The sequence below is a fragment of the Danaus plexippus genome, chromosome 19, assembly GCF_018135715.1.
Source record: "Danaus plexippus chromosome 19, MEX_DaPlex, whole genome shotgun sequence".
Classification (NCBI taxonomy): domain Eukaryota; kingdom Metazoa; phylum Arthropoda; class Insecta; order Lepidoptera; family Nymphalidae; genus Danaus; species Danaus plexippus.
The window spans coordinates 6,273,109-6,397,161 of record NC_083549.1 but is presented as its reverse complement, the minus strand read 5'-3'; the positions used below and the strand labels follow the sequence as shown (position 1 = coordinate 6,397,161).

Below are 124,053 nucleotides of genomic sequence, written 5' to 3'. Positions count from 1 at the left end.
CAAGGCCGTCTCTCCCCGGCACGAAAGCAACAAAGACGCGAAGGGCACCAAGGAAGGCCCGGCCTAAAAAGCCCAAGGCCAATGGCGGAGGAGGAGCGGTTCTCGCCCCGCCTGCCATGGAATTGGACGCCTAGCCCGTGGGCGGCGATCGGGGGATCGCCGCTCACATCAAGAGGGCCCGAGAAGCAAGCTCCCCAATGTCCGGGGAGCTCTCGGAGAGGCAAGCGGTGGCACGTCACCAAGCCGCCGCACTGGGCAGAGCCAAGCCCGGACGAAGCCGGGAGAGGCAAGCGCTGCGGGGTCTTGGTAGTTAAACGGTTCCCACGTCCCCCGCGATAGCGCAGAAAGAGGACATCGGGGGGTTTTAGTGGGTAAGAATCCCACATGCCCCGGTCGCGTCCCCCACGCGGCCGGAAGTCTTACGAAGATTTCCCCCCGTCAACAAAAAAAAAAAAAAAAAAAAAAAAGGCTTAACATTTGAAAAATGTTTTATTTACCTTGATGACATCATAATTTTTGGTAGAAATTTAGCAGATCACAATAAAAATTTAACGGAAGTATTTGAACGATTAAAACAAGTTAATTTAAAGCTAAACCCCGATAAGTGTACATTTTTAAAAAAGGAATTACTGTATTTGGGTCATGTTGTATCCGGAGATGATGTTTTACCGGATCCTGATAAAATCAAAGTTTTACAAAATTATCCTATTCCTACTAATACAGACGAGGTAAAACGCTTTGTAGCATTCGCGAACTTTTATCGTAAATTTATTCGAAATTTTGCAGAGAAAGCTTTTTATTTAAATAAATTATGTCGTAAAAATGTACAATTTCATTGGAGTGACGAGTGTCAACATTCATTTAATTCATTAAAGCAAGATATGATGTCACCTCCGTTACTGCAATACCCAGATTTTTCTGAAAGTAACCAATTTGTAGTTCGAACGGATGCATCGGGTTACGCTATAGGAGCCGTACTGTCCAATAAAAATGGTAAACCTATAGCATATGCTAGTCGAACTTTAAATAGAGCGGAGAAAAACTACCCAACAATCGAAAAAGAATTATTAGCGATTGTATGGGCTGTTAAACACTTCCGGCCTTATTTATACGGACGTTCTTTCAAAATTTATAAGGACCACAAACCTCTCATTTATCTTTTTAACATGAAAGATCCTTCGAGTAGGTTATTGAAATTTAGACTTGCTCTCAAAGAATACGATTATATAGTAGAGTATGTAAGAGGAAGTGAAAATTCCGCCGCAGATGCTTTATCTAGAATACGTATTAGATCGAAAGACTTAAAAGATATGAGTGAGTGTAGTTTGAATGTGTTGACTAGAGCTCAGAAGAAAGGGATGGAAGAGGAGCATAGTATGTCAGGGATGAACAATGATTCTTTGTGTGATAGTGTGAATACTGACGATTGGCTTGATCACCCAAGAGTCGTAGAGATACACAACAAACCGAAGATATCGATAGAATTAAGATTTATCAACAAAAGTAATTTACAAAAATTACGAAAGGACAATGAAATCGCATGCGAATCTAGAACTTTTATATACGTTTTAAAGAAAATGACAATTTATATAAATCCAGCTATTCGATCACAATACTAACAGTACAACCCAAAGGCAAAATACTGAAAATAGAGACAATAAAGCATAGCAATTAAACCACCCCCATTGCACGAACTACACATATGAGCAAAATGAGATCAGCAACAATAACCATCTTCCAAACCGGTTGGTCGCCGTGGAAGATTACGACCAAAACCCTCCAAAGAAAATAATTAACATCAAAACTCAAAACTCCACTTCTAGATCAAACAATAAACTCTACATAATAACATACAACGTCAGAACGTTGTCGTCGTACAGTCGACTACTAGAGCTGACAGAAGCTCTTAAAAACATTAATTTTGATATAATTGGATTATCAGAAATGCGTCGCATGGGTACAAAGATCGAAGAATACGATAACTGTATACTCTGCTACACAGGACGGACTCAAGGGCAATACGGTGTCGGATTTCTAATCAATATAGAACACAAGAGTAACATAGATAGCTTCATGGGTATATCCGAAAGAGTCGCACTACTGAACATAAGTATACAGGACAAAAAGTTGTCCATAATACAATCGTATGCCCCAACAGAGGCAACAAAAGATGAAGAACTAGAGAACTTCTATGCAGACTTGTACAAAGCCATCAACCTAGCTTATAGAACATACATAATCATGGGCGACTTCAATGCCAAAATAGGTCAACCAAAGGCAGATGAATACTTGATAACAAAACCAAACGGCTACGGTACAAGAAACAACAGAGGACAAAGGCTTATAGATTTTGCACTCGAAAATAAAACAGCAATTTTAAATACCTACTTTTCAAAGAAACCGAAGCGAAGATGGACGTGGCGTTCACCAAGTGGGGACTACAAAAACGAAATAGACTACATTCTGTCTAACAAACCCAATATGGTACAAAATATAGAAGTGCTAAATCTTAATTTTCCTTCTGACCATAGACCCGTCAGAGCAACAATAAAATCGCTAAAAACGAAAAAGAACCGGTCTGGCTACTCACAACACAACTATAACTCCAGCCTGAAGAATGATGATGAAGAAACCCTATACCACGAGTACCTCTCAGCAAGCCTACCAAATCCACTTGACCCTCACGATAATGTTCCAGTGCAATCCTATTACAATAACATAGTAAATGCAATCACCCAAAGCCTGCAGAACGCAAAAATACCACCTAGTAAAAAACCACATAAAAGACATAAGATATTATCAGATAACACGGTAGCGCTCATGGAGAGAAGAAAGCTACTACTAAACACTAAAAACAAAAACAGGTCTATGAAAAACGAACTCTCAGCGCTATACAAATTAGTAAGCAAACGTATAAAGCAAGATTATGCAAGATACAGAGCGGATACCGTCGAGAAACACTTAATTCAATCAGGCAGTTCAAAAAGAGCGTTTAAAGAGCTAAGAACAAACAGGAAATGGATCGACGGTCTAAAAAGTGAAGGAAAAACCACAAACAGTCGCCACGAAATCAAAGAAATTGCAACAAAATTTTACAGATCACTTTATAGCACGCAAGATCAGAAAAGCTACGAGGAAAATCCCGATCTAAGTAACACATTCAGAGCTGCAAATTCAAATGAATGCATACCATTCACTACAACAGAAGTAACCCAAGCAATAAATAGACTAAAAGCAAATAAAAGTCCCGGCTCCGACAACATTACAAATGAAGCATTAAAATCGGCAGTATTACTACTGGCTCAACCGCTGACTGTCCTTTTTAACCGAATATTGAAATCCTCAACAACACCAACACAATGGTCCGAGTCAGATATTATACTCATCTATAAAAAAGGAGACCCATGCGAGGTTGGGAACTATAGGCCAATAAGCCTGTTGCCCAGTACCTACAAACTATTCTCCTCTCTCATAAACCAAAGAATAGGCACCATAATAGACGCCGAACAACCCAAAGAACAAGCTGGATTTAGGAAGAATTATTCGACTATTGATCATATCCACACCCTTGAACTAGTTATGGAAAAATACAAAGAAAAACAAAGAGCACTGTACATCGTCTTCATCGACTATAAAAAGGCTTTCGGCTCAGTTTCACATTCAAGTATATGGAAGGCGCTAGCCGAACAAGGCGTACAAGACGGGTACATTCAAATATTAAGAAATATTTACAAAAACAATAGAGGTAGAGTCAAATTGGAAAGTGCAGGCCCATGCTTCCCCATAGAGAGAGGGGTGAGACAAGGCGACCCAGCCTCCCCGACTCTGTTTATTGCCATTCTAGAGTCCATAATAAGAAAGCTAGACTGGAAAACTAAAGGCATCAACATAGACGGAAACTATCTGAACCACCTACGATTCGCTGACGATTTGGCACTCTTATCAGAATCTAGCGTACAATTACAGGCTATGATTCATTCCTTAAATGTGGCAAGCAAAAAGGTGGGCTTAGAGATGAACCTCACAAAAACAATGTTGATGACAAACGGTTCAGAAGAGACAATATCAGTCGACAAGGAAACATTGAAATATACAAATAAATATATAATATATCTAGGCAAACAAGTCAGCTTTGATAGTAGTAGCAACCATCTAGAAATCGAGAGGAGAATCCAACTTACCTGGAACAAATATTGGAGTCTGCGTGAAATTTTTAAAAGCAGTATGCCGGTAAGTATAAAGACAAAAGTAATGTCTAGCTGCTTGTTACCTTGCCTAACTTACGCTTGCCAGACCTGGAAGCACACGACCAAAGTAAATAAGAAAATTGTCGCTTGTCCAAGAGGTTTAGAACGAAGCATGCTAAAAATCAAAAGAATCCAAAAAATACGTCACATCAAAATAAGGAGCATAACTAATGCCACAGATGCGCTGAACTATTCACAGAAACTGAAATGGAAGTGGGCAGGGCATGTAGCGAGAATGACTGACGAAAGATGGACAAAAACGGTAACTTTATGGCGAGGTCCGTGGGGGAAACGTCAAAGGGGAAGACCGCTCACGAGATGGGATGACGATATCCGCAAAATTGCTGGTCAGAGTTGGATACAAACAGCCCAAAACAGAGACATTTGGGCTTCTTTGGAGGAGGCCTACACCCGTGGAGGGGTTCTTGTAGATTAGATTAAGTATTTAAATCATAGGGTAATTAGAATTTTGTCTAAATTCGTCAAAATATTATATTGTTAATCAAATAGTAGGCAAATGCAAATGGAAGAGAATAAAAAGAAGATACTCATTAGTTAACAATGGAAGCATAAATCAAATACTCTGTTACTTTTTACAAGAAATAAAAAGGCTTTTTATTTATTTATTTTATTATTATTCGATCACAATTATCGCGAGGCGAATTTGTGAGGGAGCTGTCTGATTTTTGTAAAAAAATAAATATTAACGAAGTATACTTCATGAAATGTAAAGAAAAAAATAAATTTATAGAGCAAGTAATAAATGAAATTAATAGTATTGAAAATTGGCCCGGTCCAAGAATTATTGTGTTAAATGAAATTGAAAGAATTGATAACAAAGACGACCAAAGAGTAATATTAAATGATTTTCATCTCCTCCCCACTAGTGGCCAGGCGGGTATTAAGAGGATGTTGAATAACATTAAAAAATATTACTTTTGGCCAGGTATCGAACGAGATATAACAGCATTTGTGAGACGCTGTGACAAATGCCAGAAACAAAAGTATTCTATACCCGTTAGGGAGCCTATGACTGTAACTTCTACAGCTCAATCTCCCTTCGAAAAAAATTTCTTAGATATTGTAGGACCTTTAGATAGAGATAGTAAAAATTATTCATATATATTAACACTCCAATGTGAGTTATCTAAATACGTAGAAGCATATCCGTTAGCTTCTAAGAGTTCAGTTGAAGTTGCACAGGCATTCGTAAATAACTTCATTCTTCGACATGGAATGCCCAAGGAAATAGCCACAGATCGAGGTACCGAGTTTATGTCCACAGTAATGAAAGAGGTATGTTGTTTATTAAAAATTAAAAAATTAAATTCCACAGCATACCATCATGAGAGCATCGGCGCTTTAGAAAATTCCCATAAGAGTTTAGGAGCAACAAAATTGCAACAAAACGGAGCCGTTTGGCTCAGCAAAGACCTTAGAAAAGGAAAAACAACGTGCTAGGTATATAAAACCTAAAGAAGAGAAAAGACAGAAGTCAATCACAGCAAAAAGCCCACGTGATCAAAGACTACTACGGCTAGGCAACTAGACTGCTACAGCGTAAAAAGAAACAGACATCTTTAGAGCTTCCAAATGTAGTTAATGTTCAGGCTGGAGATCATTCTAAAAAAACCGCCAATTTACAGAAGATCCTATTCGTTTCTTTCCAAAAGAAGAAATAGTGAAAGTAGAAAAAAAGTACATTATTGTGAGTTTAAAATGAAATTTAGTTGACAAAAATCATAAAAATCCAACAAAAAACTATGAGAAAACAAATAACTAAAAAAGCAGCACTCTACAACAATATAGATTTGCGAAATAATAATAATGACTGTAATAATCAGAAAATAACTATACAGAAATTACATAGAATAATGATTTCTGGTGCTGTCAATTCTCATATAAGGTCTAGAAATAAGACTAAATTAGGTTTAGTTCGCCAAGAAGTTATAGAATTTATTAAACATTTTTACACTAGGGACGGTGTTAGTACTATTTCTGCTGGCAAGAAAGAGTTTATAACAAGAAACAAGGTAAGGATGCAGAAACGCTATCTAACAGCCTCATTAAAAGCTTCACAGCAAAAATTACTTAAAGAGAACTGCTGGCAAAATGGTCAGTTATGGACGTGATATTGGAAACTTTAATCAATTTTGGGAGGTATTGAAGGTAAATATCGAAAAAATAATTCTAATAACTGTACCAGAAGACTCCATTATACGGAGAGAAAATCTACTTCCGAAAAATCTCAAAGCTTTCAGACAAAGTCTTTCTTTGCACTAATTCCTCTGGAATTCCTTCTTGTCCAAGTTTACTTTATTTTTCATGAATAATAAGTTGATTATTAGGAAGAGAGGAGTAATATATTTGGACCAAAGAAAGTACATACTAGAAGTATTACAAAAATATGGTATGTAATTGTAAGACGGTCAAAACTCCAATGGAACCGAATACAAAATTGAGTAGAAAAGGAAATACAGAAGAAATAAATATTATAGAATTTCCTTATCAAGAGATAAAAGGGTGCCTATTATACACATAACAAGTAACCAGGCCTGACATTAGTTTTGTTGTTAATATGTTAAGCAAATATAATTGCAAGCCCGAAATGCAGCACTGGGTTGCCCTTAAGCGCGTCATGCGTTAGTTGAAAGGCACTCGAGATTATAGGCTGACTTATAAGCAGAACTCTTAAGCGACTATGGCTCATGGTTATTGTGATGCTGATTGGGCTAGTTCAGAGGATGATCAGCGCTCCTGCACTTGTTATACATCAATTTTTCAGGAAGGAGCAATCAGCTGGAACTCAAAGAGACAACCTATTGCTCTATCTACAACAGAAGCAGAGTATATGTCATTATCATCTTGTATACAGGAAGCTTTATGGCTGAAGCAAGGACAAGAATGTTTATGGCCACAGATGAAAAATAAATCTATGATCATTTACAGTGACAATCAAAGCTCAATAAAACTTCCAGGTGATGGTTACCATTCTAGAACAAAACACATCGACGTGAGGCACCACTTTATTCGTGACAAAGTACTAGGTAGGACAATTGAAGTTCTCTATGTACAGACTGATATGATGGTTGCAGATTCTCTCACGAAAGCAATGACATACTCCAAGCTGATTTTTTGTTCATCCAAGATGAGCTTATGTTTAAGAGAGGATATTGGAAGAATGTAAAAATCGCCCTTGCCACAATTTAAAAATAAATGTGGTACTGTTTTTGGCATTGTTAAGGCATTTCATTATCATTTGTTAAGGAATCCTACCACTTTGTCATAGATATAAAACACCTAAAATGACAGACAATGACGGTATGATCAGTTTCGATGTACAGTAATTATTCACTAGTCTACCTGTTCATGACTGCATTGAAATTGTAAGAGGTAAGTTGAAGAATAAAAATATTCCTATAGAATATGCAGAGCTATTAAAGCATTGCCTAACATCTGGCTACCTCATGTGGAAGGGTAAATTCCGTTATCGCTGATATATTCATGGAGGACTTCGAGATGCGAGCCCTTTGCTCTCCTCCAATAAGAAGTTTAACATATAAACGGTAACTCACACCAACACCCTATTCAGCAAGCTACCATTGGCAAATCTTTGTTACAGAGAACCCTACACCTTTGTGATGCTGACCACCTAGCGGCCGAGCTGCAGCTTGTGAAACCTGCTCTCGCGATCAACCACCTGCCCGTGCCTCGCCAGCATCGCAAGAACCAATTGAAGCCACCCACAGTTGAGCGACAACCTGCTATACTACCATATGTGAAGGGAGTTACTGACAGAATAGGCAACATCTTGAAGAAGGTTTCGAGAAAAACTATTGACAAACCACATAAGGAAGTGATCCAATTCTTGAGACCTATCAAGAGTACCATTCCTTTGCAACAAGCGGGTGTATAAAAACTCGATTGTGACTGTGGCTTGTCATACATTGGAAAGACAAAGAGGAGCATCGGTACAAAGGTTAAAGATCACATCTCCAGACATCAAAAATAGGCACGTGTCGAAGTCAGCAGTGTGTGATCACACAATGGACGAACCAAGTCACTACATTCGGTTTCATAAACCAAAAATCTTCGCTCGTGAAGACAAGTACATACCGAGGTTCTTAAAATATAAATACCCCTTCTTAAAAATATAAAATCCCATGCCCGTGACCACACAGCAAGACCTCGGGACACCGTAAGAGCATTCTGACAGCAACCAGAGCGGTACGCCAGAAAGTTAAGAAATCGATGGCGGTAGATGATAAATAACAGGACCAACTGACAGACATTCACATCTCGTCTGCCCGTAATCACGGTTGCTGAAAAGTAACCGAAACGTCGGGAGTATGTAGTTTTAACAAAAAATAAAGCACGCGTAGTATATCCGAAAAATATTAGTTTTATTTAAATGAATAAAATTCGCAAAAGTCTTAGATCTTATTAATTTCGAGTACGTTTAAGTATAAAAAATCAGATGAGAACTTTGCCAAAAAATTTCTAAACTTTGACTCATTCAGTTTGTTCCCTGTAAAGCGGAATTGCATCAGTATTTATCGAAGGTTCGTAACGTGACGAAAATTTTGAGAAATGCTCACTTAAAACATCTAACATCTTTATCTGCATTGGCTTTCGGTTAGACCAACAACGGTGACAAATATGATTTTGTTAGGTTTTTGGGAGATCAATTAGCATCCTCATTTGCAGATATTATTGTTAAAGAAAATAGAACATTTATCAATAATACGTGGGTAACAATGAAAATGTTTAGAACGGGCCCGTTAGAAACTTTGTTCATGATATTTTTTTTATAATTTCATTTTTAGAACTCTTTAGTTTAGGTTACTCTTTGGTTTAGGTTAATAGTAAATTTTATTCATTTGTAATTTATTTTTGTGAATTGACGGCAAATCTCTGACGAGAAAACTTTCGGTCAATGATTTATTATGACTTTCGTTGTGGAATTACTCAACAACAAAGCTGTGATAGACTGAGATTAGCATTTATTAACGAAGCCCCATCTCATAATACTATTTACAATTGGTTTAACGAGTTTTAGCGTGGACGCAGCAATCTCAATAATGATCTGCGTGTGGGACGTCCACTAACAGCGACGACTGAAGATAGCAGTGCTGTGCGACGCATGATAGAAGATAAGAGAGTGACCTATCAGCAAATACAGGCAAGCCTAGGCATTGGTATGAGTCAAGTTAAAAAATATTACACGTACTTTCAGGTCTCAGGAAGCTTTGTACCAGATGGATTCCCCATACTTTAACCGAAGACCAGAAACACGCGGGGTGTCGCCAAATGTTAGATAAGTTCAACGGAGGTGACTCAAATTCTGTATTTGAAATCGTCACAGGTGTTGACAGCTAGATATATTGCTACGAACCCGAAAACAAAAGACAATCAGCTCAGTGGGTGTTTCCTTTCGAGAATCGGCCAACTTAGGTAAAGAAAGGAAGAAGTCAAAGAAAACAGATGATTGCCTTATTATTGGGTGGGATAGTTATGGCAGACTGGTGTGACAATCGTCGTTTGCCTGTTGTCTTGGGAAAAATTGACAGCAGCGCCCACGAAGAAGGATCCTCCTTCACCACGACAATGCTTTAGCGCACTCCACAACACGGACTGTTGAATCTTTGACTATGGTAAATGTCGAGATAATGAGTCATCCACCATACAGCCGTGACCTGGCGGCCTGAAGCTTTTATTTATTCCCAAGAACCAAAGATAAAAATCGAAGGATTCGCTTTACAAGCCCTGAAGATGCCGTGAAGGCGTACGAAAATGTCTTAGAAGAAACCCCTAAGGAAGAATGGGCCCACTGCTTTCCTCAGTGGTTCCATAGAATGCAGCGATGTGTAGAGACGAATGGAGATTACTTCGAAAAAATAAAATTATTTACAACTTCCTACATTAAGCCGTTTTTCATATTCTGAACACTTTCATTGTTCCCTGGGTAATTAAAAGGTCTTATAACGAACAAGAAGAATTACACTGTTTATTTTTTTTCTGATGCAGATGATAGTTTTAGAAGATAACGAATGTTCCCAAGGTGATATGAATGACATTGACAGAGACAGCGACGATGCTGGTTATGACGACACCTCTTTGTTGTGACGTCACTATAGGCTAAAACAACTTGGAAAAACTTAATATTAATTATTTATAATTGACATTTAGTAATCAGAAAAAAATTAAGTAAAAATTGTTGTTTTAGAAATTTAAATCTAATTTATATTCCTTTTTATGCTTTAGCTTTTTTTTTTTAAACTTGCTCCGTCCAGAACGATCATTATTATTGTTGTTATCGGGTGAGGTTTCTTTTCCTCAGCTTCGAGCTGTTTTTAACCATATTTGCGGGCCGCAACCAAGTAAATACGGCTTGTGATGTGTTAGTTATGTTTGTATGTTGTGTGAGAGGGTGTGATTTTGTTTTCCTCTTTTTGCATGAACTTTCTTACTATTCTACACGTGTTTAGGAAGGCTGCTTTCTATAGAGTAATGTAGGCTGTGTCTTTCGGGTCCGGTATTTTAAGGCTATGGCTGAGATGTGTCGGTATGTCACCTCTGTCATCAGTGGATTTTAAAAAAACAGGTCTCTGGCCTGATGATCTGAATATTTTGTAAGATTACTTGTTTGAGCCTGCTGAGACGACAATCGTGTAAGATTCAACGACAGAAGAAATCATATGCATACCTTCATTAGGTTCGTCTCCAGCTGAGCAGGAGGTTAGACATCATAGGAAATTGCTAGCACCTCAGCCGCTGATAACCCTGAACCCATGTCCACTCTCAGTAGTCCAATCTAGGGAACATATGCATGTAGCTGGACAAGGCAAAAGAAAACCACACTAGAAACCAACAGTATTGGTGTCAACTTCGACGCGAAATATAGAAGAGGAAGAAGCAAAATCAACTCCTTCACCTGTTCCAAAGAAAAACACGAAAAAGGTTACATAAGCTTTGGGTTTTAGCTGCGACAGTGAAAACGATTTCTCTTCCTTACAAGCCTCCTCTGAAGCTGCAAATGATGATGAAGATTGTTCTTGAATTTATTACAATGACCTCTACTACTACTCCACTCCAGGTCCAAGCCAAAGGAGCTGAGGCTAAAGTGCTTGAGCTGTAAAAGATGGGCTCATGCATCATGTGCAGATGTTCCGACAAATACAAAGCGTTTTACGTGTGAACTCTGTATGTATCGATTGATGTTCATAAAAAAATTGGTATGCCATTTTGTGCACACCACGTGTGTCACATTACCCGCCTAAGGCAGACAAAACGATTCTGATTAAAGTTAAAAAAAAAAAACTATCGTTTTTGTATCGAGTCGATTGATCTCTATAATCGTAACAGATGATGAACCAAAGAATACACAGTTACGTAAAGTGTTCAATATTGTTAATAAATAAAGATTTGGTGACTGATTCTCTAACCAGTGTAGTTGTCCCCTCTGCCCTATTATTACTATATCAGGTGTTTGGTTCCCATCCAACAACTGATAAGCCGTAACGATGGCGCAAGGTTATAAACAAGATCATCTAAGGACACATTTCAAGAAATGCAATCCAACATCACCGAAACAGCAAAAAGGTTCATTATCTCCTGTTAATTCTCTAATCAATATAACCGAACCGAAGAATAAATCGCAAACAACATTGTAATATAAATATATTCCATATAAATAAATATAAACTCGAAACCTGTACTTGGAAGTTACAAATGTTAAACCCACTCCGAGTCCGCGTCGCCGAACTAAACTCACACGGCTCAGTACCGTTCATAAATATTCACATAGTTACTACTATCAGTAACAGCGCATTTCACTAAAGAAAATCTTCAGAACATCAGTCCGGTTCAACAATGTGTTATACTGGTCCGTGCGATCACACGGCTCGATACGCCAACAGCATGACGAGAGGCAGCACCAGGTTATCGACCTGCGAGGTCCGAGCTTCTACTAAGGAACATACTAACGCGGAAAAACATGTCCTTGGGACGGAGTCAGCTTCATTCAACAGACCTGTCAACGATAAACAATGTTTATTAATTTTATATCTATTTAAACAATCAGTAATACCACTATAGCTCAATTGTGAATCGACCAGGATGTGGTATCCCGCCAGTAACACGTTCAAATCCCTCACCTACAAGTCAGTAATTTCAACGAGTATCAACGTTCTCAAAGTATCAAACACAATCGTGTCGCTTAAAAATATCTAATATTAAAATCTTCATTACCAAGTTTAAGTTAAAAAACGTTTGTATTACAACTTTATTATTATAATAACATTTTTAAAATTAAATATTTCTTAGTACACTTAACTTACCAAATAACGTGAGCATATACACAGTTCCAATTTGTGATAGAATATTAAATAGTGTGCCTTCAAAGGATCTGCTACTTTCTGAAATAAATAAAAAAAAAAACAAACGATATTAATAAAGTCTTTAAAAAGTTTTTTCTTCAAAATTTTGCATATAATAAAATACTCTCTTAATTACTATCTCTTGAATTTTTTTTTAATATGTCAATTCAAAACAAATTATAGTAATTATAAGAATGGCATACAAATTTAACGGCTTTCCATTTACAGGATTTATTAATTATCAATATATAAAAAAAATTAAAACAAATACCTGGCCATTTATGGAAGCCGTAGTTAGATCCGAACCAACTGGCGGCTGTGTCTCCCACACCCACCGACAACACTCCCGACAGACGATCCAGATACGACTCGCCAGGCACCAACAACAGCGGGCACGCCAGACCCGTGTAAAGATATATAGGGGTCATAGCAAATGATCCGCAATCCTATCGATCATAATGACAAAAAGCATTGTAACAAACATATAATTGTTTAAATGACATTATTTTAAGGTCATTATAATTAGATATGGCGTCAAAAATTACTTTACCGAATAAGAATATACGGCCGAATAATTATTCCGTCAATTTTGGCGCGATAAACAGTTTCGTACAGTTAAAATTATATTTTAAGCATATTTAAGTATGTTGATTATTAAAATTATTTCGTTTTATAAAAACAAAAAATTAAGTAACGTTGATTTTTTAAATTAAATATGATTATGTAAAATAATGTTTGTTTCATTAACAAATACCATGCTTCTAGAGTGGTCAGAATAAAACATTCATAATAAAATTATATTTTTTATTATATATAAATGATTGTTTGGTTAGATTTAAACACATAAATATACACCGAGAATATCGATTATTAATATTTGGCCCACCCCTAAATATAATCGAAACGTAAGCTGTCAAACGATCGTCTAGAATGAAAACATGTCATACACTAATGACAGTCGACTTAATTCTAATTTTAAATTATTTCTTAAATCAATTCATAAAACAAATAAGGGACGTTATTTACATCACAATCACTGATTCATATTTCATAGCACGTGCTTAAGATGAAGGACAAAAGTGAAAAACTGATGAATACGTGGTAATTGGCGAGTCCTTAATTAGTTTTAAATTGAATAATAATTAACTTAGTTCCAGTAAACTTTCAACGTTAGATAAAGATTTAGGTTAAAATATTGAATTTAAATATATTCTACTAATATCATTAGTTAGGAGTTACGCGAATATTCATTGATATAAAACTAATAAATTCGGATGTACTTTAAAATATTGTGTGCTATGTATTTTAAACTACCCACCCTACGTATCGATTACTTTACACCATTCGTATTACAGACAGAGAGACAAAATGAAAATGTTCATTCGTTTCATTCAGTACACTCATTAACACAAAAACTACTAAACGGATTTTGATCAAACTCCACAGTAATGCAGTCATGACATTGTTATAATATATAGGCTATAATTTATCCTAAAATTTGCCTTGATCATGGCATCACAATTACTGTATTGTGTATGAAATTATGTGATGCAGAATACATTATGATTAGTGAAGTAGTCATCACGTTACAAACCGAGTATTAACACTTGTTCATTCATAAATCTTTTCTTATTATAGTATTAATGTAGGTAATATTTAATAAGAAAAGGAAGGTGCTTTGTACATACTATGATGATGAACTTGGGCTAAACATATAGATGTCGCTGCCAGTGTGATTACCTATCTACTATTAGAACTTTATATTTTGCTCTGAACCTACTTCTGGGGACCAAACAGAGGTAATCTCAAGAAAAATCTATGTATAAATATATAAAAGTAATACCTTTTCATCGCAGTAAACAACAAATGCAGATTGCAATGCTGATGAGATTGGTTCAATGCGGGATTTACGTAACGCCTGAAAATTTTACACTTTGTTTTTATATATATTTAGTTATTATAGTTAATAAAGAATTTTATTAACAACTAACCTCAACAAAAACCAGTATTGCGAGACCCACGCCTGCAGCAAGATACATCAAGTGGATGTCTAACAATATGCCGGACATGAATACTAAAGATGCCAATATATGGAAAGTCTTCCTTGTTACAGTGGTCGCCTTAATTGCTAGTTTGGTTCTGAACATTAACGCACAAACTGCTAACAACACCAATATCAACCAGAATGTAAATATTCTTGACTGAAAACATTAATTACGTATAATTAAAAAAAAAAATTGTATAACAAAATGCATTATTTATGAGTATTGTATAAAAAATATGGATTTTATGTCAGTATATAATAAAACAAATTAAAATTTCTTACCCTGTTCCCATGATAGAAAACATAATTGAGAATTTTTTCAATACAATTGTCTCCAAGTAATGTATGCAATATAAGCAGTACAAATGCAACTGCGGACAGCAGTATGTATGACAAAACTTTCAGGTTCCTCTGGGAATCCTTCAGATGATATAATACTGCAACAATCAAACCCACTGTTGATAAAACTGTCTGAAATATTAAGACTTTCGTCACTATAAAATAAAAAAGTATAAATATTATCTATGGATTTGGTCATAACAAATGTCCTCATTTGTATGTCTTTATAACAAAAAATTAAAAGATAATGGACAAATAAAATGTGTACAAAGATAACATAATGTTTTATAATATTTTTAAATCATGATTTTATCATTGTATTAACACTTGTGAAGAATAAAATCAAGTCATTGTTGATAAAAAACTACTTTATGTTTTGGTAAAGTGCTGATACTATAACATGGCCACACTAAGTATCAATCAAACATAGCTAAAAACCACCGCTAGTTTAGTGAATGAAAAATAATCGAAATAGGCGAGGTGGCTTCAAATTCCGAATCGATCAATTGATTTTGATTTTATTGCTATTAACTGAGATACACACAGGCAGACCGTCTTATTGCAACGAGGGTTAAAAATGAAATACACCAATATCAAATTAAGATATGCTGAAACACTAGATTGTAATCAATTTGAAAAATATATACTTACATACACAATATTATTAACAAAATCCATCTCGTCATCACCGTCAGATATACTGAAGAAGAACTTAGTAAATGCCATCATCACAAATAGTATCACAGATTGACAGACAATCATCGCCTCACCGATAGTGAAAGTTTTGTGAAATTCTGTCAAGCTATATCTTAGTAGCCACGCAAACAAAATTGTCGACAACAGAGTTATTGATAATGAAAATAATAGACCTGAAAAAAAAGACATTATTAGAATAAGTAAGTGTACTTGAATTTTAATGTAAGTACATGATGATTAAGAATCTAATTACACTTAAATATGTTAGGGTAGACCAAACTAGGTATATTGTAAAATTGTATGGAAAATTTAATGTTTGTTAAAGACATATAAATTGATTGAAATAGTACATTATTAATAGAATAACTCGGACTGAAATAACAACACAAACTCAGATATTTATTACTAATTAGTACTATTTTTAATTTACCTTGTTTTAGACCAGCGTACATAGCTAAAGTAGCTATTAAGCTGGAAGCCAAGCAGCCTCCATACACTGGATCTGTGATGACCACATGTGATGTTGATAGAAATAGTACAAATAAAAAACTATAGATCAATAAGCTGAGGGAAATAAATGCTATTAGTTTGTAAAGCATTGACGCTTGGTCAGTCCAGCAATACAGAAGCATGATAGCCGGCAGCAATAGCGGACACCATACACCATTGCTGTCGGATGGTCTGCAGGAAATAAAACAGAATTACAGTTAAATGTCTACAAAGTGAACTAAAAGTATAATATGTTGGTTGTCTGGAAGAGACCGCTGGTTAGCGATAAGGCCGCCGAGATTGAAAATTTACTCTTATTCTAGTAATTGTTAATTTAAAGATATACAATAAAGAACATATTATTATTGTTAATATCAAATTAAATAATTACCTCGTGTTGATCCCACCTTCTCGCAAATTGTTTGTAATTTGCTCCTCCGTTGATTGGACTAACTTAAAACATATCATTTCAAATCGTTTGTAAAGTACCATAAAGGAATTAACACCTTCCATGTCGGCTTAGAGATAAGCAAAGCAACAAAACACATTTATTTAGTACAAATTGGAGATATATTTGAGGATTTGATTCCTGTGATAAAAGTAACCGGATATTGCATTGCACATAAAATACAAAGGTCGTTGATATAACAACAAATAATTTGTTGACGATTGGTAGAATAGTAAACTTTTCTTGGGCAATGTCAAATGCTTAACGGAAAAATTAATTTATAAAATTCTTTGTTTTTTCACAAACGAAATATGTTTTTGGTAAAAATAATGAGGACAATTTCAAAAGTTTTAGGTAGTTATGTGGTTTAAAATAATTGAAAAAAAACATTGATGTTTTTGACATTAACTTTTGACATTTAATAAATAAAGATTGAATAAATAAACCAAATCGATCCTCCCTAATTAACTAGATCCAATTAAAAGTAATATTTAATCTATAATTTTGAATACAGAATAGACTGAACTAAAACTAGAACGGTAACAATTGAATTGAAGAATAATTAAAAATGTACTGATTTTCCTAAAAAATTATTGAATCAATAACCCAAGCAGATATATCAAAGTTTTGTATATGATTTTGTAAAGTAGATTTTTTTAAAGCAAAGTTGTAAAAAAATAATTAACGATTTCCTAGAAAATAAGTCTTAATAACGATATTGGAGACAAATATCGATATTATAAATATCGGTCATGATATAATTGGTATCAAAAGTATCGACTTTGCCCATCCCTACAACGCACTAGCTGAAAAACGTTTGATTTACTAGGTCTGTACCAGTGCGTTACCGGCAGCGCCCAGCGGCCGTAGTTTAACCTTGAACTTGTTTTGATTTATATAAAATATGTTGAGGCGTTTCAGTACAGTTTTTCTTACGAAAAAAGCAAATTTTGCAACAGCAGCAGTCCCAGCACCGAATACAAATCCTGAAATATTTTATACCGGTGTAAGTAGCTACAATATGAAAGTTTTATTTGTTTTTTAGCAACTGATAACAATAACGTTTGGCCGGGGTTGCTAAGCCTCAAGTCAGATAATAACAATGTAATTTTGTGTATCACGATCACCCGAAGTATTCTATTTAATATAAACTGGTCAGGCTAATCTTGACTCAATTTTTTAATAGTACAAAAGCTTTAGAATACATGTTATTTATAAAAACAATTTACCTTGTAAAAATTATGTTAGGTATTTTTATTGCGTTGCCTAATAGTGTATGACTTAAATAAACAATAAGTATCTATTTACTTAAGGTCAAGACCCGTGTAGAAATATCCCGTATATATATTTTTTGATTAATATGAAAGCGATATAGGGAAGGAATTGTTTATTCATTAGTTTTACCAAGAGTTTGCGATATTAAATTACTTAAGCACAGACATTTTTCATGTTTTCGTTTACAAATATTCGCTTAAAACGTTCAAAACTCTTTGTCACTTACAATACGTATTACTAGTTACTTTTTATAGAACGTTTTAAATATTTCAATAAAAACGTTTTAGACGTAGAAAAAGAAAATTTCCACACCATAAACTCCCTAATTTTAGATTGAAGACAGTGAAAAATTTTAATACGGTACATAATTAATTATAAAAATAATAAGTGTCGAAGATTTTAACGATTACGATTTTTTTAAAATTATTATCTCATTATTGGATGTATATAATAAAGGCAGCCTAATATTTTAGTATTTAATAAAATTTTAAGGTATAATATAAAAAACTATATTTCTGCTCATCAGGTTATCTAAGCGAGATAAGCTATGAACCTAAGTGGTTGGCAAATATAAAATATCCAAGTCTGACAAAAATAACTCAGTATTTTGTAAAAGGTATCAAATATTTCTATTATTTTTTTAAGAAGACTATTATAGATTATTTAAATATGATTTATATTATTAAAAAAAACAAATAGTGATGTACACAGACAAGATATTTTTCATTGGGACTTTTACCGGTTTGATCGAGTCACGATGATTTTCTATTCAAAATAAACAAACGAAAATGCTAGTTTCGTTCACCAGCATTGAACAGTTCCTAATTATTCGAGACTTTACTCAAGGGTTGCTTAAGCGGTCCTAATTTTAAGATGAGAGAACGATCAAAGAAATAAAATCTGGAAGGTAATTAATAACATTTTAACGATGTATCAAAGAGATTACTAGAAAAAAAATTGTCTATTATTTTTCCGAAAATTATCAGTACCGGATCCGGTGTATTTGAACCGAAAAGTCAAAGGGTAATGACGCAAGCTCCGGCTTTCGGGATTGGAATACGCCATATCGGTGAATTTTCATTGTAATCTCTTCCACCAGCAATGTGATTGAGGAAGAGTTAAAGTCAACAAAAAGTGAGATTAATCAATGATTAATAAAACAGTATTTCAACTAGGAGTTTGTATAGTCGGACTAAACACGGTCTGTTATAATTAAGTTTGACAAAAAAAATATGGCGACTGTCTTTGTTTTGACGACGCGTATTCTCGGTAAGATACTGCCAGCATCACGGTTAAGCGTTTTTCTAAATCATTATATAAACATGGTTAATCATGTTACGAAAAAAACTAATTATTTAATAGTATGAATACATTTGAGACAATATTAATTTACAGTTAAACAAAAGCATAATAGTATGATATATAGTTCAAAACAAAATCAATTCCTTCAAGGTCTACCGGTTTTATTAGTTAAAACTCGTATAGTCCGGTTCCTTATAATAGTTGTTTTGTAAGACACAATACAAATAAATCTTCCATTTCCCTTATCTTTACCAACATTAAAGATACTTAAAGTTTATTAGCTTTCATTTTAATTAGTTTTTGCTTAAATGGTAATTAATTTTCGTTACAAAAAGTTACATTGCTGTGATATTTTTTAAATATTTACATCTCGTTCACATTATGTGACATGTATATATCGGATTTTATTACAAATTCATTATTTTAAAGACAGGACGCCAGCCTCGCTGACGTCACTAATGTCACTTGTTTCAGTAAGTTCCAGATATTTTAAAATGAAACTTCAATTCGTCTAAATGTTCTTGTATTTCTCGAAGATTCTTTATGCTCCGCACTCGCTGAACTCTGCAGTCTCGTGTCGTGCGTCCAGACGTCATATTTAAACCAGAATTCAAACATAGTTCTATTCTCTTTGATTTCGTTTTACTTTTAACAATAGTAACGACGACCAATAAGTTGTTATAATAATTGATGCCAGTTATTTCCATGTTGCATCCGTCGTTGAAGCTGCTTGCGCCGATATATATAATTTTTCTAGTGACGTACTTGACAAGGTACAAAAACGAAAGTATCATCAGAATATCGCCTTTATTGCCTTTTGAATAGAGTTTAATATGTGTTAACAGATTTACATTAATAATTATTTCATGTCATACAAACAAAGCATATAGTTGTAAGCTCGTAGCGGCGCAACTAATTGATACATTTCAATAAAATGCGATGACGTCATTCAATAGTTATAAAAATTATAATAACAACTATATTTTTAATCGTTATGTGTCCAATTACAAGCTGTTCAACATATGAGTACCTACCTTTATAAATTGAACGACATTGACGATATCGTCTGTATCAGATATTATATGATAAGAATTAATATATGAGATAGCGGTAATTTTTTTATTTACCATACATAGTGAGATTGGCGCTTAAATTTATAGTATTGTGTATTTTTTTTTGTCTAGATAATGACATTTTTAACAGGTAACACTGAGTTCTTCTTTGTTAATTAACGTGGGGCTTATGACATAGTTTACAAAACTAAGGAAGGATTCTTAAGCTGAGTGTACACATTCAGTTTCAATTTTTTTTAAATATATGTATAGAGTTCATTTATTTAGGACTTTTTAATTTGAATTTAGTTTCACAAACCATTTTATATTGAAAATAAATGACCGATATAACAATTATATGATGATAAGTACTATAATACAATGTATAAGCCAAAGAATGAGACCTTTATTTGTTATAAGCCGTTACATGAATAAATACGTATATATTATATACTAAGAATTTATTTGGGTTTGCTTCAGATTTAATATATCTATACAGGTAACAGGTAACAGTGCATTGTGCAGTACAAACAGATATACAGCCTATCAGATATATGTTGTTATACGTTTTAGCGTCACCTAGACTTTTTTATTTATGTTTTTCTATCGTTTAATCGATTTTACATAAAAGGTATCCTCTAAATATATGTTTTTTATCAAATAAAATATACGCCAACCACAAGTTTCAATCGCCAAACCAAATACCGAGCGTCTCCTGTTTTTTCATTCATAAATCTTGTCACAATTATCAACATAGGTTTATGAATGACGGACAGAAAACTATCTGTTTGGTTTGACAATGTGCACTTATAGTAAGGATACGAATATTTTATTCGCATTCAAGAGATAATTAAATGATATAGTTTTTAAAATGAAATCAATATTGAAGTAATGAGTAATGAGATGTAAGATTTTCGCGTATACATATCTAAATGAAACTAAGCTTTTGTCGACTACTACGCGTTCTTTATTATTCTATATAAATAAATCTCGACGTTTCGGTTACTTTACAGTAACCGTGGTCACGGGCAGTTCTTAAAGACTGAAACATTAGACCAAAAACCTTAGTTTCATTTAAAAGTTGAAGTAATACTGTGATACTTGAATTAATTGCAACCGCACCGCAATGTCCTGGAGGTTCAAGGTTTGATTCCTGCTCGTGTCAGTGGATTTTGCACTATATAACTTCAGACGAATTTTTGTATTCAGGATTATTAACGTATTTTAACTTACATTGTCTAAATAAATGTTATTCTCACTTCCCTATTAGATTTTCATTAAAATTAATTATTATATAACATATCTATACGAATATAATATATATATAATTTTATTATAGCTCTTCATAAACAACGAATGGGTTAAGTCGGCTGATGGCAAAACTTTCAATACAGAAAATCCTGCTAACGGCAAAGTTATCGCAGAGGTCCAACAAGCTGGGAAGGCAGACGTCGACCTAGCCGTCGCCGCTGCTAAAGACGCTTTCAGGTGACTCGGCTAGATATGTAAATAAAAAATATGTTCTTAAAGTTAACTAATAAATAATTAAAACTATTTTTTTTTTGTAATAAATTGAACTACACATGTTTTTACACTATTCTTTATTAGCATACTTACTTCAAGCTTGAAACGACACACTACGTTAAGCGTTTAAACTGTTAGTTTTACGTCGTCAAAGCTTCGTACGTATTGTATTAGTAAATTGTAAATTGAAAAACGTGGAATTTAGTGTGTGGGTCGTATGTGTAACTTGTTCTAAATCGACGACAGATGTTTTTTAAATTAAAGCAACGTCGAGATAAATAAAGGGATTGATACTTAATATAACCTTCTTCGTGTGAGAAGAGGCCTTTGCTCAGCAGTGGGCTCCTATAGGCTGATGATGATGATGATGATGATGATAAGCAGACAATGAAGAACGGGAAACTCATAACGCGAGCGTTATTTCTAACCGGAACGCGTTATTCTGGATGTTGCTTGTTTGTCAATGTAATTTCCATTCTAGAATGTTCTATGGCATATTTTAAATTCATATTCATATCAATAAAACTATTATATTTTAAAATAATAGTAATAAATTTTTTCTCATATCTCATCCAGTTTCCTTTATCAATAGGGTTTCTGGTAGAGATCTCTTTTAAGAGATAAGTTATCCTTTGTACATCACTCTCCTTTTGTAACTAATTTTTTAACTCTTGTTACGTAAATAAATAAATAAACGCCTTTATTACTTTTGAACTCGTTCGTGTTTTCTCCTCACAGTACGTAATATTATAGTTCGTGCGACAATAGCTCGTCGACAATTGCAAAACGTTCCATGTTTCCGGTGCGAATGAAGACGTAGCTTTAAAAAAAAATTGTCGATGCGTGCTTGTTTTTCTCATTTAAGTCAGCACTAGAATTTCGAATAACTTTCCGAATACAGATTATATTGGAATAAGATTGAAAATCGTAAATATATATATATATATACATATATATATTATATATATATATATACATATATATATATATACATATATATATATATATATATATATATATATTTTATTTGTTCCCAAATTATATTTATACTCTGTTTATATTGTCGAAGACTTTGTCATATTTTATATTGCAAGCACAATATAAAATATGTAAGCTTTTTTTTAAACTATGTATTTAACTATTTTTACAATGGCGGTTAGTAAATTATTTAAAATATAGGAAATCAAAACTATATCATGATGATCATCATGATCCTCACTACATGTATTGCATCAATTTCTCGTTTCTCGTCTCTCATTCAACAACCTTTTTTTTTTTTTTTTGATGACGCAGGGAAACTCTTTTTACGAGCCGTCTCACCGGCCTTGGTGGGGCCGGAGAGGATGTGTGAGACTCGACCTGGGCAGGTTCCTACTCACTAAAACCACTGCGAAAGCCATCGGCCGCTATGTTGGTGCACCCCGGATCTGTCAGCGACAGGGCACACCTGCGACTGGCCGGTCCTGGCAAAGACCGGACTTACTCCCTCGGAGAAAGGGGGCGATCCCGGCAATTAGGACCGCCCCGACGACGCCGGGCTTTCACAGGAGCCGGGTTACCAGCCCGACCCCAGCCCGGGGCGCAGGGGCGCTAATGGAGGAGGCGTTGATATCGCCCCCGGCGCGCCCCCGTCCGTCGTCTGCGGAGGGAGGGTGCATCGACCGCAACCTCCCGTTCCCGCTCAGATGCCTCCTTCGTGGACATGACCGTCTCACAGAAGGAGGACACCGCCATCCAGGACCTATCACTCTCGAGCATCTTCTCCGCGACACTCGAAAGCGACAAGCCCACTCCGCCGAGTGCCGCCACAAGGTCTTGGCGCTGCGCAGCCCATCTCGGGCACACCTCGAGGGTGTGCTGGGCTGAGTCCACCGCAGCGCCGCACTCATGGCAGCCTCCTTCCGGCTCTCTCCTGGCCACCCGACACAAGTAGTCACCGAAGCAGCCGTGCCCGGTTAAAAACTGCGTCAGACGGAAAGTGAGGGGCTTGCGTTTCCGCCTCATCCAACGCTCTAGGACCGGACGGAGCGCAGCCGTTGTACGTTTACCGTACGGCTGGCCCGCCAGGTCCTCCCCCCACTCCCGCATAAGGCGCGACTCCCCCTGCCGGCGAACCGCCCGGATCTCCTCTGTCGAAGGGTTCTCTCCGAGAGCCCTCCTACCCGAGACGTAAGAGAAAACCTCGGCGAGAACCGACGCCACAAGATCCCAAGGCGGATCGCCGGCAAGAGCCGTCGCTGCGGCCCAGGAGACCGTACGGTACCCCCTAACCACCCTCACCGCGGGCGCCCTTTGCGCCGAGCGCAGAAGGGCCTTGACCCCGCGGCTCATCGGGCGATCAGCCCAAACGGGAGCACCGTACGTGGCTATACTCCGACAGACCCCAGAGTATAGCTGCCTGCAAGCTGCGCTGGGACCTCCGAGGTTCGGGTGGAATTTCCCCAGCGCACCTGCCGTCCTCATGACCTTCGGCCCCAACTCTCTGAAATGGGGCACGAAGGTCCACCCTCCGTCAAGGGTGAGCCCCAGATATTTCATGGTAGCCCCAGATATTTCCTCCTATGAGGAGGGTGGCACCCGGCGGGGGTCCTTTCCGCCCAGTCCCGCGGAAGAGAAGGGCTTCGGTCTTGTCGATTCTGACCCGAAGCCCCAACCTCTCTATGCGGCTGACCACGAGATCAGTTCCGACCTCGGCCAGCCGCGCCGCCTCCTTGTAGCTCCGTCCCCGGGATAAGACGAGGGTGTCATCAGCGTAGCATATGACACCCATCCCGGGGAGGAGGCGGCTCCGCAGGACCCAGTCATACCCGACGTTCCACAGGACAGGTCCCAATACCGAACCCTGTGGAACGCCGTTGTCGACTGTCCACCACTCTATGGACCCCCTCCGGTTCTCGACTGCCACCCTCCTCTGGGAGAGGTAGCTGCCTAACAGCCTCCTCAGATACAGGGGCACTCCGAAGTATTCGAGTGCCACCTGTATCGCGCTGTGTGGGAGGCTGTTGAAGGCGTTGGCGATGTCCAACGACACCGCCAACACTACCTCTCCTCTGCGTTCCGCCTCTTCCGTCACCGCCCTCAGGCGTTTGAGGGCATCGACGGTCGACCGGTGGGCTCGGAACCCGAACTGAGACTCTGAAAGTCCCGGTCCCGAGCCTTCCTCCAGGTGCCGAACGAGACGGGTGGCTATAACCTTCTCAAAAGCCTTCCCCGCCTCGTTCAGCACAACCACCGGTCGCACCGCCGAAGCCGAGTCCGGAGGCCGGCTGCCTTTTTGAAGTAGGCATAGCCGGCCTTCCTTCCAGGCCCTCGGGAACTGCCCGGACCTCAGACAGAGGTCAAACAGCTCCCTGAGGGCTCCTCCAAGGTGCACCAGGGAGAGGGCCAAAACCCTCCCGTGCACCCCGTCCGGACCCGGTGCGCTCTTCTTACTCTGGAGGCGAGCCAGAATCACCTCCATTTCAGACTCCGCTCATTCAACAACCTACGTCAATATGTGACAATATTTAATAACAAGTAGATTAAGTCACATGCTTTCGAGTCCTAACTATTTTTGTTATGTTCTGTTCATTATTACCCTGTTTCTTTTAGATTTGGATCAAAATGGCGAACAATGGACGCCTCACAGCGAGGGTACCTCATCAACAAACTCGCGGACCTCGTCGAAAGGGACAGAGCTTATCTTGCTGTGAGTGACCTCTTTAAATTTCATATATTTTTTTTTTAATCAGTAAAAGTTTCCATCTTACAGATTTAATTATAAATTTTATCGAATACTATCAATATGTGTGAATTAATAACTTGAAGCTGCCATCAAGTTCGCCTGCTTCTAGTCAACATACACAACATATTGAAGATATGTAATGAATGTTACTTACATTAAACACACACACAGACACACATATATATATATATATATATATATATATATATATATATATATATAGAGTATAAATACTATAACAAGTGTGTTAAGGTCTAAACAACATGCTATTTATATGTCTGCAAACAGACATAAAGTAAACATATTCACAATCAGTTTGAATTGTGTTGCTATATTGATACTTTAACGTCAACATACCTCGTACTAATGGCACACACATACATATATATATCTCACACACACACACACACGCACACATACAAGAAATTCATCTATATCTACAGTATTATTCCCCAAAGCTTTGTTTCCTCACACATTCTAATATTAAAAAAGATTATTGTACGACACACGTGATACACCGAACTCTGAATAATCTAGATTTCAGTTGGTTTGATGATCCAAGTTATGTAGGATATATAACACGTATAATAAATTAATATAAAGTGATTTTCTGTTCTATACTAACGTAAACGATATATTTATTTATACACAAACTTTTATATAATAAAATCGCTTTTTTTAACCTATAACATATCACGTAATGTTCGGCGTTTATTCTAGTAATGTCTGACAAAATGACTGAAGCCAGTATTATAGCTTTCATATGCAAGCTACCAAAGCGTTGTCATCACAAAATTCACGTAGGCTCAGTATTATTACTAATTATAAATATTTACAAATATTGGGCTCGATATAATTAATAGCTATTAATATTTTTACTATAGGTATAACCTTAATTAAGTATAAGGTTCCCACAATCTTATCCCGGCAATATCCACGTTTATTATTAATTATAATTATAATTATGGGTTATAAATAATCAGCTGTCAGTGAGCCGGCCACGCCGCCGCCATCTTTGTTTGCCGCTGAATTCGTTTTGTCGTATGATTCTCAATTGCAAGTGATTTTTGGAATGTCCTTAAGACATTTGTATTTGTGTTCGTAAACAATGAATATATTGGGTTGGCAACTAAGTAATTGCGGATTTTTATCAGAAAATCAAAGTTCGTGGCACTGATGATTAGTTATATAAAAGTATACATGTAGTAAATAAAAAAGTGTACAGTGAGAAACATTTAAGTAAAACAATTGAAGGAAAATTCTTCAAGTCATTTAATTACTTCTGGTTTCCTAGAACGATGACATATGTAGTAGTAATTCAAATTTTACACACATAATTAATAACAAAGGAATTTGTATTATTATTAGTTACTATTGGGACAATTTTATTTTTGCCATGAAAGACATTGTTATCGAAGTATTTCTTTTTAATTTCTTTAAGATCTACATAAACATTATCTATATCAAAACAGCTATATGCTTAATTCAAGTTGGCATCGCTACTACATACGAAACGTCAACAGTTATCCCATTCATAAAACACACATTAACGTAGCTTGTTGAATCCGTAACGGATATCGCTTCGTATGTGGTGTGATTATGCGAACTTGTGCTAAGCGTATTAGTTTTCATTCATAAATTGATCTAGTTGCTTCTCCCATTGTTAATGGAAAACCATGAAACTATCGGTAATAAGTTTAACAATACGGACTCGTACAAAATTTGTTTAAACAATCCTTAAATAATCATATATTTTTATGAGAGCACTAGTATTATATTTCTTACGTAATTTTATCACCCGTACGATATTTTTTAGCGCCAATTATCAAAAATTATTCCTTCCAGCGTGTTAATTATGTTGCTTACGGCTTACGCTATCAAAATGTTTTGACTTGTATTCTGTCAGAGTGGCAACGTCGCATAAAATGTAGGTCGTAATTCGTATATTAAAAATAAAATGCCACATTTGATAGTTTCATTTTTTTTATTATGGCCTTCATCTGTGCAAAGACATGCACAGTATATTCTGCCAGTGTCGACTAATAGTATAATTTGATATTATAAGTCTAGGTTTCTTCACAATGTTTTCCTTCACAGCCTGTAAGTGGTGTCTAAATACTGTTAGAAAGTACATATGGCTCTCAAAAATCACATTGGTACTTGCCAGGTTTCGAACCCGCGCCCATACACGTTAGGCGGGCCTTTAACATGCAGGCCACCACGACCCTACAGAGTTTTATATTTCGCCATATTTCACCCCGCCAAGTGTTTTATATTCTATGTTGACATTCCAAATAACTTTACGAATTAATATGCGATTGAAACTGATATAATAATAATAATAAAAAAAAAATATTGTAACGAAGGCAATAAATAAAATAATAAAGAACTATTACGTCCCAATTGTGTATTAAATTTCTACTATACTTAAATAAATTAATACGGATTCAGACATTTATGTTTAATTTGTATATATTTTAAATCAATAGTTATTAAACGTATAATCAGATTCGTTTTATTTAAATTGCCAGTATTAAGGTAATACGAAACATCGAGATTATGCTCATATAAACAATCCGAAAAAAAAGCCAATCCAATTTGTTTCCAAATATTATTTAAAAATTTCGTAAACGAATATAAAATTTTACAATAATAACAATATTTTGTTTAAAATTATTTTAAATAATTTTTCTCTCCGCATACATTGTAACGTAAAGAGTCAATGAACGTCCCGATATAAATCTTCCATCCGAAAATATACTTTACCCATCACACAAAAACTAATAGTTAAAATGAGTTTTCAGTTTTCATCGTCAAATAAAACAGCCACTTTCCAGTTTTAGATTCATAAATCTTCTGAGATGAATGATGATAGTGTTAACGTAGTTATATAACATATAAATTACAATTTTAAGTTGGATTTTTATACGATATAGTATAAAAAAAGGGGTAGACGTCAAAATTATATTACTGTATAGTCCGGTCAATTTAGACATTCGAAGTTACATAAAGTCCCAACAAGCTGAATTTCTGTGAAGTTGTTTAAAACATAATTATAAACAATGTCTCCAAGTTCCCCATCATTCCCGTTTAAGGAAAAATTTTTATTCAAGGTCAAAGGTCAAAAAAATGAGTTTTTCGCGATTTTCAGTAAAACGGTAAGTTTTATCATAAAAGTACATCAGACAAAAATTGTAGATCATAAAATTATCTATAAAAAATGTATCAATACTTTTTTTCTTACGAGCCACCGTTTCTGAGATATAACGATTCAAAAAGTTATAAAAGTTGTTATCGTCATAATATGCACACGTTTCCACGCCACCTATGAGGTAGTGTACTTAGCGCGTTTTTTTTAACGTAGGCCAACTCCACGGGTCAGTTGTGATCCTGTTTAATGTAAAACTATTGCAAAATAACGGAAATTTTCAAAGATTGGGAAAGATAAAAGCGATGTAAATTAAAAAAAAGTGTTGAAGTTTATTTGTCTTATTCATAAGTTTCAAATTCTTGTTCTTCTTCTTGATCTTCTTCTCGTTCTTCTCCTCCTGCTTCTTCTTCATCTTCATTTTGGATGCAAGTAAATTGCGCCAATAGCGATGTATCGCATGATACTTCGTCGGAGTCAAACGAATCCTCCATTGTTTGTGTTTCAATATTAGAGCACGACCGGCCTTGACAATTTGTGCATGCCAAAGAACAAAACAGTCCGACTTTTTTGCAACCATATTTAGCACTGCATCCCTTTTTGCAGTTGCAAAAAATAGTGTTCAGCAGTTTTTCCGGCGCAGGTGGAAGTAAAGTTTGAACTGGCTCTAATATATTGTTGACCAACTTCCAACCCCAGTCTGTAGGGTCTAGCTGATTACCAAGCCACACTTGAACTTGGTAATATACTCGAAAAAGATGTTGGTGAGCAGCAACTGAGGTTGAGGAAGACAAGCTAATTGAACTTGTTTTTTATTTTAAGTATTTTCAACAAAACATGCATATCGATGCTTATCTAAATAGGTAGTTTTTTTAGGAGCTCCATACATAGAAAGAAGAAAGCGGATGCCGTTGGTAATAACTTCTTGTTGAGTTGAATTAGTCTTTTTAAAAACTTCAGCACATTGAATTAAATCTTGTTTTTCAAACATTTTGAAAACTGTTGTTTTACCCCTCCTGTAAAATGCAGATGTCGTATCACAGCCAGTTATTGCGTGTAAAAATAGTACATGATCTTGACACTTTACAAAAGTTAATAAACTTTTTGATGAATATATATCTGATTGATGCTGAGCTTTTCCTCGTTTTAAGAAAAAAATAGTTTTTTCAGCTGGCGTTCGAGCAGTGAGTAATACAAGTAAGTCAACGTCTTCACCAACAACAATAGTTGTATTTGTCAAATTGAATTGCTCTATTGCTGTTTCAATAATCAATACATCAGCATCATTATTAGCTTGTTTTACCAATATATTTTCAGCCGTAAACTTTTCTTTCAACATTGAAACTATAACATATAACAACTCTAGTATATACGTGGCGTACTCATGCATATTATGACGATAACAACTTTTATAACTTTTTGAATCGTTATATCTCAGAAACGGTGGCTCGTAAGAAAAAAAGTATTGATACATTTTTTATAGATAATTTTATGATCTACAATTTTTGTCTGATGTACTTTTATGATAAAACTTACCGTTTTGCTGAAAATCGCGAAAAACTCATTTTTTTGACCTTTGACCTTGAATAAAATTTTTTCCTTAAACGGGAATAATGGGGAACTTGGAGACATTGTTTATAATTATGTTTTGAACAACTTCACAGAAATTCAGCTTGTTGGGACTTTATGTAACTTCACCCTCATTTTTTGGCCTAAATTGACCGGACTATGTAATGTATTTATTTTATTATTTATTTATCAAAAGTAGAAATAGTTACATTATTATAAAAGAAATGTGATGCACAACGGATAACTTATCTCTTAAACGAGATCTCTACCAGAAACCGTTTTGACAGAGGAAACTAGATAAGAAATGTGGTGTAGGTAGAATGAAAAGTTTAAGTAAAAGACGGGTACTTGAATTATTGAAGTTATTCAACACGTGTTGTTATAGAGCTTAGAGACGCTGGACAACGGGAAACCATACCTCGCGGCCTACCATGGAGATTTAGCCGGTGTGATCAAGAATCTGAGGTACTACGCGGGCTGGGCCGACAAAAACCACGGAATGGTACTGCCCGCTGATGGACCATACTTCGCGTACACGAGACACGAACCAGTCGGTGAGAGGACACACGATACATTCATTCACACGCCAAGTCATTCATTCGTTCGCTCATTCGCTCATTATAACATAGTCATCGTCTATATCCTTGTGTACCACGAGCGTGTCTGTCCAGGTGTTTGTGGTCAGATCATCCCGTGGAACTTCCCACTGTTGATGGCCGCCTGGAAGCTGGGCCCCGCGCTCGCCGGCGGGAACACGTTGGTGCTGAAACCGGCCGAGCAGACTCCGCTCACCGCTCTGTACCTGGCCCAACTCGTTAAGGTACGGAACATTAACTAACAATTTTATATAACACACTAGTTTTTGTCCTTTGCTTCGTCCGTGTCCTTCCTAATTAAGGTCGGATTGAGATTTATATTAAAATAATAGATACGGTAACCTCCCGACAGCGACGTCTGGGATCTTTGTCTCAGACTTGAGGAATAATACAACCTAATCCCTCGGGGAGTTCGGGATGACTTATAGCCCATGTCTGATTGTCATATCTGAGCTGATCAATGTGAAGTTTCATCGATGTACTCAGAGTGGTTTTTGCGTGAAAGAGCAACATACAAAAATAAGGTCGGAAGGACTCCAAGAACCTCTTGTCCTTAACAATTAACATAGTCAAAGTGTGAAGTGCTGGATTCTTCTGGATCCTCTCCTTGGAAATATAAGTACAATAAAATCCCACATCCGCATCCGCTCACCACCAGACGCCAAGACCTCGCATTTAGTGTGCGTGTAAATTAGTACGCAAGAAACTAATCATAATAAAGTAAATCGAAAAATAATAGTTTTTTTACGCTAATATACAGAGTAAATTAACTAAGAGTCCTCTGGCGTTACAAGTTCACAGACTACATCATTGTCTCCTGCTCTTCACGCGGATTGATCTCATTTGATAACACCGGCTACCAGACTCTGATACCCCTACTATTTGCTCCAGAAGCTTCTCATCGCTTTTACATGTATATAAACCTTGTTAACGTAAACAAATAATTAAAAAATAAACAGCTCCACGTAAATGGTTCTGTGAGCAAATGTGACAAGAGTTGCATTATGTATCAAATAACTGAGATTGCATGGATTCACGCCCTTAACTGAACGAGAGATACAAAAACAAAAGAATTACCTTAACATGACACACACGTAACACGGGCTGTATCGGAATCTTAAGATAGATCTTTAGATATATTTTTATATTCATAAAAAAAAAATTGTCATAATTTAAATTTTATTATATTAAATATTTTACTGTAAATAAATCATGGTTTTATTATTTTCATTAATACTTTCCGTGTTAATTTCTATCAAAAAATGTAATATATGATTACGTGAACATAATTTTATAATGCGTTATATAATAGGACCTCATTTTTGTTAATATTATGTGATGGCAGGAGGCCGGTTTCCCTCCAGGAGTAGTGAACGTGTTGCCGGGCTTCGGAGACGCGGGCGCAGCCCTGGTCGACCATCCCGACGTCGACAAAATCGCATTCACGGGTACGTACTAACAGTGTTACAAGTGGCGCCATCTGTGCCGAACTAATTATAATATATTATAATACTTAGAATTATTTTTATGACTGACTATAATTAATTATACTACTGAACCATTGTAATTTTATAATGGCAACATTTAAATATCACCTTGTATTTGTAAAGTATGAATACTGGCTTCAGCCATTCTGTTACACATTACTGGAAGTGACGCTGAAAATTAAAAATTAAGACTGAAACTGTGCCTCGAATGAGAGTAATGTATAAATTCAAAAACATTACAGATTCAAACAATGAAGTGGTTTAAAAATTCTTACAAGCTTTTTGGTTCTATAAATCATGTATATGGTAACACTGATGAAAGAAAAATTTTATTATAATTCAAATATAGAACGTGAATATATAACTGTTGATATTTTTTTACGTGGTTTTTTTTTATTTATATAAGCCATGGCGTACACAGTATCGATGCGTGTATATTAATGAAACCTCTCTACTCTTTGTTTTTAACTGTCCAGTGGTTAGTGTTTGGTGTTGCCAGCTGAAATAAAAGTAATATATTTCGGATTTACTACGCGTCTATAATTATCTTGAATAACATACTCCCGGCGACTCGAAATCGTTTAAAAACCGAATAGTATTAGTTTTATTTCATTGAACACTCGGGAAAATCTTAGATCTCATTGTGCTGTAAGTTGCTGTGAGTGCGTGAGGTGTGTGTATACTCTATACATTATATTTCTCTCAGGCTCGACGGAGGTCGGTAAATTGATTCAGCGCGGCGCGGCCGGTACCGTGAAGCGCATAACCCTGGAGCTCGGAGGGAAATCCCCGAACATCATATTCGCGGACGCCGACCTTCCCAACGCCGTGGAACTCTCGCATCACGCGCTCTTCTACAACATGGGACAGTGCTGCTGTGCCGGTTAGATAATAACTAATATAACAGAGTCTGTGGCATTCAGGAAACAATTAATTCGTGCATATACATTTAACTTATGGTATAAAATTATTTTGGACAACTTCGCTATCACATGTAACCCGTCGGGAAGTTTATCGCATCATAGCCGTCTTAGCGACGAATGTTCCGAACAAACATGACTTATCTGATAACAAACCGAAATATTATACTCATAACTACTAACGCCATCTAGCGGGAAGTGGAGAGAATTAGTTCAGGTTTTTCAACTAGATGTCGCCAGTTAGTAAGATTATGTATACTAGTTTAGTTCAATCTCGTTTCGTTTCTTAGACTGCGGAAATGGTTTCAGAGAGAAATTAATAATATGTTGACGTATATTCGCTGCCAAGTCATACAGTTTGTGACTTGCGACAAATAAAACATTATTTCCGTATCCCTGTAGTAACGACACGGAATGTTTGAATGAATCATACCTATGTGGCTCTCATTTAAAAAGCATATAACTGAAAAGTTCCATCAAGATTCGTTTAGCATTTAAAAAAAAAACTTATATATTATATATGTCCCTTATCATTTATAACATGAGTGTAAGAAGATCTATATTTCGGCCTCAACTTCCTTTGATACCTTTGGCTTTATTTTCTTGTCCATAGTTTAATATTTAAAACGTGTCTGTTAATGTAATCTCGTCAGGGTCCCGAACGTTCGTCGAGGAATCAATTTATGACAAGTTCGTGGAAATGTCGGCCGCTCGCGCCGCCAGGAGGAAGGTGGGAGATCCCTTCAAACCCGACACGGAACAGGGACCGCAGGTGAATATATCTTTGTATATATATTAATAGATATTCTCATACAACTTTGGTCAGACTGAAAGCACCGCTTACATGAGGTGTGTATGTACTGTAACGATCAGTTTGGACCCCTGTCTACGTCTTGATCCTTTCTCTCGCCAGATCTTCACGAAGTTATTAAATAAAAACTAGCATGCTGTATATCGCTAAGTAAGTCTGAATAATGTTTCTGTGTAGATCGACTCTGAGCAACACTCTAAGATACTGAGTTTGATTGAAAGCGGCAAACGACAAGGAGCCAGGCTGATGACCGGCGGACTCCGGCACGGCGAGCTCGGGCACTTCATACAGCCGACCGTGTTCGCCGACGTGCGAGACGACATGGACATCGCTCAGACAGAGGCGAGCACACCGTGTACAGGGGCTGTCGTGGAGGCGGGCTCGTATATATTATGCGAGCTGTGTTTTTATTCTCATGTTAAATCACAGTCAGCGCCACCATCATGACAGCCGTGAACCGACAGTCCTTATATAAAAACCTATGACGAGCAAAGTTTACTTACAAATGAAATTAACAACGCCTTTATATAGATCTTCGGGCCGGTGCAGCAAATCATCAAATTCTCCAAGATCGACGAGCTATTGGAGCGCGCGAACAACACCGAATACGGCTTAGCCGCGGCCGTCTTCACCAAGGACATCGACAGAGCTAACTACTTGATCCAGGTACGACAATACACAGTTATAAGACTATGCGACATTAACAGACAATAATGTACACACTGTCTGTGTTATCGGGTCCCGACGCTGCATAATGTGAGCCACTGAGACTGTGCGCCGTCGCTACACACCTCAGTCATTGTGTGCTAATACTAACATAAGTGTAGTAACTGCTTCCAAACAGAAAACTATAGTTAAAAGATCAGCATAAGTTGGCTGAAAGCTAGTGAACATTGTGTTGCCATATGCATTGAATACTAGATTCTTCCACAACAAATCAAATAGCTTTTTTAATTCTTATAGTAATCTATGCACCTCTTCCAAGTGGGTCATTAATAATGATTGTACATTGCAGGGTCTCCGCGCCGGGACCGTGTGGGTCAATGACTACAACGTCTTCGGCCAGCAAGTGCCGTTCGGCGGATACAAACAATCTGGACTGGGAAGAGAAAACGGACCCTACGGCATCAAGAACTACACGGAAGTGAAGGCCGTGGTGATCAAGATGCAGCAGAAAAACTCATAGACACAAGGACCAGTTACTACGGACTATACTATATAAGTTATCAGTGAGGCGCCGCACATTTCCGCCATACCACTACTATATGTATTATTTTTATATACAGTGACATCAATAAAAATGTTATATTAATTAGTAACGAGTTTATTTTTCAACAGCTAAGTCTAAAATCAGCACCTCGGTAATGCTTAAAATCTCCTAAATCAATACAACATTTAAAACGCTCGTAGAAATCCTTGTAAACATTAAATATCAAACGGACGCGTCGGCCGAGCGCTCGCGGAGACGCGGTGAAACAATTAACAGCGAAAAATATAAATAACGATCTGTGAGAGAGACTGCTCTGGAACACAACAGTGGAATGACAGTGCCGCTTAACCTACGATCACATAGCTTTAAACTAAACTAACAAAACAACTTACAAACGACGTGACGACGATCAATATCTTTGGGTTTATAGACGATACAAATCAATGAGGCGAATGATTGATTTTGTACTGAGCGGCTCGCCACGGCTGTCCTGCTGAGGAGTCGCGTGCCGGCGCGGGGTCAGCGCTTGTCGGACAGGTCGTCGGCGATGGTCGACAGATTCTCCTCCGATATCTTCTCGAGGCCGCCGCTCGTCAGCGAGGACAGGTGCTTGGCGAGGTCCTCCTCTATCTCCCTCTCGAGCGTCTCGAAGTCGTCCTCGCTGCACTTGAGACACTCGTCGGACGAGGAGTCGTTGTAGGCCGCGACGCTCTCTATGTTCAGCTCAACGTCGTCCCTCCTCTCCTTGAACAGACAGGGACTGCTGTTGCTCCTGGGCCGCGTGTTGTTGTTGATGGCCTTGAGGAGTATCTCCGACTTGGGCCTCGTTCTGTCCCTGGGCCGCGTCGGCAGTCTGTGGATCCTCTCCTCTATGGAGATGCTCCGTTTGAACACCAGGTCGGTGTGCCGCGCCGGGCCGTCTACGGCGTCGATGGAGTCGTCGCACCGGAAGTAGATGGTGTCGCATCCGTTCTCCTGCTTGAGCTTGATGAGGCAGCAGTCGTCCTTGTCGCAGAGTATCTCGTGTATGGAGCCGTGTAAGGGGATCAGCTTCACCTTGCCGAAGTCCTGCACGTTGGTGGACATCTCGTCGTCAATGTACAGGTCTTCGGTGCTGCGGGCTTCCTGGAACATGGACACATTGGAACCGTATTTGAATATATATAATGAAGTGTGAAACAAACGGCTAACGTAGTATTGACGGTACATATTCACATTTATAAAGCATTCATAGCATTCTTAACTAGCCGTTGCCTGCGGCTTCACCAGGAAATTCGACGAATTTGATAATAACTATTGTGGAAACCTAGTTCTATAAGTGAAATTTCTGACGGGTACCTACATACATATATATATATATATATATATATATGTTTATCTGCGGAGTGTATATATTGAGGTACATACATGTACCTGTAGGGCGCTGAACGCTTGGCATCTCTTGAGGGAGTTGTGGTGTTGGTCTCCGGGCGCGGGCTCGTCTCGTCCGCTGCCCGCGTCACAGATGGTGACGTTGACACAGCTGTCTAGGACCTGGAGCTGGTTGTCTCCGGAACGGCTGAAGGTAATCTGCAGCAGCGGCTTGCTGTTTCCGTTTATCTTGATGGTGGAGTACGTCTTGACCGACTCCCTCTTCGCCGTCACTTCCGGCTCGCCCTTCAACGACTCCACGATGTTGGTGACCCCCTTGTCGAGCATGTCCTCTCTGACCTCGTCGTATGATACCTGGTCCATCATCTGTCGGAACTCTTTCCTGATGAGGTCTCGTATGTAGTCTTCGATGCTCGCCGTGTCCGTGCCGCGGTCGACTTTGGGCTCGCTTGGAATATTTTCAGTCAATGTTCTGTGGGAAATTAATTATTCAGTTACATAGAAGGAAACTTAAATAACATTCATTTGAATAAAACTTATTGTTACTAAACAGAAAAATTCTCATTTTGAAAACGGCACAAAATAAAAAGCCAACATCACGCGGTGTTCCCAGGCGGTCACCCATCCAAGTACTGACCGCGCCCGACATTGCTTAACTTCGGTGATCGGACGAGAACCGGTGTGTTCAACGTGGTATGGACGTTGGCAAGTATATATCAGTATTTACCACGCATTATAAGTAAAAGAAAGTTATGTAATTTATATTGGTAATGTCTCTATCAGCACCTGTCTATTCACACAACATTAGGAACATACCCTTTCTCGGCGGCCTTCCTGTATGTCTTGGTATCTATTGGATGGAAGTTTATAGTTTTAGAGATGACATCTCGCTTCTGGCGATACTGCTCCCATTGGTTGCCTGTAATTTATTTTCCACTTCCGTAACGTAATATATAGAAAAACTAGTCACATTGTTGTATTATAATGTATATAAGTTTACGTACCTAATATTAACATAGTTATTTGTGAAAATAAAACCAACTATGCTTTGTGTAATTTATTTATTAGATGAATTAAAAGCATTTATGAACAGCGACACACTTTACAATGTAACTTATGTCTACACAGAAAGAAAGTTAGCTGAATCTATGAGTTTTATAACAAAAATACACCTGTTTTAGTACGAGTTAAGATTATTAGGGTGGAGGCAGTTAGTTGTTACATACAAAGAAAGTTAACAAACCAGCGCCGGATTAAACATGAACACGCATTAGGACACAGTATATTGAATGCGACCCTTATAAAAACGTTAAACTGTAAGTATTGAGTCACTTAAGCCCTAATGAATCAAAGTGACTTCAACAGCACTTATAACTGAAGTTAATCCGGCTCTGATGACAGTGATTAGTGAGAAACGATGACATATACAAGATAGTTATACGGAACCAAACACCGCAAGCGAACGGAAGCCCCACAACCGTTAATAGAAAGTTATCAAACGATATTGTACTTTATTTGTGTTAGTTTAGAGTGTATTTTCAACTAACCGCTCTTGGTGGGTGAAGCGTTCGGTGGTTGGTACGAACCCAGGCTGTGGGTGATGCAGTGCTGTGACAGGGACTTCTGTAGCGCCCCAGTGCAGTGGGAGGCGGGCTTCACTGCTGACACTCTCCGCTTACTGTAACACATAATAAACATATAAGGTTCGGTCAAGTCCATTTTGTCCGAGGAGCAGTTTCAGACTTGATTTTCAATGTTCAGCGTTACTTCCAGTAATGGCTGAAGGCAGTCTTTATAGCTTTCAAATACAAGTTGAATTCTCATAAAAATATAATGTTGGGGATAAGAAAGTGATAATTTCAAGTGAGTTTGGATTCAAAACTGTTTGCACAATTTATAGCCTTTTCCTCTCATATTCTCCAGACAAACAAGTCTGTATTTTTCATGAGAGATGTAGCTGATAACTAGTGTTGGGAAAATATTGTCCTAACTAACAATGATATTTAAGGCTTGGTTAAACAAACATCTAAGTTCATATGGCCCAAGAGGTGAACGCCATTAGGTTGACAAATGCAATCAGTACAGAGCTTTAAATACCTTTAGTCGGTCGTTTGCAACATAACTGTAAGCTGTTTATCTGATATACCACAAATATATTCATAAACCAAATTTTAATCTCGATGAAAAGTAAATTATAAAAGTGAAAAATAAATAATGAATTAAAAAAACAAAAAATATCAAAAAGCCAACATCACGCGGTGTTCCCAGGCGGTCACCCATCCAAGTACTGACCGCGCCCGACGTTGCTTAACTTCGGTGATCGGACGAGAACCGGTGTATTCAACGTGGTATGGACGTTGGCAACTTTATATACAAAATTAAGTAAAATAAGTCATTAACATCGTACTTGTTGTCTTCAGGCATGGATAGAGATCTGCCGGTCTTCTTGTTGGCTTCATATATCCACTTCTCGTGGATGGCGACGAGAGGCTTCACGTTGACATTGGCCAGTAGGTCTTCTTCGATCTTATACTTGATGGATTGGACACAGTTCAGAGACCGCGCACGTTCCAGATTAGTGTTCTGTATGAAGTCTTCTGGAGGATCCGATATTCTGGAAGCAAGACTCGTTATCACTATATATATATATATATATATTCAAATGTATGTATATGAATTTACTATAATTAGTCTATTTTTACTATGAATGTTAATTTCTCTTACGTAAAAAATCTCAAACAATTTCTCATGTAATTTTATTAGAGACATCGTTTATATATCAGAATTACTGTCTATAATTTGTTCGTAAATTGTTGTAACGAGTGTTATACATAATCAGCGCCATCTAGTTATTATATAAATAACTTTTTTTATTAAAATTAGCAGTTTATGACTTAAAACATATATTACGAATGTAGTAAGGAAAAATGTTATTGATAAAATACCTTTTCAGTCCTGTAAAGCTATCCCTAGCGATGTCATTTCTGTAATTCACGACTTCATTTCTCACCAACTGATAAGAACATAACTCGTCACATTTTTCTTCTTTGTCTAATGAATTATTCGTAGAGTTACTGTCTTCAGGCGACTGTTTCGTGTTGGTCTCTGGGAATACATAAAAATGCAAAAATTAAAAAAGAAAAGCCAACATCACGCGGTGTTCCCAGGCGGTCACCCATCCAAGTACTGACCGCGCCCGACGTTGCTTAACTTCGGTGATCGGACGAGAACCGGTGTGTTCAACGTGGTATGGACGTTGGCGACATAGTATAGAATTGTTGTATTTTATTGCCTTATCCTTTATAGATTATTCTACACAAGTTTCAGTACGTGTTACAGATTCCTAACTTCCATTTACAGACTACAGTCATATCAGTTCCATACAACAACAAATCTAAACGGGAGAATTACATTTTTCACGGCACATTGCATTCACATTATGTAGTCAACCGACTTCTGCTGATGATATTTTTTTATTTTCTTAGGCTTAATCGATTGTTTGAGGTTCTACTAAAAGTTTAAAAAAATATATATATCACGTTCATCAACAGATAATTTTTTCACAAACAGTCTAAAAAAAAGTTAAAATATGTCGTTTTCTCATTTAATATCTTTGGTTTGTTTTAATTTCAATTTACTACAATTAATATTAATTTCAGTATTATATAACGCTAAGTAATATTTCATTTACTATATAAATATTATTGATTCGTATATATAATTATATTTTAAACTACGGATTTGTCAACTTAGCATATACATTCCAATATTTTAAGGTCCTGAACGAAACATTTTTACAGAATTTATAAACTGGCATTGTGTATTTAGCTTCATTATGAAGAATATTATTTAATTAAATTTATATTGATATTAATTAAAAAAAAAAATACAATGTCCGTGTGTTATTGTGTATGTATATTTGTTACACAATATATCATAAACCCTTTTTGATATTGTTTTTCATGTAAAGAGTTATTATGCTGTAATTACATAGAGTAATCTTTGTCACACAATTGACAGGATATGAAGGAACAAGTAACATATAATAACACTGAGGAAATGATACACACACACACACATACATACATACATATATATATATATATATGTTTATGTATTGATTAGGAATTCATAACTATTTACCTTCGTTATTATTGCTCAACTCCTGACCCCCGGCGTTCCTCGCATGCCGTCTGTCATCCACATCCCCCGACAGCCAGGCGTTTTTCCTCAACTTATTACTCCTAGCTATGGGTGTTGTCGGTAAGCTGTAATTCTTTATATCAAAATTGTAAGAGGACTTTTCGTTCCCATTGCGATCTTTGAGTATAGTTTTGATTGAATCCAAATTGTATTCAGGTACTTTTATGTGCAACGGTTTATATGATTTAGGTGTGAAGCTTCTGCTTAGTTTGGCGGTGGATCGTTCGGAAATTTCGTCCCTATTTGTATCGTCGTTCAGTCCGAAATGCGTCAATCTCGTGTCAGGGCTCACTATGCTGCAATATTCCGTGGAATCGCTTCTGTGGAGTGTCCCCGGCGTTTCGATGTCTCTGATCCTGGCTCGGAGCTTTGCTATCGGCGTCGAGCAGGCGCTTGAGTAATCTTTTATTTGTGAATGGTACGTGTGTACATTGTCTTCCTCGTCGGATACGAAACATTTTTCGGTTGTATACGATGTGAGTAGGTTCGTTTTGCGCAATGTCTCATTGTGACTGGATTTAACTTCATTATCGCTGCCCGTCGAACTGTCCGTGTGTTTGTGCACGACCGCTGTATGCTCTAAACTTTTTGGGCTTTGATAATCGGAGTCGGTGGGCGAGGTTGTATCCCAAGGTTGCGTGCTGAAACTAGATTTCTTCTTGGCGATTTTCTCCGGCAATATAATGTATTCGATTTCGTCTAAATCATGCTGAAATATTTTTTTAATTGCATTAATAATAATCAAAGACAAAACATTATCGCAGCTATATGAGTAGTACTAGAAAAATAAAACAGAAATAATCAAAAAAGCCAACATCACGCGGTGTTCCCAGGCGGTCACCCATCCAAGTACTGACCGCGCCCGACGTTGCTTAACTTCGGTGATCGGACGAGAACCGGTGTATTCAACGTGGTATGGACGTTGGCGATTGAGAATAAGTATTTGTCATACATTATAAGCAGATTAAAAATATTAGATTCTTATATTTTTTAAATAAAATACCGGAAATTATTGTTAATCGAGTATTTTAAGGATACTACAATAACGAACACAGACTATAGGTCAAATTATGGAAACCTTCTTAATTCGAAAAGACCAAAGAAAACTTAAAAAGCGAAATGTGACAACTTATAGTGACTTATAGGACGTAATTAGCCGTAAATCAAATTACTATGGAGTTTTATTTCATTGACTAGAAATTTTTCTCTATGTAGTTTGGAAACGGCGACTATATCTAGGGATGCTGGTCCCTAATAGCCTAACATTAATTCAATATCAATTCGTTTCACCTTTGCCTTTTGCAGTGCCACTTGAAGTTCCCCCAAGTCGATTCTGTGTTCCCGGTCTAACTTGAGCCCTGCTTCCAGTACTGCTAGTATACAACCAGGGTATGAACCATCCCTGGGCAGCTGGAGACCCGTCCTCCATAATGTATACAACTCTTTAAGCTTGGCATAATTTAGTGTCTTCCAGGGAACTGAGGCTGGAATGATAGTTAATAATAAAATTTTACTCTTGATTTTATGTTTCGTCTTTTTTATATCGAAAAAAAAAATGTAATTATCATCTTATTAAATACATAAAACACATATGTTCATTTTTATAAGAAATTATTAAAGAAACTTGATAAATACAATATAAACAAACAGACACGTCATGCTGAATACGGGAATATTATTTTAAAAGCGCTTTTCCACAGGTTATAACGCTAAAAACAGAGCCTCGTTTTTGTGAAGTTAGTTAATTCGAATGAATTACTTCTGGTCAACTAAACACTTTCAAATACAAAAAACAACGCCAACCGTTACAACACTCCCACAGTATGAGACATAGGGAATAGACATCGCTTTTGTTACACGGATGCACCATCCCCTCATCAGGTTCAAACAGCTCCGGGGCCTGCCAGTTGTAGTCCGTCATCTCTAAGTAATAATCGTAGGGCTTTGACACAACATCAGTGTCCGATCTCTGAGTCAGAAGCGGCTCGCTCTCTGATGACGTCCGGTTATCTGAAAATTTTATATTGTATGATAGTAGTGTAGTGTAGTGGAACTTGTACACTATATACATTGAAGTAGAGTGTATTTTAAATTGCGTGTATTTGAAACATATAAGAGTACCGTTGCAGATTTGTTTGCTTTTGAAAAAATATACATGCGTATATTTTTTTTAAATCAATGGCGGCAAACGAGCAGACGGCCTACTTGGTGGTAGATAGTTACCGGTTAGGGATGTTGCGGATGCATTGCCGACCTAGATTTTGTTAGAGGGAGAGGAAAGAGTGGGAAAATGGAAAGGGTAACCGTCTCTCTCACTCATTGGACTAAACGCAGCCATTAAAGACTACTTCACCTATCTTCTGTGAGAGGGTTGTACTTCCCCGGTCGAGTCAGCCTATGTTCACTACCACCTTCAGATGTATAGCGGAATTTATGAACTATATACATTGGTGTAGACTATACTTAGCATTGCATGTATATGAAATTTGTGCTAAAAGTACAGTTATATATTTGTTTAGAATTAAATATAAAAATATTAAGTTGGTTTGCGTTTTTGCTTCAAAAACTCAAAATTTTCTGCACCGATTCGGCTGAAATTTTGACACGATATACAACACACTTCAAGAATTGTTTTCATCTATTTTTTACGATACTGACATTCCCCTAAGTGCGACATTAACCAGCCAAAACTCTGCAACGGCACATGACTCGCAGTTGAAAAATTAACGAACAACGTAGTGGAAGCACAGATTTTAACGGGGCCTTGTAAAGGTGAAGATGTCCTTATTCCTCGAATTCCCATAATCCCGACCGATACACCGTTTCAATTTAAAAGATTGGCGTCCACAATCACATTTGACAAAGTTCAAGGTCAGTCTTAAGAAATGTGTGGATTAAATTAGGACGTGGATTGCATTTCGCACGGACAATTGTATGTTGCGTGTTCCCGTGTTGGAAAACCAGACAGCCTCTATATCAACACAAACAATGGGAAAACAAAAAATATTGTTTACCCGCAAGTATTGAAAATTTAAACTTCAATAAAACAAACGCTGCCTTTCGTTGTTTACGGCCAAGCTCGGCAGGGCACAACTAATATATATATTAGTCAAAAATTAAAAATTAACTATCATTCTATACAAATTCTAGTCATATAAATTTAACTATTAGTTTTAACAGAACCCTAACTCAATTCTCATATATTAATCACATGTAATCAAACTCACCGCTAATGTTAGTATAGTGAGGTTCAGTTTTGTAAGTATCATAGCCTTTGTCATATATTTTCTTCTTCGTCAATCTCGTACAGGGCTGGAGGTCGGCTATCTTGGCTATATCTTGGGCCGTTATCATAATGCTTTTGCTAGTCAATGCTGTATGAAGGTAGCCTTGCATGTTCAGAAAGACCAGGGCATTTGTTATATCCAGGGTATAATGGATCGATGTTTGGATGCTTAGAATACGACCCTGGAATTTGAAATAACTGACATATAGGCTAAGAGACACTTCACGGTGAGTCGACAATCAGAATGTTCTTGGAAAAAAACAACTTTCGATATTAAAAAGGCTTGTATGGGCGTAATAATGTACATTTAAATAAAATTCTTTGGTAAGACAGCGCCATCTAGTGTGTGATAAGTGTCTTCATACGAAATACAACTTCATGGTTCATCTTAAGGAAGTGCAAGAAATTTTTGAAATATAATGTGTCTTATTGTTTTGTAAGGTCATGGTGGCCTGGAGGTTAAAGGAAAATAGAAAGGGTCTCTCACGTCACTCAGACGTGAGGGCGCGGGTTCGAAACCTGGCAAGTACCAATGTCATCTTTTCCGAGTCATATGTACTTTCTAAGAGTATTTAGACACCACTGGCTGGAACAGGCTACAGCAAGCCTTGGGGTTTTAATAGCCCCAAAAAAGTGCTGTTGCAGAAGGCAAGGGGAAACCACAGCAACTATCTTCCCATGAAAGTCATCATGTATAAGAATCACTGAGACGTGATGACCACCACGAGTCTGCAAACTGGCGACGATGATGATGATTGTTTTGTAAACAACAACACTGGATAATTATTATGCATATAAAACATTCTTATATACAAATTACGCAATCTCTATACTAATATAGATATATATTTAATTTATACAATAAGTAATTGTTTCTTAAAAGGTGACAGTGGTTTTCATCAAACAAGTTCTATATTCACCTGCATATGCAGCATTCCATACAAGCTATCGATGCATCTCTCACATATCAGGTGCACATTGTTCTGGACATCCGGGTACACACCCATGAGGAGGATTATGTTTGGATGGCGGAATTTTCTGGAACGTAACATGGAAGTATTAGTATTTAAAAGCAGTTATCATTGCAAAACATTGTACATTATTGTCTGAATAGGATGAGAGGTAGTTTAACAATTTATATCCCTTATGTGCAATAAATTATAGGCTCAATAAATATCCATGACTGTAGTCATACAGATACTGTACATTGTTTGTAAACTAGACAATCAATACGACTAATTAGAAAAATTAAAAAAGATCAATCAAACATTGTCCCGTGATAAATTTATTGTGAGATAAGACCGCACTTTACAGTGGAAAATCATAAAGTACTTTAAAATCACAAAAAATCAATAAATCACTAAACAGGCTAAGGTCGATTAATTTTTAGCTGAAATTTACTAACGAATCAAGTATGAAAAATATTATTTAATAATAACTACTTCAAGAGAAATCCATAGCCAAATGTCGCTAACCACATTCCGACTCCGCCAGCCAATCTGATGATTGTTTGTGTACCAAACTACTAACATATCATATAGTCTTCACATCTAGTGTATTAATACTATTACCTTTAGCCTTTAGATTACAATAACATACGCAGACCATTTTCAGTTATCTGTCTTTTACTATACCTTCATAACTACCCTATTCATGTTTTGTTTTAAGTGGTTCGCATCATATGCAACTGATACCTCAATATATTAATCTCCATGTTCCATTTCTTCCTGACATGCTCCACTGTGACGTCATTGAGTCTTTTTATCTGAACTGGGACGACGCCCCATTTGCCCAAACTCCAAGAACTATTCCTTTCAATTGTAACGTCCAGATTGCAGGCGCTGGCTATCGGCAGACCGAAAGCGCTGGTGTCGCTCTGGAAAATTGAGTTTTAATGCATTGTAATATGGTTCAGTTTAATGAGGATAAAGAAGATTCCAAGTTACTATATGGTTTGCTTAGAGTTCAGACTGTATCAACTAGCCGTTGAAATTTAGTTTCAAGTGCATTTGAATAAGGTGTAATTTAGGATGATATAATATTCCGAGTTTAAACTTTTTCGTGGATTGACCATATAGATTACCTTACAACCATTAAAATGTTCTTCTTTACAATTCTTGAATGTCTTTATACAAACTACTGGATAGAGAATTTTGTAATATGAGACATCTTTTACGAGTAGCAAAATATTACGAGTCAAACAAAACTAAGGCATTATTTTTTTACTTGACTTATATAGCGATATAATAGTACGGAATGTGAACATCGTGTCATTTGTCCTCATTACACTCACCCTACTGTCATCTGATTTGCTGGTCGTCGACGGAGCCTGTAACTGTTCATCGGCCCATTTGTCAAAATGTTTCAATTCGCTCATAACCTCCCACAGTTTGACGTCACAGCTGTCGTTCTTATGGCTGCCAGAACCCTCGCTGGACTTCTTCGCGTCACCAGTTTTCACACCGTCTAATTCGTCATCGCTCCTCGATAACTCTAAAAAGTTTTTAGTGTCAAATGGTAACGAACTGTCCTTATAAAACAGCGGCGGCGTCAAGGGTTGGTCGTCCTTGAAGTCTATTTGTTTCTGCACTAGAAAATCTGGCGATCTCTGACGATGCTTACGCTGCTTGCGAGGCTCGGAATAAGACGCGAACATATTCCCCGGCATGAAAACTTGGTTCTGAAATAGAAAGTGAATGTTGGGGGCACCTTCGTACAGCTTCTCCTCGGAATGGATGCTTCCTGTTCGCTTCTGTGATTTCTTCTTATATTTCATAGCCGATTTCTTTTCGTAATTGAAAGTCGCGTCCGGATCACCGGTACAATTGGTGCAAGATACAGGCAGAGAGTGTCGACCGCATTTCTTTTTGTTCGGTGTGTCTTGGACATCCTTGCTGCCAATTGATCGTCTCGCTTGGAATTCGGCCAGATCTCTCTTGTACTCCTCCGTCCTGATGGTGCCCACTTGAACCGGTGGGTCATCGACGCTGGATGCCGGGCTCACACGGCCAGTGGTAACTGTGAGACGTTCCCTGTAAGTATATAATAAAACAGCAATGTATGCGCGATTCAGACCAGTTACAATAGATTCAATAATAGGATCGGTGGAATTGAGTGGAACCAATCAACTATATCATAAAAACATGATGCCACCGCCACACGCCTCCAAGCACACAAAGCCTGAATACACTTGACGTACAACGATTTATTACCTTTACTTAGAGCGATTTAATCAAACGACTCACACTGAACGTAAGGACATAGTTTATGTTGCTGACGAATATAACGTCTTTACAATAATAGACGCTTTGTAATTAATATAAAGAAATTTAGCGTGGGATAGAAGCGGATCACACGGAGATTTAAAGATCCATTGAGATTGTTTTTGTCGCCTTTTCATTTTCTTAACGGTGATAAAATCAAAGTGGACCAGATCACTAGGACTTAGAGTTTTTTTCGACCATGAATTTGGATCTATTTCCGTCACAAGCTATTTGACGAAATTAATAAAATTTAAAATGTCTAATATCGAAACATTAATAGAAATTCAGACTTTTTCTTGTTAGATTGAAAATAAAATACGCTTATATAATTAACCGACTCGTTGAAAACGAAAGACGCCTCCGTAATCATACCAACTAAATTGAGTTACGTCAATAACCTAGGACGTAAATATTTTGATCGCCATTAAAATAACAATTAAATAGTCGACGTTTCGTTATTTTTACATTTATCAAACAACGAGTCATGACTCCCGACCGTGACTGAATCGTCACGACGCTCTGATTCACCAACTTAAACCTATGTAGATACACTTTCGCTTCACCGACAGTAAGGAATGTAATGCAGTTTGAATTATGACAACAATAAAAAATTTAGAGGGGTCAAATATAAATAATGTTAATTTTAATCAGATTCTCATTAAAATCTGAATAGTTTAATTTAACTGACGGTACTTCTAACTCCTCTAACTCTACAATATCGTAACGATTAGCCCAATGATGCACGACACACATTTAATATTTGTGGTAGTTAACGAAAATTTTAATATATGAAAAATATTATGAGATAAAAGAGTTGCAGTTAAAAATTATTAAAAAAAAAATCTATATACATATTCAGGCAAATTTTATTAAAATTCTATATACGATTATAAGAAATAATATCTCGTCTATAAAGAATACTAGTAGATTTTAACGAAATACATACTAAAGAGTTATAAAACATATTTAAAATAGAAAGCACTATCGAAACTATAACAAAGTCAGAGATAATCTTACACAAATAAGCTGTCTGTCTATCAATAATATTTTTTTACGAGTAATTGTAATAAATAAACTTCAGACAATCGAGTGAAAGTTCGATTAGATTTCATTGTCGAAATGAAAATTTATTTAAGTTCCATTAAATATTACTAGTTACATATACATATATGTGATATCTCGTGTAGTTAAATCAATATAATATAACCGTGTAATTCATACAGATGTTGTTATAATTTCTAAAGTAAAAGTATGAAATACAATCAGCGGTAAAACTGCACAAAGAGCATACCAAAGCTTTGTATTGTGTGAGCGATGGTAAAAAAAAAAAGGCTGGTAGATATGAAATTTGTTATGAATTGAACACCTTGTATAAAATACAGCGGGAATAAAATCTGTTAGTTGCTATTTGTTTCGATAAATCCAGTAAAATTAAAATATTGTATTGTATTAATAAGTATATATAAAAATTTAATTTATTTCATATATTCATTATTTAGGTAAACATTATATAGCAAAATATATATATATATATATTAAAATAAAGTTTAAGAAATCTTAATTAAACTGAGTTTTCTACGTGACTTTACTTAATTTTATTGCGGAATATATCATGCTAATTATATATTCAAATAAAAGTGATTCTTCATAAAGATATAACAATAACATTATACGATATCAGTATGTGTCGCTTATTCAAAAAATAAACTAGCTTTTCAATATAGATATAGATTTAATATAGTGCAATAAGAGTGAATAACCGGAATACTGTCCGTGTTTAGGTTAAAGTCGCGAACTTATGGTACGGATATTACATAAATAAGTTTGATTTAATATATATACTGATTATTATGTAGGTAAAGTTTTTAATGAGACACTGAAAAAATTTATCGATAATAATTATTGCACGGGCGTTTAAATATCTATACTATATATATATTTAGAGACCGAATTAGAATTTGGAAAGTCTCAATACCGTTCATTTAGTGAAAGCGGTTGACAATCGAAATTTGGGATGCGACATTTTTTTTACGATAAACTTGTAATTATTATAATCTAGAACCTTAGTCTTGACGACAAATTTGTTACCAACAACACGGTTTAATTTAAATGCAACTAATATTCTCGATTGTATCTACCGTCGCCTTTTTTATTATTTTAAACTACATCCCTGTGGAAAAAGTCTTATAAATTCTGATAAAAAACAGCTAACTGGGTATAAGAATTTATCAGTTAAAAAAATATTTATAAGATTGAAAAATTTTTCTGATACAGATTTCTATAAAAATCTATCAGTTATGAGAATTTTAGTGACCGTTTCCACAGGGATACTCCCGACGATTCTGTTACTTTTCAGCAGCCGTGATCAGGGGCTAACGCATACGAAAATGTTCGTTTTATTAAAATGAATACCAGTCAATGTCTTGTATACCATTAAAGTTTTTTTTTCTTGAAACTACAAAACTATGAAATTACAACTAGATTGAACTCGAGATAATGAAAGGTTTTTCACTTAATAACCAACGTTTACGCTATAACTGTGTCTTTAATGTAACTATTAATATAAGTAGTGTGACGGTGTGTTCTTGTGGTAAGGATGTTGAACTGGTTTGTCGATTTTATATATAGATTTGGATACACGTATTTTGTTGTCATGAAGGGCGTGAAATATATAATGAAACCTTTTGTCTTATTTTCACAAGTTTTCATTAGAATTATTGCTGACTATTATAAAAAAATTCAAGATCCTTAAAATCTCCACGTAAATGTATGAAATATTCTGTCCTCACCACAAAGGAACGGGAAATTTTTCAAATACAGTCAAGCGTAAAAAATATACCTTGTGCAATCATGAACACTATCCATCTATGATATATTGGTAAAATAGTTAATATAATATAATAATACTATATGTAGTAACTCTTTAAGTGAAGAGGTTTCAATTTACTATGTAACCTATGTCTGAAAACAAAAAAAAAACTTAGGTCCTTTGATAAAATTAAATTGATGATTTATATTTTGTAAAGATAAAAAAACGTTATGACTTTCGTGTAATGTTGATATTAAATCGTAATGCGAAAGATTGATCTCTAAGAAGAAATTTATTCGATGCTAGCCGTCGACGGCGGCTTTGCCCGCATATTAAACTACCTTTTAGATACGCGTTGTAATCATTGTCAGTTTTAATACCTCCAAGATCGTATAATTATCTGATCCAGTTTCAGTAACAAGTCAACTACAGGACATTGACCTTTCGATTAAAAAATAGTTGAATTTCAGGCGGGCCGCGGAGCTTGTTTTGTCACGTAGATGTTATAATAAAAAAAATAATTGCAAATCAATTATAAAAATGATTTGTCAAATGAAGCTACGCCTCATTGAAGTTGATAACAATAAAAATATCGTCAATGTGATTTATAAATAAATCATTATTAATTATATAAATTTATGTCGTTAAGTTTTACGATAAACATACGACCATTTACTATATTTTATGCTATAAAAAATAAATTATTACTGAAAATGATTCGTTAAAAAAAATACATTTCAAAGATTCGTAATTTTTTTTTTTATTCATTCGAATGAGGCATACACTTAAGTGTTATAGTATTTAATTTTTTTTTTTTAATCTTAGTCAAATCCAGAATGTCCTTACAAATATTTACATTCACAGTCTGTCGAGTCTTATAAATGCAAATTAATATTTAATACGTACACACAAACCTATCGTTTGACGTACATTATATAGATTTCAAATTAATATTATGCCTGTGATAAAAGCCTTCAAAATTGTGAATTGAAATTTTGAAATAGGCAAATTACAAATTCCAATGCAGGCATTTGACCAAAACCTATAGTTGGCAAGCATTTTATTAGAACAATAAAAAAATAAGTTATATATTGCAACAGAAGTAATTTTGGAATGCAGTTTATTATTTAAAAATCTTATACATTTTCTTTAAAATGATATTAAATATCGTTACAGTGATGAACATATTTCTTTAAGGCACGTATTAAAATATTTACCTATATTAAAGAATCAGATTCCATGTTACTGAAAAAAAAACTGGATAAATGAAAATGATAGTACTTGAATCATCTTTAAGTATTATTAAAATTTAGTGTGGTTTAAGTTAGAATATAATAATTGTATTACGTGTTATTGATCACTTCGATGTATTCCACTTTAAAATGATATTTAAATTTTAAATCGAAAGACTCACGAGCGTTGCCTTATAGAGAAAAAAAAATACTTTTCGGAAAAAAAAAAACGATAAAACTTTTCAAACTCGTAAAATCTTCTATTTGTTAAAAACATTTTGTTAATATTTTCTGCAAGTTATTATAAATTCATAGTGATTATAAGAAATAATAATTCTGAAGAACGCATTATTTTAATAATAATTATAATAACTTTGTTTAAAGCGCCCTCTATGGTATTACTAAGAAATATGCGACATAATTTTATTACATACGTACTCATTACTAACTACTAATGGCAAATTATTTAACATGCAAGCAAATTATTAATACTGATTTACGATAATTATTAATTTCTTTTACTTTAAAAACAAATTCGCCTTTACAGCAATGAACCTTAGTTATATGTACCATTACATATTTATTTTATGAAAACGTAGGTAGTGAGTACTGAATACATACCGGCGTAGCCACTTGAAAACACCCATTTCTTGCGAGGAATCCACTTTTTCTTGATTCTAACTAAACATTTAACAGTACAGTCTACACGACACTAATAAAAACTTTTGGATGTAAGAGTCAGCGAGTAGCGAGCACGCGGGACATTACCGGCGTATTTAATTCAATCGTTACAAAAAACCTCTAACAACAATGACTACCGATATATTGTGCGGTCAGACAAAACATCACGGACGGCACGGCAATCGCAATGAGTTGAATTCGGTTTTTTGTACAAATTACTTTTCGTCGCGCTCCGGTGATCTACTTCATCCATACAGGCCGGAGCCCCGCACTAGCCCAGTCTACACTCAACTGCGTCGATGGACGACCCGTTAACATTAAAAGTGCAATAAATTGCAAAATAAAGGGTAGATAGTGAGAAAAGTTTAACAGTTTAATTATTTATTTACCGGCTGCGTCGATTTCTTGACGTTTCCCTTTCTGATCGCCCTCTCAACGCTTTGTATTCATATAAAAATTTCTTCATTTTAATCACTCCACTTATTTTAAGATAATAATACTATTCTTATTGTAGTTTCTTTGAAAATTGATGTTTAATCTATTTTAAATTCGCAACACTATTAACAATCATCGCTTTTAATAATATTGATAATTTGTAAATGACATTTCACTGTTGTACCTACTTAGCATCGCATTACAAAGATATTCAAATTTATTTCTCATTACTTTATAATTTTAATTCTAAAATTTTAATATCATTCCATAATGTGTATAAATCTTTTAATAAATACAACACAATATTTAACGCGTCAGATAATCGTTCTAAAGCCATTGAAAACATTTTTAAATTAAAGAAGTAAAGTTATTGTCCATTATGACGGAATAACTGTTTGATTTCCGGACCACTAAATTGTTATTTTTTTATGAATTAAAGTACCAGTAACCACTTTGTGTATTTAAAATAAAAGTAGCAATTTATTTAGACTAATAATTTATAACTAACATTGAAATTGTATGATAATTAGTTTTGTACATAAAATAAGATGAATAAAAGTAGATTTAGGATATTTTTTGTAAAATATTGTTTTTCATTTAGTTAGCCATTTAAAAGGTAGCTATCACAAGAAAACTGTTATTCAAAACCTGTAACTTCTGTCGAGCATAACCTCACAATGTCATTAATGTGCTGTAGATAGTTTAATATTATAGTATTGTTTGCTTGAGTGATTTTCTCACGAAACCCATCTCTACTTTTGAAAAGACATCAAAACAGAGGTTCTTTATTCAGTATTTATATTTCCTTAATATTTAGGCCAGAAAAGTACGTTTCCTATTTACGTGACGTTTTTGTTATTTATAAAAATTATAACAACGAAAGCTTAAGTAGTAACATGATACATAACATTCTGAAGGACCTTAGAATAGGAAAAATAAAATTCCTGTCATATATTGTTTGAAGCCATAAATTAATATATTTTTTTAAATAATAATACAATATGACACTTCCCCGTAGATAATTAAATAGTGTAAAGCTTTTAGTTTCACTTAATATGTCTGAATAGGAATAAAACCTTAACTATTAAAATTCTAAACTGGCTTGTAATAAAGTAGCATATTTTAGTATTCTCAATCTGATCAAAATTAACACTAAATGTAAGTAATATTTAAAATATTAATATGATTTTAAAAGGCATTGACACAATTATGTTATGGATATAAAACTAAACTTTTAATTATCAGTTGATTCCGGGTTAATTTGCTAAAATGCCCTAACGATTTTTTTCTATATGTCTATTGCAAAGACTTATTAGACTTATCATCCGGGCATTACACTGGTTTAGAGAAGGTGGTATTGTAAAGGGGAAAGGTTAATAACCGTTACACCTTACACACTGTTTAATGTTAAGTAATCAAGGGAATGATTCTTAGACATGAAGCAATAAAAATGTTTACGATAAACTACAATAAGTATAGTAATAAGTTGAAGCGTAATTGAAAAATATGAAATCTTTTTTAATACAATAAAAAATAAGTTTTAATTTCAGTGTTGTAACTATATGTTTTTTTACTTTTCAAACGCCTCTTATAGATAATTTAAATAATATTAAAACTTCTTATACTTGAATAGGATTATATTCGCTCCGAATTATATTCGCTCGTAATACCTACAAAATCATTAGATAAATTATTAGACATAATCATGTATGCATATAAGATATCTTGCAAATCGTCCACAAAGTTTTGATTGCTTTTTGAAAATTTAATAACTAGCATAGTACTCACGAATGCACATAAATATTTCCTTAAAGTATTTGTGTGATAGTGCGAGAATTAATAAAATTCAATAATAACATTTCTATGTAGGAAAATTGTTTTAAAGTACGGTCAAGACAGTGAATTGATTTTTATGAAAGTAGTCGTGGAAAAATTTTGAACTTTAAGTAAGAACAAACTTATACATTTTAGTTGCTTTTTTTAAATATCAAAAATAGTTTAGGTTTTCAGTCAAGACCATGAGATTTAGTAACGAAATACATTGTCAGTAGTAAATTCTTTTTTGGACAAATACGACTGGATGTTTTCGTTTAATACGAGGTAGAAATAATCTTATCTAGATTTTTTCAACATAAGATTCATGTTTATCCTCATGATATTTTAAAATATAATATGTTTAGTTTTTAAACTTTTACATAACCGTTTTATTACATTAGAATGAATCATAAACATTTGTTTTATTAAAACTATGTGTAATGCTATTAACCTCATTCATTTATTTAAAGCATACACTGACAACTCTTTTTGGCGATAAAGCCACCATTTATATATTTAAATATATATTTTAGTAAACAATGGCATATGATTTACATTATGTAATTTTAAGAAAAAGGAATCACTCACATGTATAGACTATGCATAAAAGCTTTTACTTGCAACACTTAGCATTATGTCAAACTAGTATTTATTTTGAATTTAGAAATATTTGTTTACGTTCAGTTTGCTTTGAATTTTAATAATTTAATTTGACTATAGATGGATGATTTACGCGGTCCTACAATACAAATTGTATTACACGTTAAAGAAGGTACTTTAATAATCATCAAGCAAATATGATATACAGCGCTTGGGCTATACGTGTTTAAAAATATATTGAATTCATAAATTATTTTTCGTAGGGCTTGGTTTTGGTTTTCTCAAGTCTCCTTTTATTGTGAGCGGCTCTCTGAATGGTTACATATTGGAAACGGATCCTACTGTGCCAACTCATGCACCGGTTTTTGATGCGGAGTTGGTATGGGAGGCTGACAAGAGGCGATTCAGGAGGTTAATTTATTCTTATCAACAAAATAAAATAAAATTTGTTCATTATTCGTAATGAATTATCGTTTTATATTTCAGTTTGAGAGTACAAAATGTGCCGGTAAAAATAGAAGTATACACAACAAGCACTCAGGGTAAAAAAGATAAAGTTGGTTATTTACTCTTGAGTCTCCTTGGAGCACAACCTTGTCCTACAAACAAGATGGTGGAGGTAGGGTCAATTCAGTATAATTATTACTAATAAAAGAAGATAGAAATCATATTAAATCATTACAGTTTTATTTATTATATGTATATGACAATAATAGCAATAAATTAAAATATATATTTTTATAAAAATTCTTTGAGAGTTATAATCTAAAGTACTTTTTGTTAGTTTGTTTTGAGAAACAATTAAATATATTTATAAAAATTTATTACATTTCAAGGTGAAACATTCCTGGCACAAATTGCTCGGCGTGAAGTCAGAGGGCAAGTGTTGTCATCCGCAACTTCTCATGAGCCTGTCTGTGGAAGACAGAGTTAATACTTTAACACCAGTATGTGAATTTTTATTCAAATTTAATTTTATGGCATGGTAACACTATATTATATGAGTAAAGAAATTGTAACGATTTACAAAAAAATAAAATGAATAAAGAAAATTCAGAAATATTTTAAAATTAATTCCAAAACTGTAACAACATTATACAGTTATTTTACATATTTTTTGACAGAGATTCCATTTTTCAATTTCTTAATATTAAATAAATAAATACTAAGAATATTTAGGAGATAGCTATATTTAAGTATTTCAAAGAAAAATCTATGATTAATTCTAACAGATATTTTTTTTATAATTACAGCGCAATGAGTTGAGAATGTTTCACAGTAACGAAGTGGCTTATCCAACATCGCGGACGAACACGGACACTACTGGCCCTGTGCCATTAACATTAGGTAACAAAGCTATATATTAAATTATATAGCACATTTGTGTGTCACAGCTTAATTTACTACACTATACTTACGATGTAAAAATATCTTTTTATATATATTACTTGGATGTTTGGTAATGTATTTGGTTTCGGAGAACAACCTAAAATATTTATATTTCGTTTGTTCCTCTTAACCGTAGATGAATACCTCAGAGAAAGCAAGAGGACCATATCTCATCCGTATCTCCAACCACAGTTAATCTGTGAAGAGGGTCTCATTCAGATCGGGGATGGGAAGGATCTATTTGTACTGGCCATTGTTATCGGCTCTATAGAGAATTTGGATTCGGTGAGACCTGTGCCATATAAAAATATTGGTCAATTATTTTTTTTTTTGTTGAAATTCATGATCACATTATAGTTCAATAACGTACTGCAATTTAATAATAATTATTGTGTCATTTCAGTTGCTACCTTTGGACTCTATCAACAAGGTGCCAGACTGCTACCTCACCTACACAGTTTTCACTCATACTATCATGACTGATAGGTAATAAACTAATATTATCTATTAAATATATTTTTATAATATAATTTAAAATGTTAACTTGGTTTATGTACAGTCAAGTACAAAAATACATATTTTTATATATATATATATAATATATATATATTTTAGTGTATATATATATATAAACTAATCTTTCTTGATAGGTCAAGGTAATTAACGCTATTACTATTTAATAGAAGTTTGTAATTGAAAATGCTTATAGGTTAAAATTATTTTCTAATTAAATTTACAATAATAGCACAGAGTATGACTAACCAGAGCTTGTCTTCCAGAGTCCGTGCCTCCAGCCCGAGCCGTGTGTCTCTCAATCAGCGGACTTCTCTAAGGGTCCGAGCTTCACTGGCTGTACTATCGAATTTTTGGAAAGACTGTCCACGACTCGTAGCTACACTGTGCACAAATGCACCTATTGGTCAGTCATATATATATATATAGCTAATTTTCGCACTGGACTCCGTCTGCATAAACGTTGATTTGCCTATATATACATATATGGTCTGTTAAAATTAAATACAAAATATAACTCTTATGCATAGCGCACGTCCCGTGGGACACACGGGATTGCAGTGTAACTTATAGCTGATAACTAACTCTGATACAAGCTTAAAATACGGGTTCATTAAAACCCCTTAAATGGTTGTTGTTTAAGGCGCCACCAACATCCACACATCCCCATAAAGTACAAACATCGGCATTTAAAATATTCTACTATATACACTAGCAGGTCCCAGGCTTATTTTGTTTTCCGTCCACTTTGAGGATAAATCATTTGATCCCCTCTCCCTCCATTTTTTTACTTACTGAAGGACCACTGTAACTTATCCTAGCTAAATGAAACTACAAATCCCCCCCAGGTCGCTACCCGACACCCCCGTTATCTTCCTGGGTTCCCTTTTTATCACACTTTGTAAAATTCGTTATACACTGTTGGCAACAAAATTTTAATACTATGCAATAAAAGTCAGCCTTATTTAATTAAAGTTAAAGAGTAAAATACTATGTTTTGAGATGCTTCATGACTTAATGACTACCTTAAAGATAACCAGATATAACCTTATTCCAGGTGTGTGCAGTATGGATGTAGCGAAGCTAGCACCAACAGATGACCTGCAAACTTTCATTGACAATTTCTGTACTAACAATACATTGACGGTACAAGAGCGCTGTTTCTTTGTGAGGACCGATGACGTCATCATTAACAATAGCAAGCGGCCGTACATGGACGTCGAGATGAGCCTGAAATATGTAGGAGTAAGTGCCTCGAAGGTGGGTCCGGATGAATATTAAATCCAACGAGACTAGATAAACTATGTAAATAAAATAACAACAGCACTGTAACTGTATATTTTGAAAACATTAAAAATTACTTAGCGCGGGTAGATTTTTTTTTTGGTATAACATTAAGTTATATATTTTTCAGAAACCTCTCCTCACAGCCAAAAGTGCGACTCAGTTGAAAATAGACAAGGATGTAGCGACGGATATACTAGATTTTAAGAGCGGAAGTTGTACAGATCTAGGTGAAGATATGGGCGGCGCGGCCTACACTAACATGACGCCCAGTAACACGGCGAGGTGAGACAAAAAAAATAATACTGGATGGAGATGTGGAATGGAAACAGGAAGGGGTAGGAAACCATTTCTATGGAGTTTTTAGTGCTTTGTTTAATACAAACTTTATTAACATTACTTAAAAGTCACAATCGACTGCCCGCGTGCGGTCCCTCATTCCCTCTCGCTCCATCTCTTTCTATTCCCCCTCCCCAGGAGCGTTAAACGTTCAACGCAACCTTGTTCGAAGTCACAAGAAGTTTCACTTCAATAATATTACATATATGAGTTGAAATTAATTTATGAGAATATTAAATAACTTCATAATATACAATACAGTTTGTAATTAAAGAAATAAAATTCCCTATAGGTACCGGACCGCGTCAGGGGACGCCGTCTTACAAACAAACGAGATCGCAGACCTTATAAAGAAGATGTACGAATCTTTTACGCTGAGTCAGGAGAAATTGTTGACGCAACTACAGACACACAAGAGTGACGTTCAGGTGCAGTGTGGAGTAGAAGACAAACAGACAGACGTGGACAAGTACGCATTAAGAATTATGCTATACTAAAATTTATGTAATATTTTCGCATGTACTACCCGTTACGTTACGTTACGCGTTACGAGATGTGAATTCTCATCTCGTTTGCCCGTGATCACAGTAACCGAAACGTTGGGAGTGTGTTGTTGAATAATTAAAAACGGGCAGTAAATACGAAAATGTTACTTTCATTTCAATGAGCACTCGCGAAAGTCTTAGATCTGGTTACTGAATATTTACTTATGAACAATGTTTTTCTAGAAAAATATATAAATTGGCGAAAAGCGCCATCTATAGTGTACACTTGACTTTATTCGTCATAAACATATTGTGAATTAATAATACGAAACTAAGTTGTAAATAGCCTTTATGTTATTCTGATTTTTAAACAATGTTACTCAAGTTTCATTAATTTGGTTCCAGTAATTTTTGTACCTATAAACAACAAATGTCCACAGTTAACAAGCCTTATAATAGTATTAGTACGATAGAGGTTACATATATGACGTAATCGGTTCTGAAGATCAATGCAATGGTGTGAGATATAAAAAAAATGAGTATTTTAAAATTCGAACGCACTCTTTATTTTTTTTTTCTAATTGTGTATATATATATATTTTATGAGTTCTATAATATTTTTCGTATGCCATTTGATAAAAGCTTAATATATAAGTTTAACCTTATATGGATTTTTTGTAAAGTGATATACTTTGAACTTTTCGCTGTTAATTTTCTATATTCGGTTACCCTATCGCCAACGTCCATACCACGTTGAATACACCGGTTCTCGTCCGATCAACGAAGTTAAGCAACGTCGGGCGCGGTCAGTACTTGGATGGGTGACCGCCTGGGAACACCGCGTGATGTTGGCTTTTTAGCACTGCATTTTTTTTTTACAATAATTTGTTTTTTAGGGAATGTAATTATTTTAATTATATTTTTTTTTTTCAGCGAACCTGTGAAGTTGGAAAGCAATAAAAGTGATACCCGTAGCAAAAATAATGAAAAAGGTGAAGTCTCTAATATAATTAATAAATATCAGTTACATGTTAGCTTAGAATATTTTTTTATAACGTCATCGCAGCCAATAGCGTTTGTAATGACGTCACTGCCATAATTGTATATCGTACTATCGACTGGTATAATGATTTAGAAGAGCTTTAATAAGTACTCAGTTTCAGACATGATTCACAAAGAACTGACATCACTTGAGAGGGACGAGCTGATGAAGAGGTACGTCGAGGAGTTAGAGGACTGGAAGGAGAGACAGCAACAGCTTTACACCTGTCAGGTACATAGATTATATTACAATACGATAATATTTATATTTGTTGGAGTTTGTATGTGTGCGTGTGTGTGTGAGCTTGCGTACACGTGTGCGTGTGTGTATGTAATTAAGTAATTTACCAATTCTGGTGTATGAATTACGTTCTGAAATCATTTCTATTTTACTTAAAATACATGATCAGCAAACTTATAGGCAGAGAGAGGAGCTTGGACAGTGGAGTGAGCGTTTAACGCGCGTTAGATAGGGGCCCCTTATACCTGGGTCGCAGTTCCCAGGCATTGTTGAAGCTCCTTTCCCTGCACCGCGGACCCGGCACCCGCACGGTGAATGCATGGAATGCTGAGAGGATTTATATGACGCAGCTGAAACGTAAAGAGGAGAATCATCTGTCGCTTTTGTCGTCCGAGTGGTGCAGTCGGCGGGCGGTGTTGGAGGAGAGGCTGTCTCGAGGAGTGGAACAGTGCAGGAGGCTGGCCGAGGACCTCAACGCCGCCACAGAGGACTTCCGCCTGCGAGGATACAGGAACAGCGAGCGGGAGAAGAAGGTTCACACTTTATATAGCATTCAGTATGTACAAGGACAGGAACTGGGAAGGTCTATCACACGTCTGTAATACGCTGAGGGCGAGAGCGGCTGCAATACGCAAAGGTTAATTGTTAAGCAATCTCCGTGAGTGTCTGGATGGGTGACCCTTACCAAATTTTTAACTGTGATGTATCTGGAACTATTTTTTTTTTTAATACGACTAAGTATGATTTTTTTGATCTGTGCTCACTAAATACTCAGCTAATATTTAATTTCTATACCTATTGATGTCGGAGCAAAATTGTATTGTATAGATTTGTATAAATACTTATTACTCATAAACATTCCCAGCTGTTGGATGCAAAGAAAGCGCTGGAGGCTCACTACACCTCGAAGTACCAAGAACTGAGAGAGGCTTCGCAGAAGATGGAAGATGATATGAACCATCGGCTGAAGATGAAGGACATGGAGATAGAGGAGTTACAGCACAGGGTACACGTGCTGGAGAAGCAGAAGGAGGGGATAGAGGTAGAGTAGGGGGGGGGGGTTGGCGAGAGGGGTCTCATAAGTATGATACGATTATTGGGAATGGTCGGTACAATCCCGTGTCAGTGACCGGATGTCTGCTTAAAGTACACTTGCGAGCACACACATCAAGTTACGCAATCAAGTTGGTGCGACGGTTTAGTGGCAACAGACATCGGAGCTTGATATCTGAACATCACGGGTTCGAATCCCGCTAATTTAATTTTTAAGTTATTGTCAAAAGCATAATTTTTTTGTTCCACAATTATTAAATACACACGGCTTACAAAATTATTATTTGTAATTCTTGAGACATTTTATTGATAAAATTTTTCTCTCAACGCTTTCTTTATAAACGAAAGTAATAAATAAGTTTATGCTAAAGAAAATTAATATAACTTCCCAATAAGCCTGAACTATACCGAGGAGGTCTTATGTGTATTCTCTCTTAACTTATTGAGGCTTATCTCATCATATAATCTGTCATTAACAAAGTAATAACTATAAGTTAAATTTTCCATGTATTTCATAATTAAACTAAATTTTTCTTTGATCTTAAAAATCAACTATTTGTATAATAATTCACTTTAATTTCAATATGTTTAAATTTAATTTAGTTATTAACTATTAAATTGAAAATACTATATATATATATATATATATATATATATATATATATATGTGTATATATATATATATTATTATTTGTATAGTTACTTCAATTTATTTAATAAATGCTTTAGTATGAGAAATGAGAAAGAAATGCAGTAGTATTAAAAAAAATTTTTTTTTGATATATTTGCAGAACAATCTCAAGAATGCTGAAAGAGACGCCGAGAGTAAATACTCAGGCTTGACGAAGGACCAAACGGCGAGCTTAATACAGGAACTGGTAGGATACGTTCATAACAAACATACACGGATAGTACTCTGAAGTGATGTTAGCGGACAGATTATAATAAAACTTTTGTGTTTTATAGTTCATGTACAGACAAGGTATTTAAATTACTACACAGTATGATATAAGTACAGCATATCCTTAGACTTTATAAGGCACAGATCACAAGTTGTAATCTTGTTTGCACCAAAACTGCTTATCTTCTAGCATTAAGTTATTAATTATAACCCTGAGAATGTCTCTCATTTAATAGTCTATGAGTATCCAAATATTGTACGTAGAATTTACAATAATTTTTCTCAAATAGTCTTGTTTAATCTACCTTATAAAAAAAACATTCCGTAGTTGCAAAGACCGTTCAGTAATTGGAAATTTTTTAAACATGGCTATATTTAAATAAATACATGTCCTTTCAGTTTTTGACTTACCATCAGACAGACGTACAAACTATATGATAGCATATATTTTAAATCCCCAGCGCCATCTAGAAGAGAAATTAGACAGCGCTGTACAATCAAAGTGCTTCTTCAAAGAACAGTGGGGTCGGGCTGTGAGGGAGTTACACACCATCAAGATAAATACAAGAAGACAGATGTTACACACGCTGAGGGACGAGAGGAGGCGGTTGGGAGAAAGGTAACTTATATGAAGATAGAAAAGATAACAAAAGATTGTACACAGATATATACAGGTTGAATAGTAGTATGAAAATATAAAGAACACATTGTGTGGGCTAAAATACTTAGTAATTATTTTATTGCAAGGCCTTTTATTGAAAACACAAAACATAATTATCTTATAGTTGTTTGAGAGGCACTCGGTTACCCGGCTACGTTGGTTTTGTGTGGACTCAACTGATTGATATCAAATTTATTCTTCATAAATGCATTGTATTGCAGAAAACAAAGTTTTAAAAACAAAATAACATGTATATTGTATATCCATTGGCAGAAAATTCTCTATTCAGAGTCCATACTATTATACTAAATAAAAAAAGATACATTGCTTACAATTTTGTACTTATTTATCTTACTCACAGTTATTATTAAAATCATTATATATTGTGTATTTTAATTATGATTTATATTGTAATCATTTTTAATAAAAATTTCAGTCTAGAACCTATTGAAGACCAAGAGACGGTGCAAACTCAAAGCCCCTTGGACATTAACAGACTAAAAGATGATTTCTACGCAGATATTTTAGCGAACACACCGGCGCTTGAATCACATTCCATTATGAGTAAGATATATTTATAAAGTACACCAAATAATATATATTTTTGTTTATAGTCATATAATTTCAGGTCAGGACGGTTTGGAGATATTCGACGAATTAAAGTGAGTATATGTTTGTATGAAAACTTTTAACTTATATATATATATATATATATTTCTTAAAGAGTATATATATATATAATATTATAACTCTTTTAGAAATCTACCCAAAAACAATACAAGTGACAAACTCGGTGCGTTGATATCTGAGCGAGATGAGCTCATACAACAGACGTCTCCAGATGAAGAACGTCTGAAACAACTCAACAGCGAGATAAGAAGCATGCTTGTTAATTGCACTACTTGAGATGTCGCCAGTGATCGAATGATATATGAAATAGTTAATAAAATTTGTTAATATTCTATTTACTTGCTCTTATTTTATTTCTCGTACACCCAAGTGACCTATAGCAGTACCCTCGAACGTAACGAATAATATTTACATCGATTTATGTAAAACAGTTAAAAGGATATAATATAACGTTTGGAGTTTTCTTTTTATGAAGTTAGGCATTAACTAATTTAATAGAGCCTTTCGTTTTTATATAATTAAAAATCATTCCATGTTCACATTAAAGACCTTTATATCAAAACGAGATGATTCGGAAACTATTAAAATTTAATTCTTATCGAAAAGTATTAATCTACAACAAAGCGACGATAAAAAAAGCAAATAATTTTAAAGTGGTGTGTGTGTGTGTGTGTGTGTGTGTGTGTGTCTGGTGTGTTTGAGTTATAAAAAAAAAACAAATAACGATTTCTCTTTTTTATAATGTATATTATAACAAAATTTTTATGTCAAAGGTTTTTTAATTTTTCTCAATTTGTTGCACAGATAAACCAAAAATAAAACGTGAAATTGACATTTGACGTAATGACGTATTCTGCGTATTCTGTTAAAACAATTTTTCGATTAATGACGAAAATTATATTATTCTTGTGAATGTGAAGTAAATGCGTTTCTCTCCTATCTCGCGAGTGAATGATATTGATATTTGATTATTAATAAAAGAGTGCATGTTGAAGTTGTAGAATTACTTTTCGTAAATCTTTACATGATCATTTGTTTAAAAAACAATGGCTAAAACCAAGGTTACGGGAGCGACTAGCAGACTTAAACAAGATTACCTGAGATTAAAGAATGATCCAGTACCATATGTGACGGCTGAACCTGTGCCGTCCAATATTCTAGAATGGCATTACGTAGTGAAAGGTCCTGAAAAAAGTCCCTATGAAGGGGGATACTATCACGGAAAAATCATATTTCCAAGAGAATTTCCCTTCAAGCCACCCTCTATTTATATGATAACCCCCAACGGTCGGTTTAAAACCAATACTAAATTGTGCCTTAGTATTACTGATTTCCATCCTGACACCTGGAACCCAGCCTGGTCCATTTCGACAATACTGACTGGACTCCTTAGTTTTATGTTAGAAAAAACACCAACCTTGGGCTCCATAGAAACATCGGAATATCAGAAACGCTGTTTAGCAGCGGATTCTCTTGAAATTAATCTCAAAAATAAAATGTTCTGTGAGCTATTTCCGGAATACGTGGAGGAGATTGAAAAATTACTTAAAGAGAGACAGGAAGCCCTTCTCCAATCAGAGAACTCTAGCAGTGGCAGTGATGGTGAAGTGATGTCCGATCAGCAATCCAACATGTATTACATCATGACAAATCTGTTTGTGCTTGTCGGTTTCATTTTCCTCGCTTACATGGTCAAATATGTACTGGTATCAATATCAAATGACTAGACAACATTGTGTTATAATGTAAATAATGTAATTTACTATGTACATAATATATTATACTGTTAGAGATATATAACGACCGATGCTTTCAGTGCTCGCGTCACGGTTCATGTGATAGACTGCCTGAAGCTACTATTGTTTAATGAAAATTGGCAACAAGTAATCATAGGAAACATTATATTATTATTTATAAATGCTGCATTTGTTCTTAAATCTCATAATGTCATTCTTCTATCACTATGATAACTGTCCACACAATATTTAGATGTGAAATGAAGCAATACACTCACTTGTTCACTATGGTTACTATGTTATGATTGTAGTTCAGCCTTAATGCTTAGAAAATGTTTTTTACTTTATTGTTAGATAAAAAGCTGTAATAACATTAGTAGCATCGCCTGTAGGATTGTGACGACTGACAAATTTCAGTGTCTAATTCCAGTATTCCAAAATACGACTATTAATTTAATTTTTATTTAAGAATCTGTGATGGAAACTGTCTTGAATAGCTGCTGTTAGTATTTTAATTGTATTCCATTTATTATTCTCATATTATCTTCTAACTATTTATAAGATGTGTATCTAAACATTTTAAATTTTGTTTCCCATTTGTTCTTCATTATGGAAACTTTTTTTTATGTAAACTTCCCTACAACTTAGACACTTGATTGTGTATCGCTGCAATAGTTTCGCAAATTTAATCTTATTACAATGGAAATGAGCGGTTTTGATTAAAACAGTTCTCGGATATTCTGACATGTGATTAATAGAAGTGGGTTCACTCTCACATATTTATTAGAGCGCTAGAAACTTTTCTACAAATCCTTTAAGTTTTTGTATGTGTTAGTAAATTCGAATATATTTGTTAATGAATAAAATAAACAATTTTATTTACATAGTGATTTTATTTCATACTAATTGTATATACAGTTTATCATGTTTGCAAAATTTTACCTGGAGTCAATTAAAACAATCTCACACGGCCGTCGATGTCAAGGAAATAACGAACCTTTAAAATACAGTACTTCCGTCTAAAACAACATACAAGACATAATTATTTAATTCTGCTTTTAATTTTTTCTATGTTATAATCAATTCGGTAAAAATAACTATAATGATATTGTACTCTAACACATCTGTAAGATATATAAATTATAACTTGCCTGTGTAATAAAAGAAATGCCGCTAAGCAAAGCAGACTGGCAGGACTAACCGAATATGGCTACTGCCCTTAATGAATCATAATACAAAAGTATTAATAAAAAAACCTATTGAGTAAAAAGTTTTAGACTTACAAAATAAATCATTACAGTATGAGACCTACAATATATTATAAATTAATATTTTTCTTATATAACATCATGTTGCAGAACGCTTTTATTATCAGACCTTATTTTCCTCGTCCTCCTCGTCCCAGTCGCTGACTAAACTCTTAATGTTCTCGTCTTTGATATTTTCTATGACTCTGTCTTCACTAACTTTCTCTGGCACATGTTCGGGGGACTTTGTATCTGTGTTACCATCAGCTCCGACAGCCTCAGTGTTTTCATTCTCTGGTGAGTCATTATCGTCCCACTCGTTCAGTAAAGACGTTATCTTCACCTGTGGTGTATCGACGGCATCTTTAGCTTTCTCTTCGACAACTGTAATGGTGTTTTCATATGAGGAGATGGTGCTCTCGTCTATGATGGAACTGACGTCACCAGAAATTTGTTTGTCAACTTCTTGCTGGATATTTTCAATGGATTCCTCAATTTCGACGACTTTTTTTTGTTCGTCTTCTGCTGTGTTCGTAACGTTTGGAACGTCATCGTTACTTGCTTGTGGAGAGTTTTCTGATTCATCCTCGGACCATTCGGATGTTAGACTTTCTATTACGACTTTCTTCAAATCATTAGAATCGTTGTTAGATTTTGGATTTTTCGATGATAATTCATGCACATTTATCGTGTTTGGACTGACTCCAATGTCTTTAGCTATATTTTCGATAGTTTCATCGACTTCCATTTCTTCAGCTGGTCCGTTTGAATCCTTAACTTCTTCTTCTATAAATTTTTCCGCTACTGGAATTGTTGAACTAATTTCTTCTTGGACATTTGATTCTAAAGGGATTTCTGAAGTATCAACAACATCTGTGCCCACAGCATTGTCTTCATTTGATGGTTTTGTAGACATTTCTATGGTATTGTTATGTGTATCTGTTGAACCAGAATAGTTTTCTGCTTCAATACTTGTTGTAGTTGGTTCTTCTACAGTACCTGTCGTTGATAAATTATTATTATCAACTGATGGTTCCACAGGAGCTATAACTTTTGATGGTTCAATTGCCGTTGTACTTGAATCTTGGATATCCAGAGTAGTTGTCGAATCTGTTGCAGGCTCAACATCCTTTGTACCTAATTCTTCTACAACAGTTGTTTGCTCTGATATTGTTGATGTTAAGTCTGTGGCAGTCCCTGTTGTATTTATTGTGGATACTGTTATAGTCGAATCCACAGTAATTGGTTCCATTATAGTTGTAGAATCCAGTGTGACTATTTTATTATCTTGATCCAATGTGGCTGCTGGCAATAATGTGGCTATATTGGTGTTTGGATCTATGGTCGCTATACTAGTAGCGGGAACTATTGTCGCCACGTTTGTTGTTGGATCAAGTGTGGCTATCGTACTTGTCTGAACCAAAGTGGCTAAATTAGTTGTAGGATCTAATGTTGTTATCGTTGATGATGGAACCAAGGTGGCTATGTTAGTTGTTGGATCTAATGTAGCGATATTGGAAGTGGGGATTAAAGTAGCTAAGTTAGTTATGGGATCCAAAGTCGCAATGGTTGTCGTTGGATTTATATTTGCAGAGGTCGTAGAGGGATCTAGTGAGGTGATTATAGTTCTCTGAGCTAGTGATGGAATAGCGTTCGTTGGGTTGATTGAAGCAAGTATCGTCGCTGGAACCATTACAGGCGGGACTGGGGCGAGTTGTCCGTGTTCCGATATAGATACTGAGGAAGCGTATGTAGCGTTGCAGTCAGTTTGTATGATGTTTGTTGTGATTTCATTCTGATTATACTGGTTATTAATAGTATGCTGACTTATATTATTGTCACTTTGCTGTTGTATGGTAATCACACCAGCAGGTTGTTCTATTCCTTGTACATTTATCGAACTTATAATATTAGATTGGTTAAAATTACCGACATTAGTTGCATTAACCATATCCTTGTAGCCTAAAACTGTTTCAGATGATGTTAAATGGACCTCAGGCAGACTGTTCATTTCAGATGTTGTGATGTTTTCTACGTGAGCTATGGGCAATGAGCCAGCCATAGTCATAGTTTGTATTTCAGAAGCAGTACTCATAGTTATCGTATTGGCAGGTATATTATTTTGCCAGGCATTTTGTACTGAAGCGTGTGCACTTATAACTGGTGTGCTGGTTGTTACAGTTTCATAGTTCTGTGTGAGTATTGCTGATGATTGAACGAATTGTGGATTGATCGCTTGAGTTGTTATGATTTGGTACTGTTGTTTCTGGTCCTCTATCGGATGGCTGTATACGACCACTATATTTGGATTTTCTGAAGACACTGGTTCGGGGACGTTCATAGAGAAGTCGTCTTGAATGATCATCATGCTGTTGGACTGTGCGTTACTTAAATCTATTGTCCTATTTTCCAACGCGTGATCGTTCGTTGCTAACATCGCGAGTGTTTTTCCATCGTCTCTGTCCTCGTACAGAACAGACTGGTGCGACGCCATTAAAGCTTTGTATTCGTCTTCGTTAGACACAACTATTTGTACGGGTTGATTTGTTTTGTTAGATTTCTTTACGAACATTTTAGCTTCGAAGCTATTGCCATGAATATTCTGATATTCCATTGAAGTTGTTGGGAGCACTGTTTGCATATTTTCTTCAGCATCAGTCTCGATGTTGCTCGGCATAATAAATTCTCCCATATATTTCTCCTTTTTAGGTATGAGTTGATAATCTCTTACTATATATTCTTTGTTGTCTATCAGTACAATTTCATCGTTGCTTAGACTGTTAGGGGAACTGGTCTCCTGTAAAAATTCATTTTTCTTTATAGGAGATCTGTGAACCGGTTTACTTTTAAGTTGAGTTTTATTTGCATTAATATTTTGAACTGTTGAACCGTAGTTGGAATTTAATATCTTGTGTTTCGGCAATACAACACGTTGCTTCTTGGATACCACTCTAATGTTTCCGTCCGGATGTCTTTCTATTTCATACTGTATGTTATTCTCTTCGTATGTATTTTCGTAACCGACTGGCACTTCTAGTTTTATAATATTTGTGTGATCTGATTTTCTTTGTTTGCTCACAATCTTCTCTTCCTCTTGTTGTTCTTCTTCGGAGTCATCTACTATGCCGTCGTTTTTAGCAGCCTCCTTGTGATTGGTTTTCAAATGAGCATACAGATTACTCTCTCGCAAAAACACTTTGAGACAATAAATGCATTTCAAATTAGTTTTCCTCTCGGCGCTATATTTGTGACCAGTCTTTTGTATGTGTATTAATATCTGATTGGACGAGTTGAAATTGGCAGCACATACATTGCATCTAAATTGCTTTAGCTCGGTGTGCGTCATTTTATGTTTAACTAATAGTGCCTCATTGAGAGCTATGTAGTTGCATACATTGCATCTGGGGAAGTGATAATTTGATGGTGGTTCAACACCATGTTTGGTAAGCAAGTGATGCAATAAGTAGTTTCTCTTCAAAGACTTTTGTCCACAATATTCACATATAGTTGGCACAGGTTTCTCATTGTGGACTTCCACAAGATGTTTACGGAAATTATAATATGATGTGAAATGTAAAGCTCTCCCCGGTGTGCCACAAATCAAGCAAATCCATGGGCCTTTCACATTTTCAACCCCCAAAGCTATGAGTTGAGCTGCTTGTTTTGAATCAATAACATCAGTTTCATAAGTAAAATCGGGCATGTCAGCTTTTAATTTAACCTCCTTATCTTCATTCAGTACATTGGACTGTGATTTTTTACTTTTATTAGGAGTGTTTAGTATTTTCAATTTAATGTTTTTATTACTCTTAACCAGATGGGGATATTTTTTTAATACTTCACTAATAATCTTAGCGTGGTCTAAATTGTTGACCTCTTTATTCTTAGCTTCAATAGTAACTTTGGGTCCGTCGCTATCAAGAATCTGGTCAAACAATTTACTGCTGTCTTTAGTGATATCCTTATTTGAAGGTGTAGATGTGAATATATCATTTTCTTCAATACTATCATTCATATCATCTTCAAATATATTACTGTTGGATATTTTCTTACATTCCACGAGATCTGATGATGAACTTCTTATAAACCTACTTGAACCCGATGACCCTTCTTCAAATAAATTAATTTTCTTCGAGCCATACTGTTTTACCGTCTCGGGGTGTACCATTAACGGCTTGGATGTGTAGGAAATGTTAGTAAAAGAATTATCAAATATATTGTCTTCATCCAGCTCTTCTGGTAATTCATATCTAGTGGGACGAGGTTCCTTAGCTGCCTTACTATTCTTTTCAGAGAACACTGGGAACTGTGAGGTTGATGACCCTGATTGATTTGAATCACTTTTTAGAAGGGATTCAGTTACATTAGAAGTATTGGGTTTTTTAGATTTAACTGTGTTTGAAGTTTCAAATGCTGTTGAATAATTACGTTTAATAGTACTATTGAAACTCGATGATGGAGTCGCTGGCAAATTTAATATCTTGGATACATCCGTCTTTGTGTACTTTTTGCCGTAATGCTGAACTAAAGAGGGTTTGGTAACACGGTGACCGTCAAGAAGTTTTGTAAGTACAGGCATATTCATAATCAGGGATGTTTGGTATAGTTTTTCTAATAGCTCCACTCTGAACTCAAGTTGACCGGTGTACATGAAGTTAATTATTGGCACAACAACGTCGGCTTGTAAGTCATCCGGCATAACCAAACAATCCTCGTACATTTCGCACGTACGCTCCAAGAGTTCGAAATATTCAGTACAGGCGTTCAGAACTAACCTGTGAACTTTAAGCTGGGCATTATCTTGGAATTGGAGGGTTAAATCACAATAATCTGTGCGGTTGAAGAAATGCTTTAGCCGCTGCAGGAAATAAATTCCCCAGTTGTCCACTTTCACTTGCTTCACGGATTCCGACATTGTGATTTTTTCAAATTAACTCATTGCAATTGTAATTCAGCTGAAATAGATAGATACAATTTAAATATTTTCTTGAATTTATATGTGTATATTGTACTGTAAATAAAATCGATCGTCCCTGTTGTTTAAGATGCGTGGTACGTCAGCGAGCATAGTATCAAGAGACTCGATTATTTTTATTATTTACTTTAATTTATTACTTAAATTTTGCGCCATGTATAATAACGTTTATTTCACAAACTTACCAATAAAAATACACTAAGATTTTAGTAACTTGCTCACATCACGAACACAAAATTGCTGCACTCAATTTGTTTCAAGTTGACAGTACGTACGTAAGATGGCGGTGTACATTTACTGACTGTTAATAGCTAAAACGACGCTTTCATGATGACGTCTGAAGTCAAATGCACTGCTAATTATTTTTATATTATCAGTTTCTTCTTGAAATAATTAGAGAATATAAACAAGACAATTAGTTAACTAATAATACAAACTGAAATATACATAATAACTGATGTAAGCACTAAAGATTATCTAAAATTCAAATCAATAGTAAGTGTCGCCATCTTCTTCGCGTTATAAAACTATTGTTTACATCTTTCTAATTTAGTTCTTTATGGTGGTATTGTTTGTGATGTTATTGAAAGTGGTATTTTGTTGTTAAAAATATTATTCTGTCTATCCCACTCAATAGATGGCTCTGTTTTTGATAAAATTAACACAATAATATATTTTAACAATTTTTCCATAAATAAATACGTTTCTTTGATTTTATTGTAATGGTTACTATGATTTTTATTCAGTTTCGGAATTAAAAATAAACAACAAGACCTTGCAGAGTCTAAGCCCTAAAGTGTAGTGTTACTCACTGTGTCTACTTCATTATTTTTACCTTGCCTCAGCGACGGCATTATCGCATTTTAACTTAATAAATTGTATTTATTTATTCTGTTACACGGATTAGACATTTGCACTTCAGCTAGAATAAAGAGCATTCCTTGAAAAAAACTATTAATGAAAAAAAACATTTTGGAGGGAAATTTATTTATGACCTTCATACACATGGATGGAATTTGGAAATATTTTTCTTCTTGAACAGTTGAATAGATTCTTATGTTAAGACAGTTAAAAATGTTAAAATTTAAATTAAATTTTATTTAAACAATAAACCTTTTGAAAATTGTATGAGATTTTTTGTTAGATGATTTTGAAATGTTTTGTAATGCTTGTAATTTCCAACCGTTTTTATACTTTTTAGTCTGTTACTTAATTTAAATCATATTAAGGTTGAAAGAAGGATTTAGAGGTGATAGCTTGCTTCAAGAAAATATTTATTCAGATGATTTTCATTATCATTCATTTTTTTTTCTATAATGCATAAAAATTAAAGAGCCCTTATTATAAAAGAACTTCATAAGCCGTTTTCTTTTTTATATTCTATAAAAGAACAGCTTTTTTTTTAAACTTTTTTTTCAGTTATTAATACAATTAATGAAATTTTATCAATTATTTTTATAGTATTAAATACGAAACGAATGAATGTAGGAATTTTTTTTTGTTTGGTGTTCTATTGTTCTTTAAGTCCAATTTGGAAATTTTAAATTATTCAATTTATTCAGTAAGTTGCACTGGAACTGACTACGTGTTTTGTTTTTCATTTCATGATGACAATAAAAGAGACACCGAAGATTGTTTAATCACAAACCATTGCCTGCCAAATAAAAAAAAATACTTCAATCTCTGTTTTTAATACAAATGTATATTTTAAATATACACAACATTTATATTTGTTAATATAATAAGTAGATTTTGCTTTGATATAACTCATGTTGTAGGATTTGAACCTTCGCCTGAATGAAATGAACGATTGAAATTATCAGAATGTGCGTTCTATTTGTATCTGCTTACAAATAATTAATATCTAGGTAAAGCAAGCTTACATCAAGATAACATCATCACTTCAAGTATGAAGCTCGGTAGGGCTTAATAGTTTCTATAGTATTAACGTAGGTTTTTCAGTAAGAAACGGGGAACGTTACGTTTCTACGTGCAAGCATAGCAATAGCAAAGAAAAAACAGTTCTGTCACATCAAATGCCAAAAAATGTGCTATTATTTACATGGTTCAATTTTCTTACATTTACAAACACCAGATACCGTAATAAATTTTCAATAACAATCTGACAAGAACTCGGTCAAATAAAAAAAAAGTTATTTAAATCGATGCTTAAACAAAGAGGTTATTTATGTCTAAGAGTAGAATTAAAAACTTTCTTCCAAGTCCGTTGGCATCGTGACCAGCAATGGCGTCGACATTATAAGTAGGTTCCTTTTTTAAGCGGCAGAGGATCACTTTACTCCATTTTTAATAGTATATTTTCATGTTAAAATACATGTATAATTTAAATTAGCGTAAAGTGTGTTCATTTTTTTGGATATAAGCGCGTAAAATTTTTGTATAATTTAGAAAGGCGACCATAATATTTGAAATATTTTTGCTCAGTCTACGTAATTAGCGAATGCCAGAAGCAAATAACGGTTACGTTTTTATAAAACTGAGGATCTCTTCCTTTTTGAAGTTGGTGAAAAATTTATTTTATTGATAAATAATATTATGACTCCGATTTAAGACTATTATTTTTGATTGTTATTTTGTACTTTTCATGATAAGAATTTTCTTTTGAACATACTAGTTACATATATCTAATTTATTAGTTTCCCAAATTTTTATTTACGTTTCACACGATGTTTTTTCCTGATAAATCATTTGAACCCCATAAATTTTATTATAAAAGTTCATTACTATTAAATATTACACATAAAATACATATCGGATTCAAGTACATTCTAATAGTCAAATAAACTTATAGGTTGAAAACACAACTGTGCCTTTATTGTATCAACAGCAGTTGGGTAAAAAATAACTCTATATCTATGAACAACTGTTAAAAATTATTAAAATGCGAAAGTAAAACCTTTTTGTATATAATAAACATTATACTATTACATACTAAGTTACAAAATGAATGAATAAAATTAATAGCTTGGTTTCTGGGTTACAGTTACGGTAATAACAACCTATAAAAAAAGCGTTTGTGCTGGCTATAAAAAAAATTGGAGAAGTACTAATATTTGTCAATAAATATAAGGTAATATAAGATAAAATAAAGTAGTAAAGCTCTTTAGTTTTGGTATTAATTTCGTATTAGTTATATAATATATAAATCGCGGGAAACATGTAGGTAGTGTTGTACGTTAAAAGAGTTGTAAAAAGGACGCTGTAAATGAAAAATTCTCTCAGATGTAATCTCTAATCTGCACTTAGATAATATCAAACAAGCCCTAAAAATAGTGTTACGGGAATTAATCTCGTTTTGCAGTGTTCCATAAAACCTTTTTGTCGCACACATACAGCCTCGTTAATCCGGGTGACCATTCTGCTTCTTGGCTGCACAAGAAAAGAAGCACCAGGGGATTCCATTTGCTGGTACCGTCCCGCCCAGCTGAGGCCCCGCCTTTTATGCTGGGCGGATTTTAGTTTGCGGTTTTCCATTCAGCCTGAACACCGATAACGTGCGGACGTGTCATACGTCACTCCGTCCGACAACTGGTTCGAGTTTCGCTGAATATCGAGGTATGTATATATTTTAAATTTATTATTAAGCTATATAATACTAACTATATTTTATCTGTGAATATTTTTTTTAAAAGGTTCCATTTGATTTTTTACTGTTTAAATAAAATACATTATGCAGAATGCTTTATATTCACCATCTAATTTTTACATTAAATAAAAAATAGATTAATGTTTTTTCCAATTAAACTTATACAGCGCTTATTTAAATAATGTGTTATCATAATAGTGAAATTATATTTTTATTTTTTATAATGGATATGCTTTTAAAATTATAATGGACGAGTGCCACAGTTTTAAAAGTATAATACAATTTCTTTTTTATTCCGTATTCCGTAATGGCCGGCGGAGTTTCCCGCCGAAAGAGCCGTGAAAAAGGGAGGGAAATGCACAATTAAATTATTAAATGACAGCTGCCTGCGGCCGCGGCGCGGTTAGATGTATAAAATGCGGGTTCGAATTTCAAAACCGACGGAACTGTATATTGCGTTACTTTTTTTTCTGTTATAGATATTTGATAACAACACTAAGAAATTAAAGACTCGTATTACAGAAAATGGAAATAAATTTTTTGTTAAAAAGTTCCTAGTTTTAGATTTTGCTTGAATGAAGAATATTACTTTTAATATCCATAACATGGGTTGTGTGCTAGTTTCACAACTCAAACTTGTACATTATGAAATACGATTTCTACTAACCGTCTCCTTTCTTATTATTTACTTGTTACATTTGAACAGTCTATGTTTGAGTCTGGAACTCCGGACCCATAAAGTAAAGGTAAAAAAATTGCTTTGTCTGCAAAACAAGTTTCATGAAGGTTTTTACTTGGAAGCACTTTATTTCAAATAGAATATTTAATAAGCTTTTATGTGTTCCCACTCTATTTATTCTTATTATCTCGATCTATACATTAGTTGTCCAAATTCGTTCATAGTGGTCTCATACATTTCTCTTTGGATAAAAAAAATATGCGATTGTTAAGGCGTTTTACAAAATTTTTGACAAAGAAATCGATACTTTTAAACAATTTTTAGTCAAACTATTTAATTTATATTACTTAGGTAATGTTTCAACAACCCAATATCACAAGTGTTTTATATTGCCAACAAGATTCGCATTAAAAATGGAGGAAATTCTAAAATTTGAATCGAAAAACTTTCAAAAAATAAAAATCAGTCTTGGTTGTATGTAAATGAAGCGCAGGAGTGAAATGCTAATTTCCGTGGGAGCTCGTCAAACTTTTTAATCTCATGTGACATCACCCCCCCCCCTTCCGCCGTCAATCCCCACCACCCAATGTTGTCAGAGGGATGATTGAAAGCGGCTCATTTGTATTTTTATTACTTTTTAATTTTATCACATTTTCTCTGCTGTTGGTTCTTTAGAGTTTAGCTTCAGGCATTTTTTTATTTAAAACTTTTTTCTTGTTGAATTTAAATGTATATTCTCATCTAATTAGATGAATAAAATCTGCAAGTCATCTTAATTTTTTATGCTGTCATTTGAAAGTGACGTTTGTGAATTTTAGCATTATTGTCAACGTGACACCTCTAGCCCATAATCAATACGACGTTGCATTTATCGGATCAAATTAGCGGTTGGGACAAAAGTGCTAAAGAGGGGATCACCCTCGCCTCGATGTAATGATATTAGTACGTAACCTCGAATTATTTCACATGTTGAGGGCGTTCGTCAAGGGATAGTTTTAATAAATCTTTTATTTTATATTATATGTAAAACTTTTAGAAAAAATATAAATGGTTGGAGCTATACAGCCTAGTTCGATTTAACGGTTCTCAAATATTTCAAAGAATATCTTGTTAATAATTATACAATATTTTATAAAGCAACACGATAGAAATAAAATTAATATCATTTTATTATTTTGACAATAACATGTATAATTTTGAAATTTCTATTTTAGCTTTTCATTGTAGAACAAACTATATCAAAAGCCACTTATAATTGAATTTTTTTTGACTCGTTGAACTCTTCATTTTTTCACTATGTTAATTTCATTTTTTCACTATGTTTGTTTTTCACTGTGTACTAAAGCTTTGTTAGTGTGGACAGCTTGTAAAATGTCAAATAATAAACCGCGGTTAGCGATTAGACGCGGTGACAAATGTCAAGTAACGTTTTTATGATTGATAAATATCGAGTTAGCTTGTTATTTTGTATCTTTTATTAGGTCATTTAAATAACTTGCACATAATTAAATACAAACTTATTTGATAACAACATTTATACAAGTATAACCAACTTTAATGAGCACTGCTTTCTATACAATTAATCGAATAAAACATAAATCATCACATTTTTTTTTTTGCTGTAACATATATATGTATTACGCAATAAATCAAATAGAACTCCTTTAAAATCAATAAATATGGCAATAATAATATTAATGGCGGTCGTATGTCCATTGGCATGTAGTTTGACACAATGATTGACAAGTAGGTCGCGGTTTACCGCCTGAGATAGGGGTACAGTCGGGGTAGCTTATTGTGTAATACGGATGTGTGTGAGTGTGTTTATTTATGTGTGTGATATGGTTATAATTATTATTAATTTTACAAAGATAATTAAAATGTGTCTTTATAGAACTCATTTATAGTGCATTATTTTATACAGACTGACGAAATACTCACCTTTTATAATGTATTATTGTAGATTGTATTTTGAATGTTGTACGAGATGTATGTAGAGGGTGAGAAAGTCTTGCTTTTTCTCTTAATTGAAATGAATCATTGCAACCTTTTTACATTAAAGCGTCAGTTTTTTTATCTGTTGCTTTATTATAAGAAGAAAATCGTAGATGCTCTATGTACAGGTAATTTGAAGAGAATAGTGATTTTTATACTACCTTATAAATTAACAATAAAAAATGAAGGAATTTGGAAAAAATACACTAAAATGAACAACACAGAAACTTACTCGGATATCGGTAACCTAATCTTATTTTTTATCGTCAAACTACATACACAGACGGCAGAGATTCCTGTTTCGATTGATAAATCATCGGGCATAATATCAGCGTAAGTTTATTAATGAAAAAGTTAAAACGGTGTGAATGAAGTGTAACTATGTAAAGTGTGGTAAGGTTTCTGAAGGGCCGCCATTAAAAAAAAAACAATAGTCGCTTACTCGAGTATTAGTGACGATTTATTAAATTTCGATTATGTGTTTTGATGAATTAAAATTTGTATTTATTAAAATTAAAAATAAAGTGAATTATTGCTTGTAAATTGTGCTGTAGTTAATCGAATATTTTTTATAAATTATACGCTTTTATGTTATTATATATATAATATATGCAGTTGTTTATAAATAAAAAATCATTAAACTCAAAACTTAAAAATTTACTTCCTCTTACAATGACTTACTCAAGAACCGATATATTTTTTCCCATTTGCAACAATTAATTGGTGAAATAAGTGTTATGCATTTTTTTACTTTTATCTTGTCAAATAAAACCTTTTGGATGGTATTATAATAGATATATTTAAATTGAAAATGCTTTATAAGTACTCGTAAGATCTTTCTATTAAGATAATCATTTCCACGATGCTAAAATCTAATATAGGAAATCACATTTTAATCGAAAACATTAGAATAATTCAACCAATGACTTGGAAGAGGGATTTTTAACTTTTACGTCGATGTCTGCGTATCTGACTTTGCATTCGTAGCTCTCAAATGCGTGTGTTTTTATAATTATTTATGAAAAGTTTAAAACTCAAGATATGTAGTGTGATGCTGCAAACATGTGCTAAGGTTACATGAAGCTAGCAGTAGGAACAAGACAAAGGTGTTAAGGGTACACAAGAAAGTGTAAACGAAAGCATGCATTGAGAACGATTTGGTTTAAGAACAGTGTGAGTGATAAAATGTAGTTACAAGGCAATCTTTTTGTATTAACGCCGTTTTTTTACATTAAGATTTTATCTCAAAAAAATTTAAAGTATAGATTTATGGAATTCGGTTCTATAGCTAAGATCATTATGACATATTTGGACTTAATTTTTTCAAACTTTTTTGTGTTATAATTTTATACAGCTTTTCTGATATATTCATATTATCGTGTGACGAAAAAAGGAAAGGGTTTTATTTATTAAAAAAATGATCCTGTTTATATCTATTAGACTTGGGTACCTACTACAATTATTGTTTTTCTTGTATTTACTATTCGCTTATGATATATTTATAATAAATAAAAGTTAGTTAATGGAGGTATCGAGAAAAATGTCGATATACTTAATGGTCCACTGCTATATATATATGTTATATCAATAAGTATGTTCGTCTAACGTGGGGTTGAACGCAGTCATTAATCTACTCCTCACACTTCAAATGAGAGCTTGATTGCACGGTTTTTGACATATATAGAGAAGATACAATATTTTTATATATATTTAGATACAGGTTAAAACGATGGGTTTATATCATTAAATTAAAACCATATTTTCATTTCAAGTTAAGTATTTTTAGTATGGCAACACCGTCGCATAGATAAAATATTTTAATGTTTTACCACAATCGCCCACGAGGTTATATTATAAACAAAGTACAAATAAATTATGTTCTTTACAGTTAAGGAATAGATACAATAAAATAATTTTAATACTTTTAAATAATATCTCGTAATTTTTCAAAAATTTCTTTTTGCATTTGAGATAATAATAAATAAATCGTATTTTTCGACGAGTTCGCTCGGAAATACGGTTAGTCTGATATTTTAGTTTTATTTAATATGTTTTGTTTTAGGTTAATGTTATACTGCATTTTTTATACCTTATAAGTAGGTATACTCGTATATATTTTTTTAGGACAATTTCCCGTGAAGCGCAGGGAAGGTATCACTCAATGTGAAAATCTTAATATTTTTCGCTTTACTGTGATCTTTATCCTAACTTACATCTTATATAACTCGGCAGGAGCGACTTCGAATCTGTCTGCAGTTTCCTAAGATGAGTCAAAAAGAAATACTTTAAAATATTCGTAGTATATGAACAATAACAAATGGAAAGTCTTAGAATATTGTTTTAAATGACAAGTAACATATAATTTCATATTAGACTAGTTGCAGGTCCAGAAGTTATAGAAGAAGTTACTGTCATATATTTAAAATGTTATATTTTTTAAATAAATAATATTTTTTTCTTTAAATAATTGTCAGAGCTGCTATGTGTGTAATATATACATGCAAATGAAGCTCTCTTTCATTAAGTTTGATTTTCCCGCGCATTGAATTCATACGTTATCTGTGGACAGCAAACATTCACTACTCTATGATGAGAACTTTAGGTGAACACGTTTCACTAATTGTTGTTAAAATAATAGAAAAATATTGAAGCAATAGCTTTTAATGTTCTTTCACTTTTTTCAGGTTAGTATTTACCTAATAATACTAATTTGTATGTTAAAGTAGTTTGTATTTGTTTTTATTTAAAATAAATTACTCTTTTTTCAGAGCAATAACTTATGCAGTTGTTTCAATAAATAAAATATTACGTACATATATATATAATTGCAATATCTATTTGTAATATTGAAATAATAGTTTTTTACTACCCGCATATTGATATATATACACTACATATACCAAATAAACCTTTTTTTTCCGTCTGTCTGTCTGTCTGTTTGTTCCGGCTAATCTCTGAAATGTCTGGAGCAACTTTGACGGGACTTTTATTGGTAGGTGATGTAATAAGGAGTAACATAGGCTACTATTTATCCCGAACCTCGACGCGGCGCTTTGAAGGTTTTCAATCTTTTTTGTTTATGCAGACGAAGTCGCGGGTAACAACTAGATGGTAAATTTGCTGATCTGACCTTCAATTTAAAAACGACTGTCCCGATTTAATTTAACCTATTTATTTATTTTTTTATTATATTTCGTTTAACATTACTAAAAATTAATAATATTTGTCAGAATCATAGCAAATGCAACCAAACTAAATCACATTTAGTAGGTGGTCCAACCTTACTTTCAGCGCGTTATGCTCATATATTCTTTTTTAAGCTATGGCTTCATTTGCACTGGAATCTTGGAATATTTCGTAAAAGTCAACGTGGAGAAAACAAGAAGAAGTTTGTCGAATGCAATAATGGCGTTTGTTTTTTTTTTTTATATTTATTTTTTTTCGAAAGAAGAATGTAGTAGATTGGAATTGATACTCTTTGCTAAGCCTGTTTGAGGTGAGGTAAATTTGTTCCGACGGTTGACAACTTCAATATCGTGTGCAAAAATCGCTTAATTCTAGAAGTAATGTTATGTTTGCATTGATAAGTTGTATTGGTTGGAATCAATGGTTTCATCATAATGATCTATGTTAGGCGTTAAAAATAACTTATAACCTCTACCCAGCTCTCTGTTCGGAATGATAACTCTGTCTGACGGAACTCCTAGTCTATGTACATAAACGAACCCTTATTTTTTCTGGTCGCACTATAACTTAATAATAATATTAATAATTTGTTTATTTCAGACAATTTACAGTCCATTTGTTAGTTACAAAAAAAAGAATCCTTACAACTATGTTAGTATAATAAATAATGATAATAAGACAAAATATTAACATAAGAATGGAAAAAAAAAGATTATATGCTTAGCCTAACCTGCCTCACCAGCACGTTGGCAAAGTGCTGAAGCGCAGGCTCGGCCAGCTTGGCACTGAACATTTTCAGAATCCTGTTGGGACTTGATCGCATTCTGTTAAGTAGAGATGCAGTTCTTTTTCTTATTATAGACAAGAAGTCATCAGTACCCGCCTCAGCGAACATGGTGAATGCGCTACAGAAGCTTCCAAGTCCCAACAAAACTCTGAATCCACTATTATATTGCACTCTCAGTGCGTCTAGTGCTTTCTTGCTGTAACAGTTCCACAGGGCATACGTATAAAATGTTTGGCAATACGACTTAAACAAAGTTATTTTCACCTTTTTACTACATCGAGCAAACCTGTGGGCAAGCATATTACATTTGGCGGCAAGTGCCCTTCGTTCACGTTCAATATCTACATGGTCTCTGAGATCCTCGAAAATGTAATGAGCAAGATAGTTAAATACTTTAACCTGACTTAACTGTTTCTCATTTAGTTTTAAGAACGGTCGTAAGAAGTTTGTTCAAATAAAAAAACACTTCGTAGAAGGGTTTGACATAAAAAAGAAAAACTTTAAGATATGCTCTCTGTTAATCAAGCTTGATGTCACTGTCAATTTTTTGACAGTTAACTTTTATATAGGGTTTTCCATTAAGGGCGCTTGATCTTTGAAATGCAAAAAAAAATACATGTAGGAAAGATATTTGCGAAATTTTTTTTTTATTTGGAAGGTCTATCGACCCCATTATGTATGGAATATGACATCATTCAAATGACCGCCACGGCTTCGGTTGGTGGCGCGCACACGAAAGGTCCAATTTTCGATGACTCTGGCGCACAAATCGGGCTGTATTTGATCGATGGCGTGGCGTATGTTGACTTTGAGGGCATCGGTGGTTTGCGGCTTGTTGGCATAGACCTGCGACTTAAGAAAACCCCACAAGAAAAAGTCCAGCGGGGTCAAATCGCACGATCTCGGTGGCCAGTTCACGTCGCCTCCGCGCGAGATGACCATGTCCAGAAATTGCTCGTGCAGAACTTCCATCGTAGCGTGTGCTGTGTGGCACGTAGCGCCGTCCTGTTGAAACCACATGTTGTCCAGATCCATATTCTCGATTTCAGGCCAAAAGAAGTTGGTTATCATCGACCGGTATCGCTCACCATTGACGGTGACGGCCACACCATTATCGTTTTCGAAAAAATAGGGACCAATCACGCCTCCGGCCCAAAATCCGCACCAAACAGTCACTTTCTGCGGGTGCATTGCCACTTGGTGAACCTCGTGTGGATTGGTCTCGTCACAAATACGGCAATTTTGCTTGTTGACATAGCCATTCATCCAAAAATGCGCCTCGTCGCTGAAGATGATTTTTTTGCCAAAATCGGCGTCAACTTCCAACTGCTCTAATGCCCAGTCAGCGAACACACGGCGCTGTCTATGGTCATTAACCTTGAGCTCTTGGATCAGCTGGATCTTGTACGGGTGCAGGCTCAAGTCACAACGCAAAATTCGCCAAGTTGTCGTCTGCGAAAGGCCGAGTTCCTGTGCGCGACGCGGAATTGACTGCCGCGGGTTTTCGAGGACACTGTCGCGCACAGCGGCGATATTCTCGGCAGATCTCGCGTTACGTTGACGCACGGGAACCGGCTGATTGTTAACTGACCCGGTTGACTCGAATTTGTCCACCAATCGACGGATAGTCGACTCGGCAGGACGATCATCGCGACCGTAAAACGGGCGAAGTGCGCGGAACGTTGCTCGAACTGAAGACCCATTTTCATAAAACAATTTTATGATTTGCACGTGCTGCTCGACACTGTAACCTGCCATGGTGGTTTGGGAGGACGGAATGAATATAACACACTGCATTTGACAGCTGTCACTCAAACAACATGGCCGCAATCAGCTGTCAAAGTTCAAGCGTCCCTATTGGAAAACCCCATATATACCTACTCTGCAATTACTTTTTTTATTGTTTTGTTTATATAATTATTCCTAACCTCTGAAAGTAATTTTTCAGAGTAAAGTCAATATGTATACGTGATATCAAATAAATAAACTATTTGTTTTAATTCAAAACAAGTTAAGTTAATGTGTGCCGCAAAATTTACATAGTTAACGTTAACAGTTAAAGCGTTAACTGGTTTTCATTCATAAATCTTGGCAGTTTACTGTATCGTCGTAGGTTATTGGACGGGAAACGCTTCTTATTAATGTTAGGATAAAAACTTGTGGTTAGTGCTGTATTCTTATTCCAAGTTTGCGTCATAACACTTATATACGAATACGAAGAATTTCCTGCATCTCAGTCAATAACCTACTTTAATACTGTACTGTGCGAAGATTTATGAATGAAAAATGTTAACGTTACGTATAGAGTGATATATAACGTGGCAATGTAAACTAAGAGTAAACATACTGGTTTCAGTCTTCAGACTTGAAAGAACGTTTAAAATTCCTTCTGTTTCAAACAAATGGAAAATATTCCCGTTAATAAAAATATCAAATTTCAATTTTTTTTTTAATATTGTCAATATTTCCATAAGTTATTTCCATAAGTTAGGTAATTTTGATTTTGCATAATTTATAGCGTTTTTTGTATTAGTAATATTTGATAATTCCTTTGAGTATCAGGGAATTAGTAATAAAAAAGATTTTGATAGACAAAAAAAATTTTACTAACAAGTTGTTTTAATATAAATTACTACCTAAATAATGAAATATCAGATAGTCGATCAAACCTTCGTAATCTAATTCAATGTTTACCATCTATATTACGTCTATTTTTTCACCAAACAAAACTCTGATTTCCACGTGAAGCCGACGACAAACGATAAATTAGCGGGGGGTAGGGGGTGGTTTAAAAACAATTAAGGAATCGTAAAACCGGGCCGCCGGTGACGCCGATCGGCGTTAATTAATAATTAGCGACAGAGGTTTCGGTTATATTTCTGTTTATTCCATCTTGAAGTTATTGTGAATTCTTGGATTTAATGACGCTATTCTTTACAATGACGTTAAAATTTTACATGACGTAATTTATGAAGAATAATACAAATTAAACTTAAAATATTTATAGAGAGACACTTAATTCTGTGACGCACATCTGACTGCAGATTTCATGATCTTATTAAATGATATATACTAATTTTCATCAATAAATCTTATCACGCGTTGCCGAAACATAAATTTCAAGTTTTCGTATATATATATATATATATGTAAAGTTGTATAGACGTTGATATTATTAAGTTTATTTATTAAAAAAAAAAAAAAAAAAATAACTGCATACTGTCTGTGTTAAGTTATAAAATAAAAACCCTTGGTAAGTCAGGTGAATATAAAGATATTCAACACTGGGTACAGCAATGACATCAGGATCAGGATCACATGACTAAAAGTCGTTTATGATAACCCTAATGAAACAAATGTCAAAAAGATGTGATTTAAAAATGATTTTACAACGGAATATCTTTAAAATGTTCGTCCATATTGTTGGAGGGTTCAATGCCGGAATATTTCGTCGTCTCAGTAAGAAAGAATGGCGCTAATTAATCAGAAGTCTCCATCCGTTGATTTCCATGGAGGTTTCCATCAAGTTCCATTTGATACCTCCCGTTGAGTTTCGGAGCTAATGGTTTCCTTTGTCGTCAAACTTTTATACGTTTCTTTGGTCGTAAGACTTTGGATTTAGCGGAGACTATGTTTTTATTACGGGAATAATGTATTTTTTTCGTATTTAAAACACATTAGTTTTACATTGACGTTTCATTACTATAGCAATTATAACTGAAATATAAGGGAAATATTTTGCGTCTGTATTTATGTATGCGTAATATTTACTTTGTTTATACCATTAATTACTTAATTATCTTTAAGTCTAGTTACAAAATGATTGTAATAATACACTAGGAAAAAATCCCATCAAATCTGAAGTTAAAAATCAAATAAGTATACATGATGTAGTAGTATACATGAACCCAAACTAAAGGGCAAAGGAATTAAGAATAGAAAAATATATAATCGTAATTTTATATCAATCCTCACTTATTCAGCTTAGTTTATTGATAAAAAAATTTGCAAAAAAACACAATTAAAAAAAATGTACATCAATAATGAAAAAAAATATAGAAATTCCTTAAATCTTAAGTTGGTTTTAATGAAATATTAATTGAAACAACAAATTTAAATGATATAAACCGAGGGTGTATCTATCATAGAATATGAAAAAAATGTCATAATACACAGTAAACTGTATACTCTGTGAGGTTTGTCGTAATCCTCGGAGATTACTGTTTGCTCGGTTATTGAAACTCCGTATTTTTTGTCCCTTTAATCCCCATATTGAAGGGTTGAATACGAACTGAACAATTACATAATGTAAACCTTTGTGCTCGTATTTGTGGTGACTTTCGTTAATTACTTTCCCTTAAATCTTTGAAGGTATTGCGAAAGAATTATATTGTTCTTTATTCGTTCAATTTAATTTTAATAAAATGTTAATATTTATAATATTAATCCGCCCGCAGCATATAAATCTTTGATCGTTCAGAGTGGCACCAATATAGCCGTTTCATATGCCAGCAACGCTTGGTACCTACCGTTATTAAAAGCAGAGATTTATGGACGCAAACTTTTTAATATTTATGACTGAGCAATAAATTCTTGGCGACGAGGCTTCGTAGGGAAGGGTTTATTATTTCCTTGTAAGGGGGAATCAACAAGTAAGATCCTAGCTATAAACACAAAGAAAACTTTCTCGACTCACCCCCGCTATCAGACTCGAGATTCCATTGATTTTAATATTACAAAGTAATCAGCTTCAATTTTAGGGAAAATAAGTTTCACAATTAGTGGATCGGTTACGGGATACTGCCTATAAAATTTTCAGTCTCGATCAATCAGATTTCAATCTACTAATAAATATATATTTTTTTCAATGTTGGCAGATCGATGCATACGATATTCATAAATTATTACGTAGCACAACTTAATTTTAACGTCATTCCAAAGAAATTGCGCAATTAGATTTGTATAGATCCTTTAAATTTACATGCCATTGTCCTAAATTCATATAAAACGTCAGTGATCAATATTCAAAAGCTTGCTTGGTGCTTAGTTCTTGGTGGCATAGAAACCTATATTTCATTAATCATTTGTGAGCCTCGAGCGTCCAAGCCGCCGAGGGTTCCATTACATTAGGACGTCTGCAGCTGAATCGCAATTATTAGCGTAGACAATGGGGTTTAAGATTTACTAGAGTTATTTGGAGATGAGATTTGACTCTCTTTGTTTGACGACGGCTTACACTTGCCTGTAAGTCCGTCTTAAAATAGCCCTGAGACTTAAGTAATTTCTTTAGTAGTGGTTTTTATATTTAAAGCAATCTTTTACTGGAGATAATTACAATAATTCACGGTAGCTTAGTTTGCAAACCAGCTGTGATGCGATATTCCGGAGGGTTCAGATTCGATTCCTGGTTATGTCGATAAATTTTCTTTCTATACTAACAAATTAAATTGAGTTAATAATGTGTTTATAAAATAGAATTATTAGTTCAATATATTTTTTTATATTTTATTTTATTTATTATATAAGTTTATACGATGCTGGATGCATCAATAACATTAATAGTAGTGCGTAATGACCCCATAACGTGGCACCATGGTGTCTTTGATGTTGTATGGGGCGATAAGTGTGGTGGTGTCTTCAGTTTAATACCACGGCTCGAGGATCATTTTAAACAATATAACTGTGGCGAGAACACGCCATTGCGTGGCTTTGTCTAGTGTGAGAGATTCCTTACGTAAATATGTCTGAAGGTATACTCAAGGACTGTCACTCGGGAAGTATTAAATCATACTATAAATAAATATATTATTATATATATTGTTGTTTATAATTTTAAACACATCTTCATTTTGGTTATAGACAAAAGATTTTTTTTTTTTATCGAAAAATTGATATTTTTCTACAGCTGCGTATTCTTTTCAAAACGTCATGTCACCGGACGCGGAATCGTAACTCAGAATGGAATAAAATATACATTCCGATAGCTATATGGATCAATTACTTTAAAAAAAAAAATATCCATCAAGCTCAGCCTCAATGATTGAAACATCAGGAGTATCCCATTGAATTTTAATTCCTGTTTCTATAGAGTAAGTTTTATCGACAATAGTGTCCACATGCAAACAATGGCTGGCTGGTCTATTGTCGCAGGAGGGATGGTGGGATGCACTCTTTTAGGATACACTCCGTAAATGGGAACGTTATAATCGAAACGACAGATTTTTTTTTAATGAATAAATCGTATTCGCATTATTGTGTTCAGCCATAATATTTTATAATTATATTTTTATGAAACATAGATCCAACGTTATACAGTTTATAATGTTCCATTAAAATGATTCAGTTCTATCGGCAAAAAGATTGATATATATACTGTTAACATACGCTGATGATTCTTATATAATTAAGATAATACGTATGGAGAAGTTGTCTGAATAAATATTAGACTGTAGTGAATGGAGAATCAAGAGATGGTTTAGCCGACCGAAATTCATTTAATTATGCCGTCTGTTCGTTAGAATTATCATATTTAATACGATTAAGTCATATAACCTGAGGACACGTGGGTTCTGTGAAAGCAAGATATAAAGTAAGCTCACTGATAATAAGCCTTCAAAAATGGTAGGAAATATATGTACATAACTTTAGTACGAAGTAACTTCACTTTGCTTTTCTACTCTTTTGCATACACTGTGGGAATATAACGTTTCAACCCTCTGATAGACGTACAAGCAAACTCACTCACCGCCGCTACTACATGTGTATATTACTTCGACTTGAATAGCAAACATACATGGGATTTTCTACTTTGACGATCAAATAGTAAGGTGCATTATAGATTTAGCAAATATATTTAAATGCTGTGCACCGAATGTAAATGATTTCGCACCATGTTTTCTTAGGATTAGGGTACATTTCTCACTGTACATATTCACTGATCATTTATGCGTTATTTTGTACAAGTGACATGATATTTGTATACAATTCAGACACAGTTCGCGTTTCCGATGAGATACGTTTCATAAAATGGTGGATCTTTATTAGTTTTTTAATAAAATACAATTTATATTCAAAAATTCAAGAGGAATATGAGGGTATTCACAAAATCACTATTAAAACTTGCTACGTCTGCTACGAACTGTCAATCTGTAGAGCGAGCGTAGCGTTACCTGTTCTACGACACAAAGAAACGCTACGCCGTGAATAATAAAATACGGGAGCTGCGAAAAATGTAAATAATGGATATGAAATTTTTTCAGCAATATTTTAATTGATATTTTTTATTTCTGTAATTTACATTTGACTTGTTATATCAAATAAAAATCAATGGAATCAATAAATAATAAAAATATTTTGCTGGAATTTCACATACAATAATTTATGATTATTTATAAACTAAATCCTTATTTCCTATAAAATATAAAGCATATCCTATAATTTCTAATAAAATTATTCATACATCTACGTACTTCGTTTGATGGAAGCAGACGACAGTTTGCATTGTGTTGCGATATGATAACGCTTTTATTAGGCGGCGTAGTGAATATAAAATAAAAACGTCACAGAGACGCGGATATATACAATATATATTATACTAATATTATTTTTATACAATCATACATATAAGCGTAAGGACCAAAAGGATACCAAAACAAAGACGATAAGAAAAGTAATTAGCTTAGCATTGAATGGGTAACAACTACATACACACGCGCATACACACACACACACACATATATATATATGGAATTTAAAATAAAAATATTTCAAGATGATTTGAGTCCACATTATTCACGTAAATATAACGTGTAGCATATTATTTGATGTCATCAAACACAGCTCGTTATATCGTCTTAATTATGTCTTGAGCTTACAAAGCGCCACACAGTAATTAATATCTGTGTGAAGTATTCATTTGTGACTGTAATTAATAACAAATATGTACAAATTATTACAAGATTTTTAGTATAATTTAATTTAATTTGTATAACTTAAAGTTATCAATCACACATTCTAACATCAAAAAAATACCATTAAAATATACGTATTACAAATCCTCGATATAAATTTAAGCGACGTTACATTTGCTCATTCATTTACTCTTCATTTGGTACGTATTTTATCAAGAGTGGAATCTGTTAAGGAAATTGCTTTCATTATTCACATCCATCTGATAAAATATTGCCTAATGTATTGCAAATATTTTACACAATCGAGAAATACGTATAGTCAAAACACATAAATACGTATTGCTATATAAAATGAACAGGCGCAGGGATAAGAGTGTAAAATGGTATTCCATCAAGTACTTCCGTTAGTAATTAACAGTGACGCTGGCTCGTTGTTTTATTCTCAATCGAGGAGGCGACGAGACTGCATGAGATGGATTATGTGCGAAAATATATTTAAAGGTTTTTACGCTGAAGTTTCTAGTGTATTCGTACTAAGTATATAAAGATTTTTTTAATATTACAAAATTTTATATAGAATTGTACATTTCAAAATTTTAATGTAGATTATAATTTTCTCATAGATATGTAATAATCATACAAATGTATCAGTAAGTGTTCATATCCTATTTATCAACACATCCTAGTGGTTTTTTTTCTTGCGTCGATTAATTTTGTATCTGTAATCCATTATCATAATTTCTAGTAAGCGTCATTCGTATAACAAAAAAAAAAAAAAATAAGAGTAACAACATCAAACACTCTACTTTCCATGCGATGAGATTTTCTATTTAAACCGTTCGCAGACATCCAGACCACTTTTGCATGTACATTACAAAAATCTCAATACTTACATAATGTAGTAACAAATGTAGTTTTCAAAGCTCATCATCAAACTCATACAAATGTCAAACGTGACTGTAGATGTAATTACTAATCTTCGCATTTAAATCAGTCGCTAGACACACAAAAGTGTATCCGAAGCGTAGGCTCGTATAAATCATATCTTTTCAAGCGACCGTCTCCGTCTAAAGTACACTCGGTCGGATAATCGGGTACATTTTAAAGCTGTCACCGGCTTAACGCTCCAACCCCCTCTCCCTCCTCCTCCCCCCCCCCCCCCTCCCACGGCACTTCACGTGCGTTTTGACGCGATTATCATACCCCGTATCTGCGAGCAATATTGTTTGGGGTGCCTATGATGCTACGATGAAATGGATGGGAGAATTATCGCTCGGTGATATCTGTTATTCAATTGTATATAGCCTCCGTACAATTATTTTATAAAATGTTTCTTGTTTATTTACTTAAACCTTGGTATTGAGCAAGATATCAAGCATAATACTTATTCGAACCTTACTTACCAGAGTGAAGAAAATTTTAACAAATATTTTAAATTTAATTAATTCAGTAAGTATAAACATTCCGTAATAAATTTTTGTTACCGTTTGTAACACACTTTTGTTTTTATAACAAATATAAAATACCGCATCCAATCACACGGCATACAAATTTCTTACATCCGCGACATCTCTTTTACCACCCTACTAAGCGCGGTTTTTGAATTTGCTTCCTTTGTGACGATTTTAATATGGAAATTAACGTTCTCTGCCGTGTGACGGCACACCTCCACAATCATAATATTGTCAACCGAAATCTTTATTCCCTAATTCCGTAGCGGAAGGTTTAAAATGCTTCAGTTTTTATTAATAATTTCATAATGAATATGTCCCACAAATCTGCGCCGCCAGTGGCTTACAATATTTTATGAACTTTAATTGCTTCGTCGAATACATTTTGTTTTTTTTTTTCATTTATGCTATGGCTTCATACATACATTTTGAATTGCCTCTTACTGGCAATGTCAAAATGTTTTTTTTTTTTATTTTTAAAAAGTTAAATGTAAGTGCTCTGTAAACAGGAAATAGGTAAGAAGTTTATATTCTTAACCGACTTTTAGTCGGGGTAGTTTAGTGCAAATGTTTATTTGTTTTATTTATAAGTAAAATGTAAGTAAGTAAAACAGTATCATAATATTATTGATATATAAGTTTTTTAACAACACTCGAGACAGCTTACAAATTTGAGTTCGCATTCCGATAACAAATAAAGCAAACAGGGTTTCACAAAATAAAAGCAACGGTGATTGACATCGACATTCGGCATTTTTTTTCTAAAGTCGAATTTGAATTAATAGAAAAGACAGATAAAAAAAAATATCAAAATTATTCCATAACTGTAAAACATTACCGCAGATTAAAAATATATATCTAAATACGAAAATAATGTAGACACATAATACAGATAACATCTCTGAATATGATTAAAATCAATATTACAAGAGCGTTGTTTGCCCATCGTCGCGTAAGACTTCGCTTCACGGTTCCATCAACTGTTTGAATGGATACCATTTTATTGTGAGCGGCTCCCCACAATCTATTGTCGCCAATCCCAAGTTGGATGTGAACTGATGATATGGTAATGTGACATTTAATTCCAATCGAGGGTACCGTAATATATATGTGTTGCCACCATTGTTGCAAATTCAATTATACAAATATTAGATTTCATTGCTTTGTCAAGTATTACCGTCTGATCTAAAATGATAAGCATTCTGTGGCTTGAATTTGAATTTATTTACGTATAATAGGTACGTAACGAGTATACCTTAATATTAAAGGATATATATATATTGATATAAGCCTATTAATATGTAAAGTTTATTTGCCAATCATTAAAATTCATAGTGAAGGTTTCATAAAATCTTGTTCCGTTAGGAAATTATTAAGCTGAAAAAAAAAAACCAGAATGAATCCGAAGAGGAATTAGGATGCGGATGTATCTCCATTGGAATATTGGCAATAAAACAGCGGTGAGGTGAAAAATCGATGCCGACAGACGAACGCACATTAGATGATGTATGTTTGTACGGAAATATATTAAAGGGTTTTTTTGATGGTTGGCATTTGTTTTACTTTTTTAAAAAGATTTTTTTGTTGCCAATGCTTAGTCTACGTCGGCATCGTCTCCGCAAACACTCAGGGTTAAAACTTAACAGTTTTTCATGCCTAAGTACTCGCACGTTCATTCGTGAACCGTGATACGTTTCGTATGCAGTGTGACGAATCAAACTTGGACTATGAATACGGAGGTACATTTTTCATTGGTTTGGTTTGTCATGTCATAAATATGTATATCGTCAAGTTAGATAAAAAAAAATCGTGACGTATATTCGTATTGAGATTGCATTTCGAGTAAATTTTAACGTTTAAAATTTAAAACTATTAACTATTAAGAATGTGTAAGTCGAGTTACATATTTCGGATATATTTGAGATTAAATGTCCAAGCAAAATACATATGCAAAGGGTTTTTCAATAAGGTAGATTTTTGAATGAAATTAAACAAGCTGTGTGTGAGGTTTTAAGAAATGTATGTTATTATTTAAAAGTCCATACATGCCATTAAGTATGGAAGATGACATCATTGGCACAGATTTCAGTGGCCCAATTTTCAATTACTCATCCGCATAAATTCGGCTGAATGTGAGCGACTATATGTATGTATATACATTTCGAAAAAACATTGAATTATACAAGATATTTTCTTTTACAGAATGGGATCCGTGCAAGAAGAAAAAGCAGCAGAGGGAACTGCTAAGACTCACGTAAGAGAGCTGAGGAACACAGAACTGGTTTCCAGACTCTTAGCTGCCACCCCGCCATACCTCTACAGCGCTCTACCATTACAACCTCACGCCTTCTTCTTCAGTGAGATGCTTCGATCATTTGTAAATGCCCGCCACGGCTGCCGACCGCAACACTATCACCGCAGGTTCAAACGGCGCTCCCATAAATACTTCGCCGAAAACGAAACAGACTGGAGGCGGGAATGGCCGAAGTCTGAGGAAGAGAAAAAGGAACCGGAAATACGACCCGAAGTTCCCCTCGAACTGACAGTTGACAAGCAGCCCCGAGTCGGCAGTCAGTCCCCGGGAAGGATGACTCCAAAGTCTGAACCATCAAAAACCACTAGCCCCGAGCCGCCAGGGAGGCAATCTACGTTTGTTGATGTCGGTACAGAAGAATTACCAAAACCAGCCCCATTAGGAAGGAATCCAGTCGAAACTCCGGTCCCTCCATCAAACCTAATCCTACCACCGCCACCACCCATGTGGTACCCCCCGCTTTACAACCCCCAATTCGGGGTTGATCCTTTAAATTTTTTCATCGATCTCCGTGTCTCTGGGCACATTTATGATAGGAAACGCGCTGAGGACAACAACATCAGCCCAGAGATGCGATCCAACGAAGGTTTAGAGACACGTCTGGGTAAGGAGTTTGGTCAAAAGCCGAGGCACGTGTCAGCTTTCTCTGTGCCTGCAAGGGGTCAGGATGTAACTGACAAATACTTTGACCGAAGATTCACGGGCAAACCATACGGCACGTCGTACATCATGAGGAATTTGAAGAGCGTTTACGAAAATCTGAACGCTCTTAAACAAAATGATGAAGCTAGAGAGAAGATGGACAACGCGAAGGCAGAATCATCAGATATAGAAGATGATATCATGGATTAGCAGATTTTAAGAGTTCTAGACTCACAGTAGAGTTGATTTAATTAATTTTTAAGATATGCACTATAGATAATATAAGCATTTAATGATCTCAAACCATTTACACAGATTAAACAGAACTTAATGACACATTTTTTTCAGATTTAAACAAACAGTCAGAGTGGTCCACTGAGGATTTACTGAAAAATATTCGGAATATCGATTTAAAAAGTAATTGTCCCGAAAATATTAGTTTATTTAAATGTTTTAAATAAAATTTTAATATATGCGAAAATAATGTCGTAATAATCAAATGGAGAAGTCAGTGAAATAAGTGGCTTCAAAATAAAAGAAATATTTTTAATTTAAACGAATACAGATTAGACAAGAAATTTTTACCAGTATATTTAAATAGAGTGGGCAATAGATGATGGTCAATTGACGATTTTTATAAGTCTTGTCTAAAACATCTATAGACACTAGCTAGGAGTAGAAATATTTATATTCCAAATAAAACTTTGAAATAACTACAACATTACACAGTATAAGATTTAAATTTTCATTAAAACTGATATATTTATTATAATAATTAAGGATTTACGTAATCACAGTACTAAAAATATACAGTGATATAGAGGACTTTTTTTAATTTTCAAATTTTATTTAAAAATTTATTTTAAATTTTAAATTTCATGCGAAGAGGTCGCATAGGTTGTTTTTTTTTTTAGTCCACAGGCAACTTAAAATAAAATTGAATAGTACTTACTTTATATTGTATAATATTAACTAATGAACTATTAAATGGTTTTCACACTTTCTAGTAATCCCGTTCTGTGACCTTACCCCTAGTTTGCAACGTCACTCTAAATACGTGACGTCATCAATTGTTGTCATCAATATATAAGGCTTGGAGGAAAAAATTAAGCTTCATATTTACTTTGACGACTCAAAGTTACCGTTTATGGTTAGTACAAGTTTTCGATCCTTATACTACAAACAAAGACTTTCCGGTTTTTTATTAAATAATTTACCCTACTACTACGATATTAAGTACGAGGATTCATTAACGAAACTGTTAACGCTACGTTTGAAGTCTGACGATGCAAACTTGGGATAAGCATATCTACTGGTCTTGGGTCTTACTAATAGAGACCTCTCAGACATAACATATAGATATTTGTTTCGTTAATCCTAATGTAGGTACTTTCAACTTTGATCCGCTGCATAGTACTAATAAATCATTTCTTTAAACTATGGCTTCATTCGCACTGGAATCATTTAACGTCTGCCAATGTCGACGTTTTTATTTGTTTGACTAATTACAATCTTGAGTACTATGTGGAGAAAATGCGAAGTCAAACGGCATTAAATACCCGCCCTAACGAAAGGGTTACGAAGAAAAAATACTCTCTAAATATTTTTTTTGTTATTACGATATATTTTGTTAAAGTATAACTTTAAAATTAACATCATTAACTAGTCACGATATCTGTATTTACTTATAAAGATTTTAATCATTGTATTTCATGTAAATAATGATATAAATTATATTAAAAAAAAATGATCTCACGCTTTTTTGTAGATTTATGTAATATATTTCAATGTATTAAATTAAATAAAACATAAAATATTTTGTACGCATTATTAATTTTTATTTTTAATTTTCATATTTTTGCGAATTTTTTAATTTTTTATTTTATTACGAAATTGGATGACGAGATATAAACATTTGCTTTTTTAATTATTGTGGTGGAATTTAAAAAATACCCTAATCTATTACAAATCATCGGAATTTGGAAATTACTTACCATTAAATGATGTAACGAATTAAATAGGATGTAACGAAAGTGTAATAATGATGATCTTCGTCAAAAACCGGATCTTATAAGTTATCATTATAGGAGCTCTTATAAATCATACTGTTGATTTTACCTTTAAGTTATGTACCCTATGTACAATTTACAGTCAAAACTTTTGAACGCACGCATAGATCGATGTTTGAAATAATAAATGTATTGGCTCAAACGTCAGAAAAAAACTATGAATTAAAAAAAAAATGCTAGAAAAATAAATTAAATAGGATGTAACGAAAGTGTAATAATGATGATCTTCGTCAAAAACCGGATCTTATAAGTTATCATTATAGGAGCTCTTATAAATCATACTGTTGATTTTACCTTTAAGTTATGTACCCTATGTACAATTTACAGTCAAAACTTTTGAACGCACGCATAGATCGATGTTTGAAATAATAAATGTATTGGCTCAAACGTCAGAAAAAAACTATGAATTAAAAAAAAAATGCTAGAAAAATTAGCTCTATAAAAAGATTTACTAGATACTAAACAACTAAACTCTTGTATATTTAGTTCGAGGGGGGTTTTACAATTAAATATATACAATATTTTACTTACCCATATTTAAAATCAAAGCACCTTGTTTCTGTATAAAATTATTAATATTTTCAACTAGAACTGAATTTTATACAAAGCATATTATACAGATAAACAAATAAAGTTACTATTTATTAAGATTCATTTAAAATAGCTGTCGTTGGCCTTATGTAAAAGTTTTACTTTTGCCGCTATAATTTTGATTAGTTCTTAACTTGAAAGATAGATGACACTAGTTTTTAACCAAGGCTTGTCAGACTTTAATAGATTATTAATAAAAATATCTTACGTTTTTTACTATCCTTTTGTATATGAAACTCAACCATTTTAAAATTAAGTTTAGTTATTTTATTAAAATGAATGAATAGTTATAATTATACGTAAAATGACAAAAATGATTTTTTAAATGGAAACACTGAGTCACCACGCGATTTGTAGCAATTTCTGAATTTACCTTAGTTTCTTTTCTGGAAATTGTCTTAGGGTTTTCGTTAAATAGTCATAGAAACGTTCTAAAATGTACGGACAGCAACCAATTCTTGTTTTAAGTGAGTAAAGTATTAAATAGATTTTGGTTCTTTTATAAATGACAACAATGAAAATGTAAAACTTATTTCAGGCCAAAACACAAAACGTGAGTCCGGCCGGAAAGTTCAACTTGAGAATATAAATGCTGGAAAGGTGATTCTTGACAGAAATCGTTGAAAATAATTAAATTTATGTGGCAATGTATGTTTGAGAGTTAATTTTTTTGTGATGTTGCACTTATTTTAGACGATAGCGGACGTTATTCGAACATGCCTCGGCCCACAGGCTATGTTGAAAATGCTAATGGATCCCATGGGCGGTATTGTGATGACTAACGATGGTAATGCTATACTCAGAGAAATCACTGTCCAGCATCCAGCTGCTAAATCCATGATAGAAATCGCAAGAACGCAGGATGAAGAGGTTAGAAATACGAATTTATTTACTATTTAAAAGAGTATGTTGTAAAATTAAAATATTTTAAAATACCAATTATGAAATAGTTTTGACAGAAATTTTGATGTTAATTTGTTTCTGAGATTTGTTATTTATAACATATTTGTATTTGTGAAAAAAAAATTCTTTTAACAAAATATCGTCATAGATTATCATATTATTTGTCCAAATAAGGTTATTCAATTTGGAACCTATTTATTTTGCAAAGGTCGGTGATGGTACAACATCAGTAATAGTCCTCGCTGGAGAGATGCTTGCTGTTGCTGAACAGTTTTTGGCACAGAACATTCACCCCACAGTTATTATAAGGGAATACCGTCAAGCCCTCGAAGATGCAGTCCAACTCTTGCAAGACAAGATCTCTGTACCCATTGATCTGAATGATCGTGAGAAACTCAGGGAAGTGGTATGTTGTCATAAGTTTTGAGACTTCTATAAGAAATAGAATTAAGGCTACCTGATATATACCAATTAATAAAATTGAAGTGTCTGTTTGTCTGTTTGTCAAATGAATAAGTTTTCATTAAATGCATACAATACAGTAATACCTACAATACCTATATAGAAACTGCAAATTAAAAAAAAAATGATTTAAATTTTAAATTTTTTCTGCCTGTCTGTCTATTTGTTCTCCTTAATCTCTAAAACAGGTGAATTGATTTGGATGGGAATATTATTTCCAGCTAGGTAATGTCATAAGGAGTAACTTAGGATATTTTGAAACCTACTTTTAAAACAAGGAAGTTTTCAATTCAACTGAATGATTTTTACATTATTACACCCTTGGTTCAAGTCATTTCTCAAAAATGTTTTCAATCGAAAAGGCATTGTCCTGATGAATTTCCATTGTCACATAGTCAGGATCTGGTAAAATGGACCTCTACAAGTCTAACAAAACCCCATAAAGAAGGTTTTATTATGCAAGCAAAGCTGAAGGCAAAAACTAGTATTACATACGAGTATATTATTTAGTATAGAATTTAAATATAATTAACAACATATCAATATATTACTTCCACAGATCCATTCATGTATTGGTACAAAGTACGTCGGCCGTTGGGGAGATCTAGCTGTGGACATTGCTCTGGATGCGGTGAACACGGTTACAATTAATGAAAACGGAAGGGTCGAAGTTGATATTAAGAAGTGAGTGTTTTAGTTAGTAAGGATTTAACTTTGATATGTCTCCATAGATAAAAAAGTTTAGAAAAATAAACTGCTATATCATCGTATAAATCATCAGACAAATATATGTCGCTATTGGGACTAAAGGTCAATAAGAAGTCATTAATTGCATGAGGTTTCCTTCCTTAATATGACTAAATGCCTTTCAAAAGTATTCAATATGTTTAATAAAGGAAATTTTAGAAATTTGTTTTTTACTAATTGTTAACTGTTAAATGCTTTCAAATATCAAGTAAATGGTAGATTTGAACAAGATTAGTCATATATATAACTATTAGCCGTTCTATATAACGGTAAATTCCTTGTGGCCTGGAGGTTAAAGGCCCGTCTCTCGTACGTGAGAGCGCGGATTCGAAACCTGGCAAGTACCAATGTGATTATTCCAAGTCATATGTACTTTCTAAGAATATTTAGACATCACTGGCTGGAACAGGCTACAGCTAGCCTTGGGCTCTAAATAGCTCCCAAAAAGTGCTGGTGCAGAAGGCAAGCGGAAACCACTGCACCTATCTTCCCAAGAAAGTCATCATGTACACGGATCACTGATACGTGGTGACCACCACGAGTCTGCAAAGACTCTGGCGACGATGATGATATAACAGTATAATTTTAATATATAGACATTCATTATATAAATTATTATTACAGCTACGCAAAGGTAGAGAAGATACCCGGCGGATCGGTGGAAGAATCTAAAGTGCTGAACGGTGTGATGTTCAATAAAGATGTCACACATCCAAAAATGAGGAGATATATTGAAAATCCTAGAATTATTCTCCTTGACTGCCCCTTGGAGTACAAGAAGGGTGAAAGCCAGACCAACATTGAGATTGTTGGTGAACAGGTTTGTATATTAATATATAATACTATACACATATATATAATATCTCATATAATTTATTTTATTTTAAAATTTTGAATTTATCTTATATTTTTATGTAACTAAAAAATTGCTTGTCTACACTGCAATTAATAAGTTATGTTTTTCTATCTTATTTTATTTTAATTTGGTCTTAAATATATATGTCATAGAATAGATATAGAGAAATAAAAAATACATTGTTGTTCTGTATTATCAAGACCCATTTATGTAGTTAAGAAATTAATTTGCTAGCCTTGTTCAGTAGTTTTCCATCAAAACATATTAAGAAGACCTAATTACTATAGTAATTCAAGTCATTGTAACTAACTATTTTTCTTTTATAAACCACAATATTTACATACATGTGAATTAACTGTCTATTAGTCTAATAATATAATTCTTTCGATCAGGACTTCACTAAACTTCTTCAACTAGAAGAAGAGCATGTTCAACGTCTTTGTGAAGATATCATAGCTTTGAAGCCGGATGTAGTCGTCACAGAAAAAGGAGTATCAGACTTGGCACAGCATTACCTCGTCAAGGCCGGAATTACAGCCATTCGCAGGTATAAAGATCCTATATATAAAAGTAACGCAGATATATATGTGTAGTCTAGAAATGTCTTGAAACCATATATGTATATAAGTTTGAATAATGTAGAATGTTTATACCTATTGTTTAATTATGGAAAATCGTGATTTGAGGACATTAAAAACATTCAAAAGCAAATTTTTTTATAGATTAATAGACTAGATCTCTGGCTAAGATGTAGATTGTAGAAAAATAAAACACAAATATGTGTATATTACTGCTTCAATACAATTTGATACATAATTTACGCCTTATTTTAAATATATAACAATATCAAAACTATAATCGTCTATTATTAAAAATGCTTATCAATGTTTCTTGCAGAGTGAGTTTTCAATTACACCATCAATACTTCAAAAAGTCTTCTACATTCTTGCATTTTTAATATTTCAGAGTAATCATTTGGCATGTTTTAGAATGTAAAGTGTTTCCTATAAAGTAAATTATGTATATATTCTACTCATGTATATCTTTTCAGACTTCGTAAAACTGACAATAATCGTTTAGCTCGTGCATGTGGAGCGACCATTGTGAATCGGACCGAGGAGTTGAAGGAATCGGATGTGGGGACCCAGGCCGGACGGTTTGAGATCAAGAAGATAGGAGATGATTACTTCACATTTGTCACTGAATGTAAGAATCCCAAGGTAAGTCTCACTCTTATATTTCCAGTCTGTAGGAACCCTTAGGTCTCTGAAGCGTGTCTGTTACTACTATCCCTCAATATGTACATATTCAAGATTCATAGGTCATGAATAAATGTCAGTACAATAAAGAAATCTTCCACAAATGTTTCTTGAAATCATAAAAATGTAATTTCAAAAATCAATACATTGAGAAGGGACAAAGAAAACATGCGAAAATTCACTACTTCACCAAAGAGCCTCTGTGGTACATTTTTGTTATTTGTCAGTTGTCCTACATGTTAGTTGTCCTACATTACATCTTTCTTACCTGTCAGCGTCAGTCAAGAAGCGTTTGTATATAAGCTATCTTATAAAATAACTGAAAAGTTTAATCATTTACATTACAGGCCTGCACTATTCTCCTCCGCGGTGCCTCCAAGGATATTTTGAATGAAATTGAAAGAAATCTCCAGGATGCCCTTCATGTTGCAAAGAATTTGGTACTTTTTATATTAATTGTCTTATTCTTCAGGCTTAGAATTGATACATTTTATGTCCACACATATCCAAATTTACTCAGTCTTAATATTTTTTTTATAAAAAACGACCCTCTCATGTTATTATCTAAAATTATTACCCTATTCTCCCTTGATACATTGAGTAATTAATGTTCAATAACATTCAGTGTTTTAAATATCTATGAAGTATAATAAAAATATTTAAACTACACACAAACAAAAGGAGATAAGTTATTTAAGTAAGTCTGCTTTAAAACATACTCAGTAATAATGGACTATTACAAGTTACAATAAATGTTTACAGTTAACGAAATTTGTAACATTCTGACATTACAGCAATCTGTAGTAAATATCTATATAAGTATTTTCTTTAACTGATTATACTAATAACGTTCATTAGGTGCTGAATCCTCGTCTCGTGTGTGGCGGCGGAGCTGTTGAGATGTCCGTTTCCGGGGAACTGGCGTCCAAAGCGCATCACGCGGCCCCTTACAGAGCAGTCGCACAAGCGCTCGGTAAGAACAGAATATACCTATATAAGATATACTCACAGTACTTTACAAAAATAAAATATTTTCTATGTGTTTGAAAATTAAAGCCACAATTTCTCTTACATATTAAAATAATGATTAATCAATAAACAAAAGTTATATTAAAATTCAAGGTAAAAAAGAATATATCAAGCAAGAAATATTATAAGTTGAAAAAACTTGAAAAATATCTATTAGACTTTTTCCAATGAAATTAAAATAAATTAAAACAGTTTTATTTCATATAGAAAAGTACTTAGAATATTAATAATATAAAAAAAAATTAATTCCAGAAATAATACCTCGAACATTGGCTCAGAACTGTGGTGCGAATACAATCCGTACCCTCACAGCACTGAGAGCAAAGCATGCAGCTGGTGAGAGGAACTGCGGCATCGACGGAGAGACCGGCCTCATAGTGGACATGGCACAGAAAGGGATATGGGAACCGCTGGCTGTTAAGTTACAGGTACTGGGTAAAACATATATATAGGAATAACTTATGACAATGACAATATGACATTTGATGATGAGATTTTTATTAAAATGAACAAATAAAAAAGATGCATTAAGGAACAGAATGAATGAATGAACAGCAAACATTACTACAACGAAAATGTACTACTTAAATTCTTAAAATAGCCTTAAAACTAATGGCTAACACAATGTTAACACTTACAATCATTTACAATGTCATCTCTATGACAGATAACTGAAAAGTCAGCCGGAGTCTCGTTAGCACCCTGCTTCTATATTGTTTTTTTGAGATGTTCCTTTATATGTGTATATATAATACAGACATTAAATTTTTATTTGAAATAATGTTACCATTACAATTTTTTTTTTTTTTTTGATTTAAAATCTTTTTACAACCAAGTTTTAGTTTCAATTTGTCATTAACACTTTGGTATAAACCAAAAGGGATATAAAAGTAATAATTTAATACAATTAATCATTAATTATTTTACAAGTTACTCATGTTATTTTTGTATTGAATTGTCATAAAAATAATATATACATTTATTCCCTGTTACTTACTTATATATATATATATATATATATATATATATATATATATATATATAAATACTAGGGAAAGTCGTGTCAGTTAAACTTATTATAACTTAAAAACAGCTTTAGGGGTTTGGCTGACAATCAGTAGGAAGGTAGCTTAGAACTAGGAGGCGGACATAGGAGACTTCTCATTCCGTACGGCCGAAAAAAGAATTATATTATCAAAAACCTGCTTCATTACCGCCGCTAAGGCGGAACAGAGGTCTCCCAGTCAGCTAAATATTTCTAATTATAAAACCGGCACAGACTAAGTAACGGGCTAAAACTAGCACTATATATATATAATATTAGCGTATTGATAAATATTTGTACTGAATAAAACATAAATAAAAGGTTAATTTCCATATTATAGTAATAATACATACCTTTATGTTATTAATTATCTCTGGTCCATTCAAGTATCTCTAGTCTAGAGGGCCTAGCCTCGGTCGATGTTCCCAGTTTCCGCTAGATGGCGCTGTTCATAATAAGATCAATACAAATATTAATTATGAATCTGCAGGTCTATAAAACGGCGGTGGAGACGGCGATATTTCTGTTAAGGATCGACGACATCGTCTCAGGGTCCAAGAAGAAGAACAAGGAAGGCGCGAACCCGGCTGAGATGGCGAACATGCAGGAATAGAAATATAATGTATACGACCTGATATATATGAAACACACATACATACATACACATTATATAACTTTGTACGTCACAATATTAACATATGTTTGTATGAAATGTTAATAAAAAAATATTTTAGATATCAGGTCGCATTTAATACTGTATGCGCTAGACACACGCTAGGGATTACAGATTATTGTAATAATTTGCACTAACTTCGATATTCATAACAAATATAATGTTTTAATGAACACTAAGTATTATGTAGTTTTCTTTGGTTTTGACATTTAGTTCGTTAACGTCAGAAGGCTTGCGTTTGTTTTACTTTCTCTGTGCTCATGAACGCCGAGCAGCGTCCGTGCGCTTATCGTGGATAAGCTGTTTCTAATAAAAAATTATAGTATTAAAATATATTTGTTTTATTTTTTTTTGTCACATTACAGGGATTATATATTATATTGTTAAGTACAATACATTCGGAAAACGGTGATTTAATTCATTGTTCTCTTTATAATGTTAATAAATATAAATATATACAGTAATCCTCCCTATTACACGGTATATTTGTTCCGCGTTATAGGAAAACGCGTTGTACGAAAATTCTCGTAAAGCGCGCTCGTATGACCTCGTATAACGCGTTATATACAAATGATTCACGTTTAACTTTTCTTGTTAAAGAGGGTTTAAATCGAATATTAAGGAAAAACTAGGTTATGAACGAAATATATGCGTTTTATTAAAATCAAACCAAGAACATTTGGGAATCCCCGTGTTATACGAGGGACATGAAATCACGTTATATGAAAACGCTTTATAAGAGTACCGTGTTATAGGGGGGATTACTGTATTAAGTCTGATTTTGACAAAATCCTTGAAATGGATAAATATTCTGAATATAATATAATAAAAAGATTTATTACTTAATCGGTCACATTTAGTGTTTAAAATTTTCAATAATTAAAAGTAATCTTTGACAAAAAATCTCGAGCGACATATGTCTGTCTGTTGTGAGTTACACTGTTTAATTGTCTATTAAGAATTAATAAACACTATTTGTATAATAATTCTATATAACCGAATGCCACATATTTTCTATGCACGTTATAGTTATAGTTATAGTAAAATAATCATTTGATAATATACTAATCAAAGCTTTATAACAACTAAACTAAAAGAGACAACACGGAATTAGAAATGTATTTTTTTTAAGAAAAATTTATCTAATGAATTTCGTTTTTATTTTTTATCTGTTAAGCCTTTGGTCTTTTGTCAAACAAAATCCTTGAAATATATAAATCCACTCAATAGTATTAAAAAAGAAGCTTAATTTCTGTCTAATTTTTATTTAAGTACAGTAATCCCCCCTATTACACGGTATATTCGTTCCGCGTTATAGGAAAACGCGTTGTACGAAAATTCTCGTAAAACGCGCTCGTATGACCTCGTATAACGCGTTATATACAAATGATTCACGTTTAACTTTTCTTGTTAAAGAGGGTTTAAATCGAATATTAAGGAAAAACTATGTTATGAACGAAATATATGCGTTTTATTAAAATCAAACCAAGAACATTTTCAATAAAAAACTTATACATATGTAACTAAAAAACAGGTAATTTCAAATAAATCAAATAGTTCCAAAAACAGTTTTATTACATATTTATTCGCTGTCGGAGCTATCTGAAATAACGTTCCACCGACATCTTTTTTTAACGGAATGTTCAAAGGTTTCACCTTTCGAATTTTTATTATATTCTTTACAAGAGCATATTTTCTTGTTCGTCTTGGATCCCCCGAGTTAAATGAGGAAAATCACGTGGGGAATCCCCGTGTTATATGGAGGAAAACACGTGTTATACGAGGGACACGAAATCACGTTATATGAAAACGCGTTATTAGAGTACCGTGTTATAGGGGGGATTACTGTATTAAGAATTATTTAATATATTATGTTTTAATATTGTATTGATATCTCCATACTACTAAACATGGACCCGGTAATGAGATTCGTGTCGTGGTGGCCTGGAGGTTAAAGACCCGTCTTTCACACATGAGGGCGCGGGTTCGAAACCTGGCAAGTACCAATGTGATCTTTTCCGAATCATATGTACTTTCTAAGAGTTTTTGGACACCACTGGCTGGAACAGTCTACAGCAAGCCTTGGGGTCTATATAGCTCCAAAAAAGTGCTGGTGCAGAAAGCAAGGGGAAACCACTGCAACTATCTTCCCAAGAAAGTCATCATGTATATGGATCACTGACACGTGATGACCACCACGAGTCTGCAAAGACTCTGTCGACGATGAATGAATGAGATTCATGATTACTGAGAAATTTGTGTTTATTCAATGAGGATAAATAATTGTGAAATCCGTAAAGTTATAGGTCCAGATGGCGCCACTAAACAAAACTTATAAAAAAATTCTGCCAAGAAGAAAAACATATTTGATCATCAAATATTAAAAATAAAAGCGGGAAAATTATTTGAACTATTTAAGACAGTACATTAGTCATACTGATATTAATTAATTTTAAAAGTATATGTAAATTTTAGTTAAAGTCATGGGAACTTTTTTCAAAATTATTATTACACTCGCTTTTAGATCGGTGATAGTTGTGTCCATGCCATTGTCCCTTCATCCGTTAGATGTACGTTTCCATTTTATTATATAAGATTTGATGTAAATCAAATTGTCAATTATTTATTCAATCCAGGATATTTACCGCGGCCGTGTAAATAAAATAAAAGAAATATCGCAGATAATTATTTTTTTATAGCTGTATATTTAATTTGTACATTATCTGTGCTATCAAAGGTTAACGACTTTTTCTCACCCGTTAAAGTTGCTCTTATTTTACATAATTGCGATTATTGAAGACCTAATTGTACATTACTTTTCGATCATTAAATACATCTAGAAACGTCGTCATCTAGGACGTCTGTCCGTTTAACATGTTTGATCGGTTAACCGTTTAGTAGATTTGAATAAAAATATGGAATATGTAAGAGAATAATGAAAAAAATCAATCATTGCCGGAATCCGACAAAGATATGAAATAAATGGATCTCAAATTTAACTGATTGGTAACGATAGTAATGACTAAAAGTCTGGTATTTGTGTAACTCGGTATAAATGTTCTTTCGCTAACATAAACTGTACAATGGACACTATTTTCGATGACAACAAAACGCTCAAAGCGCGTGACGCCTCAGCCCGCTGTCGCGCCGTCAAACAGCCCGACACTCCCGACTGCGCCGGATTATGAAGGTAATGATTTATTAATTAAATAAATATAACTTAAAATGTATTTGTGAGAAGTTCATTTTGCTTAATATTGTAATTTCATTATAACAACGACATAAATCCGTTTTGAGCTGCGATTGATTTTGACTATTTATAAAGATACATCTCTTATTTTATGTGAATATTGGTTAATATATTGGTGTTATCATATAAATCACAATAATACAATACGTATATTTAAATGAATCTAAATTTTTGGTAAACTACGTGTTTTCTTATTGTTTTATATAAAAAAATAGTAAAGTAACTGGCGGTAATTTAAAAACTTAGTCTTATTTAAATGTAAAGTCGCGAATATCTTAGATATCATTCAGTATTCAGTATTTATCATTATGTTTATTTAATTTTAAATTAATATTTTATTAGGTATTAGGTATTTCATACTTTTTTTAAAATTGTGGATTTAATTTTTTTCGTGCTCAGCCATTTTGTTAATAACAAGTAACAATTCGTCGTTAGTTTTCCTACTTAGTAGTTCAATATAAACTTAGCGGAGCTCTGATGAGGCTATTAAGAATCCTGAGCTCTTCAATGAACATATCAACAACTTTGTCTTTTATGGAAATTAGGTTTTTTATATCTCATATCAATTTCACGACCAATGATTTATCGGCTATCAAAACTAAAATCAGCAACTATATATATTAATGGTCACATTAACTTGCTTATACATATTCAGCTTGTCGTAAAATATAAAATGATTTTAAAATCGCATACGCTCTCTTCAAGTTTAAAGTTAGTTGGTCATGTTCGTAGGTAACTGATTATATTTTAAGTTTAATAATAAAATGTACTTGCTCCAACTTTTCACACGAAATACTACCAGTTTGTAGTATTGTACTCATGAACCGTCGCTCGTGATTGTATCTTAACTTTATAAATGAGACTGTAGACAGTCTGTGTTTAGTTTGACGATGTAAAATTCTGATAGACTTAGTAATAAATAGATGATTGATCTTAGAAAAAGTCAATTTTAAAGTAGACGGTAATATACTTCGAACTAAACGTCTCTCAGTATTTTATTAATAGCAGATAATCATTTCATTTTTCTTTTCTCCTTACCATCGGGTGGAATGACAGCGACAGACGGATCTTTAGCAGCTTAACATTCGTAAATCAGCGTATATTTTATTAGTAACGTAGGTTCGTATTGATATAGGTATTGAACGGGAAACGGGAAACGCCGCGTGTTGTGACGGAAGTATAGAGTCGAGGTAATAAACTTGCTTACAAGTTAAAACACCTTATATTATATAAATAACAATCACAACTAAATGGCGGCTGTGAAAGTTTAAAAAAAAAATCGTTACAAGGAAAATGAAGAACCTACAAAAGGTTTGCGAGTTGACGAATAGTATTGTGTTATACTATTAATATTAGTATTAAAGGATAAAGTGTAGACCTATTAAAGAATTGGCATTTCGTTAATTTCCTTTTTTGTATGTTGGTAAATAAGGTTCGTTGACAATAACCGTTTTGGGGGAATCAATACAACTTATTTGGAGCAGAACTGTTGTTGTGTGATAGCTTTTGTGTCGTGGGAATGCCTACTGGTTGGTTTAAAATGTTTCTTAACTGTTGTTTGTTCGGTCCTAGATAACGTTTATCATATCTTTGTTGATTAAAATTTAATGATTATAGATTTTTTCCTGTACATTCGCGAGTTATTGAAGTGAATTTCATTTTCTTTAGTGATTTGATGTTTTTGTTTACGTATATATATTTTCGTACGATTTTCTATTCAGAATATTGAAATAAAAATCTATAGCATTAACTATGGCTTATAATATTTCGTATTTAATTTACAGTGTTTACTACGGCCAGTACTATAATATACTAACGGAGCCTGATAATTTTTTTTTCCGTACATTTAAAATTTTGATTCACTAATCGAGGTCAGACTGTTTTAGGAGATATTAACGCTTGTTGAACTTCCGCTGATTACATCTCGTTTCCGGCGAAGCCTTGCTACAATACCACCGAACAATATTGTGAAATTTTTATTTTGTTTTCAATTACGATGTTCTGATTCAAGTTATAAATCTCGTTAACATTTTTTTCTGTAATGGCGCTAGTTTAAAATTTATCGTAATGTTAATTATAAGAGAAATTAACTAATTGTCTTGGAATTTTACTATAACAATCTCAACACTTGAATAAATAGGAATTATCCCCACGTCATATATAAAAATTTTCAGAACTTTTTTAAATCATCGGATAACAATTTTTATTAATAAAAAAACTATTATAATTTATCTAATTTTTTTTTTCAATCTTAGACCTTATAATGTATTAAATATTTAATGTCATTTTTATTCTGTTACAGTTGTAAAACCATTGAAGTTACAATGAGAGCGACGATCACGATCGTTTGTAGCGCGCTGCTTGTGCATAGCGTGGCTCCATTCGACTTACTCCACGTAAATAATGAAGATGAGGTAAAAGTTATAATTAGATTGTATACATATAGTTTTATATGTATTATGCGGTTATAACTAATAATGATGTCTGACTTTACAGCGTCCTGAAGATTCCACGAGGGGTCGCCGGGATGTTATCGAGGAGGAGAAGTTTTATAACATGAGATCTGATCGAAACAGCATGAACCAAGTCCCCTGGTTACCAGGACCGGTGGAAGACGATCCCACCACCAAGATATCACTCACCAAGGAACCAGACGTCGCCGATATGTACCAGACCACTGAGAAAGTCACCGAAAAGCCAACGGGAAGAGGGGCCAGAGCTTCCAATGAGAATTGGATTAAACTGCCTTACCTCAATCGAGACGACAAGAGAGACATACTGACGCCTCCACAGCCATCCGGCGACCTCATCAACAGCAGGATGCCGCGAGTCAACTTCGTCACTCAAAATAAAGTACTCGAAGCTTCCGAGTCCAGAAATGATAAAGAATCGCTCCAACGTCCGACAAGGACGGATGATTTAAGGACGGAATTCGTAAGACCTGAGGAAGACAGGCCGCAGTACCGGCCCGTGTACCCGAGGCAGGCTGTATATCATCCGGAAGACAGCAGGCCCTACTACGATGATCGATATTACGCCGCTGACGATTTATACAAACGTGATCCCTACTACGATTTATACGATCGGAGCCGGTACAATCCGTATAGCCCGCGAGTTGACAGATATGATGAAGGGTACAATAATTATGTTCCTCGGAAGCCGAAAAGGATTATTTATTACGCGCATCTACCCGATGTTATACGGACGCCGCCGAGCGTTGATTTAAGATATCGCTACACCATGGATCCTTATAGACGTCTCGACGAAGATTACTACACGAGAGTTGGCAGATACGACTACAGATTCCGAAACAGATATCCTTACGCGCCGGTCCGCAAAGATGAGAGGAGATTCGGGTACAGAGATCTGGTCGGAGCGAGCACAGTGGCGAAAGACAAGAAGCTCGAGGAGAAAGTGACGCCGACACCGGTACTACCTCAAAAAGACGACAAGTTCAAAACTAACGTCAACGTTAGGAATAACAACAGGAACAATATAAACAGTCACCAGTACCACGACGACGGCGAGACTTACAACTCCAAGAAGAACTTCCAAGACCAGACCAGACGGCCTGAGGGCTACCTGCGCTTCGATGAACCCCTCTTCCACACAGTCGACGATCCGTACCAAAGAAAATATTAACATTTTTATCGAATATTAAAAAACATTATAGTAATAGGTCAGATCAAGCCGCGCACAGCCGTCCTTGTAATTTGGAAATAAATGTAATAACGAAAGGTTTTGTTTAATTATCCGAAGGGTGAAGAGTTCTGCGACAAATTGTACGAGTAATAAATCGAGCATTTAAATTAAAACGCGGAGGGTGAAGATGAATTTCATTAAGAATTAATTAATGTCATTCTTAGGCGTTTTGTTTTTCCGCGGGAATAAAAAACATCTGTCGGTATGTCTGGGCGGCGACGCGTTTTCTTAAGGTAATTAAGTAATAAATTTTGCGGCTGGCAACATCTCGAGGTGGGGGCCAATTACGTGGCGCGTTTAACAAAATGAATGTTGCCACTTGGGCCGGGCTTATTACGTGAATAACGTGTTACAATGCCTCGTACATCCTAAATAACTCCTAGTATGAAATTTAATAGCCCACGACTATTTTCTGAATGCTTCCTAAAGATCTCCCTGTATTGCGATGTTTCAAATTATATATTATTAATCACAATCACATAAACAAACACGATTTGCAAAACAATTTTATAAATATGTAGTAAGAAAAAGGTCTTAACAAAAATACAGCCATAAAAACTTTTTCGTGCAGGTTTAATTATTTTGTTATAAAAAAAAAAAAAACTCTTTATTGCCGTAATCGGTCGCCCGCCGAAAATAAAACACAGATTACAATAATTGTTGGCTTAGAAAAAAAAATCTCAAGACATGACAGCTTGTAATCAAGGGATGAGATTTTTTTAAAAACATTGGGGAACTTCACGGATTAATGGGACGAGATAAATTACTTGTAATTAAATGTATTCAGGGGTCTGTAATGGGGCATGCGGCTGTAAATCATTTAGTAGATTTGACGTTGGTTTTGATACTTCAAATTAGTGGACATATCAATTATGTACGAAGCTCATAGCGTTAGACTTCGGTTTTAAATTATTTAAAAAAAGGTTTTATAAAACACACTACTCACATGTCTTAATTCTTACTTGTCAATATAAATTTATTCTTATCGATATTTGAAATAATTGTGAAAAACATTAGTCGTACCGGTTCATGAAATTAGAATTATGAGCATATATCCGTATCAATATATTTATTAGCAATAAAAGCAAATATTATCGACGATGGACAATATTTATATATTATTATAGTAACAAACAGACGACCCTAAGGTAGGATTGGACCTTGATGAGTTGAATTATTTATAGAGTCGCCTCACTGGGGTAGCCATGATACGCGACGCGAAATAATGACAACCAAGTTAAGAATTAAACAAAGGTCACAGTTTTTGGCAGGTTACTCGAGTTAATGTAATTCGTATTTCTTAAATATATACATATATCGGGTTCTGATATAAATTCACAATTTGTAGTTAATATAAAATTTAAATTGACGACCAGTCGCGCCATCTAGGCACGGACTTCAAACTAAATACAACAGTGACGTAATGGTCATGCGGAGACCGAAAAAAATTATGGTATTTTATAATCAATTACCTACCGAATTGATTTCGAGGGATTTTTTTACGTACCTACATATTAAAACAGATAACTGTATGTATGTACATATGTCTATAACAATCCTGGGAGATGAAGGCAAGTTAAAAACAAGTCCTCAGTATAACATAAACATTACTCACCCCACGGAAGGGTTATTAGTTGACAGATGCGGTTATACAACAAGGTAAAGCAAACAGAAGCTTGTCTTTAGGCTAAATTCATTACCGAGACCAAAACGGCCGGAAAAGCATTACAAATCTAATCTTACAGCGGGTTGGGCTAATTGGGCCCTTGTTTTGGCCTGTTATGGCTATTTGGAAGAATCGGCGTATTATTCAACTTCTTAACTTTAACATTGGCCGTAATTACCTTCGTTAATATTTTCTTTCAAATTTTTTTTATTGTGAAACGAAATAAAATTTGCAAATACAAGCAGCTAGTGTTAGGTTAATAATGTGTTAGTACGCGACAAGTATGGGACAGTCCTCCTATTAACAAGTCAATAACAATTTGCAAAATTGCTTTTATGATGTTAGAGATATGAGGCAAGGGGTGACCGTAGGGCTGTCACGTGACTAAATATGTACGATTTTAATAATGTATTAATAATTCTTATGATTTTTGGAATAACTAACATTGCAATATTTAAATCTTAATAACATTTGAATTCATGAACCTATTGACAACATAATGTATACTAACATCCTAAGCGATATACTAGTTAAAACCTTTTTTTATATTAGATAAAAGCACAGACAAAATAAATTGCAATTTATCTTATCATTTGACGTTATAATATTGGTGGAATTTATTTTACGTATATATGATTATAAGTTTCGGTTACTTTTTCTAAGTTCACATATAACATTACATTAGTAGCGCATTCATGAAGATAGTTTAAATATATATATATTTAACATAATATGTAATTATAAGTGCTGGCAACCCTGACGGTTCATATGAAGTCAAGTTTAAACCGAGCCAAGGGTCAGGTCGGGACGGAAATTGATAATTTCGAGATCGGAACCGGGAGCATCGCAACCATAACATTAGTTATTCATTAAACTAAATATGAAGCCGTACCGGTATCAATTAACATTTATCCGCATTGTCCCTTGTCCTGTTTTAAATTAATTTGGGAATTGCTTTACGGTTACGGGCCATGATAATCCTCGGGTATCAGCGATAGTGAACGCCGTGTGGGGTTCATTTACTGAATGCTTTGCGTTTTAAGGAATATTGTTGCAGAGTACACTGTTCACCCGCGAACTAGGTTGTGGGTACAGGTAATACTTATAGAATTTAATAATTGAATCTTAGTACTTAGTACGCGTTCCTATGTCCAACTACAGACTGGCAGTTTCTTGTTTTTAATTCATACATCCTGGCTCGTGGTAGGATCAGGGTACGTGAATGGAAAAATTGGAAACCAACTTTTATTTTCACCATGTAAACTTATAAGGGTAGATTTCAGAGGCTTTTTCCGTGAAAGGGTAATAGACTTTCATGGATAAAGATGAACTACATATATTATAATGAGATCTAAGACTTTCGCGAGTTTTATTCATTTAAATGAAACTAATATTATTCGGATATACTACGCGTGCTTCATTTTTGGTCAAAACTACATAATCCGGACGTTTCGGTTTTTTACAAAAATAAAGCACGCGTCGTATATCCGAATAATATTAGTTTCATTTAAATACAATATATTACGTTTATATTCGCGAACTTCCGTCTCACTCCAGCAAGTTGTAGAGCTATACATTTGTCTAGATATTTATGTATATATAATCCAAATAAAACTAAAAGAATATGTCGATAGTAATAAATTGTATTGTATATGACAAAAAAAAATTTAGTTTTCCTAAATAAACCAGAGCGAAATCTTAATCTATACTTATTTATCCGGGTTAACCGTATTAAACTTACAGTAAATTAAATTTATAACATCAATGGCACCGTAAAATCATAATAACACAATTTAAGTGCTGAATAATAAAACGTACATAAAACAAACATGACAGCGGAGTCGCGATGTGTCACCGTCACAATACGTATAAATCAAAACACGACAATGTATCGAATGGCGTTCTTAGAAACGTTCGGGAATTCGTTCATTTAACTTTATGTGACAGTTTATTAGATATTTTTATATTAAAAAAATAATAATATTGTGTTTCTGAGAAGAATTTTGTCATCAGACCACGATGGTAGAGAATTATGTTTAACATTGTAATATATTGCGTACGGACTTATAACGACCGTATCGATTATGGCTTTACTCAACAATTTGACAGTTTGAACAGACTTCAATATGTCATAAAGTATAAATTTATTTTTGAAACCTAAATCATATTTAAACTGTGTTTCTCTTTAACTAATACTGCACTAAAATTGTTAACATATTTATAAAATTGTTTGATAATGTAATTTTTATTTTATCCGTATAGTTCAAAAATAAGAATGCGTTCAGAAACTTTGATTCATTTTTATATTTCGGTGACGTTAGGGTCTCAATGTAATTGAAACACAAATAAAATATTACATAATTGTTGTTAATTCAAAATATGGTTTGCCGAAGTAATTTGGTGAGAACATATTTGTAAGTAAAATATGATAAATATGATTTACAAGTTACATTTTACTCTATTTTTGTTTGGGTCTTAATTGTTTTTGGTGGATCGTGAATAAGAATTTGTACCTATTTTAAATATCTAGTTAACCATTTAAGACGTTATTAGTTTCAGATTGTATTATTATTAAAATATACAATTAATTTTAATTGTATTAATAAAATGGTTGTTTGAGTTTTTCCTTTTTCTCCTAAAGTAACTGTAGCTCTTGTATATTTTCATAGTCTCAAACAGGACAGTACACTGTCTTCATTATAAACTTTATAGTGAAATTCTATTAGCAAGTTGCTCGTTTACGAACATGCGTCCATTTACAACCTGAATGTGACCCAGAGGTCATACCTTTATTTATATCCGACTAATATTATAAATGTTAGTGCAAATGACCTTAACTGTATGATCTTAAGTTTATAAAAGATTCAAGAATTTTGAGATGCCGTAAAGAACGGGGGTTTCGGTATACGTTTTTGGATGCATGCATGTATGCATGGAAATATCTAGGAAGATATGATTGATACTTATCACTAAATTACTCAAAAGAATTTACACAGATAAAAAATAACATATATAAGGTAAACAGACAGTCATTGGACAATTGAGCGAATAACATTATTTGAAGATTATTTTGCCTTCGATTAGGTACACCTTACTCGTTTCTGTCAGGGAAACAGAAAACAGTAGAAATGATATGTGATTTAATCACATTATAATGAGCTGATCACAGATCATGTCTGAGAGATGCTGCGTCTTAAAAATACTCATCAAATAAAACTTGATGAAATAAATTTGAACAGGTTTTACAATTGTATAAAACAGTCTGAATTAATTGTTTCATAAGCAAAGTTTATTTCGTAAATTGCTCCCTCAAGTACCGTGTGTCAAGTTAGAATTACAACAAAGAAACATTTGTTGATGGCTACGTACATAAGAACTGAATTTATTTAGATAATTAAATACATATATATTTATGTATATTTATTTATTTATTTATTTATTTATTTATTTATTTATTTATTCATTTATTTATTTATTTATTTATTTATTTATTTTCATCTGATAGCTACAATTTTAATTGATTTGACAATAACACAGATGATATAGATTCCGTCAAAAATTTACGATACAAAAAAATATATATTTATTAAGTATATTCTTCCTTTTTTTCTACTAATGAATGTTTTTATGTACTTATGTTTGTTTCTAAACGGTTTTTTTTAATAAAACTATATAGTATTAGATACGAAAATTCATTATCATTAATTGTCACTTACCAACAAATAATATGTCAATATAAAAATGGAAGTAGATAGTGTCATAACTAGAAAATAAATTTGTGCTACGGAGACATTGTAGAGTATTTACTTGTAAACATTTTTAAACTCACAAAGATAAAAGTTGGTTTATCGAAACTTCGTCGTATTTAACTTAACACAAGTTCCATCTCATCTACAGACTGGAAGTAGTTATCTATAGAAACTACAAAACTACTCCCCACCTCTGACGTTAATGTAATATGTGAAACTAACGTGACCTAAGACTCTTTGAGAGGAATAAGAAGAAAATTCAGTGACAACTAATACTATTTGAAGTGTACAGATGAAAATTTACTTTATTCCTTCATGATAGAGATGATTTTGGACTATTTTAAGCGTATGCCGAGGGTGGCAATAAATTACGTGTTAGAAACTGGAAGTATTGGTATCGGTGGCGACTGATAAAAGTCCTCTTTCGCTCCACCGGCTTGTGATTCATTAGTGTTGTACTACACACTCGATAACATACGAGTTACATCTCATAGTGACTAACATTATCCGGATTCATATATATTTTTAACGATCTTTTGAAATTTAAATCATTGATTTTTCTATTTAAATTGAATTACATTTAGTTAATTAATCATGTGTTTGGGGAAGATTGTAATAATTAATATGTAAATAATAACGATAATCGATATCGTTTAATGATGTAATTTTCCCAACACTAATAACACCGGTCTTAATGTTCGGTGCACGTTCCGATCAGCTGTGGGCCTTTGTCTGTTTTCTTTTTAATTACCTCCCATAAATACCCGGACTCGGGGTCAATTGTCTTTGGATCGATTTAGTGTTGTATTGTTGTCATGTTGGCAGTATTTGTTGGAGGCAAAGCGAACACTAAACGAAATTCATATTATACTATTGGTACTAAAATCACAGTTAAACGTATGAGTCCAATATAAAATTTTATGTTATGCAAACTTTTGACGCAGAATTTATTTTTCATTATGAATTTACCTTAGAGTTATTACGGTACAATAAAATATATTATTTATTCTGATATATTTGTAACATTTGTAAACGTAGTAGCATCCGGCAGTTTATTTTTATCGTCCCAACCAGAAAGTATCCAACAAATTCCCGCCAATATGACTTCCGTACAACCATTACGGCAATAAAACGACTAAATGTAAATCTCATAAGCACTAAGCTGCGGCCGTGGGGCCATTACAAAAAAATAAAGTGTCCCATCAAAGGTTGTATTTGTAATTCAGGTCACATTCGTGATTCGGGTTCGAGTCCCGCGGGTCGAGTTGTTTTATTGATATTTTCGCCTGCGAATGATTTTGAACGAGTGTACGACTCTCGAGGGTAGCACGTTAAATATCGATGGCGTTCTGCTAACGAATTTCATAGATACGTTTCATCGTCTTTTATAAAATTATTATTAGATAATAAATTTAATATTAATTTCAAAATTTTAATTTTAATTTATATTTAATTTGAAGTCGAATTGAATAAGATATATGATATCGAAATATATATTTAGATTACTTCTCTGTGCGAATATTTAATCTGTGATGAATGTCAGACACGTATGAAATGTCATATATTAAGTATGTATATATATTTATTTATATTGAAGTACATACCTGTGTTTCCTATCAATCCATTTTATCTGCTGTTTGAGGGTTCGCTTGATACTTTCACAGTAATACCTCGTAGTCCCATACACTAACATCTTATCAGTTATACGGCTTGTGCTAACCGTTTTTTATATAAACGGTTTTATTTATTATATTGATTTATATTTAACTATATTCTGCCCGCGACTTCGTTTGCGTGGACTAATAATTATTATTAATTATTAAACGATTTAAAATGCTACCCAACTTGTGACGTCATTTAAATATTTATGTCATGTGACTATTCAAATTAGAAATTTGTTCCTTTTTTATTTTATTTGTGATACCTATTTCATTCTTACGTCCAATCTGTATTACGGGAGTGTTTCATTCAAATTTGATCAGCAGTTTTATATTGAAGTGTTCCAAATTTTAATTTGATTGCAAACTTTTTGGTTTTTAACTGAGTTATTCTATAGTTTATATGATAAATGTATATTAATAATGATATAGACTATTCCTATATCTATTCCATTTATGTTTACCGTCTACGTTTCAAAATAAATATTTTTTTATTAAATGTTTTTGGCAATTATTGTTGATATCAAATCAATACATCAAATTTTGGCTGATTGGATGAAAAATACTAACTGAAATGTTTAATAAAATGTCGGAATCAATTAATCTTATTTTTAATACCTTAGATAATTCCTCTTATTAAAAAAAATACAGCCACAAACTAATACAACTTTCTTTAGAATTAAACATATTACAGCCGTACGGCGTGTTCATTTTCTGTAAGTACATACAAAAACTTTATGAATGTAACGAATATCGCGGACGAAGCCGCGGGTATCAGCTGGCAAACAAAACAGACATTAAAAGCACCTATATATCTCAACAATGCCTTCCAATACTTTAGATGTAGATAAAAAATCGCGCGACATGAGCTTCGCACGATAGCACACAGATTGTAAATCGTAATTCGATAAAGCCTTTGTCACCACGCTGAGATAATATTTACTCTCTGTAGAATTATTTACGGCTCTGTATCCAGATATTCTGTGTGGTAAGTGTTATTGGATATATATAAGTTTTGCTTTATTTTTAAATGTATTACATTTTGTGAATTATATACGATATTGAAGATTTTTCTTTATTATTATTTTTGTTTAAATAAATGTTGATTTGATATATTTTTCAATGTGTTTACAGTTACGGATTAATTTATAAATAAAATTACGTGCTTAGAACCTAAATTTTTAATGTCTACGAATATCGGAATAACAATATAAGCCCCATACACTTTAAGGTCCGTGTAAATAAAAAGCATATCCTAGTAACTGTGACCGTTCGATAACGCATTGAGTGGGCATCCTTGTTGGACATCAGAGCCACACAGCCGATATTTATGCGCTACAGACGCCAGATAGCCTGGTCTTCTGTGCTGGGCTGGTATAATGCGTTTGCTTCACTCTCTACGCTTATGATATATTTTGATATGACACCTCCTTGGATGTGTCATTTTCAAAAATAGAACTCGAGAGATTCTGTTTAATTTATTTTGTAACGATACTTTTTAGTTTATATAAGGTTTTCTAAATTAGAACCTTGAAGTTTTTTTTATTTGTTTTATCGTGACATTGTTTTAAATTAAGAAAAATTTACAAAAATGGAATGCAGAAGATACTATTAAATTTGTTTTGTAATATTACCTTTTTAGTTTAGTAAGGTTTTCAAAATTAGAACTCGGACGATTTTTTTAATTTTGTTCTATATTGACGTTGTTTTAAACTGTTCTGCTAGGCGCTTTGATATATATTTTCCTTTTACGATTTTGACACATAATTGTTATGTAGCTTAATTTGATTAAATATATAATATTTTATTAAAAAACATATTTTTTTATTAAAAAGCTTACTTCTTATAGTAATGTCGGACAAGTTGAAGAAAACAAAGTGCTATAATTAGTCAACGGGGGTGTGGCGACTCCTAACAAGTTATTTGGCAGTACCATTTCCTTGCCGTGTTTATTATCCCCGCTGTCCCCAACTAATTTATTGGGCCCTTAACGCCCTTTGGCCTTAGATGGATCACCTAATTTAGTATTAAGGTGAGTTCTTAGTTCAATGGACAGTCATAATTTTTGTTTCCTATCTCCTTAGTTGCTAAGATTTTGTTATGTTTTATATGTAATAAACATAATATAGAAACTTCTTTTACTATTTAATTATTTTTTTTTTTAATATTTAATTAACATATATATATATATATGATATTTTAATTAAAGTTTAATGTTATGATTCTAAATATAGATAAAACTAACACAGATAATGTAAATGCAATGTATTAAACGTCAATGTCATCGATGAAAATAAACAGGATTTTGTTTATGGTGCAATATACGAAAGTTATTCGTTTTAATTGTCTTTGGTATCGGACGCCCCGCGGCTGACCGAGGATTTGGAGACGGTTACTTGGAAATATATAAGTATTACTTACCTATATATATGCTAAGTGTCCCATAAGTCCTTAGAACTGAAAAAAATAAAATATAAAAAACTACACACAATATAATGTGAAATCTTTCTTTAAAGTCACTTTAATTATTATTCACGTTATTTGATAATCACGGCTATATATTCGAGTTAGAAGAGCAGAGAAGTCTCAATAGTACATATTTGTAAAGGGTAACATGAAAAAAACTTTATCTTTACACGTATTGCAGTGAATGCGCTCAGCTCTCATCCTTACTAAGGTTCTCAGACTCGAAACTAATTGGATATCTGCTAATTACCTGGGAGCTACTTTATTTTATACATTTATTTATAACTTTTAGTTACCAGATGCCAAATACAATTTTCTCGACCATAAGTCACATAGCACAATAAAAGTAGATTGGTTATTGTTCAGCAACAAAGTTTGTACGGACGGCAATTAACTCCCGAGAGCAACCCTCCCAGCGCCAGATTCATTATCTCACTGATACCAAATCTTCTTCACTTCTTCTTGAACTTTAAATGTACGTAATATTTGTTTTTTTTTTTTTTTAATTTTGGATCCAGATCAATGTATGCACGGATTATGAATTTTACGGCTGCGTTCAGGTTCAAATAAATTCGTGATGGATTTTGTTCGTTCAATTATGTTATGTTTAAAAAGTAAGAATACTATGTTTTTGTTAAAAGTGAATTTAGATAAAGAAATATCTTTAGTGAGATTATTAAATTAACATTATTATAATTTAATTATGTCTAGTTTTTGTTATACAGCCAAAGTAATAATTTAGATATCAATGTTTCACCCGAAAATATTTTTTTCATTTATTATCTTTTCGATTTTTTGACAAAATAGGTTATATGCATAGTTAGTTAAAAATCTGGCTTTGTTTACTGAGGTTATATATATATATTTAATAGGGATGAGTATTACAGTAAAGGAAGCCATATCTTCAGTTCAAAGATGTTCAGTGGGTCCGTGGTATTTGTAACGGGTTCCGTAGTCACATTAATAACACAGCCACAACTGGACGCTCGCTCTTGGTCACGGCTGTAATTATTTATTTGCAGCTCAGGGTTGCCAGTTGTGTTGCACTTTTTATTTAAATATATTTTTTGTTACAGCATCATTACTATTGAAATGCATGGAGAATTTAGTATTAATGACTAATGAGTATTATTTAAATTGAAATTAATAATTCCTCTTTGGTCCAACCCTGAAGTATATTAATGCATTCAGTGTCAAGAATTGCCGTTCGTAAATTATTTGTTTAAATTTAGAACGGTATCGGTTAAGCGTTCCGGGTCCACAATAAGTAATACGACGCCAAAATATTTAGATCCCTCGCCTGGTTTGTTGTTTGCGGAAGGTAATGTCGACTGGATATTTGTTAGGAGATGTGGAGGTCGTTTTAAACTGGCCAGTTTAATGGCGATTCGAGTCCAGTCGTGACAAATGTTTATGAGTTTGTCACTTGTCGGTATAGTATTTGTTCCCAGACTTCGCTCGGGGCGAATGAGTTTCGGCGGAACAGGGTTAATTAACACGCTGATTGATTGTCATGTTCGAAAATGTATGTTATATGTTCCCGTCGTTTAAATTTCATTTATATTCATTGATTTTACGTTCAGAAATTTAAGTTTGATGCGAATAATATATAACAATTAATGATAAACTATATATATCATATAGTTCCTAACAAACAAACATAAAACGGATGTAACAACAAAGCTATAAACCAGTTGTAAATGTGAGACTGCCAAATGACATTACGTTGTACGTGATGCTACGTGGCGGGCCACGACTGCGGAGTGGTGATATGGTGAGAAGAAGATTTAGGATGATAATATTGGTAATACTATTCAATAATAACGCTGATATTATCGTATTTTTCAATTGTTCACATAATATATATATTTTTTAAAGAAATTTGTCCTTTTTGTAGCTGTTTTTTAAAGCTTATTTACTGTGAACGTTCTTACAAAAATTTGGGACTTTATAATTTTATTAAAAAAACTATTTGAACACCTACAAATGTTTTAATGATTGAGTTGACATAAAAAAAAATTGTATATGTGAGCATGGATCTGTCAAAAACCAAGAAATAAAAATAAAATAGGTATAAATTTAGGAACGGTGGGAGAGTTCGTTCGAAGCTACTGTCCTCATTTCTATACATATGTATGTATGTTTGTACGTATGTAAACGCTGTTCTCATGGCCTGATGCCGCACGTCATTACCGCGGCAATCATTCTCTCGTACGGAACCCAACTATCGCACGTAATTAACCAATGTCCACTGTTCCAATCCCTAGATGAGACCAAACATTACAGAGCAAACATTTACAAAGATTACTAAACGAGAATAGAATTGTATGTCTTCAGCAAAGAGGTCGGCATTTTGATTTGATTTTAAGAAAATATATATAGAATTTAACTCATAATATCTCAAGAATGTATGCATTTAAAACATGTATAAATATGAATAGTTTTCTAACGTATAATTATATATTTCAATTCATCCTTATAGTCAATGTAATGACCAAGGAGGTTGTTATACGAGAACAAAAAGAGTTCCTCAGCAAAAAGTTTGTATAAACAAACGATTCCGTTCCATTTCTATTTGTTCTGTGTTAAAAGACAGTTTCGCCCTACCAATATGTGTTGTTCATTAGCTGGTCTCCCAAACTACGCCAGGGACAAGGGTCACTTATTTCGTGTTTTGTAACCTCGTGATGAAATGTCTCATTTTGTACAAACGAGCTATTGAGGGATGAGGAAAAACATTTGTTTACGCTAGAACACGTATGAATTAACTGGAATTAAGTGTATTGTGATTTAGTTACGCTGTCTGTTATGGTCACTTCGTAATTTAATATAACGTTAGTTGTTGAAAATATTGCCTTTAAAATGGTACTCGAAAGTATTTGGTTTCCGCAGCTTTTCAAGACCATCCAAATTAATGTATACCAGAAAATTACGTAATATTTTCCACAGATTGCAAAAATTTCTAAGTTTGAAATCTACTCGTATTGTAAAATAACTTGTTCAAAAAGATCGGTCGTGTTATGAGAAGATAAAAAATATTTTATGAAACTAAATCACATGAATACAAATATTAAAAATTTAATGAAAGTCTGATGAATGTTTTAAGTAGAAATTCCACCGTCTCCAAATCATAACAGTTGAGACGTGTAAAATAACAAAGGCCGAAGAGTTCAGATGCACGCTCCGTTTATTTTCATCCGGAGGAAGGGGAAATGACGCCATCAGCGGATGTCGCGAACCTAGTGGATTAGTGGCTGGAAAGTGAACTATTGTTTATTTGGCTTACGGCCGACAGGATCTCTCAAATCGTCTGTGTTGATTTAATGGTTCGTCTGACAGGTTTGATCCGATGTTCAGCAATGTTTATATTTGAATTCTGTTTGGGATAAACACTGACATACTTCGTGTGATAAAGAAAATAGCATACGTTCATTATAATATAGAAGAATAAAATTTGTTTGTCTTTATTTTTAATATTAAATTTCAAACCTGTCACGTCCCAAAGATCATCAGCGGTCGAGAAACATCGTTACGAATATAATATACTTACCTAAATATTTCAATCAAAACAAAAATCCGCATTGCAACATTGAAATTAATTTATTCATAAAGAATTCCCACAAAACAAAACAACAAAGACGGCTCGGATATTCCGCTATATTAGGATGAAATATTACAAGGAAAGTTTTTCCGCGGAAATTCCTCAGTTAGCTAACTCCACGACATTTGCGGGATGCCGGAGCGTTTGACAAGGGAATAAAGTCCTTTAATGTTTTTATTTGTGTCACTCACGGTAATGTCATCGCAGTCGATACGGTATTAAGGAAACCTTTGAGCATATTTTGTTTCATCTCTGTGTAAAGGTGATAATATCGTATATTCAAGTTATAAAATTCACTGAAGTTAAA

The 124,053-nt window shown here is 33.9% G+C and overlaps 9 protein-coding genes and 5 non-coding genes across 18 annotated transcripts; 7 read left to right on the top strand and 7 right to left on the bottom strand.

Annotated features, from left to right (window-relative positions):
- Positions 1 to 12,071: 12,071 nt before the first annotated feature.
- LOC116768093 (dolichol kinase) lies at positions 12,072 to 17,040 on the bottom strand. The gene is made up of 9 exons (XM_032658729.2): positions 16,585 to 17,040; positions 16,135 to 16,385; positions 15,660 to 15,877; positions 14,952 to 15,140; positions 14,617 to 14,826; positions 14,469 to 14,543; positions 12,897 to 13,071; positions 12,587 to 12,664; positions 12,072 to 12,279 (listed from the first exon to the last, which is right to left on the bottom strand). The coding sequence occupies exons 1-9, from the start codon at positions 16,704 to 16,706 to the stop codon at positions 12,143 to 12,145; spliced, it is 1,455 nt and encodes a 484-aa protein (XP_032514620.2). The 5' UTR covers positions 16,707 to 17,040; the 3' UTR covers positions 12,072 to 12,142.
- A 421-nt stretch (positions 17,041 to 17,461) lies between these two features.
- LOC116767916 (aldehyde dehydrogenase, mitochondrial) lies at positions 17,462 to 35,364 on the top strand. Its single transcript, XM_032658456.2, has 11 exons — positions 17,462 to 17,647; positions 21,610 to 21,758; positions 25,386 to 25,482; positions 30,621 to 30,789; positions 30,907 to 31,055; positions 32,177 to 32,279; positions 33,025 to 33,201; positions 33,892 to 34,010; positions 34,227 to 34,391; positions 34,581 to 34,715; positions 35,065 to 35,364. The coding sequence occupies exons 1-11, from the start codon at positions 17,546 to 17,548 to the stop codon at positions 35,233 to 35,235; spliced, it is 1,536 nt and encodes a 511-aa protein (XP_032514347.2). The 5' UTR covers positions 17,462 to 17,545; the 3' UTR covers positions 35,236 to 35,364.
- On the bottom strand, positions 35,353 to 52,717 carry LOC116768224 (uncharacterized). Of its 4 annotated transcripts, XM_061523654.1 has the most exons (15): positions 52,494 to 52,716; positions 46,829 to 47,151; positions 46,413 to 46,612; positions 45,814 to 45,995; positions 45,040 to 45,157; positions 44,061 to 44,301; positions 42,637 to 42,843; positions 42,124 to 42,317; positions 40,774 to 41,542; positions 39,576 to 39,735; positions 39,038 to 39,244; positions 38,178 to 38,308; positions 37,447 to 37,549; positions 36,667 to 37,102; positions 35,353 to 36,384 (listed from the first exon to the last, which is right to left on the bottom strand). In XM_061523654.1, exons 1-15 carry the CDS (start codon positions 52,568 to 52,570, stop codon positions 35,779 to 35,781), a joined length of 3,954 nt encoding a protein of 1,317 aa, XP_061379638.1. In that variant the 5' UTR covers positions 52,571 to 52,716; the 3' UTR covers positions 35,353 to 35,778. The 4 variants fall into 4 exon arrangements, with proteins under 4 accessions (XP_061379638.1, XP_061379636.1, XP_061379635.1 ...); XM_061523652.1 differs by having other exon boundaries at positions 36,673 to 37,102; positions 46,413 to 47,151; positions 52,494 to 52,717; XM_061523651.1 differs by having other exon boundaries at positions 46,413 to 47,151.
- On the bottom strand, positions 37,219 to 37,337 carry LOC116768273 (5S ribosomal RNA). The gene has a single exon (XR_004353368.2). It is a non-coding gene; the product is annotated as a 5S ribosomal RNA (ribosomal RNA).
- On the bottom strand, positions 38,874 to 38,992 carry LOC116776417 (5S ribosomal RNA). The gene has a single exon (XR_004353920.1). It is a non-coding gene; the product is annotated as a 5S ribosomal RNA (ribosomal RNA).
- Positions 39,773 to 39,891, bottom strand: LOC116776418 (5S ribosomal RNA). The gene has a single exon (XR_004353921.2). It is a non-coding gene; the product is annotated as a 5S ribosomal RNA (ribosomal RNA).
- Positions 41,642 to 41,760, bottom strand: LOC133319412 (5S ribosomal RNA). The gene has a single exon (XR_009753030.1). It is a non-coding gene; the product is annotated as a 5S ribosomal RNA (ribosomal RNA).
- Positions 52,718 to 54,987: 2,270 nt separating the features above from the next.
- Positions 54,988 to 63,829, top strand: LOC116768223 (uncharacterized). 2 transcript variants are annotated; one of them, XM_061523615.1, is made up of 20 exons: positions 54,988 to 55,126; positions 55,218 to 55,365; positions 55,441 to 55,573; positions 55,791 to 55,901; positions 56,208 to 56,301; positions 56,480 to 56,628; positions 56,747 to 56,829; positions 57,123 to 57,262; positions 57,914 to 58,116; positions 58,271 to 58,425; positions 58,772 to 58,948; positions 59,898 to 59,956; positions 60,128 to 60,237; positions 60,597 to 60,779; positions 61,112 to 61,288; positions 62,091 to 62,177; positions 62,662 to 62,819; positions 63,298 to 63,425; positions 63,490 to 63,523; positions 63,620 to 63,829. In XM_061523615.1, the coding sequence occupies exons 1-20, from the start codon at positions 55,075 to 55,077 to the stop codon at positions 63,765 to 63,767; spliced, it is 2,529 nt and encodes an 842-aa protein (XP_061379599.1). In that variant the 5' UTR covers positions 54,988 to 55,074; the 3' UTR covers positions 63,768 to 63,829. The 2 variants fall into 2 exon arrangements, with proteins under 2 accessions (XP_061379599.1, XP_061379598.1); XM_061523614.1 differs by having other exon boundaries at positions 60,122 to 60,237.
- LOC116768272 (5S ribosomal RNA) lies at positions 59,700 to 59,818 on the top strand. Its single transcript, XR_004353367.2, has one exon. It is a non-coding gene; the product is annotated as a 5S ribosomal RNA (ribosomal RNA).
- Positions 63,830 to 64,323: 494 nt separating the features above from the next.
- Positions 64,324 to 66,109, top strand: LOC116768168 (ubiquitin-conjugating enzyme E2 J2). The gene has a single exon (XM_032658831.2). The coding sequence runs from the start codon at positions 64,538 to 64,540 to the stop codon at positions 65,216 to 65,218; it is 681 nt and encodes a 226-aa protein (XP_032514722.1). The 5' UTR covers positions 64,324 to 64,537; the 3' UTR covers positions 65,219 to 66,109.
- Positions 66,101 to 71,776, bottom strand: LOC116768167 (uncharacterized). The gene is made up of 2 exons (XM_032658829.2): positions 71,635 to 71,776; positions 66,101 to 71,429 (listed from the first exon to the last, which is right to left on the bottom strand). The coding sequence occupies exon 2, from the start codon at positions 71,387 to 71,389 to the stop codon at positions 66,599 to 66,601; it is 4,791 nt and encodes a 1,596-aa protein (XP_032514720.2). The 5' UTR covers positions 71,390 to 71,429; positions 71,635 to 71,776; the 3' UTR covers positions 66,101 to 66,598.
- Positions 71,777 to 74,503: 2,727 nt separating this feature from the next.
- On the top strand, positions 74,504 to 95,095 carry LOC116768144 (uncharacterized). Its single transcript, XM_032658795.2, has 2 exons — positions 74,504 to 75,025; positions 93,267 to 95,095. Exon 2 carries the CDS (start codon positions 93,268 to 93,270, stop codon positions 94,228 to 94,230), a length of 963 nt encoding a protein of 320 aa, XP_032514686.2. The 5' UTR covers positions 74,504 to 75,025; position 93,267; the 3' UTR covers positions 94,231 to 95,095.
- Positions 95,096 to 97,011: 1,916 nt separating this feature from the next.
- LOC116768222 (T-complex protein 1 subunit gamma) lies at positions 97,012 to 103,985 on the top strand. The gene is made up of 12 exons (XM_061523534.1): positions 97,012 to 97,147; positions 97,219 to 97,280; positions 97,374 to 97,550; positions 97,792 to 97,989; positions 98,605 to 98,729; positions 99,417 to 99,612; positions 100,041 to 100,195; positions 100,700 to 100,868; positions 101,255 to 101,347; positions 101,766 to 101,880; positions 102,189 to 102,364; positions 103,472 to 103,985. Exons 1-12 carry the CDS (start codon positions 97,117 to 97,119, stop codon positions 103,592 to 103,594), a joined length of 1,620 nt encoding a protein of 539 aa, XP_061379518.1. The 5' UTR covers positions 97,012 to 97,116; the 3' UTR covers positions 103,595 to 103,985.
- A 2,741-nt stretch (positions 103,986 to 106,726) lies between these two features.
- On the top strand, positions 106,727 to 110,641 carry LOC116768155 (uncharacterized). Its single transcript, XM_032658813.2, has 3 exons — positions 106,727 to 106,844; positions 109,207 to 109,318; positions 109,401 to 110,641. Exons 2-3 carry the CDS (start codon positions 109,229 to 109,231, stop codon positions 110,544 to 110,546), a joined length of 1,236 nt encoding a protein of 411 aa, XP_032514704.2. The 5' UTR covers positions 106,727 to 106,844; positions 109,207 to 109,228; the 3' UTR covers positions 110,547 to 110,641.
- Positions 110,642 to 124,053: the final 13,412 nt, after the last annotated feature.

Excerpts from the sequence above, each read along its gene's own strand:
- LOC116768093 (XM_032658729.2), bottom strand. The coding sequence starts at position 16,706 with ATGGAAGGTGTTAATTCCTTTATGGTACTTTACAAACGATTTGAAATG. Across the intron at positions 14,544-14,616 it reads CAATACTGGTTTTTGTTGAG|GCGTTACGTAAATCCCGCAT; the intron begins GTTAGTTGTTAA and ends TAAAATTTTCAG. Across the intron at positions 12,280-12,586 it reads GTATATGCTCACGTTATTTG|GTCTGTTGAATGAAGCTGAC; the intron begins GTAAGTTAAGTG and ends TATCGTTGACAG.
- LOC116767916 (XM_032658456.2), top strand. The coding sequence starts at position 17,546 with ATGTTGAGGCGTTTCAGTACAGTTTTTCTTACGAAAAAAGCAAATTTT. Across the intron at positions 25,483-30,620 it reads GGGACAGAGCTTATCTTGCT|AGCTTAGAGACGCTGGACAA; the intron begins GTGAGTGACCTC and ends GTGTTGTTATAG. Across the intron at positions 30,790-30,906 it reads CACGAGACACGAACCAGTCG|GTGTTTGTGGTCAGATCATC; the intron begins GTGAGAGGACAC and ends GTGTCTGTCCAG.
- LOC116768224 (XM_061523651.1), bottom strand. The coding sequence starts at position 52,570 with ATGAAGAAATTTTTATATGAATACAAAGCGTTGAGAGGGCGATCAGAA. Across the intron at positions 41,543-42,123 it reads TGGCACTGCAAAAGGCAAAG|CATGATTTAGACGAAATCGA; the intron begins GTGAAACGAATT and ends AAAATATTTCAG. Across the intron at positions 39,245-39,575 it reads AGCTTTACAGGACTGAAAAG|AATATCGGATCCTCCAGAAG; the intron begins GTATTTTATCAA and ends TCTTGCTTCCAG.
- LOC116768223 (XM_061523614.1), top strand. The coding sequence starts at position 55,075 with ATGGATGATTTACGCGGTCCTACAATACAAATTGTATTACACGTTAAA. Across the intron at positions 57,263-57,913 it reads GTGCACAAATGCACCTATTG|GTGTGTGCAGTATGGATGTA; the intron begins GTCAGTCATATA and ends ACCTTATTCCAG. Across the intron at positions 60,780-61,111 it reads ACAGCGAGCGGGAGAAGAAG|CTGTTGGATGCAAAGAAAGC; the intron begins GTTCACACTTTA and ends AAACATTCCCAG.
- LOC116768168 (XM_032658831.2), top strand. The coding sequence starts at position 64,538 with ATGGCTAAAACCAAGGTTACGGGAGCGACTAGCAGACTTAAACAAGAT.
- LOC116768167 (XM_032658829.2), bottom strand. The coding sequence starts at position 71,389 with ATGTCGGAATCCGTGAAGCAAGTGAAAGTGGACAACTGGGGAATTTAT.
- LOC116768144 (XM_032658795.2), top strand. The coding sequence starts at position 93,268 with ATGGGATCCGTGCAAGAAGAAAAAGCAGCAGAGGGAACTGCTAAGACT.
- LOC116768222 (XM_061523534.1), top strand. The coding sequence starts at position 97,117 with ATGTACGGACAGCAACCAATTCTTGTTTTAA. Across the intron at positions 100,196-100,699 it reads GGAATTACAGCCATTCGCAG|ACTTCGTAAAACTGACAATA; the intron begins GTATAAAGATCC and ends ATATCTTTTCAG. Across the intron at positions 100,869-101,254 it reads CTGAATGTAAGAATCCCAAG|GCCTGCACTATTCTCCTCCG; the intron begins GTAAGTCTCACT and ends TTTACATTACAG.
- LOC116768155 (XM_032658813.2), top strand. The coding sequence starts at position 109,229 with ATGAGAGCGACGATCACGATCGTTTGTAGCGCGCTGCTTGTGCATAGC. Across the intron at positions 109,319-109,400 it reads ACGTAAATAATGAAGATGAG|CGTCCTGAAGATTCCACGAG; the intron begins GTAAAAGTTATA and ends CTGACTTTACAG.